The 144,179-nt window shown below is 34.8% G+C and overlaps 1 protein-coding gene across 1 annotated transcript; it reads left to right on the top strand.

Moving 5' to 3' along the window:
- Positions 1-41,316: 41,316 nt before the first annotated feature.
- LOC145303420 (cyclin-Y-like) lies at positions 41,317-126,962 on the top strand. The gene is made up of 8 exons (XM_080144749.1): positions 41,317-43,535; positions 89,833-89,907; positions 91,514-91,557; positions 95,212-95,421; positions 100,488-100,607; positions 109,926-110,092; positions 117,423-117,585; positions 126,164-126,962. Exons 1-8 carry the CDS (start codon positions 43,316-43,318, stop codon positions 126,281-126,283), a joined length of 1,119 nt encoding a protein of 372 aa, XP_080000875.1. The 5' UTR covers positions 41,317-43,315; the 3' UTR covers positions 126,284-126,962.
- The last annotated feature ends 17,217 nt before the right edge of the window (positions 126,963-144,179 follow it).

Here is a 144,179-nt window from a genome sequence, read left to right as displayed (position 1 = left end):
AAAAGTTACATAAAAAAAGAATTGTATGAATATAGATTTGATTCTATTCAGAAAGTTATGAAAAGAAAAAAAATTATATGAATATAGATTTGATTCTATTCAGAAAGTTATGCCAAAAGAAAAATTGTAGGAATATAGATTTGATTCTATTCAGAAAGTTATAAAAAAAAAATTGTAGGAATATAGATTTGATTCTATTCAGAAAGTTATGAAAAAAAAAAAGAATTGTAGGAATATAGATTTGATTCTATTCAGAAAGTGATAAAAAAAAAATTGTAGGAATATAGATTTGATTCTATTCAGAAAGTTAAAAAAAAATTTTTTTAGGAATATAGATTTGATTCTATTCAGAAAGTTATGCAAAAAAACATTTGTAGGAATATAGATTTGATTCTATTCAGAAAGTTATGCTAAAAAATTGTATGAATATTTTATTCTATTCAAAAAGTTATGCAAAAAAAATTGTATGAATATAGATTTGATTCTTTTCAGAAAGTTATGAAAAGAAAAAAAAATTATAGGAATATAGATTTGATTAGAAAGTTATGCAAAAAAAAAAAAATTTGTAGGAATATAGATTTGATTCTATTCAGAAAGTTATAAAAAAAAATTGTAGGAATATAGATTTGATTCTATTCAGAAAGTTATAAAAAAAAGATTGAATGAATATTTGATTCTATTCAAAAAGTTACATAAAAAAAAATTGTATGAATATAGATTTGATTCTATTCAGAAAGTTATGAAAAGAAAAAAAATTATATGAATATAGATTTGACTCTATTCAGAAAGTTATGCCAAAAGAAAAATTGTAGGAATATAGATTTGATTCTATTCAGAAAGTTATAAAAAAAAATTGTAGGAATATAGATTTGATTCTATTCAGAAAGTTATAAAAAAATTGTAGGAATATAGATTTGATTCTATTCAGAAAGTTATGAAAAAAAAAATTGTAGGAATATAGATTTGATTCTATTCAGAAAGTGATAAAAAAAAATTTGTAGGAATATAGATTTGATTCTATTCAGAAAGTTATAAAATAAATTGTAGGAATATAGATTTGATTCTATTCAGAAAGTTAAAAAAATTTTTTTTTAGGAATATAGATTTGATTCTATTCAGAAAGTTATGCAAAAAAACATTTGTAGGAATATAAATTTGATTCTATTCAGAAAGTTATAAAAAAAAAATTGTATGAATATTTGATTCTATTCAAAAAGTTATGCAAAAAAAATTGTATGACTATAGATTTGATTCTATTCAGAAAGTTATGAAAAGAAAAAAGAATTATAGGAATATAGATTTGATTCTATTCAGAAAGTTATAAAAAAAATTGTAGGAATATAGATTTGATTCTATTCAGAAAGTTATGCAAAAAAAAAAAAAATTTGTAGGAATATAGATTTGATTCTATTCAGAAAGTTATAAAAAAAATTTGTAGTAATATAGATTTGATTCTATTCAGAAAGTTATAAAAAAAAATTGTATGAATATTTGATTCTATTCAAAAAGTTACATAAAAAAATTGTAGGAATATAGATTTGATTCTATTCAGAAAGTTATGAAAAGAAAAAAAATTATATGAATATAGATTTGATTCTATTCAGAAAGTTATGCCAAAAGAAAAATTGTAGGAATATAGATTTGATTCTATTCAGAAAGTTATAAAAAAAAATTTGTAGGAATATAGATTTTATTCTATTCAGAAAGTTATGAAAAAAATTGTAGGAATATAGATTTGATTCTATTCAAAAAGTTATGAAAAAAAAAATTTGTAGGAATATAGATTTGATTCTATTCAGAAAGTGATAAAAAAAAATTTGTAGGAATATAGATTTGATTCTATTCAGAAAGTTATAAAAAAAAAAAATTGTAGGAATATAGATTTGATTCTATTTAGAAAGTTATGCTAAAAAAAATTGTATGAATACTTGATACAAAAAAAAAATTTATAGGAATATTGATTTTATTCTATTCAGAAAGTTATAAAAAAAAAATTTGTAGGAATATAGATTTGATTCTATTCAGAAAGTTATGCTAAAAAAAATTGTAGGAATATTTTATTCTAGTCAAAAAGTTATGCAACAAAAAAAAATTGTATGAATATAGATTTGATTCTATTCAGAAAGTTATGAAAAGAAAAAAAATTATAGGAATATAGATTTTATTCTATTCAGAAAGTTATACAAAAAAAATTTGTAGGAATATAGATTTTATTCTATTCAGAAAGTTATAAAAAAAAAGAATTTGTAAGAATATAGATTTGATTCTATTCAGAAAGTTATATAAAAAAAAAATTGTAGGAATATAGATTTGATTCTATTTAGAAAGTTATGCTAAAAGAATTGTATGAATATTTGATTCTATTCAGAAAGTTATGCTTAAAAAAATTGTAGGAATATGAAGTGTTATCATAGAACTACTTTCATACGCGTAACAAGTAAATCATGGCGTATGAATATTGATGTCAACCGCCTAATACATACACATTCGACAACATGGCGTAGACCTCTACACACGTACATTCAATCTCTCTTCTTATGTAAATATGTCAATAAAGTTCTATATTAAATAAAACAACAACTTGGTTATCAAATACTTATAACAACAAACATAAACTAACGACATGTTGGCAGCAAAATGGATACTGAACATTTATGACAGTTAAAAAAAAAAAAAAAAACTCACTCAGTTGGATTGACTAGTCGCAACCGATAACAGAAAACGAAACAAAAAATTCGGCAACAGACCAGAAAGGATAAACATTTCTTTCACAAAATACAAAACTTCGGCAACAGACACGAGAGGAAAAATACGTTTACAAAAGACAAAACAAGGCATGTAAACCAATTTTCATTAATTTACCCACCTGTGCATTTTATAAAATTTTGCTGTCATTCTCGTATATGCTATAAACACGTGTGAATTTTTGCACAATAGCAGACATTTTGAATTTTTGTCAACTGTTGTTATCGTATATGTCCCCGTAAACACGTGTGGATTTTCGCACACCAGCAGACATATTGAATTTTCTGTTTATCGAAAAAATACATAGCCGTTAATAATAATGTATACCAATAATGACATTATTCCATTTATGAACTGGGAAATGCCAAATCCAGCAGAAAGATTTAAACTTTTTAAACAGAGGCTAGAACTATATTTTGCCATAAACAAAATAAAAACCGTCCAACAAGTGAATTACATACTGCTAAAGACCGGTAATGAAGGTCTCAAAAAATTTAACTCTTGGAAATTAACAGATGAGTAAAAACGTTCTCCCGACACCATTTTTAATAAATTCTTGGAGCATTTAGAACCTAAAAGAAAACTTTAGGATTAACAGACTAAAACTAATGTCTTATAAACAAAAACAAAATGAGACATTAGACGATTTCGTCAATAGATGTCATCAACTTACGTTAAAATGCTCACTAACCGACACTGAACAAGAACAGCGAATTATAGAACTAATTATTGCGAGTACCCCAATTGTCGAATTCCAGAAAGAACTACTACGAAAAGATAATACGCTAACACTGGATGAAACCATCCGAATTGGTAAAACGTACGAGGCAACAAATGCACATTAAACAGCTTAGAGAGATGTTAAACACCAATAACGAGGAGGACAATAGCGCTAATACTGACATACAAGCAATTACAAAATATAAACAAAATAGAAAGACAAACAACTGCCTTAATTGCGGAAAAAGTCACGAACGTCGACGTGAAGCATGCCTAGCATTTGGTTCCAAATGCAAAACGTGTGGAAAATATAACCACTGGGCAACAGTATGTTTATATAACAGAAGATCAAGGTCAAGGTCGCAAAACAGAGACTGTAGAAAACAAAAACCATTAAACATGAACCAGACCAAGAAAAAACACTTCATCCAAACTGATATATTATCCAGGAACAACAGCCAGGAACTAAATGAACAATTCGAAAATTTAACTTTTTCCACCATTAACACACCCTCTCAAATGCAGAGAGATGAAGCCTTCACTTATATAAATATAAAATTACCTAATCGAAACGGAACTCACAGACTACGAATTAAAGTCGATACTGGAGTCCAAGGTAATACATTACCAATTTCTACATTCCGTAGAATGTTTCCTGAGAAATTAACCACTGATGGCTTCCCAAAACTAAAAAAAACAAAGTAAGGACAAAAATTAATAGCCTACAATGGAACACCGATAAAGTGCTATGGCAATCTCAGTATACCATGCAGCTACCAAACCTCTGATTGGCACGAAAGCACCTTCTATATAGTAGACGTAAATGGACCAGCAATTCTAGGACTACCATCACTGGAAATACTGAAAATGGTCACTCTTCACTGCATGGTGAAAGAATAAAATATAGTCAAACCAATCAACAAAATCAAAGACTTGGTACAGATCTATCCAAATCAATTTGACAAAATAGGCTCTATGCCTGGACATGTCACGTTAACAACGAGCAAAAACGTACAACCTCACATTGACCCACCAAGAAAAACCCCAATTGCCCTAAAGGACAACATAAAACAGGAACTAGACAAAATGGTCAGCAACAAGATCATTAGAAAAGTCACAGAGCCAACAGACTGGGTTTCCAGCCTAGCTTATTCACACAAGAAAGATGGAAGCTTGAGAATATGTCTAGACCCAAGACGCCTTAACATTGTGCTAAAAAGACCACACCATGCAACCCCTATAGTGGAGGAGCTAACACACCACTTTGCAGGTGGTAAGCTGTTCTCTAAACTTGATGCCAAAGCTGGTTATTGGTCCATACATTTGGATCAGGAATCTCAGCTGCTAACGACATTCCAATCCCCTTTTCGCAGATACTGTTTCCAGAGATTACCATTTGGGTTAAGTGTATCCCAGGACATTTTTCAAATGAAAATGTACCAGATACTCGAACAAGTTGACGGAGTAATTGGAATTACAGACGACATTGTTGTCTTTTGTAAAACGGACAAAGAGCATGATAAGATCTTGTACAGGCTCATGCAAGTAGCTGCAAAAAATGGTCTTGTGTTTAATTCAGCAAAATGCAAAATAAAATCAAAAAATATATCTTTCTTTGGAATGATATATAGTGAAAATGGTGTTAGCCCAGACCTAGAAAAACTTAAAGACTTACAAGACATGCCATATCCAACATGCAAAAAAGAACTACAAGAATTCTTAGGCTTTGTCACATATTTATCACCATTCATCCCAAATTTGGCTGACAAGACACATACATTAAGAGTCTTGTTGAAGAAAGACGTACCTTTTCTCTGGGAAGAGCATCACAAGGTATGCTTTGAAACACTTAAAACAATAATCACCAAAGACTCCACATTAACGTACTTCGACACGAATGAAGTACCAATACTGCAAACTGATGCGAGTTTAAAAGGACTTGGAGCAGCATTAATGCAAAACAAAAAACCTATTGCATATGCATCAAAGCCTCTAACAGACGCCTAGAAACGGTATGCATGCATAGAAAAGAAACTTCTAGCAATTGTATTTGGTGTCCACAGATATCATATCTACCTATATGGACGGAAGTTCAAGGTACATACCGATCATAAAGCCTTGATCATGATACTACAGAAACCACTGACCAGTGCACCTCCTAAGCTACAACGAATAATGACCAAATTACAGGGATACCAGATACAAATAGAATACATACCAGGCAAAGAAATGACTGCAGCTGATACACTAAGTCGCCTCCCCAGTACTCAAAACACTAACATGATCGACTTAGATATTCGAGTTGACTTGGTGAGATTCAGGAGCGAACGCCTGAATGAAATAAAAAAGGAAACAAAGGCTGATCCAATACTCAACCAATTACATGAAACCATAACAACAGGATGGCCAGACTCAATTAAGGAAGTACCACCGACAATTCGGTCATACTGGTCATACAGAGATGAGTTATCTGTCAGTGATGGCATAATCATGAAAGGCTCAAGGATTATTATCCCTGAAAACCAGCAGAAAACTATCCTGGACCAACTACATTACAGCCATCAAGGTATCGAAAAGACACGTCTGCAAGCTAGAGATACTGTATACTGGGAGCGAATTAACACTAATATTGAGAACATGATCAAAAAGTGTTCAATATGCCAGGAAAACCTCCCAGCACAACCAAAGGAAACTTTACAACCACATGACACCCCTAGCAGAGCATGGGAAGTTGTTGGCACTGACTTGTTCCACTGTAACGACCAGGAATACCTCATAATTGCCGATTATTATAATAAATTCCCAATCATACGGAAAATGAATGGCATAGCCACAAGCAACATGGTCATATCAACAATGAAGCAGATATTTTCAGAACATGGTATTCCCACCAGAGTTATTATTATCAGTACTCCAGTGAAGCATTTAAAGAATTTGTTCAACAATGGTAATTCAATCATATCACATCATCTCCAAGGTTTCCTAAATCAAATGGTTTTATTGAACGACAGATTCAAACCATTAAAAGAACAATTCCGTTTATTATGGAATGTTATAAAATGGAAACACTGGCTCCTGTATCTATGATAAAATTGACTTTAGATGCTTCTATTTTAGCAGAAACTTCTAATAACGGCGGCACTACTGGAGCAAACCCAGTCCGCCTTTCTAGTTTTCCGAATCACTAGGGGTGGGAGAGGAAGGGTGCGAGTTAGGCAGAGTCTGTAAGCTACTCTTTTTCTTTAGCCACTTGCACCATGGTTTACATGTACGAGCCTCCTCTGCAAAATATATATGGGCTCTACATATCTCCGGCCGCTGTTTCCTTCTATATGGACATAGGCCGGCTGGAATGGTTTCACTAGACTGTCTGGTGGTAATATGGTCGTTTGTCCAAGCTTCAAGTGGCTAAAGAAAAAGAGTAGTTTACAGACTCTACCTAACTCGCACCCTTCCTCTCCCGCCCCTAGTGATTCGGAAAACTAGAAAGGCGGACTGCGTTTGCTCCAGTAGTGCCGCCGTTATTAGAAGTTTCTGCTAAAATAGAAGCATCTAAAGTCAATTTTATCATAGATACAGGAGCCAGTGTTTCCATTTTATCACATTCCGTAATAAATGGAATTACTCTGGAGCCAACTCCTATTCATATCTCTACTGCTAATGGTGAAAGCGTAAAATGCTATGGTCAGACAAACCTCGAAGTTAAGATACCCCGTTTGAGAAGATCTTTTCAATGGAGTTTTGTGATCGCAGATGACACTAACCCTTTGTTAGGATTTGACTTCTTAAACAAATTTAACATTATAGTGGATTGTAAAAATAGAGCCATCCGTGATAATGTTATATTCCTAAATACTTAGGAAATAAAGACAAACGTGAGTTACACCGAGTGGTATGTGTAATGGGGTTTATTTATAATACAGAAACGTAAGGCTGCTCGCCTAAGGTAAATAGAAGTACATAGTAACAAGTATGGGGAAGAAAGTCTGATAATCAACACGTAAGACTATCCGTCTTACTGCGACTGCTTGTCTGCCGCTGTCTGCCAAACAGTCCAATATATATATACAGTTTGTAACCGGTGTATAGCCAGTTATGTTCCTTCACAACACCTCCCCCTGAAGCTGAAATCTTCCTGATTTTAGCTTAAATACCTCTTCCTTTTAGGGTCAGGGCTTAATCTCCTGGTAACTTTTCTCTTTCTTGCGCTTTTCCTTCTGGTCAGCGTTACCCGGGGTAAAGGTTTCTGTCCAGCCCGTATGGTCGGTTCAGGCGAAATATTCATTGTTTGCGGTACACACGCTGGTTTTGGTATATCAAAAATATCGCACAATGTTTCCATTGGTGTCTCTTCCACATTTGGAGACAGTCTGGGACGTATTTGATTTCTGTGTCTTTTGCAGACAAAACTTAATCCTTGGATGGTATAGACCATGCTCCCAATCCTTTTTTTGATAATACCTTCAACCCACTGATTTCGTCCATTTTGAAAATTTTTGAAATATACATTTTCACCTGGGGAGAAGCACTTGGTATTAAGGTTTTCTTTTTTGAAAACTTTCTTTTTCTCTGGTAGCAGCCTATCGAAGACAGATCTTATCTTTCTTGCAAACATTAGCTCAGCCGGGGAAGAATTGACATTATTATTAGGATTTGGTGTCACCCTGTAAATTGCTAAAAATGTTTGAATACATTGTTCGTCTGTGTCCGTAGTAAGATTTTTCTTAAGTGCCCTTTTAAACGTATCTACAAATTTTTCGGCCAACCCATTCGATCGTGGATGGTACACAGGTGTTGTCATATGTAGAATATTTAGTGAGTCACAGAATTCTTTGAATTCATGAGCAGTAAATGCTGTTCCATTATCGCTCACTAAGGTTTTTGGCACTCCAAAACGGCTAAAAATTTCATTAAGCGCACTCACAGTGTTTTTTGCTGTTGGATGTCTAAACTTAAATATTTCTGGCCATTTTGAAAAAGAATCTACAATAATCAAGTAAAAATAACCATTTATAGGTCCCGCATAATCAATATGCAGACGTGACCAGGGTAGGTCCGTCTTTGGCCATGGCGTCGTTTTTACTGGAGGATCTCGAGCTGCTAATTGACATCCTCTGCATGTCTTGACACATTTTTCAACTTCCTTGTCCATACCAGGCCAGTACACATATCCTCTCATAAGGGATTTCATTCTCGAAATGCCCGGATGACCTGTATGAAATTCCTTCAGAATTTTCCTCTGTAACGTTAGTGGAATTACGATCCTCTCACCATACATGAGCACATCTTCACAGATGGAAAAAGGCGTTGTTTGATCTACCTTTTTATTTTTTTTTATCCATCCCAATTGATTTTTCATTTTCTTAATGAAAATGTCATTTACTGCCTCTTTTTTTATTTTTTCGAAAGTTACCGGAAGTTCACGTATCATATTACACATTGAACTTGTACATTCACTTTCGTCTTTAAGCGCAGCAATTACCGTTTCTTCGAAACTTTCGCTTCTTTTAGGGATCAACCGTGATAATGCATCTGCGTGTCCTAACTTTTTTGAGGATACATGTTCCATCTTAAACTGATAGTTTAAGAGGGTTACAGCCCATCGCTGTAATCGATTCGCAGTATGTGTGGGAATGCCTTTCTTTGATCCAAATATGGTAAGTAGGGGTTTATGGTCGGTTTGCAAAATAAAAGATCGTCCATGGAGAAATCGATTGTACTTTGTAATTCCAAATATTATCGACAGCGCCTCTTTTTCAATTTGGCTGTAATTTTTCTCTGCTGCAACCAACGTTCTTGAAGCATGGGCGATAGCTTTTGTCCTACCATCCTCATACTTGTGAAGTAATACAGCGCCAAACACCGTAATCACTGGCGTCCGTTGCTAGTATTAGTTCCTTTTCTGGATTGAAATGTGCCAATGCTAAGTCTGACAGTAGACATCTTTTGATATTTTGGAAAGCAGATTCACATTCCTTATTCCAGTTCCATTTAACACCCTTTTTCAGTAACTCGTTAAGAGGAGCTCTTAAATTATGTATGTTAGGGATGTAAATTGCATAGTATTGAACTAATCCCAAAAACGATTTTAATTTTGTCACTGAATCTGGAGCAGGCATCTTTTCAATTGCTTCAGTCCTTTGTGGATCCGGTCTTCGACCCTCTTTGTCGATTATTTGACCTAGATATTTAATTTTTTTCATAAAAAAATCGCATTTTTCTGGGCTCAATTTAAAACCAAATTCCTGTATTCTTTTGAATACTTCTTTTACATGCTTCTTATGATCTTGCAAATTTTCACTTTTAATTAGGATATCGTCAAGGTAGGCCATTGAAAATTCCAACCCTGCCAGCATCGTGTCCATAATTTGCTGGAAAATAGCAGGAGCAACCTTTAATCCAAAAGGAAGCCTCTTTAGCTTAAAAATGCCCTTATGAGTATTTATGCCTAAGTATTTGGAGCATTCATCGCTGATCTTAATTTGCAAGTAAGCATCTGAGAGGTCTATCTTAGAAAAAATTTTTCCTCCGTTAAGCTTAGAGAACAGATCTTCTGCGGACGGAAGGGGATAATTATGGTCCAATAGACAGTCATTTAAACCCGTTGAAAAATCTCCACAGACCCTTATTCTGTTATTTTTTTTCTTTACATACACGGTTGGACTTGCCCAATCTGTGTGGTTAACTTTTTCAATGACTTCCAGTTGTTGAAGTCTATCCAACTCTTTTTCGATTGCGTCCATCGCTGAAAAAGGCACATTCCTTTTAGGTTTGAATACTGGAGTGGCATTTTTCTTTAATTCAAATTTTGCCTCTGTCTTAATACAGAGTCCTAGTCCTTCGGCAAAAACATTGGGAAATTCAGTTTTCAAATCCTTCAGGAAGTCTTCCCTTTGGTTTGCTTTTTCTGCAGTTAAAACGTTACAAAACGAATTTATGGGTTTCTCCCATAAATTAAACAGGACAATCCAATCTACCCCAAACAGGCATGTATTCTTTCCTGGTACGACGTACACTTTGGATTTATGAGTCTGGTTAGCGAATGTCACTTTGCATTTTAATTCTCCCTTGAACTCTAATCTTTTGCCGCACACACTTCTCGCCGTCTTTCTGGTTTTCGTTAATTCAGGTCGACCTATCCTTTTCCATATATCTTCATTTATAATACTAATATCTGCACCGCTATCCAGAAGCAATGTAACCAGATGTCCATTTATCCGAACATCAACATATTTCCGTCTTTCGCAGCTTTTTTCTTTATTCATGCGAAGCGTATTTACATTATCGGTCCCTTGTCTTTTCTTCTGGGCACAGTATGTTCCCTTGTGACCTCTGAGACCACATTCATAACATATTTTGTTCCTAAACCAGCAGGTCTTATTGTTGTGTCTTAAACTACCACAACATTTACACTTTAGCTTTGGGTCTTTGTATCCTTTAAGGATCCTGTGTTCTTGGAACCTGGACTTTCTTGCGGTCCCTTGCCTTTTTACTTGCTGCACCTTAAAAATATTTTTCTCTTCAATGCGAGTGTTGTCTTTCTTTATGTTAATCAGACGTTGACACTCTTCAGTGACTTTTTGCAATGTTATGTTAGGATCCGCCTCCATAATTGTTAGGATCCGTGAACGTATATCTTTGTCCCTTGGTGCTGTGAGACCTTGTACAAAGATTAAACATTTAAATTGGTCTGCGGAAATTTCATTCAATTTAAATGATTCGCATAAACAGTTCACAGTGCAAGCATATTCTAGATAGTCTTCAGCTTCTGCCTTCTGAATGTTCAAACATTTGTATCTAGAGTGAAATAGGCTATCCCTTTTATCAAATATTTTCGACAAGGTACTAATTGTTTCCTCGAACGAAACCTCCTCCGTTTTTTTTGGTAGAATTAGATTTGCATACTTGGTGTTTTCATCAGTACCCAGTTTTTGTAGTAGCAGGGTAACTTTTTCCTCATCGGTCCAGTCTAAACATCTTTTCGTAAAAATTGTTTCGTATCTTCTGTAGTATGCAGGGAAAGTAACACCAGTATCCGGGGAGTAACGAAATTCCGTTAGTGAATTTGAAATACCCTCGGCAGAAAAATTAGTCTTCTTCCCGGTCGACGTTAGAATTAGCTTTTCTAAATTCTTTTGCTGTGTCGACATTTGTCGTTGTAGTATGTTTGTTTGTTCTTGTTGTGCCTCTAAAGTTTTTTGTGTTCTTTCTTGTTGTTGTTGCAGCTGTTGCTGTAGCTGTTGTTGTTGAATTTGTTGTTGTTGTTGTTGTTGCGCTAAAAATTGTTGAGTCATTTTTGTCTGTTCCTGGATGCTAAGGGCTAGAGCCTTAGTTAACTCTGCTAATTGTTCCATGTTAGCTTCTAGTACAAAAATGTCTTTTCGAATTCTACACAATAATTCCAAAGAAAAATCGTAAATTTACGTATATCGTAAATTAGTAGCAATATGCAGACACAACACGTTTCAACAAAGTTCATCCATAGTAATTCAACAGGCTTTGCAAAATAATTCTTTTTTTTTTTTTTTTTTTTTTTTTTTTTAACAACGTAAGTTCATACACAAAATATTTCTTACTTCCCACGACAAATAGTTCCAATTATTTATATAAAGGCAATAACAAACAATTAATTTTCCAAAAAAAAAAAAAATATATGGCTGCCGTTCCCACGTGGCATAAAATGGTACAATAGTCGTTGTATTTATATTTTTTCTTTCGAAACTCGTAATCCTTTAGTGTAGTTTCGAATTCAACTTGCGACCATTTTTTTTTTTTTTTTTTTTTTTTTTACTTGTCAAAATAAATATAAATTCCACTTTACCTTGAACATGTTTCTATAATTTCTTGTGAGTTCTTTACGAAGAAAAAATCCGTACTTTTCGCTACTTTAGGTAGGAAAAATTTTTAAATTCATTGACGCACGTGGTCAAAAATCCTTGTGTAGTTTGTTTTTTTCGTAAAACAAAAAATCCTTGCATTGTACCCAGTCCTTGGTACGGTAATTTATCTCTGTTAAGAGAAAGAACATCCTTTCGTCGCCATTGTTATATTCCTAAATACTTAGGAAATAAAGACAAACGTGAGTTACACCGAGTGGTATGTGTAATGGGGTTTATTTATAATACAGAAACGTAAGGCTGCTCGCCTAAGGTAAATAGAAGTACATAGTAACAAGTATGGGGAAGAAAGTCTGATAATCAACACGTAAGACTATCCGTCTTACTGCGACTGCTTGTCTGCCGCTGTCTGCCAAACAGTCCAATATATATATACAGTTTGTAACCGGTGTATAGCCAGTTATGTTCCTTCACAACAGATAACATAACGGAGCGTGAAATTACAGTCAATGCAGTCACGGGAACCGATGCTGTAGTGATTAACAAAATAGACCTAGCAGATTATGTTACAGAAGTAATAGGTAAATATAATAATGTGCTTTCACCACATAGCGACACAAACAAAGACTATAGTGGAGTGTATCACAGGATTGATACAGGCAGCCACATACCAGTCTTTGCTAAAGTCAGACAACTTTCCAGTCCTAAGTTAGATGCAGCACAAGCAGAATTTAAAAAGTTACTAAATACGGGAGTTATCCAGCCTTCCAGTAGCGAGTGGGCAACCCCTTTGCACTTAGTGAAGAAGCCAGATGGGTCATATCGAGCGTGCGGTGATTTCCGTGCATTAAATAGCATTACCAACAGACCGCTACCCAGTACCAAATATAAATTCCTTCTGCACACAGTTAGCTAATAAACAATATTTTTCCAAAATAGATTTATCTGCAGCATATCATCAGATTAAGGTACACCCTGAAGATGTGCCTAAGACAGCAGTAGTGACACCTTTTAGTTTGTTTGAGTTTAATTACATGCCATTTGGTTTAAAGAATGCTGCGGCTACATTTCAGCATTTTATGGATAAAATATTTTTAAAATTAAATTGCATATTATATATTTAGATGACATATTAGTTTTTAGCACAAGGAAGATTTAGATAGAGTATTTAGGATCCTTAGTGATAACAATTTAAAAATTTCCTTAGATAAGTGTGTATTCGGAGTACCAGAGTTAGTTTTCTTAGGTTTTCACGTAAGCAAAGAAGGCTTGTTGCCTACTTTAAAGAAAATCAAAGAGTTTGAAAATTTTCTGATACCTAAGGACTCAAAAAGCTTTCTGGGGATGACAGGTTTTTACCGCAAATTAGTCCCTAATTATGCATCCATAATTTTACCACTATCCAAATGGATGAGGTTGGATCCTGAAGCAAAGACCGAGCTTAATGAGGAAGAAACTAACGCCTTCCAAACAATAATATGCAAATTATCGGAAATTACGGTGTTAGCTCATCCACAGTCTTCAGCTACAGAATACCACTTAGTTACAGATGCTAGTCAATACGCCGCTGGTGCTGAATTACACAAGTTGATAGATAAGAAACCAGTACCTATAGGTTTCTTTTCCAAGAAATTTTCTCAAACCCAAGCCAAGTATTCCATGCTTGACAGAGAGCTACTAGCAGCTTATTTTTCAGTGATACATTTCTGCCACCTCATAGAAGGTCGTCACGTGACATTATTCACTGATCATAAGCCATTATGCGGAGCTTTTTATAGTCAGACACCAGCAAAATCAGATCGACAACAGCGATACTTATCAGTGCTTGCCGAATATATTGCTGACGTGGAGTACATTAAAGGAGCTGAGAATATAGTTGCAGACTGTATGTCTCGGCCTGCATTAGCTGTGCAGATAGATGCATGCGACTTGGCTGAAATAGCCCAGGCACAAAAAGGTGATGACGAAATAAAGTCATACACTAATTTGAAAGAATACTGTGTGTCGAGCAAAGTCGGCTCAGTCCTATGCGATACTTCAACTAAGTACCCCAGACCGTTTATCCCAAAAGAGCTTCGTCAAGCTATTTTCAACAGTTTACATAGCTTGGCGCATCCTGGTATGGGAGCATCTATAAAACTGGTCAAGTCCAGATACTTTTGGCCTAGTTTAGATAAAACGATTAAACAATTCTGTGCAGAATGTGTAAACAATCAAAAGTTCACAGACACACAAAGTCTGCAGTCCAAGAATTTGAGTTACCATTAGCACGTTTCCAGACAGTACATATCGATATCGTTGGATGCCTGCCCTTAACGCGCAATGAGTCTGGTCCTTACCTGAGCCCTTACAAATATTTGCTTACCTGCATCGATCATGCAACTCATTGGATTGAAGTACAGCCTATGACTGAGATAACTGCACAGTCGGTAGCAGTTATCTCGATTTGGAGTCCCACTGCATGTTGTAACTGACAGAGGTAGTCAGTTTGAGAGCGAATTGTTCCAGGAATTAGCCAAGGTAGTAGGTTTTTACTGATTGAGGACAACTTCGTATCACCCTCAAAGTAACGAGATGATCAAAAGAGCACACTGTACTCTTAAAGCGGCAATAATGGCTCGAAAAGAATCATGGATGAAAGCGATACCGGTGATTCTGCTGGGTATATGTAGCACCCCTAATGAATCAGCCTTTTCCCCTTTTACATCTGTTACTGGAGCTCCGATATTGATTCCTCAGTAGTTGATACACAAACAGAGAGTAGGAGAAACTCCAGTTAATAACCAGTACATACATAATTTGTGTGAATGGATATCCCAAATTGATGTACTCAACAACAGAAAAGTATATATATCTATGACAGTCCCAAAACATTTATATCAAAAGGTTTATCTTCCTGTGAAAAAGTATGGCTCAGAGTTGATCGAATCAGGAAACCATTAGAAGCACCATACTCAGGTCTTTATAAAGTTTTGACTCGATCAGATAAGCATTATCAGATCGATATGAACAACGGTACTCATACACACGTATCAATAGATAGATTAAAGCCGTACATAGAACCAACTAGTACTAATAAAATTAGACCGACTGAGAAGGCACAGACAAATGACAGTACTACTAATGATAAACTTATTAAGACAGATGATACCGACAAAGTTGAAGATAAAATTGCTGACACATATAAGTCTAGATCTGGTAGGAAAATAACATGGAAAAAGAAAAATGTGTACTTTTATTTTTAAACAAATTTAGGCAATACACATATTTAATAATTCTGTGGAGGGAACTTAAACTCCGTTATTTGGAAGGGGACTCATGTAGTGAACTACTACTATGATGCTGCTATGGTATGCTTCCCTTATTTCTCTCTTTCTCCCAACTCTTCTACTTTTCCCTTCCTTTCTTCTCTCAACGTCACCAGAGGTTTCAGCCAATCGGAATAAAGGAGGGAGATACAAAGAAGAAATCTGTCTCAGACATGTGGGAACGATAGAAGCGTCAACATGCGACAGACCAGTTTCCCTGGGTAAAGACTTTTATCAAAGAAAATTTACTATCCTCTTTGTGCCCCCTATATCTTGGAAACCTTTATAAAACATCATCAATCCTAAAGTCTCGTCGCACTTAATTATAACCCAATGTTTTCGTTTACACAACCGTTCTTTTTCAGCACTCTTGTTCTCTCTCTAACTTCAGAGGTGCCCCCAAAAGGGGACCGACTGAAATGGCGACCCTTTTCCAAACGTCGTTAAAAGCTATGGTAACCGCCATAAAGAGACATTGAGCCTGGTCATTACTAAAATGGGTGACCATTTGGAAATATCAGGTGCTGTATGTGCTCTCTGATTATGTTGTCATTGTTTCTAATCGTTTTTGACTTCTCTTTGCACTGGATTCAAGCAGTGTTGATTCAGGAGAGGTGTGGTTGGTAATTGTGCAACTCTTGCTTCACAATTACATGCACAATCATCTTTACAGAGAGTATCCTCCATTGTCTATTAAGACTGAACAGAAGCCAATATGTCTCTAGATGTAAATAGATAGGTACCACTGGGAAAGTTCTCACCAGTTTTGGCTATTAAGCATGTCCTCTATTCCTGGCATAATCAATGGACCTGAGGTAATTTTGTGTGCATCTGACAATACAATACTCTGTGCCAAGAACTTAGCAGCAAATTCTACTCTTTGTGATAAAGGCTGTCTACTCCCATATTTTCTCCTGTGATTGCAAACACACTATGTGGCATACAAATATCTGTATGTGATGTTATCAAGCTCATCAAAAACCTTGATTCCAGTAAAGCAACTCATCCCGATGGCATTCCAATCATAGTGCTCAAAAAGCTTCAACCAGAACTTTATCAGTCTGCCCTGTGTTTAAAAGTCCTGGAGATCGGTCATCTCCCTTTCAGTACAGACCAATCAGTCTCTTGTGCATCATGAGTAAGTTGCTGGAATCTGTGATAAACAGAGAAGTAGTCAACCGCCTCAGCAAAACCTGCTCAGTGACATGCAATATGGTTTCCATTCTGCGAGATCTACAGCTGATGTACTAACTGTTATATCATTCAGGATTAGTGACTCTCTCAACAGGGGCTTTATTTCTAGAGCAATAGCTCTTGACATATCAAAGGCTTTTCATAATGGCATAAATGTCTACTTCATAAGATCACCAGCTATGGAATAGCTGAAAATTTCCTCTCAATTATTAAATCCTTCCTCTCTAATAGGCTTATAATATAATATAATAATCACTGATGGGCAGAAACCATAGTATGAATGCTGGTTTCCCTCAAGGTTCCATCCTGGGCTCAACTATCTTCCTGATCTTCATCAATGATCGCCCAAATCACATTCTTAGATCATTCATAGACAATCTATGGCAATACTTCAAAGGCCAGCAGTGACTTCATCATTTCATAAAAATCAGTTTTTATGAAAAATTCCAGAAAGGGGCATTCTGGATTGGAACAAAAATTAAAATCGCCTCAGTCTAGAAGGATTCTCCTTCACTGACCAATGACTGAGAAGACCGAGTGCAGCATCAGAACAGATACTACACTTTGCTCCTAGCCATTTTGTATTTACATATAGAAAAATGCTTACCTGCATAGTCTATTATCTTGAAAGGTCCATGATATTTTGAAAATAGAGGTTATTTGGTAGTGTCATTTCAGACAAATTCACAAGTACCTAGTTCTGCTGGAATTAAAATGTTTCTGGTATTGACATTCTATTCTGTAAGTCTAAACTAAACTGGGTTGATAGATTAGTGTAACTGTTACTACTCCAGTACTGTGCTGGTAATTCCAAACTGACATAGACTAAATCATCAGGTGTATAACCAATGTCTTTAATAATGTTCCATAAGAAAAAAAAGATTAAAGTGATTCAGTTTGGTTTGTTTTGAAACATTGTTTAAAGTGTTTAAAAAAAATTTTTTTAAAAAGAGGAATGTCAGAACTCCTTCACACCAACGTTACAATCTGTACCAACTCCTGTTAACTTAAACTGTAATTCACAACACAAACTCTCAACATCTATTCTCTCTATTGGCTATCAATATTGAATTGAAATACACCCTACTAAAGCCTGATTGTCACAGCTGGTGAATTTAAAAAATGCGATATGGACGTGAGGACATTTTATAAGAATGATATGTAATAAAATTCTGTTTTAAACTTGCGAAAAATGCCACAGAAACTTATGGAATGCTTTAGACTGCTTTTGCACCATTTTGCATCAATCGAGCATCAGTTTTTGAGTGGCATAAAAGATTCAAAGAAGGCACTGAGTCTGTGAGGGATGATGAGAGGTATAGGAGGAGTAAGGAAGTCAGAACACCAGAGTTGATTAACCAAGTAAAGAATTCCATGGATAAGAACCGTCATGTGTCTATAGAGACAATAAGTGCACAGTTTGATGTCAGTTTGGGAACTGCACACACAATTATTTGTAAGGAACTGAAGATGTGGAAGATTTGTTCCAAGTGTGCTCAGAGAAGATCAGACTATTTAACCAAAATGGGCATCAAGACCACCCTCCCTATGATCCAGACCTTGCACCCTGTGACTTTTGATTATTCCCTAAGCTCAAGGAAAACCTTAGAGGCTATTGTTATGAGACAATTGAGGAGATGAAAGAGGTTGTGATGAAGGTCATTGACATGCTCACACAAGAGGATTTCCATGGGGACTCCCAGAAGTTGTTGGAACGGTACTACAAGTGCATTGCAGCTCGAGAAGATTACTTCGAAGGGGATTAGAGTTTCGTGTGTGTACTATCAATAAAACTGCCCATACAAAAAAAATCTGAAAACTTATTGAAGGCACCATAAGTGGCTACTATTTGGGGTTGTGTCTAACAGAGGACTGTAGGTAGTTGAGCAGCAAAATGTCTGTTCACATTAAATTTAACTTCAGCAGGTTAGGGAAGCAGGAAAAGGGGAAGGAATTCCAAAGTCTGTCAGTTTGAGTGAAAAAAACAAACAAACTATTTTTTTTTTTTTACATTTAGGGAGCGCAATAGTAAAAGAGTGAGATTTTGCTGCTTTTCGGGTTAATCGGGGTATGTATGTCAATGCATATACTTTAGTTCTAGATCTTTGCAGATGTTATCATTGAAAAAGATCAAGACAGAATACACAGTTCTTAAGTGTTTTTTTCCCTCTCTCTCTCATGGATTCGATGAGTCTTTTTTAGTTATCCTCCCTTACTCTGAACTCTTCATCACTTTTTTCATTTTTATGTTTTTTGTTTGTTTATTTTGTTTTCTCTCATTTCCTTCTCTCTTTCCTTTTCTTCTCACTGTTTTCCTTAGTTTCTCTTGTTTCTCACTTCTCCATTGTAAAAATTGTGAATGCCTGTCTCTACTTGGTTTGCTTGAAAAGGATCTTATGAATGCTACTTACGATTATTGCTTAACAACTACTGGATTTCTCTGCTTTTACATATGCTCGACTCATATACATAGACTATATTAGATGCACATCCGGCATTGTTGACCTCTGTGTACACCTACTCCCAGCCCTGAACTCCGTTCTTATTATTATTTCTGAATTTAAAAATGGAATTAAACACTGTTTTTGATGTTTATGGATATTAAGCATAAACACAGTTTTCATAATATAATGTAAAAACCCTAGTCAATATATATATATATATATATATATATATATATATATATATATATATATATATATATATATATAAGAGCAAATAGTTAATAAAACATGTTAAAAAACACTTTGAAAAAGAGTCAAAAACATATTTAATTTGAAAAGGAGACACAAAATAAGTGGATAGTCCTTAATCCGTGGAGTTTCAAAGAAATACTTTTCTTCTTATCAGAGGGTAGAAATTTGCAAAAGTATTTGATGAAACTGCAAGTAAGTCAAAGATCTTACTTGATAACAAAAAGTGAAGCAGAGGGAATAGGGTGAAGAAAAAGGTGATTTCATGTGAATAGATAGTCTGGTGGAAGGTAAAGTATCCAATGACGGTAAAATCCAAAAATGTAAATCCAAGAAAGTTAGTTAAATTTCCATTCGCATAAGTTAAATCCAAGGAAATCACGTAATTGGAAGATGGTCCATAATAATCCAAAAGGACAAATCCGTGGAATAATTCACAAACAGGTACAAGGAAAAGAGGAAAGAATTCCAATAATATTAATTTTATTTTATATATATATATATATATATATATATATATATATATATATATATATATATACTCTTTTTAATAACTTTTATTCACCTCATACAAGCTAGACTGCCATTGAGATGTAAGAGGTTACTGTGATTAAGAGATAGATTCATAGTGGGGGTGCAAGATACATCTGCTATTATACGTAGAATCTCTGTTAGGAGAATTTCAGAAGAATGATTTTAGTAGTTTGGGAGTTCATTTCAAATATATAACCACAAAATTTATGTTTCTGAATATTTTAGGTGAGGATTGATAATTTGTATTTATTTGGATTATTCGGACTACTGTTCTCATCTTGAGTATTATTTTTGCAACGTTTTGGTCGATCTAACATCCGACCTTCTTTGGGTCTCTCTCTCTCACTGGATTTATTGGCAGTGTGTTTTTGTTTTTTACAAATTGTTTTTGCACACTGACATGTAAACATGCATTCATCTTTATCTCTGATCTGTTGGAATTTTTCTATAGCGAACTAACTTCCTGTATCTTTTGGACTGTTTTCTCTCATACTTTATTTAACTAACCCTCTAAAGTTTGGACTATTTTTTTTATAATTTTTTTCTTTGCTAATTATATTAGGTATTTTTTAAAATATTTCTCCTCTATCTCGTCCATATGTAATCTCTACTATTCCATCTATGCCCTCTTCCTCCTATCTAATTTTACCTACTCTTTCTATATCCTGCTACTCTATACATGTATTCTTTCTCATTTCTAAGCTGATGCCATTAAGCCAATTTTATTTTTTTACAAGGGAGCCACCACTTATCAAGGCCCGAAGGCCAATCGAGGATAAGGGTTAAAGAGTGTAAGGTGTGAGCGTAGTAATCGTTAACGGTGAAAATTGAGTAGAATTTGATTATTTAAGGGGATGGCTCAACAAGAACTTGTTTACATTAGACTTGAAGACGACCATGTAGTCAGCTGGAAAGCAGGTCAGCAGAACTGAGTTCCAGGAGCAGGAAGCTCAGGGAAAGATGCTTTATTTATGGAATCTGTTCTTAGATTTAGGAACAGATAGAGAGTGGGGGAAATTATTAATAGTGGTTGTAGCTCGTTAAGTGTTTTTGTGAAAGTTTGGAAAGAGGGGGGCATAAATTGAATCTCAGACGAGTACTTGCCATTAAAGAATGATAGAGCAGAGACAGGCTTGCAATGTCTCTTCTGTGGGAAAGAGTTTGCAGGGAAGATAAAACTACTAGGTTTCAAAGCCATTGATGAACTCAACGCAGGATAGGACATGCCAAACAGCTCCTGCCCAGAGATGGCATTTTAGAACATACTTGGCTCTTTCTCTAGAGTTATAATTTTGGCTCTTTCTTCTCTTCTGATGAGAAGCATTTGGCTTCGAAATACCGTGGCTTAAAAAGTTTTTTTTTCTGTCTTCCTTATTGATCTGATGAATTAAAGTTTTTTTTATCCATTTCAAACTCTTCTTATATATATATATATATATATATATATATATATATATATATATATATATATATATATATATACTGCGTGGGCAAAATCAAGACTTCAAGACAAGGTGTTGATGGCAACGAAAAGTGTATTTCATTTTATGTTACAATTGTTTCAATGTCCAGTTCGACAATTTCAAGCATTATATCGTTTGAAAATTTTCAAAAACCAGCATTTCTTCAGACTTTATGAATAAACACACTTTTGGCAATGTAGCATTTTTTGAATAGAAAGAAAAAAGGGGGGGGTCCCTAACGGGAAAAACATGTGAGAAACATTTACCTGGGTTGTGGTTACGGAAAAGCCCATTTAAATATTAATGTATCGCCTAATTTTCGTATCCTTATGTAAGAACAGAGTTATGTGAAATTTCTACGTGGAGCCGTAAGCCATTTAAAAAAGAAAATTTTTTAAAAAATATATCCCATTTGTTGGGTTCCTAAATTCCTTTATTTCCCAATGATTGATTTTTTGTAAAAAGAATTTAAAAAAATTTGGTATCTATATTTATATTATGTTCATAACAACCTTGTAAAGATGTTACGGTTAGTTTTAGTTTCGTATTAGTGGCAAGTAATGTTTATAGATTATCGTTTTATTGGTACATGGACATAAGACCATTTCAGGTTTAGAATTTGATTGAATAAAGTAAAATGGGTGTATTAAATATATATAAACCTTGTAGGACATTTCGGGTGAAGTGTTCTAATCTATTTACTGTCTGAAAATTCATAGTTATTCTACTTGAAAATGTTTTTATGTCGTTGCTTGGGATGATTTGAAGGGAGATAATCCAATTAAGTTGTTAAGTACTGCTAGTTAATTCTGTTTGAAACTGGGTCGATTTTGTTTCTTATAATGGTTAAAGGGAGGTAATTCAGGCCGTTTGTGTTTTCGGTTCATTGATTACTCGAAGGCGACTATGATTTAATAATTAATTTAATCAGATGGGTCTAGAACTTGCTACAATGGCTTGTTTAACAATTAAGTATATAAATTATGTTTTTGATCTAAAGGAATGGGATGTGTTTAGCCTGTGTCTGTTATTAATCACTTGTGCTGCTCCTGTCATATAGTTCATGTGTTGTGTTCTTGGGTTGTCTAAATAAATAAAATATTGTATGTCCTGTAATTACTATTCTTACTGAATTACACAAACTCAGTATATTACATATAAGTCTCATTAGATCACCAAAGATAAGCAATGCTGAGCCTGGCTAGTAGCAGATGGGTGATATACATATTTAAAATTTAACAGTTGAAAAGACCAGACACATGCAAAAATTTATTTTAAAGAATATATTGATTTATTAAAATTAAATTAATTTTTTTTTTTCAAATTTTCAAATAATAAAACATTCTTTGTCAAGGAATTCATGTCAAGCTGGCGGCAATGCCTGACATGTCCTCAAAGGTTAGAAATTAAGGCTGAATAATGTTTAAATGTCCGGTAACAGCATGAAGTGCCAGTCATACGCATGGGTCAAATACTAATAGGAAATCCACTGTCTAAGAAACACTTGATATTTAGAAGTTAAAATTTAATGGTTGAAAAGACCATATATATATATATATATATATATATATATATATATATATATATATATATATATATATATATTTGAGTGGTCAGGTTTTGATCCTGGCTTGAGGCAGTTGCCTGTCTAGTCGAACTGATGAGCTGTGAAACAGTACTGTATGTGGATGACTATAATGATCCCTATCTTGGGTTGAGCATTTCGGGAAGTGATATACAAACTGCCATTAGCGTATAAAGCGATGCTCTTTGTGTAAACAAATCGAGTGGAGGCATTTGGACGATGATGTTAAAAGTAAACATCATTAAATTCATTACCCACACAGCAGCAGCCGTATAGCATAATGGTGAGAAGACTTGGCTGTCATTTGGCTGGTTAGGTTTCGATCCTGGCTTGAGGCAGTTGCCTGTCTAGCCGCACTAATGATCTGTGAAACAGCAAAACTGTACTGTATGTGGATGACTATATGTATATATATATATATATATATATATATATATATATATATAGATATATATATATACTATAGGGGGGGGATTTACCCGGTCATAAAATACGCTTTAATATGATATTTTAATTTGTCCAGATTTCATATATATTATTATAGAGTCGTGATTTCAAAAGTAAAAAAAAATATTTGGGTACCATCCACTAGAATTGAAACTGAAAGCAAAACTGTAGCATTCAAAGCTGGTGATGTTACTACTGTACCAATGTGACACACATATGAACTGATTAAAAATAAACTAAGATAAATGCACACAACGTATAACGATTTTTTCCAGTTTTGACCTCTTTTGATCCCTTAAAAACTATTTTAATTGACTAAAGACACATAAAAGAATGGTCCATAAAAAATCCAATCATTTGAGGCCTTTAGCGCCACTATGCGACTTTTAGTTTTGGAAAAGATAGAATTTGAAAACAGATAGACAGACAGACAGACAAACAGACATAGTGGCTTTTATGTATTAGATATGTACGGCATAATCACGTTGACACACTGGTTCTTATTAGATCACCACAGATAAGCAATGCTGAGCCTGGCTAGTAACAGATGGGTGATTATTTCGGAAATCTAGAAACTGTATGTACTTTCTGTTTATCTTGTCATTGTTTCCAGTCATTGTGAACATCCACTTGCCACTGGTATTTAACTATGTCGACCAAGGAGAGGTGTGGTTGGAGATTGCACAACTCTTGCCATAAAAATTGCACGCACATGCACCCTTACAGTGGGTATACATAGTCTGTCAAGACTGAAAGAAGCTACCATATATATATATATATATATATATATATATATTTACAAATGTATTCACCATTTATCAATGCCTAGAGGCCACTTGAGGATGAGGATTAATGAGTGTATGGAAGTAAATGGGACAATGTTGTAGTATAAGTTAGTAGTGGAAATTTGGTAAATTGGATTAATTAAGGTGATGGCTGATAAAGAACTTGTTTACATTGAACTTGAAGATGACTATATTGTAGTTAGTTGGAAAGCAGGTAAATGAAACAGACTTCCACAGGTGTGCAGTTTTAAGAAAGAAGCTTTGTTCATGGAATCTATGTTTAGGTTTAGGCACAGATACAGAGTGGGGGAAATTATTGATAGTGGTTTCAGCCAGACGAGTGTTTTTCATGAAAATCAGGCAAGGGGGACCATAGCTTGGAGCTCAGACAACACTTGCCATGAAAATAATAATAAAGCAGAGACAGGCTCGCAATGTCTCTTCTGTGGGAAAGAAGTTGTAGGGAAGAGAAAAGGACATTCCTCACTACGACATCTATTTTGAACTTTGTCAAGGCAGAATAAGCTGCTTTTAACAGCTCCTGCCCGCATGTGGCAACAGTATTCTAGCCTTGGACGTATTTGCCTCATATACAGGTAGAGAATTGCATCAGCAGTGAGATACTTACTGGAGCGGTAGAATGATCCCACCATTTTCCCAGCAGCCTTGGCAATGGCTTGATGTTCCATCTCAAATCAGGAGTAAAGGTCAGACCCAAAAGCTTGTAAAAACATGGAGCCTCCCCAAGACAATAGCCATTCATATCAATTGATGCCAGACAGGGATCAGAGCGTTGATGATGTAAAGATAGAAGGTTGGTTTTAGATGCATTAAAATTAACTAGCCACCTTTTTCCCATTGCACCAAATGCTCAAGATCAGAGAAGAGAGAATCAGAGAGAATTTACTTGTTTATGGCTTTTGAAGTGTTGCCATAGACGATAGTATTGCCAGTATAAATGTCTAGGAATGATCTTAGGATGTGATTTGGGAGATCATTGATGTAGATCAGAAAGAGAGTTGGGCCCAGGATGGACCCCTGAGGAACTCCAGCATTAATATTGTGAGATTCTGATTTCTGCCCATCAACCACTACTCTTATGCACCTATCAGAGAGAAATGATTTTATAATTGAAAAGACATTTCCAGCTATACTGTAGCTGAAGATTTTGTGGAGTAGATGTTTATGCTATACCCTTTCAAAGGCCTTTGATATGTCAAGGGCAATTGCCCTAGAAAGGAAGCCTCCATTAAGAGATTTGCTAATCTTATGAGAAATAACCATTAGCATATCTGCTGTAGATCTTACAGAACGGAAACCATATTTAATGTCACTGAGAAGGTCATTGTTGCTGAGGTGGTTGACTACTTTTCTATTTAACACAGATTGAAGCAACTTCTTCCGTACATTCATATCTGATTTACCTCTGCACTCCATGTTTAAAAAGGAAGTGTCCTCTATAGTATCAGATCTGACCGAATGGTTAATTGTAGGCATAGACCAATTCATACCATCTAAAAAATTCCAACAAAAACCTAACAGCCAGCCATGGTTCTCCCCAGAATGTACTGCTGCTATCGCGCACAGAAATCACTTTTTCCATAGCTACCAATGTAATAGATGCACTGAGACTAAAGCTGCTTTCAGGACTGCCAGCAACCACTGTAAAAGAGTAATAAAAAATGCAAGAGAGCTATATGCCCAGTCTGTTAAATCCAAGGTAGCTGATCAGCGGCTTGGTTCCCACTAGTTTTGGCAAATAACAAATAGGATCCAGAACAGAAGTGTGCGTTCTATCCCAACCATTATCAATTGACCAGAGGTCATCTCGTCAGCATCAGACAAGGCCAAACTATTTGCAAAGAACTTTGCAGCTAATTCTACCCTATGCGACGAAGGCCATCAACTCCCCATATTTCCTCCTATAATACAGAACACGCTAGGGGACATACAAATATCCGTGCATGAGGTCGCCAAGCTGATCAAGAACCTTGATTCCAGTAAAGCAACTGGCCCTGACGGCATCCCAATTATAGTGTTAAAAAAGCTTCAACCAGAACTTGCTCCCATACTTACAAAACTGTTTAAGCGCTGCCTTAAGGAGAAGTGCTTTCCAACTCTCTGGAAGACCTCATCAGTTTGCCCTGTATTTAAGAATTCAGGTTATATGTCATCTCCCTCTCAGTACAGACCAATAAGTCTCCTGTGTGTTATGAGTAAGTTGCTGGAATCCATATTAAATAGAGAAGTAGTCAACAACCTTAGCAGAAACAACCTTCTTAGTGACTCACATTATGGTTTCCGCTCTGCAAGATCTACCGCAGATGTGCTGACGGTTATATTTCACAGAATTAGTGAATCTCTTGACAAAGGCTTACTTTCTAGGGCAATTGCTCTTGACATATCAAAGGCCTTCGACAAGGTATGGCATAAGGGTCTACTTCACAAGATTTCCATGTCACTCTGCAACCTTGAGTCTCAAATGAAATGCACTTTGAAAAAATGGAGACAGACTGACAGACAGACAGACATTATAAGCTTTATAAATCAGATATTCATTGAATTAGACACATAGTCATCAGACACAAATGGAGCAAAATTCCTTGAGTGTTAATTTCTTCTCAAGATCCCTTAAGTTTAAGCCGTATTTTTTAAAATCAAAACCATGTAATTAATTTTGCTCAAACTTTTTTCTTTCATTTTATAGAAATTGCTGAGACAAGACATGAGGCCACTTAATCTAAGGAGTTAACAAGAACAAAAGATGATTATTGCAAAGACAGAAGATGACTATTGACCTCACTCTTGAAGAAACTAAGGAGAAAAATAGTCAGCAGGAAGAGAGTTCCACAACCTTGTAGTTCTTAAAAAGAAGCAATTTGAATAAGAAGCTGTATTACAATGAGGTATTAAAACAGTGAATTGATGGAGACTACTAGTCGAATGAGCTGGAACAAAGGAAGCAGGGAATAGGTCAGACAATTCTGAAGAACATATGCCATAATAGTATTTGTGAATAAAAAAACCATCGCGCACAGAAATCACTTTTTCCATAGCTACCAACGTAATAGATGCACTGAAACTAAAGCTGCTTTCAGGAACGCCAGCAACCACTGTAAAAGAGTAATAAAAAATGCTAGAGAGCTTATGGCGGTTACCATAGATTTTAACAACGTTTGAAAAAGGGTCAGCATTTCGGTCGGTCCCCTTTTTGGAGCACCTCTGAAATTAGAGAGAGAACAAGAGTGCTGAAAAAGAACGGTTGGGGAAAAGAAAACATCAGGTTATAATTAAGTGCGATGAGACTTTGGGATTGATGATGTTTTATAAAAGTTTCCAAGATACAGGGGTACAAAGAGGATGGTACATTTCTTTGATAAAAGTCTTTACCCAGGGAAACTGGTCCGTCGCGTGTTGATGCTTCTATCGTTTCCGTATGCCTGAGACAGATTTCTTCTTTGTATCTCCCTCCAAGACAGTCCTCTATTCCGATTAGCTGAAACCTCTGATGACGTTGAGAGAAGAAAGGAAGGGAAAAGTAGAAGAGTAGGGAGAAAGAGAGAAATAAGGGAAGCATACCGTAGCAGCATCATAGTAGTAGTTCACTACAAGCTATATGCTCAGTCTGTTAAATCCAAAGTAACTGATCAGCGGCTTGGTTCCCACTAGTTTTGGCAAATAACAAATAGAATCCTGAACAGAAGCATGCATTCTATCTCAACCATTATCAATGGACCAGAGGTCATCTCGTCAGTATCAAGCAAGGCCAAAATATTTGCCAAGAACTTTGCAGCTAATTCTACCCTATGCGACGAAGGCCATCAACTCCCCGTATTTCCTCCTATAACAGATAACACGCTATGCAACATACAAATATCTGTGCGTGAGGTCGCTAAGCTAATCAAGAACCTTGATTCCAGTAAAGCAACAGGCCCTGACAGCATTCCAATTATAGTGCTGAAAAAGCTTCAACCAGAACTTGCCCCCATACTTACACAACTGTTTAAGCGTTGCCTTAAAGAGAAGTGCTTCCCAACACCTGGAAGACCTCATCAGTATGCTCTGTATTTAAGAATTCAGGTGATAAGTCATCTCCCTCTCAGTACAGACCAATAAGTCTCCTGTGTGTTATGAGTAAGTTGCTGGAATCCATATTAAATAGAGAAGTAGTCAACCACTTCAGCAGAAACAACCTTCTTAGTGACATGCAATATAGTTTCCGCTCTGCAAGATCTACAGCAGATGTGCTAACGGTTATATCTCATAGGGTTAGCGAATCTCTTGACAAAGGCTTCCTTTCTAGGGCAATTGCTCTTGACATATCAAAGGCCTTCGATAAGGTATGGCATAAAGGCCTACTTCACAAGATTTCCAGCTACGGTATAACTGGAAATGTTTTCTCAATCATTAAATCATTTCTCTCCGATAGGCTCATAAGAGTAGTGGTTGATGGGCAGAAATCAGAGGCCCACAGTATTAATGCTAGAGTCCCTCAGGGGTCCATCCTGGGCCCAACTCTCTTTCTGATCTACATCAATGATCTCCCAAAACACATACTTAAATCATTTGTTGACATCTATGCTGATGACATGACCATCTATGTCAACACATCAAAGGCCGTAAATGAGAAAGTTCTCTTTGATTCTCTCTCCTCTGATCTCGAGCGTGTGGTACAGTGGGGGAAGAGGTGGCTGGTTACTTTTAATGCATCTAAAACGAAGCTTCTATCTTTACATCATCAACGCTCTGATCCTCATCCGGCATCAATTGAAATGGATGACTCTCGTCTAGGGGAAACCCCATGTTTTGACAAGCTTCTGGGTTTGACCTTTAGTCCTGATCGGAAATGGAACATGTACATCAAGTCTGTTGCCAAGGTCGCTGGAAAAATGGTGGGATCCTTCTACCGCTCCAGAAGATATCTCACTGCTGATGCAATTCTCTATCTATATAAAAGCCAAGTACGTCCAAGGATGGAATACTGCTGCCACATTTGGGCAAAAGCTGCTAAAAACAGCCTATCCTGCCTTGACAGAGTACAAAATAGACTTCGTGGCTTAGTGGGGGATGCCCTTTTCTCTTTCCCTGCAACCTCTCTCCCACAGAAGAGACGTTGCAAGCCTATCTTTGTTTTATCGTTACTTCCATAGCAGGTGTCGTCTGAGCTCCAATCTCTGATCCCCCTAGCTAATCTTTCACGATAAACACCCGTCTAGTGAAACCACTGTCAATAATTTTCCCCACTCTTTATCTGTGCCTAACTCAAAACATAGATTCCATGAACAAAGCTTCTCTCTCAGAACTGCACGCTTGTGGAACTCTCTACTTCTTGCCTGTTTTCCACCTGACTTCAACATGGATGTCTTCAAGTCTAACATAAACAAATTCCTGATGAACTTAAATAATGACACTTTATCAAATCTCCAATACTAATGAATACTACAACACTATCCCATTGATTATTTTACATAAAGTAACCCTTATCCCCGAGTGGCTTCTGGGCCTTGATAAGTGGTGACCCCCATGTAAAAAAAAAGAAAAAAAAGAAAAAAGACTAGCAACATCACAACATCATGTCTGTGAGAGATAGGTTGCATAGAAGAACAAAGGGTGGAGCCAGTCAAATGATAGATACGTTTCTGCACTTTATCAAGAACCTTCAAATGGGACAGAGATTATCCAGTCCAAATATGATAACAATACTCTATAATGATGGTAGAGATAGAGAATAATGATTCTAGATATAAAGTTTAGTATCATTATATTTTGATTTTAATCTTTGTAAAAGGAAAATAAAATTAATGCAAACTTGTTCAGGGAATTAATTTTACCTGTCCTGGAACTTATTTTTTTTTTGTAGGTCGTTTATAATCTGAAAATTTGTTTAATTGCATGAAAAAAAAAAAAAAAATGAAAAACACAAAAGAACTCTTGACTTGCAATGATTGCTGTGAGGAGATTATGAATTGATAGAAATGATTCTGGAACAGATCAATAGGAATGAGGAAATTGGAGCCTTGACAACAGAAAGGCTGGATCAACAGAAAGGAAATCTCTAGAGGGTCAGATTCAACAAGAACAGGTAAGTTAGGACGTCTACAGGAACTGGGAAGACATGACATTGATGGTGTTGCAGAGGAGAGAAACCGGTGATTAAACCAGTTGACCGTACAACTAAAATATTAAGACACAGAGGCAAAAAGAAAAAGCAGCAAAGCAAAAGGAAGAATAACAAAAAAGCTGGAGGCAGTTCAAAGACGACAAATCGCCTTTCATTTACAAAAAAGGAAATAAACAACAATGGTAAGCTGCTGAGGGCTGCAAGTGGTGCTAGAAGATTAAAGGAAGGTGTGACAGATGCTGGAAGCATGTAGGAAGCTGTGGCAGGCTCTGGAAGGGTGCAGGAGGATGTGGCAAGCACTGGAAAGCTGCAGGAGTGAGCTGGAGGCTGCTAGTTGAAGAAATGCGGTCTCAGGAAGCAGGCAGGCAGTAGTAGTCGCATGAAAGTAGTTTGTGGATTGCATAAGAATAGTTTGAAAATTGGATATTAATGTGGAAAAGGGCTAGCCCTGATAAGAGCTGTTTGAAGTATTGCTACTGCTGGAGACCCTTTGGCTGCTGGGCTCGACTTGACTGGGAATGCCAAAGTTGCATCTCAGGAGACTCCCTGCTCTCTCGCCTACTTAAAGGGCCAGCCGTTAATATGCTGTATTTATGAGAAGGCATTGTTACAATAAGCGCGCTCTCAGTCAAAACCCCAAAAATGAATAGAATTAATTCTCAGACGAATCAAATACAATCAAAAGAGTTCCACGTGTAAATTGATTGTATTTATGTTCGATTCAGCTCGGAATCAAAATCTGTGTTATTTATTTTCATGGAGAAAAAGTCAAAATTTGATTTCTTTCACTTTAGTTTCCACATGATGAAAAAGGTTATTTGCCGTCAGACAGTGTATACGAGATTGTTCACAAATGAAAAAAAATGGCTCGCGTAGCAAAATATGAACCATGATGTAAGCACACAGTGACAATGGTACTGGGAAAAGAGCTGCTGGAACTGAAGAGGCAGGTGTGGGAAGCATCTGGAAGAAACAGAAACTTAAGAAGCAGCCTAAAGTGGGAGTTGAAGCAGGTGCTGCAGGCAAGAGCTGGAACAGGAACTATTGGAAGGAGTTAGTGGAAGAATCTGCTGGAAGTGTTACATTTTGTTATTATTATTCTTGTTATTCTGCTTGTTGTTATTGTTGTTATTGTTCGTTGTTAAGTCTTATTAAGAGAGATGTTGCGTTCTGTGTTCGTGTTATGAAGAGATTCATATATATAAAATGTTCATACTTAGAAGTGTTAGTGAGGAGGTAGTGTTGAGACAGTCTTAGTGTTCACATTGTGTATGTGAAGACATTTAAAAACACATGATATATAAGACATATAATTACAATTTCACTTTACCTTTTTGGTAGAATTACAACACAAAGACGACGTTTATAAAAACACATGATGGGTTTATTTCTTCTTCGACCGGTCGTGGTTTTCTTCGTCAGGAATTCAAAGTTTTACATTTTATGTTTCAAAGGTGACCGTCTCGCTTCCAGACGTTCGACTCCCATCTCTCGACTCCAGACTGTCGTCTCTCATCCTCAGACTCTCTCTCAGACTCCCTCCGCTTAACTCTAAAGTTTCTAACTATATCGAGAACTTCCCATTTTCCATGACGTCATACACATGTTAAAACATGTGTCTTCTTTCACGTGTTCTGGAAATGCGTGTCCAAAACTTTTTCCTTTGTTTACAAAAGGAATTTTAACCTATATTCCCAGTAACCTATATTTCCAATATGTTAAAAACATGTTTATTAAATTATCTTATAGTTGCATTCTTCAATTGAATTTCATAACAGAATTGACAATGCACATTCTTTTCTTAAAACTATTTTATCTCTAAGCTAAACAATGGTTTGTTTTTTTACATTCCATTTGCGAATTCTCTCTCGTAATCTATTTCTAAACCTAAATTACGAGGTTCGAATTTCGTCTATTCTATTTCATTTTCATTTTAACTAAATCTCTCTATTTTTATACTTACATGAAAAGGGGACAGCCCTTATCATGTAACAGAAGGAGTTGCTAGAAGAAGCTGGGGCAGATGCTGCAGGGAGTAAACTGAAAGACAGGCTGGAGCAGGAGTTGATGCAGAAGTTGCACAGAAGTTGGAGCTGGAGAAAGGGTGCCATAATGTCTAACAAAGGTCTGTGCGATGAGGTGCAGTCAACAACGACAAAAGAGACGGGGTTTAGTACGTTTTGGCATAGTCAAGTCAGTGTCGCCATTTTGTGCTTGGCTAATCAGGCGTCAAATTAGCGCTTTATCATTATAGTCAATGTTTTTTTTTAATTATTTTTAAAATTAATTCAGTTAACAAAGATATTTTTTTCTTTGAATAAAATTTAAATAAAAATTAAAAGAAAAGAATTTAATTTGATTAAAAAAAAATTTAAAATAACCATGTTTATTTAAAACACAGGACCAAAACTAAGAACACTAAGTTGTCAACAATGAGATTATATGTTCATATCATTCTTTTAATTAAAAAAAACTGAAAAATATTTTTAAGTTTTTTAAAAAATTAAAATAATTAACCAAAAAGAGTTTTGCAAAAACATGACTTTTCCTTAAAATAGTTAAATTGATATAAACATTAAAACATTCGAACTATGTTTATTTAAATCAAAACACAAAAAACAGACAACGTTGTAGCAGCTGACACCCGCTACATCACAGGCAGAGACTACTTCTCATGACTTTGAGATTTGAAATCCACTTCTTCCTGGCTTGTCAAATCACAAGCAAGCTCTCAATTACGGGACCGAGTATATAAAAGGCGAAATCACAAACCTTTAATCACACATCGCCTGGGGCTGAACGTGAGTACTACGAGCTAGCTATGGCTCTCTTCCAACTACCATTTCTTTCCACCCATACTAACTTTATCATTCTACAGGACTACTCAAACGAACATTCTTTGTCATGCTAAAGAACATACAACGCAGACTCACACACGACAACACATCAACACACTGAATACCTTTTCACTTTCTTTCTCCTTTTAACCTGCTTCCTTTGTACCGATGGCTACTATCTATAAACATATGGAGAGTAGATAATACAGTGGATGTGTTATCGGCAGCTCCAGTAACTCTCGCTTCTCCTATTTTGTCATTCAGTCCTCATTCAATGAGTGATGTTTCTGACAAAGGGTGAAGAAAAAGCTGCTTAAAGGTCGGTACTACTTGGTGACCAGTAGTCTGAGATGTCGGATATTTTTCTGTCTTTGTCTGTCCTTGTTGCCATGTCACTAGTAAGGGTGCTGGAGGTAAACGTTTTGTCTGGGCTGACGTTATCCGCCTGATAGTCAGGGACCCGAACCTTGGATTAACCACTAAGGAGGCTGTCCTATCAGCAGGCGCAAAGTACTGGGACTGCTGTATTGCCATTTGGTGAGTGGATCTGGACCATGCAGTAGTCTCTGGTGGGGCCTCTCGATGCCATACTAGTGGGTAATTGTTACGGCTTTACCTTTTCGTGTGCTACAAATAAAAAAAAAAATCTTCCTGTCTTTTTCTCTCTTACTTTCCCTCTCTGTACTGCTCTAACCAAGTATGCCGACCTATTCCACAAATCCCCAAACCTCAACATGAAATATCTCCAGAATAAAAACTCGATTAAACCTAGAACCCCATCTTCCAGCGTAGACCCCTACTACCAGGTCTCCTTCTCCAATATCAGGGGTCTACGTTCCAACCTTCCAGAGGTTGAAACCCAATTACAGGAGACGAAACCGGACATATTATTTCTATGTGAAACTGGAATAGGGCCGACCACTTCCCTAGATGAGTTCATAATACATGGATACTCCAATTTAACAGCTAAATCTGACTCCCAAGATCGCCATGGGCATGGAATATGTGCCTACATTAAGGATGGCTTCCCATGTGGCAGGAATATCTCTAGAGAAGATCCTAATTTACCCTATATGTGCTTCAGGGTTGCACTTGCTAACACCACTGCATTTATATTTGCCCTCTATAGGCCCCACAACAGCGGAGTTACTATCTTTAAGAGCATATCTGAGAAAATAGACCACATACTGTCTTCACATCCCTCGGCTAACATCCACATCTGTGGTGACTTCAACGTCCATAACGTGGAATGGCTGACCCATTCAAATAAGACAGATGATGAGGGGAGGTTTTGTCATGATTTTGCCATTGCTTATGACAGAGTGTAACTCAGATTGTTCGCGAACCCACCCGTGTGCCCGATACACCCAATCAATATGCAAGCCTCTTAGACCTTTTTCTTTCAACTTCCCCTGAGCTATGTTCATGTACCGTTCATTCTCCTTTAGGATCCTCCGACCACTCCGTCGTATCAGTTAAGATAAAAACAAAATGTAAGAAGCCATCAGACGTATCCCTCCACCGTACTGTATACCGATACTCTATGGCTGACTGGGATAGCTTCCGTACATTCATATCTGATTTACCTCTGCACTCCATGTTTAAAAAGGAAGTGTCCTCTATAGTATCAGATCTGACCGAATGGTTAATTGTAGGCATAGACCAATTCATACCATCTAAAAAATTTCAACAAAAACCTAACAGCCAGCCATGGTTCTCCCCAGAATGTGCTGCTGCTATCGCGCACAGAAATCACTTTTTCCATAGCTACCAACGTAATAGATGCACTGAGACTAAAGCTGCTTTCAGGACTGCCAGCAACCACTGTAAAAGAGTAATAAAAAATGCAAGAGAGCTATATGCCCAGTCTGTTAAATCCAAGGTAGCTGATCAGCGGCTTGGTTCCCACCAGTTTTGGCAAATAACAAATAGGATCCTGAACAGAAGTGTGCGTTCTATCCCAACCATTATCAATGGACCAGAGGTTATCTCGTCAGCGTCAGACAAGGCCAAACTATTTGCAAAGAACTTTGCAGCTAATTCTACCCTATGCGACGAAGGCCATCAACTCCCCATATTTCCTCCTATAACACAGAACAAGCTAGGTAATATACAAATATCCGTGCATGAGGTCGCCAAGCTAATAAAAAACCGAGATTCCAGTAAAGCAACTGGCCCTGATGGCATCCCAATTATAGTGTTAAAAAAGCTTCAACCAGAACTTGCTCCCATACTTACGAAACTATTTAAGCGCTGCCTTAAGGAGAAGTGCTTTCCGACCCCCTGGAAGACCTCATCAGTTTGCCCTGTATTTAAGAATTCAGGTGATAAGTCATCTCCCTCTCAATACAGACCAATAAGTCTTCTCTGTGTTATGAGTAAGTTACTGGAATCAATATTAAATAGAGAAATAGTCAACCACCTCAGCAGAAACAACCTTCTTAGTGACACACAATATGGTTTCCGCTCTGCAAGATCTACCGCAGATGTGCTGACGGTTATATCTCATAGGATTAGTGAATCTCTTGACAAAGGCTTCCTTTCTAGGGCAATTGCTCTTGACATATCAAAGGCCTTTGACAAAGTATGGCATAAGGGTCTACTTCACAAGATTTCCAGCTACGGTATAACTGGAAATGTTTTCTCAATCATTAAATCATTTCTCTCCGATAGGCTCATAAGAGTAGTGGTAGATGGACAAAAATCGGAGGCCTGCAATATAAATGCTGGAGTTCCTCAGGGGTCAATCCTCGGCCCAACTCTCTTCCTGATCTACATCAATGACCTCCCTAAACACATACTTAAATCATTCGTTGACATCTATGCTGATGACACGACCATCTACGGCAACACATCAAAGGCTGTAAATGACGAAGTTCTCTCGGATTCTCTCTCCTCTGATCTCGAGCGCGTGGTTCAGTGGGGGAAGATGTGGCTAGTTACCTTTAATGCATCTAAAACCAAACTCCTATCCTTACATCATCAACGCTCTGATCCCCAGCTGGCATCAATTGTGATGGATGGCTCTCGTCTGGGTGAGGCCCCGTGTTTTGACAAGCTTCTGGGTTTGACCTTTACTCCTGATCTGAAATGGAACACGTACATCAAGTCTGTTGCCAAGGTCGCAGGAAAGATGGTGGGATGCTTCTACCGCTCCAGAAGATATCTCACTACTGATGCAATTCTCTATCTATATAAAAGCCAAGTACGGCCAAGGATGGAATACTGTTGCCATATCTGGGCAGGAGCTGCCAAAAACAGCCTATCATGCCTTGACAGAGTACAAAATAGACTTCGTGGTTTAGTGGGGGATGCCCTTTTCTCTACCCTGCAACCCCTCTCCCACAGAAGAGACGTTGCGAGCCTATCCTTGTTTTATCGTTATTTTCATGGCAGGTGCTCGTCTGAACTCCAATCCCTGGTCCCCCCTCGCCAATCTTTCACGAAAAACACCCGTCTAGCTGAATCCACTGTGAAAAATTTTCCCCACTCTATATCTGTGCCTAAATCAAAACGCGGATTTCATGAGCAAAGCTTCTTTCTTAGAACTGCACGCCTGTGGAACTCTGTTCCGTCTGCCTGCTTCCCTCCGGACTACAACTTGGATGTCTTCAAGTCTAATGTTAACAAATTCCTAATGAACCGCCCCCCTAATTAAACACTTCATAAAATCTCCTCACTAACGTGATGTACTTGCAATAACCCTTATCCCTGAGTGGCTTCCGGGCCTTGATAAGTGGTGATCACTGTGTAAAAAAAAAAAAAAAAAAAAACGGAACTGAACTGTTCTCTTCTTCAACCAGCCGTCATGATATTAATTCTATCTCTACACAAGAACACTTCAACCTATTTCTCTCTCTCTCTTGTACTCTTCTACTAATGCTACTAACGAAAATGACAAATAAAGTTGTTTATTAAATGTTAGAATGAGACTTCCTTTCATTGTCTTCATTATAAACAACAAGGAGATTATATTGTTAACAAGGAGATTATATTTTCATATTTTTTTTGATAAAAAAAAAAATTAAAAATAAGGTATTCATGCACTTATGTTAGCGTGCTGAAACAATGATATTATTTAGAAAGACATTCTTAACATGGAGTGGCGCGAATGTTTTGTATCTATTGTATACTTTTACGTAACAATTTAATAAATAAAAATACCGCAAAACTTCAATTTAACTTGAAAGTATCATTTAAAAAAATCGCACAGTTACTTAAGTGTATAAGCACCATCTTTTTTTTAAATTAAGAAAAATATTAATTAATATAAAAATATGTCACAGTTTCAAAATCACCGTCTCCATTTTTCTTTGTTTTTCACCCTCGCTGTTTCTCTTCATCTTCCCTTTCCTTAAACAAAGGACACAATTCGCTAATGGAAGCTAAACGTATGAACAACATCCGGGTTCAGTAAATATGTTTGCTTTCCCTTTCTTTCCGTCCTTGACTCCTTTATACATGTCAGAATTCAAATGTATCAAGCTTAACGTCAATAATTCAAACAATTGACTTTTTACTTTTAAACAAAATTAATTTAAATGGAATCAACTTTTGATTGCAAAAATTTCGTTCTGGAATTAATTAGAGTCGTTTGTTTGTCTTGTGGGGAGCGACACCTCTAATATTACTCTGCTGAAATGAATACAGCTCGCTTCGGCCCAGTTAGATTAGCTCGGCTTGGGAGTAGGAGGAGGCTCCAGGAGTGGACTGATGCTACGAGTCACGTCGACCAAATCCACCAAATGGATTCCCAGCAGCAGCAGCCGTCTCAGCAGCAGTTCAAACAGCTCTTATTAGGGTTAACCAACCAGCCCTTATCAGGGATAATAAGTTTTTTTACTAATTTGATTCACTACTGCTTGCCTCCTGAGACCCACCAGCAGTGAACTTCACTTCCAGTCTCCAGCGCCTCCTGCAGACTTCCAGCCCTTGGTGCTTCCAGCTCCTTCTGCAACTTTCCGGCAGCCTCGCCTGCACCTTGCTCCTCTGGCCTGCAACCTCACCTGCACCTTGCTCCTCTGACCTATGACCTCGCATGCACCTTGCTCCTTCGGTCTGCAACCTCACCTGCACCTGACTCCCTACCGACCGTCCGTTCCTTAACACTGACCTTATGTTCTCAGTGCCGACCGCTCATCAATTCCTTAACACTGACCCCTACGCTCTCAGTGTCGTCCGTTCCTTAACATTGATCCCGCATTCTCAGTGCCTACCGTCTGTTCCTTAACACTGATCCCATGTTCTCAGTGTCCACCAACCGTTCCGGATCGCCCTGACATCCAGCCAATCATTCCAGACCCAGCGAGCAACCTTAAACCATGCTACGTCTAGAGTACCTGTTCCAGCCCTCCAGACTTTAGCCGGCAGTGACATGCAACCTTCCAGACAACCAGCATCCAGATCATGTGATTTTTCACTTCCTTTGCAAATAAAAGGCGAACCCTCATCTTTAACCGAACAACCTGTGTCTGTCATTCTTTGTTTGTTGTTGGGTCGATTGTCCCCAGCCGGCCGGTCCCACAACAAATATAATCCTAATATTGACGACCGAGTGTTGTCTGTTTTTGTGTTTTAAATAAAAATGGTTATTTTTTGTGCAACACCAAATCGGCAATGCCAAAACGTCCCATTTCTAAAGAGATGGCATCAAAGTCTGGAAGAAAAGGCCCTGAATGAGCTCAGAATAAAGAGACAAATTCCTTTTATAGTGCATTGATGACTGCTGATAGTACAATGCTTTCATGAAATCTGATTGGTTGGATTGATTCACGAAATGCGCAAAGAAAGGAAAATTGTGTTCGTTTCCATCACATGAGTTAAGGCATTCAAGGATTAAACATTCAGTTTTATTAGTAGTGTGGAGTCATAAATAAAGTCAACATAACAAGGGATAAAAGTTCGATTATGAAACCTCTGGTTTTGTTTGGTGTGCCGAGGCATGAAAACATAGGGCAACATGACACATAGATGAAATGCAGTTTGCTTTTATGCCTGGGGATAGTACAACTGGTGCTATATTTATCCTGGATCTAATGCAAGAAAAGTACCTTAGTAAGAAGAAGAACCTATATTTTGCCTTTATGAATCTGAAGAAAGCTTTTGACAGAGTGTAAAGAGAATTTGTCTGGTGGACTCTGTGTAAACTAGTTGTAGATGAGCAGTTAGTGAAAATTTATCATGCAATGTTCAGAAATGCTCAAAGTCATATTAGAATTGATTAGCAATTGCCAAGGCAGCTGTGAGGAAGGTGGGCTCTCTCTATCATGCTAAAAGGCTGCTCACACCTGAAAGTATCCTGTATCTCTACAAGGCGATGATTCGCACATGCATGGAATATTGTTGCCACATTTGGGCGGATGCATCTGCTACTAATCTCTTGCTCTTAGACAAGGTTAAAAAAAAGTCACTAACCTAATAGGTCCTGACCTATCACCTAAACTCCAAACTCTGTCCCATCACCGAAATGTAGCATCCTTGTGCTTGTTTTATGAATATTTCAATGGCAAGTGCGCTGACGAACTCTGAGCACTAGTACCCACTCGACAACAACATTCACAATAAACCCAACAAACAGCAAAATCCCACTTCTACACTGTAGAGATCTCTAGATGCCATAAAGCCTTCTACTTGAATAGCTTTCACCCTCGAACTGCTGCACTTTGAAATTCCCTCCTGGGGCCCCTGCTTCCCTGACTGTACTGGCATGCAGAAATTCAAGTGTAATGCTGCCGAACTCCATAAATAGTATCCCTGAAAATCTAGTACCAAATAGTAGTCCCTCACGACTAAGTGGCCCTGTGCCTTGTGTGAGACGAAATGACAATAAAAATAAAAAATAACATTTAGTTTCAACTTTAATGTTAAAGTAGGAGTACATCAGAGTATTTTGTGGTTTGTGAATGGAAGGAAGAGGATCATTTGTAACTCTTGCCATTCCATGGAGTTCTTTTTTTTTTAATGACCCTTCACCTCCTTTCTCAATTTAAAAATCATGAAATGAAAATGAAAATCGACAAATATGTTTACCATATTTACATCACACCAAAGAGCATCCTATCTTTACAAAGCCATCATTTGCCCATGCATTGAGTATTGTTTCCAAATTTGTGTTAGTGCATCACTTTTAGACACGGTCCAAAAAATGAGTCTCAAACCTAATAGGTCCTGCATTATCGGCCAAACTCTAACCTCTGTTCCATCGCTGCAATGTCGCATCCATGGGCTTGTTTTACAAGTACTTTCATGGAATGTGCTCTGATGAAATCATAACGCTTATGCTTCCTTGACATTCATACTCCCATCTAATCTGACAAGCAGCAAAATCCCACCCCTTCACCTTAGATGCTGGAAAGCCTTCTGCTCTAATAGATTCTGCCCTCGGACTGCTAAACTTTGGAATTCCTTCCTTCTTCCCTGATTGTACTAACCCGCAGAAATGTAAATGTAATGTAAACAAAGACCTCACTGCTCAACTCCCCACAGTCCCCTGTTAGGCACAATCTCAAATAGTAGCCCCTTACATTCCAAATGGCAATATGACTTTTAAGAAAAAATTTCGAAATGGATTTCTCCATCAAAATATTAAACAGGTAAAATTAAAAAAAAAAATTATGATTATTTTAAATTTGAAAATTTTCGACTAATTTTATTCCGAAGAATTAAAAAAATATGAGTAATCAAAATTTTAGAAAGGTGATGGGGAGTCCGTCCTTATGAGAAGTTTAGAAATATGCAAAAAGAGAAAAAAAATCAATTAAAAAAGAACCAAAAAATAGAAGAGAAGTAAAGTGGGATGAAGAAAAAAAAAATAATAGTTGGAATGTTAGAATAGAGATTGAGAGATTGAGAGAGAGAGAGAGAGAGAGAGAGAGAGAGAGAGAGAAAGAGGGAACGCGAAATATTAGAGAGAGTCAGAAGTTCTTTAGCTGGGGAGGAGATTTTCTCGCCAGACGTGACTAATCGCTTGTAAGGTGCTTCCAGTTATGACTAGTCGCTCATTCTGAAAGCGAGGCACCATCAGCAGCAGCTACCAAAAAGAAGAGATAGAGAGGAGATTGCTGTAAGTGTCGTCATGCCGGCCGCTGGACCCTGTGTTAAGAAAAAGAAGATCAAGGAGAGGAAAAAAGCCGACCCTAGGACTTAGATAGAGAGGGACACTGGTCAGGGATTCTAGTGGTTTCGGGCCCGTACATGGACGAACATAACCCATGCGGTCATGTCGCGTTTAACTGGGTTTTAAAAAGAGAGAAGTTAAAAAAAGAAGGAAAAAAAGAAAAGAAATTGACGTCCATATATCAATCTAGAGAAAAAAGATCATTACTATAATCATCATTCATTATCGTTGTTATTGCGATACTTAAAACGTCGGACTAACATTTCATTCATAGTTCATCCCTTTCCCTGGACATTCCACTGTTTATTTAACTTTTAAAAAACCGCACACACACACACACACACACACACACACACAAACCTTTAGGAATTTACAAAATGCCGATGTAAAAAAATATTTTTTATTGATTGTTTTTATTATCTCTCGAATATATTTTGTGTAACTTACAAAAAAAATGTAGATATTTTTCATGAAACCCTTATTTTTGATTTTACAAAAAAAAAAAAAAAAAAGCAGAAAAAACCCAAACACGAAAAACAAAAACAAACATTACAAAAAGGAAAACGAATTCTCCATCTCCAGAGATATTTTTAAAACCCCACATTTCCTCTGATTTTCTCTTCAAACAACAACGAAATAACTAATTTCTAAACCCCGCATCGATATTATTTAGAGGTATTTTCTTTTTTGAATTAAATTCTCTTGGTTTTTATATATCTGTTTTTCCACTTTGCTGTTACAAAGAGTTAAAAAAAATTAGACACTATTGTTTGCCCCTTTAAAACAGCTGAATATGGCCATGTAGAAGAAAACAACAAAAAACAAAGGTGGCGAAATATTTACTAACATATTTGCACACAATTTTACTCCTCAGAAGATCCTATATTTGTAAATAAATGTTCATATAAGAGATGTCTATAGCCTTACGGACATGTCGCTTAAGTATTAAAGAAAGTTGTGATTTTAATAACTTAAAAGTCCAATCCCATGTTATGGGAATTCAAACTTTAATTATTTTGTATAGTCGTAACCACGTAGAAATAGTTGGTGTATATTATTTGTAATGTGTTTTTAACTTACCTTAAAAGGAAAATAGACAGTGATTTTTTTTTTTTTTTTTTTTTTTTTACTGGCCACAGCAAAACTTGGTGTATCCCCTGTCAATCATATTCAATAACCTTTTGCTGTTAACAAACCACACTCCAAAAGTATAGTACCGCCAAGTAATATGTAATCGTTATCAAGAAAATAGTAGTTCGCTTTCCGTAAGTCGTTTACATTAAGTTATTTGGCATGGAATGAATTTCACTACTTATTTTGAAAGACAGTTTTTTTTTTGTCTGTTTATTTATGTAAATCATATTTGGGATTGATGTAAAAGTTTAAAAATTTAATTACTTTTTAGTGTAGTTTCTTTACCCGGAGATATTGAGTTTCCATTTTTCAAGGTAGAGGCGAAACGTATTACTTATGTTCTTATCTTTAAAATATACAAGTGTTGTTGCTTGTATATCTAAATGTCCCTCCCTCCTTCTCTATCTATTAAAAAGCCCGTTTTAAGGCTACAAAATAATTTACTGTAATTTATCCGATCATTATAAAGCTCCCCCCCCCCATCCCGGTGCTTATGCACTTATTGTACCGCGTTATTTTTTTAAATAGTATTTTCACGATATCTTTTTTTTTTTTTATTATTATTAAATGGTTAGGTGGAAGTACAGAATACTTACAAAACACCCTCCCCATGTTAATAATGGCTTTCTAAATAATAACGTTATTTCAGCACGGTACAATTAGTAAGTACCACAAACCGCAAGCAAACCAACAAAAAACTATTCTCACATATTTATATTGCCCCCTCCCCCTTATTTATATACCCAACAAGTCACTATTATTTTGAAACTCTTAAAAGAAGGGCCCTTGTGAAGACATGGGCAATAGCCAGTCATGCTGCGCTTATTCTAGCCCCAAACAAATCCAAAATGCACGGCATAAAAGGAAAGAAGATATTTATCGTCCAGCCTGCACTGAAGACAGTGGAGCATCCGGACCCGGTGGAGCAGGTGTGGTCGGAAATCTGACCAGTGGTGGAGGTGCACAGAGACAGAGTCACAGCAACCTACAACATATCAGTGACCGCGAACCCGAAGGTGAGTGTGCTTTATTATATATACTAACCAGCAGGGTAATCCGACGTTTGCCCGAAACCATGCATAAGAAAATAAGATATGTTTTAGAATCTTTGAGATGAGGATTCTGACTACTGTTATCATCCTAGTCGCTATATTCACAACATTTCAGTCCGTGTACTCTCTGACCTTCTTTAGATGTGTGACTATAAGAACTTGGGAACTTATCGAACTCTGAACCCTGGACGAAATTTCAAACTGAACATGAACTTACGGCCACACGCTTGATTCAAGCGTCGCTTGAATGCGTTTGTTAATAATCAATTCTAAGTGAGTTTCTTGGGGTTGAAGGTTCAATCGTTACTACAAGGATAGGATATGTTAACACTTTTAGCCGGTAATGACTGACGGAATGAGAACAATGTATTATTGTTGATTAAATAAAGGGTTTAATTCAAAATTCCATGTAGGTTCTCCAAGTTCACCTAGGAAATTCTCGGGTTGGAAAAGATGCGCAATCAACACGAGGTCATCAGTTTAAAATAATCCAGAAAATAAAAGTTAAAAACGTGTAACAGCTTTCTCCTAGCCCCATCCCTCTATCGACAACCTTATTTACATTATGGTTTAATACTCTTCTCTCTCTCATTCATGTGTAAATTTTTTTTTGGGGGGGGGGGCAAAAAAAAAAACGAAAGTAAAAGATAAACTTCCTCAACAACCGACTATTTGACCTATTTTCAGTGTTGTTTTTCGAACAAATACTAGTAACAATGAAAGCAAGTAATTTTTTTAAAATTAGAAGTTCACTAAAAATGAATTAATTTGGGTTTTTTATTACAATACACAGAGGTACGAAAAAGTTGTCAAAAAACAAATATATAACAAATGTTATCAAAGGCAAGATAAGTTACTTTTCTACCTAACTTGATAAGTTTTTAGTGTTTTTATTCAATGTAAAACGTTTATTCGGTTTAAAAAACGAGTAATGTTGAACACTGCTGCAGAACAAGAAAAGATGGCCATAATGTCTTGGAAGAGTCGATAATCACTTCAAAATAAGAAATTAAACAAAATGGTGATAGAAACCCACCTAATAAATTTTACCGTGACATTTATTGGATGAGTTTCTATCACCATTTTGTCTTATTTCTTATTTTGAAGTGATTGCCGACTCTTCAAAGACATCATGGACATGGCCATCTTTTCTTGTTCTGCAGCAGTGTTCAACATTACTTGTTTTTCAAACCGAATAAACGTTTTACATTGAATAAAAACACTAAAAACTTATCAAATTAGGTAGAAAAGTAACTTATCTTGCTTTTGATAACATTTGTTATATATTTGTTTTTTGACAACTTTTTTGTACATCTATGTTCAGTGATAGAAACCCATTAATTTGATCCCTGGTAACCCCAAACAATGAATATTGCTTTTTCTTTTTTTTTTTTTTTACTGACAAAACATCTTTAATTTTTGTAAGTATATCTCTGATAGTTTCTGAGTTTTAGCCAAACACGCAGAACTCAAAAAGACGGCTTTCCTTTATATGAGAATAGCAGGGTTACCTGTCATTGCTCAGGAATGTAAAGATAAAATAGAAGTAAAAAAACTTCCACACAGCCCATTCCTCTCTCTTGTTTTAATGTGTTGAAAATAATAATTATGTAAACCATGGCTCCCCCCTCTACCCCCGACAATACATAGCCCAGTTGAATCTTAAAGTATGAATAATTTTTCAAAGTTTCAGATATTATCAAGAATATGCCAACCTTGTGGGTGTTTGTTTTGTAGTTTTTTAGCTGGACATATAAATACAGACAACTGCCCTTTGTACAAGACTATGATATTTTGTTTCTTGACTCTGTTGGTTGAGGAACACAAACAACCAAATTCTTATTAGAATTTGTGCGTGTTCCTCAACCAACGAAGAGTCAAGAGACAAAATATCAAAACTTAAATTTTAATGGGAAATTACTTTCAAATTAAAATTATAAAGAATTAAAAATCGCTTTAGAATCCTCAACGCCTACAGTAAGCATTATTGTTGGACATGTTTGTTTTTATTATTTATTTATATATATGAAATGCTAATGCTGTTGATTTCTTTGTGCCATGGGAAATTATTTGTGAATTTCTCATGTCACAAAAAGAAATTTCTGTGACAGACATTGTTTTTAATCTATAATAAATGTGGTCAGGGACGCCTAGAAACCATGTTTACGTCAGTTCCTTCAATGTTGGAAAGGTGATTTTAACGATTGTTAATAAACCAAAGGCGATTATTGTTTTATTTGTGCTCTCAAACCAAAGAAACCCTATTTCTTGGATGAACCACTGTTCTAGAAAAGACCTGTGATCTTTATTTTTTATTTATTTTTTTAATTACATTTTCACCCCAAACAAGGTACATTGCCACTTTGGTGTAGGGGGCTACTATCAGGGGCAGCAACTACTGGGGCACTATGTTGGGATTTGGGCAACAAGATGTCCGTTCACGTTACACTTGAACTTCTGCATGTCAGTACAGTTAGGGAAGCAGGGACCTGGAATGGAATTCCAGGGTCTAGCGGCTCTGGGGAAGAAACTACTGGCGTAGAAAGATCTTTTACATCTAGGGATCTCTACTGTGTGGGGGTGGGATTTAGCTGCCTGTCGGGTTTGTCGAGGGTGTCTATGTCATGGGGGCACAAGTGTCTGCAGTTCGTCAGAGCATTCACCATTAAAATACTTGTAGAACAGGCAGAGGATGCAATGTTTTGTCGATGGGGCAGGCTGAAGCTTAGATGCCAGTTCAGGGCCTATCAGATTGGTGACTCTCTTTTGAACCTTGTCTAGGAGCAAGAGACTAGTAGCAGATGCACCAGCCCAAATGTGACAACAATACTCCATACATGGGTGAATGGTGGCCTTAAGCAGTAGTTTAAACAATAACAAAAAAATGGTACTTTATTACAAGAGGATTTTTAGTTCAAAAGAAAGCATTTCCAACATTATGTTTAGATTTCTGAATTTTTGAGATAAGGATTGATTATCCGTATTATTTTGATTCTTTGAACTACACATCTTGTCTTTAGTGTCATTTCACGTTTTGGTTGATGTAACCTCTGACCTTCTTCAGGTGTATCTTGTCGAACTGGAGAACCTTTTTGTCAGATTTAAAAAAAAAACTGACAGAATTTCGAACTGAATTTTATATTTAATCCACAGGGGTTGCAGGTTCTCGTTCCATTAGCCAGAACTGGGTAGAAGTTCTAAGTAATTTGCAATTGTATTTTGAGTGTTGCCTGCACTGAGGATTGAACCTTCAAAAGTGTGTAACTTACAATTGAATTTTGCCAAGTACTTTATCTACTATGCCACAGAATAAGATCATGCTACTTCCGTAGATTAAATGAAAGATTCTGTCAGAAATACATAATAAGAATTATATTTATAATGCTAAAGATGTCTGCCTTCTAAGTTTCCCCTGTCTGTGTATTGCAGACTGAAACTCAATACCAATGACCCTCACTCAAGCTTGTTTCTAGCAGAGAAAAGGTTCAGAGTAGCAGTTACCCAGCATTTTGCAGTTCAAATATCGATCAATTGTTGACTTACTGTCTATATATCATTTTTAGAAATGTTTCTTTTTAAATTTAATTAAAATGTTAAGCTTATATTTATGGAGATAATAAAAATAAGGAAATAGTTAGAATTAGAGTTTAGTGAAGAAAGTATAAATTTGAAGAATTATAAGCTCGTAGCTTGTGTAAATGTGTGTTACTTTAGCATTGTCACTGTCGACCAAGGAAATAGGTTATTATGTGTAAAAGAGCCACATATTTCTCAAGAATGTGATTCCTCTCATTTTAGTTCAAAGTTCTTAGAAAACAAGGGACCCCCTTCTTGGGGCTTATACTTGATCTCTTTGAGATGCATAGATATTTGAATATTCCATTAAAGTTCTCGTTTATCTCTGAAACACTGGGTTAATAAAGAAGCTGAGGACATAATTTTCCCCTCCTCAGTTAAACATTTAAATATGTTATATCTTTCTTGTAGTCACTTAATGAATCCCAGAACGAGAATTCATTGTGTCTGGCGGAGAATCCAGTTTTGTTCTATTACTTGAGATAACATCACTCATCACTTGGAGAAGGTGCACTATTCTTCATAAAAGCTTGGAGATCTTATTTAGGCCATGAATACAATGTTATTTTGAATATTTGATCAGGGAAAAATATCCTCATGGCAAATAGTCCTGATAAACCTCTCTACAGAGAGACCTTAGACATTCAAGGATAGTGTCTTGTTGACATTCAAGTTTCTATCATATATGCAGTGTGATGTAAATAAAAGTGACCAGTGAGGGTTGAGGAAATGTGTTGCATGGAGAGATATATGATGGAATGGGTAACATGATTCTTAAAGACATATTTTGATCTGATAACCTTAGAATAAAATTAAATTTGGGCAGTAGAGGCAAACGGGTGCAAAATGGAAACCGTGTTGGTATGGTCTCGTTGAAAGAATGGAGGAGAGTTATTCGATTACTGTAAGTAGAACAATTGAGATAGAAAGGTTAGTTCATAGGTGAAGGTCAAGGAAAACAGGAAGTGATAATGATGGATTTGGGAAAAGAAGGATAAAGACAGACCTAGTCAGAGATAGGTTAGTTTGAAAGTTAATTTCTACAATACATGGCATGTAAAATGAATATTAAACTGAATATATGTGCATTACGTTGGTTATTAATAGTAAAACAAAATTGGTGCTTCTTGACAGCACAATTATTGCTAAGAATGTAAAAGGTACGTTCAAAGGCAACATGAATTCGAACAAATACATTGAGGAAATAGCCAAGGTTGCTGCAGTGAGGGTAGGTGCTCTCCGTACTAGAAGGTTACTCACACCATAGAGCATCCTATATCTACAAAGCCATAATTCGGCCATGTATGGAGTATTGTTGCCACATCTGGGCTGGTGCATCTACCACTAGTCTCTCACTCTTAGGGTCCAAAAAAAGAGTCAAATCAAATGTATGCTTTACTGTCTAAAAAGCTCCAAACTCTGTCCCATCACCACAATGTTGTGTCCCCATGCTTGTTTTATTTTACAAGTACTTTAATGCCATGTGCTCTTATGAACTCGTAGCACTTGTGTCCCCTTGATGTACATACCCCCAACAAAATCCCACCCCTTCACTGTTGGAGATCCCTAAATGCCGGAAATCCTTTGACTTTAATAGTTTTCCTGTGGACTTTTTTTTTTTTTTTTTACAAAGGAGTCCACACTTATCAAAGCCTAGAGGCCACCCGAAGATAAGGGTTAATGAATGTACAGTAGTCAATAGGAAAATGTTATATTAATTGTTCGCAGTGGAAATTTGGTAAATAAGATTACTTAAGGGGACGGCTCATCAAGAACTTGTTCATGTTGGACTTGAAGACGACCATATTGTAGTTAGTTGGAAAGCTGGAAAACGAAACAAAGTTCCACAGGCACGCAGTTCTAAGAAAGAAGCTTTGTTAGAAGACTGGTGTTTTTTATGAAAGTAAAACGGGGACCATAGATTGGAGCTCAGACGAGCACTTGCCATGAAGATAATAGACACTCACCACGTCTCTTCTGTAGGAAAGAGGTTGTTGGGAAGAGAAAATAGCATCCCCTCACTACGAAGTCTATTTTGATCTCTATCAAAGTAGGATAAGCTGCTTGTAGCAGCTGGTGCCCAGATGTGGCAACAGTATTCTATCCTCCGATGTACTTGGCTCTTATACAGGTAGAGAATTGCATCAGTAGTGAGATACCTACTGGATCGGTAGAATGATCCCACTATTTTTCCAACAGCATTGGCAACAGATTTGATGCACATGTTCCATCTCAGATCAGGAATAAAGGTCAGACTCGGAAGCTTGTCAACACGAGTCATTCATTTCAATTGATGCCAGACGGGGATCAGAGCATTGATAATGGAAAGATAAAAGCTTGGTTTTAGATGTATTAACCAGCTATCTCTTTTCCCATTGCACGATGTGATCAAGATCAGAGGAGAGAGAATCAGTGAGAACTTAGTTGTTTACGGCTTCTGAAGTGTTGCCATAGATGGTAGTGTCGTCAGCATAAATGTCTACAAATGATAGGATGTGTTTTGGGAGATCATTAATGTAGGTCAGAAAAAGAGTTGAGCCCAGGATGGACCTCTGAGGGATTCCAGCATTAATACTGTGTGCTTCTGATTTCTACCCATCAACTACTACTCTTATGAACCTATCAGAGAGAAATAATTTAATAATTGAGAAGATATTTCCAACTATACTGTAACTGGAAATTTTGTGGAGTAGACCTTTATGCCATACCCTACCAAAGGTCTTTGATATGTCAAGTGCAATTACTATAGAAAGGAAACCTCCGTTGAGAGATTTGCTAATCCTATGAGATATAACTGTTAGCACATCTGCTGTAGATCTAACAGAACAGAAACCGTATTGCATATTACTGTAGAGATTATTTTTGCTGAGATGGTTGACTACTTCTCTATTTAACATAGATTCCAGCAACTTACTCATGATGCACAGGAGACTGATTGATCTGTATTTTTAAATATGGAGCATACTGATGATGTTGGGAAGCAATTCTTAAGATAATGCTTAAACAGCTTTGTAAGTATGAGAGCTAGTTCTGGTTGAAGCTTTTTGAGCACTATATTAGAAATGCCGTCAGGGTCAGTTGTTTTACTGGAATCCAGGGTTTTGTATTAGCTTGGCAACATCATGCACAGATATTTGTATGTTGCATTGCATGTTTTCAGACACAGGAGAAAATATGGGGGGGTTAGTGGCCCCGATTGCATAGGGTAGAATTAGCTGCAAAGTTTTTGGCTTTGTCCAATGCTGACGAGATTACCTCAGGTCCTCAAATGATGGTTGGGATAGAACGCACACTTCTATTCAGGACCCTGTTTGTTATTTGTCAAAATTGGTGGGAACTAAACTGCTGCTCAGCTACTTTGTACTTGGACAGCATACTACTCTCTCGCATTCTTTATTACTCTTTTACACTGGTTGCTGACAGTCTTGAAGGTGGCTTTAGTCTCAGTACATCTACTATGTTGGAAGCAATGGAAATAGTGATTTCTATGCGCAATGGCAGAAGCACATTCTGGAGAGAACCACGGCTGGCTGTTAGGTTTTTGCTGGAATTTTTTGTAGGGTATGAAGCGGTCTATACCTACAGTTAATCATTCCATCAGGTCTGATGTTATGGAGGACATGTTCTTTTTAAACATGAAATGCAGAGGTAGATCTGAAATAAATGTACGAAAGTTATTCCAATCAGCCATAGAGTATCGATCTACTATATGATGGAGAGGTATATTAGAGGACATTACATTTTGTTTTTATCTTAACGAGTGGTCGAAAGATCCCAGTAGGGACAGAACGGAAGATGCACATAGCTTAGGGCAAGTTGTGAGAAAAAAGTCTAGGAGACTTGCATACTGACCATCAGTGTCGGGCACACGTGAGGATTCATGAACAATCTGAGTTAGGTTATAAACAATGGAGAAATTGTGACAGAACCTCCCCTCATCATCTGTCTTGTTTGATTGGGCTAACCATTCCACATTGTGAACATTGAACTCTCCACAGATGTGAATGTTAGCCGAAGTATGAGCAGATAGAATGTGGTCAATTTTCTTTTAGACTTTGGAATTCCCTTCATTTTCTGCTTCCTTGACTGTACTAACCTGCTAAAGTTTAAATGTAATGTGAGTAGACCTTGCTACTCAACTCCCAAAAGTCCCCTTTTAGACATGATCCCAAATAGTAGTCCTTTATGTTTAATGTGACAAGAAGTTGTTGGGGTGGAGAAAAAGTTTTAAAAAAAAAAAAAGATTGTTTTATCTTCTGCAGATTTGTTGCTAAGAATTATCCGGAGTATGAGTGAAAACAAGGTTCTTAAAAATTTTTTTTAAAGATTTTCAAATGTTAATAATTTTCAAAAACAAAATAACAATGCATCTGACAGAAACCTAAGTTTAGGATCAGAGTTGATATAAATTCAGCTTTTCTTTCGGTTCCTTCCGAAGTTTAAGCTTAAATTCAGTTTTACTTCATATACAAATCATACAACGGCGAAAATGTTTGTATTATAATCATTTGAAAATTATGAAAATGTGGAAATCTTTAAAAATTAAAAAACATTGGTTTCATTCAAATATGAAATGATAATTGTCAACATAAGTCTGTGTGATAATGCATACAGTTGTGTCATCATCAGCTACTAACCAGGGATGATAACGGCTTCATAACTAAGTTAGTACTGCCATCTTCAGTGTCATCATCTTGAGCGCTATTTTTACAATGTTTCGGTTGATGTAATCTCCAACTTTCTTCAGGTGTATCTTGTTGAACTCTTGTTAGTTCACTTAGTACTTCCCATGATGTAGGATAAACATGTATTACTGTTGGCCGGATGCCATATTGAATATCCACTTGAGACAAGGGACATTAATTAAATATATAGAAGGCGGCCACCAAGTTCAATGACTACAACTTTAACATTGCTGGTGTCTTCTGGTGTTAGGTGTAAGTCAAAGTTTAAAAAAAAAAAAATAATAAAAAAGCACAAACAAACTTATTAACACAAGTCTCTTAGAATTTCAGTAGAGGCTCCTGTCTTTGTCAGTTTGCAACCTGTTCCTGCCCCCTGATCCATTGAATTTGGATTTCTGCCTTTACCAACATTTCCTTTACTCTGATCACATTAATTCTCAAACATCTGTCACTTGTAAGATTTGATGATTTTAAGGTCTATACCAAAGACGTGTTGTCTGTTTTTCAAAGTACTTCAGGCAACTTGGGTAGTCTGAAAATTTCTTGCAGCATGGCAGCTAGCAATACTCCTGCATCAGCAGCTTCACTGAGTGCAAGAGTCTCTGATGCCAATGGGCCCTTTGTTACTCAGTCAAGTTTTTTTCATGACCAGCATATAGTAGCCAGTCTGTTCATCTTACCATAAACAAAAATGATACATCCACCCTGTGAGGAAGCATTCTCCAAGCTGCCATAGGTAGCATCAGAATAGCAAACCACACTCAAATCTGATGGATTTCCCAGCTGTGGAAAGGATATGGAACCTGTCTTTGATTTAAGCTTTAATAGTGACTTAGCTTCAAAAAGTAACTTAGGAGATTTTCTGATATTACTCATCCTACGCACATCAAATGATACAACAGATTGAGTCTGGGTAGACACCCACATCATTTGACTTCATTTAGTCTTTTTAAATTTGTCTTCTCTTCACTCAGCTCATCATTTTTCCTTGAGGATCTTCCTTTCTATATACCTATTAGAGAAATAGTGAAGTGTTGAAATTCAAGTTTTTGCTTTAACTGCTGAATATCATTAAATGTTCATGCAAAAAAAATGTTTTTCTTTAGCTTGCAATGTTCTTGGCACATGCAAAAAAAAAAACGATAATCCTTTTTCTCTTCCCGTTTCAACGTTCGTAGAAAATCTGTCTTTCTTCCCACTAATACATGAATTAGCTGTATGTTTAAACAACTCTGAGTCAATAAACAATCTTCTCTCAATGAAAGAAATACTGTTTTCTTTATATGCTCGAATTCAACCACGTCTTAATTTGCATATGTCACCTTTTTGTTTCCTATCGGTTGGGTTTCGAGTTTGAGTGTTGGTGACTTTTTACAATATGCACACGTCACCTTTTGATGCTTGTTTCTATGACTGCTGTCACATAATTGTTTTGGTTTATAATGATCCCATCTTCCATTTGTCTAACACACAATCCCAGAAATTTGAAAGTTCCATTTTCATGCATTCCAACCTTGAATATTTTCTTTAATTCTGAAATCACATTTTTTTAAAATAATCATTTCCACAAAATATAAAGTTCTCTACATGCATTGCCAGAATACCACCCAAGTTCTCTGATAAATCATGCCAAACAAACATTGCATTGTCATATGCACTTACCATTCCTTTTAGTTTAGTGAATTCCTGAGTAACTCTCTTGTACCATGAACAAGGTTCATCATTCAATCCATAAACATGTCTTTTCAGCTTCCACACTTGTGACTCTGGACATGCCTCAGATAGTAGTCTGAGAAATACTTCTCTATCATATCACCTTGTAAAAATGCTGAGATGAAATCAAGGGTCTCCACCTGTCAATTCTTAACGGAGACTGTTAACATTACAAGACGAATAGTTTCATAGCTGCATGTTGGAGAGTCTGTGCTACAAGATGAGCCTTTCTTATCTTTCTGTTATCCTTAACTTTCTCTGTTATCACCTATATGCTGAGCCTGCACGGAAGCACACAAGCGTATGAGTCGGGCCTACCTGTGGTGAAAAGCGAACCCGGGACCTTTCGATTACAAATCAAATATACTAATAAACTACACCCATCTTACCCCAAAGTGATGATTTAGTTTCGCCTGACGGCTATGAAAAACAAGCTAATAAGTGATTCAGTGGTTTTGAAATAACTGCTTTGAGAACGTGTCTCGATTATTGCATTTTCGTATCGTAGCGTGTCTTCAACAAGATTGTGCGGTGCTGCTTGGGACTGTGTGTGTCGATTCAACAGGATTTTTTGTGGCGTGGCATGTCGATTTAACAATGGTGTTCAGACTTGCATGGACGAATTTGTTAAGGACCGTGCCGTCACTTGTGATCACAAATATATATATATATATATATATATATTTTTTTTTATGGTGCTCTCTCTCTCTCCCTCGTGTGGTGACAACCTATCTTGTTGATATGCATTTTTGACTTATGTTAGGGACATATTCATACACTTCATGAGTTTTCATGTTTTTTATTTCTTTCTCCTTTGCATCAATCACATCTTTTTCTTGTTCTTGTTCAGTTGTGAGGAAAACGTTCTTCATCATCTCCTGTTACTTGGGGAAGTTCTCGCCACTGATCAACCTTATTCCAATCGATACACACTGGACATTCATTTTCTACAGCTGGTTCTATATTCTGCCAATCGCCATAATTTTCAGTTGATTTTGGTTATGTACTCATAATCTTTCCTTTTTGTCACTCATTACATCCAATAATTTTAGATTCCACTATTTTCCCTTTACTTGGCCTTGTAATATTGTCTTTTAGTTCCTCCTTGTTTCTATTGGAATTTTCATGTTGCTCTTCATCTTCTCCTTCCAAGACTTTATTCATCTCATTTAAGGGAATCGCATTTTCTTTATTCCTTGGCCTTCCAAGGTCTTTGTTCACCTTCATCAAGTGACATGGATGCATCCTGTAGAATGCTCTTCCATGTCAGATCAATACACATTGACCCTCTTTACTCAAAACTTTATAATTTTGTCCCCTGTCACAAATCGTTCATCTGCATAATGTCTTAAATAGCAGTGCTCTCCGAATTTTTTCACTTTATTCAGCCTCCGTGAACCTTTTTCTTGCAGAATGTAAGGCATTTACATTTATTCTAACCATATCACTGGTTGTTGAAGTGTCTAATGCAGGTAACTGGTCTATCAAAACTGGCAACATATTTATGTTGGATCCAAAAACAAGATTATTTGGGCTATGTCCAGAATGATTCTGAAGATCATTTTTGGCACTAACAACCCAAGCCAAAGCTATTTCTGGTTCACATTTCTGATCTTCCAGTGTTTTCTCCATTGCTTCAACCAATAGTAGATTGTGACATTCCACGGTGTCGTTATAGTACCATGGACTTTCAGCAGCTGTATTGCAGGTTTCAGTATTCAGTTTTTCATTCATTGTTTGTGTTAAACTCAGAAATCTGCTCAAAATTTCAAACAACCTTTTTATTTAATTTACAGGGTAGCATGTTCCATCGACCATGATTGGGTAGAAATCCTAAACAATTGTATTTTGAGTGTCACCTGCACTGAAGATTAAACCTTCAACCTATAGATAAGTATAAAATTTACAACTGAATTTTAGCAAGTACTTTATCCACTACATGAGTCCTTGGGAAGAACTTTGGACTTCTACCCAGTCTTGACTGACTGAACAAAAGCATACTACCCTCGGTGGATTAAATAATGGGTTCCGTTCAAAATTTCATGCTGATCCTTAAGTTTGGCAAGATACCTGAAGAAGTTTGGAGATTACATTAACTGAAATGTTGTGAAAATAACATTCAAGATGAGAACAGTAGTCTGAAGAATTCAAATAATGACTAATCAATCCTCATCTCAAAAATTCAGAAATTTAATGAGAAATGGTATCTTGCTGTGCGCATTTGACCTTTGGCCACTAAATTTCGAATTTCTACTGGACACTGTCACTTAGCGATGTGATCCTGAATATTGTTGTCATCAGGATTCATAATCCATCATTCGATTTATTTCCTCTACAAATGAAATGTGTCGTTTGCACTAGCATATCTCATGCATGTATATAGCTTGCAGTTAATTGACTTTTTTGTTGGAATCACACGTAACTCAATTTACTTTGAATTATTTGGACTACTGTTTTCATCCTGAGCATTATTTTCATGTTTCAGTTGATTTCTTAATTTTTAAGATGATTGATTTTTTTTGTTTTAGATGAGGATTGATTATTCATATTTTGATTCTTCAGATCACTGTTCTCCGCTTGAATGTTATTCAGTGCAGATTCCTGAGTTCAACAAGAAAATCCAGAGTTCAACAAGTTGTGAAATCACACTCCAGATGAGATTAGTGGTCCGAAGAATTCAAATAATACGAGTTACAGTTAATGTAACCGCCAACCTTCTTCAAATGTATCTTGTTGTATTCGGGGAATCTTTCTGTGGAATTCTGACCCATGCAAAGACCTGTGGCATAACGAATAAATTACTAGATAAAATGGACACTCTACTAAAGGTTGTAGGTTCAATTCTCAGTGCGGGTGATATGAAGAATACTTCTACCCAGTCATTGTTGATGGAATGGGAGCATGCTATTCCTGTGCATTAAATAAGCAATTCCATTCGAAATTCTATGCAGATTCTGGAATTCGACAAGATACACCTGAAGGTCATTGGTTAAATTTACCAAAACGTTGTGAAAATAGAACTCAAGATGAGAACAGTCGTCTGAATAATTTAAATAATCCAAACTATCAATCTTCATCTCAAAACTTCAGGAATATAAGTCAATTCAATTCCAGATTATTATCCTTTGTTTTATTTGGATTAATCGGACTAATGTTTTCATCTTGAGTGTTATTTGTACAATGTTTCGGTTAATGTGGCCCCCGATATTCTTTTGGTGTATAAGTCGCCATGTTTGACTCGTACACCTGGAAAAAGATCTGAGGTTTGACTGACCGAAATGTTATGCAAATAACACTCAAAACAAAAACATTAGTCCGAATAATGCAAAAATAATAATCTCTCAAAAATTCAGAACTGTATTATCCATTAGATTAATAACATAAAATTAGAATCGGTACTTATGTATTTTTGGTACCGCGCTGAGATAACGTTATTTCGAAAGCCATTCTTAACATAGGGAGAGTGTTTTGAAACTATTTTGTACTTCCACCTAACAATTCAATAAAAAAAAGATTGTGAAATTTGAATTTAATCTGAAAAAATCTATTTAGAAATAGCACAGTACCAAAAATGCTTAAGCAGCTTAGAATCGTATGTAACGATGGGGAACACGATTGGTTCGAATAATCAGACTGCAGCAATTTATAAATGGGTGGGGAATTCATAAAAAATGTGATCACAAAATGAACAATGTAATCTCGGACTATACTTAGTAAAACGTATGCAGCTGTTATATACATACATGCATACAAACGTGTGTATGTGTGTGTGTGTGTGTGATGGGTTGCTGAAATCCTTTTGTTAATGTGTAAGTATCCAACCAAAATTGAAACAGATCTTTCTCAAAACATTTTCATATCTTTTGGCTTATTAACCTCCTAACTTGATATTTATAGAATGAAAATCGGGAATTTAGAATAGAATCAGTAATTCTATTTGAATCGTCCCATCACTACTTATTGGTATTGAATTGTGCATTTGTGGGATTTGCATAAATTTATTGCTTTATGAGTGGGAGCTTTTAAAATTTCATAAATTGAAGTCAGATTCAAGAATTTGGATTACTGATTCTCTTGATCCATTTTTATAATCTATATAGATGAAACCGGACATATTATTTCTATGTGAAACTGGAATAGGGCCGACCACTTCTCTAGATGAGTTCATAATTAATGGATACTCCAATTTAACAGCTAAATCTAACTCCCAAGATCGCCATGGGCATGGAATATGTGCCTACATTAAGGATGGCTTCCCATGTGGCAGGGATATCTCTAGAGAAGATCCTAATTTACCCTATATGTGCTTCAGGGTTGCACTTGCTAACACCACTGCATTTATATTTGCCCTCTATAGGCCCCACAACAGCGGAGTTACTATCTTTAAGAGCATATCTGAGAAAATAGACCACATACTGTCTTCACATCCCTCGGCTAACATCCACATCTGTGGTGACTTCAACGTCCATAACGTGGAATGGCTGACCCATTCAAATAAGATAGATGATGAGGGGAGGTTTTGTCATGATTTTGCCATTGCTTATGACCTCACTCAGATTGTTCGCGAACCCACCCGTGTGCCCGATACACCCAATCAATATGCAAGCCTCTTAGACCTTTTTCTCTCAACTTCCCCTGAGCTATGTTCATGTACCGTTCATTCTCCTCTAGGATCCTCCGACCACTCCGTCGTATCAGTTAAGATAAAAACGAAATGTAAGAAGCCATCAGACGTATCCCTCCACCGTACTGTATACCGATACTCTATGGCTGACTGGGATAGCTTCCGTACATTTATATCTGATTTACCTCTGCACTCCATGTTTAAAAAGGAAGTGTCCTCTATAGTATCAGATCTGACCGAATGGTTAATTGTAGGCATAGACCAATTCATACCATCTAAAAAATTTCAACAAAAACCTAACAGCCAGCCATGGTTCTCCCCAGAATGTGCTGCTGCTATCGCGCACAGAAATCACTTTTTCCATAGCTACCAACGTAATAGATGCACTGAGACTAAAGCTGCTTTCAGGACTGCCAGCAACCACTGTAAAAGAGTAATAAAAAATGCAAGAGAGCTATATGCCCAGTCTGTTAAATCCAAGGTAGCTGATCAGCGGCTTGGTTCCCACCAGTTTTGGCAAATAACAAATAGGATCCTGAACAGAAGTGTGCGTTCTATCCCAACCATTATCAATGGACCAGAGGTTATCTCGTCAGCGTCAGACAAGGCCAAACTATTTGCAAAGAACTTTGCAGCTAATTCTACCCTATGCGACGAAGGCCATCAACTCCCCATATTTCCTCCTATAACACAGAACAAGCTAGGTAACATACAAATATCCGTGCATGAGGTCGCCAAGCTAATAAAAAACCTAGATTCCAGTAAAGCAACTGGCCCTGATGGCATCCCAATTATAGTGTTAAAAAAGCTTCAACCAGAACTTGCTCCCATACTTACGAAACTATTTAAGCGTTGCCTTAAGGAGAAGTGCTTTCCGACCCCCTGGAAGACCTCATCAGTTTGCCCTGTATTTAAGAATTCAGGTGATAAGTCATCTCCCTCTCAGTACAGACCAATAAGTCTTCTCTGTGTTATGAGTAAGTTGCTGGAATCAATATTAAATAGAGAAATAGTCAACCACCTCAGCAGGAATAACCTTCTTAGTGACTCACAATATGGTTTCCGCTCTGCAAGATCTACCGCAGATGTGCTGACGGTTATATCCCACAGGATTAGTGAATCTCTTGACAAAGGCTTCCTTTCTAGGGCAATTGCTCTTGACATATCAAAGGCCTTTGACAAAGTATGGCATAAGGGTCTACTTCACAAGATTTCCAGCTACGGTATAACTGGAAATGTTCTCTCAATCATTGAATCATTTCTCTCCGATAGGCTCATAAGAGTAGTGGTAGATGGACAAAAATCGGAGGCCTGCAATATAAATGCTGGAGTCCCTCGGGTCAATACTGGGCCCAACTCTCTTCCTGATCTACATCAATGACCTCCCTAAACACATACTTAAATCATTCGTTGACATCTATGCTGATGACACGACCATCTACGGCAACACATCAAAGGCTGTAAATGACGAAGTTCTCTCGGATTCTCTCTCCTCTGATCTCGAGCGCGTGGTTCAGTGGGGGAAGATGTGGCTAGTTACCTTTAATGCATCCAAAACCAAACTCCTATCCTTACATCATCAACGCTCTGATCCCCAGCTGGCATCAATTGTGATGGATGGCTCTCGTCTGGGTGAGGCCCCGTGTTTTGACAAGCTTCTGGGTTTGACCTTTACTCCTGATCTGAAATGGAACACGTACATCAAGTCTGTTGCCAAGGTCGCTGAAAGATGGTGGGATCCTTCTACCGCTCCAGAAGATATCTCACTACTGATGCAATTCTCTATCTATATAAAAGCCAAGTATGGCCAAGGATGGAATACTGTTGCCATATCTGGGCAGGAGCTGCCAAAAACAGCCTATCATGCCTTGACAGAGTACAAAATAGACTTTGTGGTTTAGTGGGGGATGCCCTTTTCTCTACCCTGCAACCCCTCTCCCACAGAAGAGACGTTGCGAGCCTATCCTTGTTTTATCGTTATTTTCATGGCAGGTGCTCGTCTGAACTCCAATCCCTGGTCCCCCCTCGCCAATCTTTCACGAAAAACACCCGTCTAGCTGAATCCACTGTGAAAAATTTTCCCCACTCTATATCTGTGCCTAAATCAAAACGCGGATTTCATGAGCAAAGCTTCTTTCTTAGAACTGCACGCCTGTGGAACTCTGTTCCGTCTGCCTGCTTCCCTCCGGACTACAACTTGGATGTCTTCAAATCTAATGTTAACAAATTCCTAATGAACCGCCCCCCCTAATTAAACACTTCATAAAATCTCCTCACTAACGTAATGTACTTGCAATAACCCTTATCCCTGAGTGGCTTCCGGGCCTTGATAAGTGGTGATCACTGTGTAAAAAAAAAAAAAAAAAAATATAGATATGAAAGAAGTAAATAGACACTCCATACAAATACTTGTTCCATGTTTGAAGTTTCTGTTTACTTTGCCCATAGTTAGCACTCGGTCATACTGATACACACTTAAAAATGAGTGGAGATGCAGCAATGTTACATTTGATCCTCACCATCTTCATTTCCTTAGTTTGTTGGTGCAGACATCAATGTCGACAATATATGCATTCACATGCAGGTTGAGTTTACCATAGTCCGTTCCAGAATGCACTTTTGCTTTGTTCTGCTGAGTGATAGCTATCAATGAAAGCAGCCGTCAAAGATTTTGTTCATCATAAAGAGCAAACCAGCCTTTCTTGATCCATTGCTGTACTTCTTCCTCGGATAGTCTCATAACTGATGCTGGCATCAGATACTATGTGATATGTTTTTTAGCTTGTTGGGCACCTTGCCTTCCACCCATTTCCAATCCATTCAGGCCCTTTAATAAGGGCCAGCGCAGTCACGTAAACAAACAGGCTCATCTAGAAATTGGACCTCCTCTGACTTCAAGATGGGTACTCTGCCTAGAGTTTTTTTTATTGCATGCATCCCCATTAACAGGTCGAACCCTAGTGAGTCCTCCACCATTACCAAGACTTCTATTACAGCTGCACATTCACTTTCCAGTCATATGTTAACTCATCCAACTCCACATGTCTGCGTTTGCCCAATGATAATAATGATAGTAATGATCTCGATGGTCTGTTTTCACCATATGATACATTTTTTACTCGCTATGGTACAGAAGCACCCAGACTTAACTAGTACAGTACACTCTTTCTTGCTCACAGCTATTCTTACAGTTAGCAATGATGTCAAATTCATATTTTGTTTGGGGCAGAAGCCGGCGCATAGCTGTTGTCTCTAAATCTTTTCCTGGACAATCCAGAGAAATGATGCATCGTTCGGAACATAGCTAACAACATGCATCACTTTCTTGCTGTTAAAGGTCTCAAGCTTTCTGTCTGTTGCTCCAAGCGAGACAATCTGTAGCTAAATGGTTAATTCTATTGCATTTGAAACACCTTATTCTAGTGTCCTTCATTTAGTTTTCCTTGGCTTGCATCGATCCCATGGTTGCCGAAATTATTGCAAATTAAAATGTTTAGCTCTCATTTGAGCCAGACGCTGAGAAATGCTTATTCCCTCTATCCAAGAAGCAGTTCATTGGAGGTGTCGAACATGGTTGAGCAACCCATGGACAAAGGCTGCTTTGAAACCATTGAATAGTACAGAAAGCTTTTGCAGATCTGCCAGAAAGAAATGGTTTAATCAGAGTTCCTTTGTTGTGCCATAATGTGCATACATGGTATATGAGTCAAACATGAACATAGGAAATAAAGCTTCCTTTACGTGCCCTAATTCCCCCCTCCTTGGTGTTTTCTTTTCTCAGTTGTTGGTAGACTGAAAAGGTGTCGCCTGTCAAACGTATAAATATTACACATTCCATCTTCTTTACAGAAGACAGCCAACACACAAGCTCAACCTTCTATTTCCGTTTAATGATTGGCTTGGATTTTAACCACTAAACTCTATAAGCTTCAAATTAATCTCCTCTGCCATCATTTTAAGAAAGTAACACACAAAATTAAAAATTCCAAGACAATCTTTAAACAATAAAAAGTAATTTCGTTTCACATAATCACTTTCACTTAGGATGTTGGCAACTTTCACGTAGTCTCTTCTGTAAGTATCCGATGTCTTTCTAGATAGAATTGTAGACTAGAAAAACATTGGGGAAACCAATGCCAACAATAGAATCTTCGGATTCATACAATATGACCTAACGTTGACAGGGAACATGAGCTGGAACAGATACATTGGGAGCATTGCCAAGGCTGCTGTGAAGAAGGTGGGCCCCCCTCTACCGTGCTAGAAAGCTACTTATGCCTGAAAGTATCCTGTATCTCTATAAGGCCACCATTCGCCCATGTATGGGATACTGTTGTCACATTTGGGCTGGTGCATCTGCTATTAGTCTCTCGCTCCTGGACAGGGTTCAGAAGAGAGTCGCCAACCTGATAGGTCCTGAACTGTCATCTAAGCTTCAACCTCTGTCCCATCAACATAATGTTGCAACCCTCTGTTCTACAAGTATTTTAATGGTGAATGCTTGTACCCCCTCAACGTAAATACCCCTAACAAACCCGACAAGCAGCAAAATCCCACCCCTACAAAGATCCCTAGATGTAAGAAAACCTTCTACTCTAATAGTTTCTTCCCCAGAACTGCTAGACTTTAGAACTCCCATCCGAGTTCCTGCTTTCCCCACTGTACTAACATTCAGAAGTTCAAGTGTAATGTGAACAGATATCTCGCTGCTCAACTCCCTACATAGTATCTCTGCAACTTATGTCCTCGATAGTAGCCCCCTACATCAAAGTGGCAGTGTTTTTGGGAGTGAAAATGGAATTAAAAAAAAAAATGATAATGAGGATTAGCTATGTCTATTAGAAGGTGTGAACAGTACATGGTGATGACCTGGGTGTTCCAAGTGTAAATCCAGTTCGTTCCGCAAAAATCACTTTCACTTAAAATGTTGACAACCTTCTCGTGGTCGCTCTTGTAAGTACCTAATGTCTTTCTAGAAAGAATTCTAACAAAAAAATTATTGAGGGAACCAATGTTAACAATAGAATATTTGTATTCATACAATAGGATTGAGTAGAAGAGTGTAGAAAAACTGCAAACCATTGAAGGAGATAATCTGATCACACATGTCCCTGGATTTTCAAATCAGTCAACTAAAAAGTAGTAGGTCTTTGATGCAGCAACAGAAAAGATGAATAAGGAAAAAAATAAAAAGATTGTAACTAACTTACTATCAAGATGGGAATGAGGGGCTAAGGAAAGTAAGCTAGGAAAACGAGAAGGCAGAGAAAAAAGGCTGAGACTGCGTATGTAGCCTAGCCTACGACACACACACACACACTTTTTTTTCTTTTTCTTTTCTTTTTCTTTTTTTTCTTTTCTTTTTTCACATTGCACGATTTTTGAAATCATTCAATGTGAAAAAAATTGTATCATAGGGCATAAATATAGATGCAATGCATTGCAATATTAAAAAAAATCTTAGTGCATTCCTTTTACTGTATTTTAATTGAATGTGCTGTGATGAACTCCTAGCACTTGTACTCCCTTGACATATCTACTACTGACTAACTTGACAAACAGCAAAATCCCACCCTTCATTGTTGATGCTTCTAGATGCCGCAAAGTCTTCTACTCTAGTAGTTTCTTCCCTTGGATTGCTAGACTTTGGAATTCTCTTCCTGTTTCTTGCTTCCCTGACTGTGTTGACTTGCTGAAATTTAAATGTAATGTGAATAGACATTTTGTTGCTCAATTCCTATCAGTCCTCTGTTAGAGACAATCCTAATTAGTAGCCCTTTACATTCCAAGTGGCAATATAGTTTTGCAGTAAAAAAAGCAAATGAAAAAAGTAGAGATCAGGTTAGATTTTTTTTTTTAATAGTAAATCAATTCGAAAACTTGAATTGGACCATGTAAAAACTGGTGGAAACAATTTCCTAATAGGGAAAACATTTGATTCCCTATAGTTTTCAGCTTGGGTTGTTTTTGTGAAAGCCAACTTACAGCTCTTATATATATTGGCAAGTGTTCTGTTGTGATAAAACCATGTGTTCATCCACTCTTGCTCAACAACCACTGACCCTCCCCCCCAACACTGTTTTCATGATCTTTTTTTCTTTCATCTTTTCTTCTAGACATGTCTTTGTCTCTCATATTGACAGCTGATGAGGGGGTGTGCTCGGGTTCATAAGTATATAAAAAAAAATAAAGCAATTCAAAAGAAAGCACATTCTGTGGATATTGGTTGGGCTTTAGGTGTATGTGTGACACTATCGACCATCTGAATCATTCTAAGGCCCACATTTACATTTAGTCTGTCAAGACTGTCATGAAACTCCTTGCTACTTCTACAACTGCCAATAAACTAATTCTATTGAAAAGTAAATATAAGGTTCTGTTTGAAATTCTGTCCAAATTCTTGAGTTCGACAGAAACATTCCAGAAGAAGATCGGAGGTTACATCGACCGAAATGTTGTGAAAATGACATTCAAGATGAGAACAGTAGTATGAAGAATCCAAATAATACAAATTTATGAAAAAATTAAATTGTATTAACATCCAAATTTTATTGAAATAACCCCACAAAATAAATGAGTTATCACAAGTTGAATTTGAAAGAAATTTCACTATATTCACATTTTTGTACATTAACCTCTAGGCTGGTTTGTGATGCTTATTTTTGACGTTAATGCATATCCATTGTATCATTCTCATACCATTTCTATGCAATGCAGTCTGCAACCCTCATTAGCCAGGTTTCACTTCTGTGCATCACTATACTTTGTGCATGTTTCTGATAGACTCTTGGTCAGCAGTGGCAATGCTTGCTGGTTTAGTAAAAGCAGAAACCACTCCTAACTCTTGAAATCACATTAACACCTACTCCTTCCTGTGCTCCAGTAATATCACCAAAGGAAAAAAATGCTTCTGAGCAACCTCAATAACCTTATCATTCAAATATATTTTCCCATCCGTCTTGCACACAAATGAATATCATCTAATGACCTAACAGTAATTCCACTTGTGTACCCAAGGCTTACAAAACCTAACAATGTTCATATCCTCACTTTGCACCAGTTAAAATGAACAGCTCTCATCTTGAAGAAGTATTCTCCTGAACTCCTAGCCCTGATCTTTATCCTTGATCTAAAATGGAAAACCTACATCAGATCCGTTGTCAAAATCACTGAAAAAATGGTTGCATCATTCTACCACTCCAGAAAGTATCTCAATCCCGATGCAATACTCTACTTGTACAAGAGTCAAATATGATATAAGATGGAGGATTGTTGCTACATCTTCGGTCGAGCTTCTGAAAGCACCCTTTCCTGTTTTGATGGTACAAAATCGTCTTTAAAATTTAGTGGGTGATGACCTTTTTGCCTCCTTACTCTTTTCTTTCTCAAAGAAGAGATGTCATGAGTCTGTCTCTGCTCTATCAATACTTGCACGGTAAGTATTTGAGCTCCAATCTATACCCCCTCTCTGTAAATCGTTCACAGGAAATACTCACCTAGCCAAAACAACCACCAATAACTTTCCTCACTCCCTATCTGTGCCCAAAACTAAACAAAAATTATATGAGCAGAGTTTCTTTCCTAGAATTGTCCATCTGCGAAATGCTATACCGTTTATCTACTTTCTGGCTTACTATAACATGGTTTTCTTCAAGTCTAACGTGAATAAATTCCTCTATCTTAACAAGAGTCAAATACGACTTAAAAGGAGTACTGTTGCCACATCTTGAGTGGAGCTTCTAAGTACATCCTTCCCTGCTTTGACAGGGTGCAAAACCATCTTTGAAATTTAATGAGAGATGACTTTTTTTGCTTCCTGACTTCCTCCTTTTCACAGAAGAAATGTTTCGGGTCTGTCTCTGCTCTATTGTTACTTTTGTGGTAGTACTCGACTAAGCTCCAATCTATGGTCCCTCCCCGTAAAACATTTGCAACAAATACACACCTGACTACTACTAACAACTACTGACTACTACTAACAACTTTTTGCACTCTCTGTGTCTAAAACTAAATGAAAATTCCATAAACAGCATTTCTTTGTTAGAGCTGTCCATCTGTGGAATGCAACACTGCAGGTTTGCTTCCCAGCTAATTATAGCATGGTATCTTCAAATAAAATGTTAATAAATTCCTATTGAGGCATCTCCTTAGATAAACTATCCTTACCTAAGTTCCACTGTGGCTGATCTTCTTGTCTCTTCATCTACCTTACACTTAACCATTATCTTAGAGTGACCTCCGGTCTTGGTAAGTAGTGGCTTCCTATGTAAAAAAAAAATAATTCCATGGTACTTGTTTAGACTTAAAAAAATATTGTTGTACCAGATTCTTATTCTTCAGAGCTGAGCATCATCTAAGTTTTGGTAAATTTCACTCTCCGATCCAAACTTTTCACAGCATTCTTTCAAGTATTTAAGTAGATCTTACATTGTATGAAATTATGTGTGCTCCCCTACTTGACAACAAACGTCGACCCCCAAATGCTGTTTCTTCTTCTCTTTGATCTTCTCTTCTGGCCGTGTTGTCATCTCTCCTATTAGTGGCTGTCGAGGGTACTCAAAAGAAAATGTAAAATACATTCTTTGAGTGTCAGTTGGGCTTTGGATGCATGCTTAGCACCATTGCAAGAAACAAACCTTTAAACTCTTAACAGCCACATTTACGTAGATTGTTAAGTCTGTGTTCATCAGTTGATATCAGCTTGTCTCCATCTCCTCCGAGCTACAAACTGCATTTCACTGTGTGAAACTCGAAACTGTTTTCAACTTAAAAAGTGTTCTCAACTGTCATAAACTCAAGATTGTCTGTAAACTTGCTCTGGCGTAAACTTAACTGTCACATCTAAATCTGCCCATTAGCTAACTCTAAATATCTCTTCATTTATATCCGATCTTCTGTCCGTCACACCTTGATCAACAATCCTATTTCAGCTTCCTTTGTGTACCTTAGTGGACAACTTCCTCTCTATTGTTCTCCTGATAAACCTATTTCCCCCCCCCTTTTTTTTTTTACTTTCTAACACTTGGGGTGGGGGGTAGGAACATTGATAGTATTACGATTGTTTCACAGGTAAGTACTAAATCATCAGCATACAGCATCACTTTTGGATAACTCAATATGAAACTCCCTGGAAAACCTTTCTAATCATCATCAGTGGCCCTGCTGTTTTAATAATGTTGACGACCATGGTTCTCCAAACAGTACAGCCACGGCAATCTCAGGAAGACAAGTAAAGAAGGTAGTTTCTCGTTGCTTTCAGTCTTGATTCACGGTGCATTTCACCCAGTGAGTTAAACACGTCCTCAGATACCAACCTGGAAATTGCTACAACTCGCCACAGTACATACAGTACCTAGCCTTCCCAAATGATCACTCCTCTGGTACTAGGCAGGCTCATCATTGCTTAACTTTGGTGATCTGGTGAGAATCAGTATGTCAATGTGATTGTGCCGGATATTACCATTAAAGATGTCACTAAATGTGCTGTTAATTATAACATGACTTTGAGCTTTTCTGTACGTTGTCTGAACAGTGTTCACCAACTATTAGTTTTCCCCTAATTTATACAAACCGCATTCACCAACATTTGATAGTCTGTCAAAATCTTTCTCAAAATTCACAAAAGTTCAATACAAGTTCTTAGCATAATACTTCTGAATTTGTGTCAGGATAAATACAGATACCAGTGATACTTTGCTAAGTCATAAAACCCTACTGCATTTCATTTATGCTTTTTTTGACTTTGTATTTTCTGTTTCTATGGAGCTGCACACTCAAATCCATGTTTATTTTATGTTATACTATACAGTCACTGCTTATCAAGACCTGCGGGCCACTTAAGGATAAGGGTTAATGAGTGTCAGGTGAGATGACACTGGTGATCAGTGATGGTGGAAATGGTATAGAAATTAATTTAAGATGATCGCTCATTAAGAACTTGTTTATGAACATGCTATAGTCAGTTGGGAAGCAGCTCTGTGGTATTGTGTTCCACAGATGAGAAGTTCTGGGGAAAAAAAGCTTTCTACCTCGCTCTCCACTGCACCTCCTGGTGTCATCTGAGTCAGTGTCTGAATAATGTAGCAAACGAGAAAGAACGCGAGACATTGTGTTACCAGTCTATTTTGTAATATAAATATTTTCACGAGATTGTTGCTTTTCTAAAAAAAAAAAATCAAAAATAATCAAAATAATAGATATCTCTGGGAAAATCTGAGACTGAAGTTTTCAGTTGTTTTCATTTATTGCAGTCGTATATGTCGGTCATGGAGGATAAACAATGGCATCTGGAAATTATCTTTTTTGTTCCTTTAAAAGTATTAATTCTTACTAAGACGCACTTATGGGCATTTTTTTTTTTAACTCTTAAAATTCACCTCAAATAAAGCATATTACTACTTCGATGTAAGGGACTACTGCTTGGGACAATGTTTACGGATTACTATATAAGAAGATGAGTGAGATTTGGGATTATATTTAAACTTCTGCATGTCAGTATAGTCAGAATCATGATTCGGGAGGAAATTCCAAAATCTAGCAGTCCGAAGGAAGAAAGTATTAGAATAAAAGACTTTTCAGCATCTAGGGACCTCTACGATAAAGAGGTGGGATTTTGTTGCTAAACAGGTTTGTTGGGGATATGTATGTCCATGGGGATTGATAGTGCAAGATCTATTAGATTGGAGACTTTTTTTTTTTACCTATCTAAGAGGGGGAGGCTAGTGGTGGATGCACTAGTCTAGATGTGACAAAAATACTCCATGGATCAGTGAATGGCGGCTTTGATGAGATACAGAATACTCTTGAGTGTGAGTAATTTTCTAGCATGGTACAGGGAATCCACCTTCTTTGCAGCAGCTTTAGCAATGTCCTCAATGTATAGAAGCCTGAGAAATAGTAAAAATTATAAGCAAATATGGTAAGCATGTTGGTAAAAAAAATCTGACCTCCGCCAAGTTTAAAAAATACCCCCCCCCCCAAAAAAAAACAAAACAAAAAAAACTGACTCTAACATTCTATGGTCCTGGATATGACCTGAAACTATATCCAGTGGTGAGGCCCCAGCCAGCGGGCTTTGGGGGGTGTGGAGCCACCCTTTAATTGCCATTGCTCCCAGGTCCACTCTGACCCGGAGTGGTAGTACCTGTTAGGGTCCCAACTATGGGTTAAATAGAAACCGACTTGAAAAAAAAAATATATATTCTATTAAAAAATTGTTCTTCAAAATCACTGGATTCGGCATTAAATAACCTGAAAAGGGTTGATATGCCGTAAAACAACCAACCAACCAACTAACATTCTACTCCAGATGCTGACTTTCCGCTTCAATCGACTGACTGAAAAACGATGGCTTCCAACCATTGAGTCAGAAAGATAAATATACATTACAGGTTTTAAATATGAATATACATTTGTCAAAAGAAAAAAAAAAATCAAAAAGGAAGTGAGTATATTAGTTGGATTATGGTTGGTTATGGGAGAGTTGTAACAAATTTCATGACGAAAACAAAATACTAAGCTTTAAAGAAGCAAAGGATTAACTTAATAGTTAAGTAAATCACCAATAAAATAAATCTGCTATGCGTGCAAACAACAAATATTTCTTAGTGAATTTAATCTAACCAACAAAACAGATTACTAACTTGTAATGCTTTTATTTATTGTAGCTGTATCACACATATATATATACAGGGTGTAAACTATAAATTGGAAGTGTGAGATCTCAAACTGACAATTTTAAACCTTTCAAAAATTTGTGTATGTTTATTTAACTGTTTTATCAAATACAAACATTTTATTCTATGCATCCACAACCTGCTGAATGCGATCCCTAAAAGCATGGCAGGCCTTGACAGCTGACTCTTTCTTTATAGTGTGGAATGCTTGCCTTATGGAGATCTTCAGGGAGGTCGCATTGTTATGGAGGTGAGCATTAGAGACTTTCTCAACATCACCCCATAATCAATAGTCACAGGAGCTCAAATCTGATGAGCTAGAGGGCCAGATATTTAAAGGCACAAAAAACGGCAACTCTCTCTCTTCAAGAAGGTCTGCACTGTTTTGGACCCATGAGTAGATGCCAACTCCTGGATGAACATCACTTTCTTGGGATAATAGTTCTTCTTAATCCAGGGTGGAAGAACTTCCTCCAGAATCTTCAGATATTCCGCCATATTGATTTCAGGTCCACTTCAATGAAGTGAGGAGACGTAACTCCAAACACCATGAAAAAGGCAGGATGTTTACTCTACATGATTGGAGGAACACCAGAAGAGTCATTAGTGATAACTGTTCAGTTTCTGCAGTTGGAAACTTTATCTACCACAAAGTTTTTCTTGTCCACAAAAATGCGTACGGTACCACCATGGTGTTTCAGTTGATTAAGTAGCAAGAGACTTCTCTCTTTACGAATGGTCTTAGATTTCACTGTAAGAATTTTATGGTGTCGACTGCAGCATAACTTCATCCCAAGATCTTTCTGTACTGCATTAGAAATGGTCATTTTGGTCACATTCCTCTTTTTTGCTAGTTCAGCCATTGACTGTGATGGATTTGCTGCTATGGACCGTTTTAAGCTACCAAGAAATCTTCTGTTAGCTTTCCTTTGGATGTCTTTACTTTCCCTTAAGTTTGCTACAATACGATAAACAGTCCTAGGAACGTAGCAATATTTCTATGGTTAAATTCTACACTGGCATTCTTTTAATTTTTTTCTTTTCTTTTTTTTTTTTTTTTTTAGGTATCTGAAACATCGTACTCTAAAGAGTACAGCAACTAACATTTCAGATTAATAATGCCGCTGTAAAAAGCCTAAATTGTGGATTGAAATTACTGCCAATTTATCATTTACACTCTGTATAGGTTTTGTGAAACTGTGCTTTTGTGAAAATTTTCTATGGTTTGTGTATTCATTTTAAAACTAGAATATCTATTTGTATCATTTGGATTCATCGGACTACTGTTCTCATCTTGAGTGTGATTTTCACAATGGTTTGGTTGATGTAACCTCAGACCTTCTTCAAGTGTATCTTGTTGAACTTGGGAATGTTTCTGTCAAACTAGGGAATTTGGATGGAATTTTGAGCGGAACCCTTTATTTACTTCATGAGGTAGCGTGCTCTTGTTCTGTCAGTCCTAAGTAATTTGCAATTGTATTTTTCAATCGCCCACACTGAGGATTGAACCTTCAACCAATTGACAATATAATGGAGATGTTGACCTGTGTAGAAAGTACATACTTCGTGATAGGATCTGATATATATCAGCAGGAAGAAGGTCTGGCGATGGGATCCTCATTGTCCCCAGTACTGACCAATACACATGGAATTCTTTGAGGAAATGGCATCAGGATTAACACCACTAATGCCAACAATATGGTTGCGATATGTAGATGACACATTCATACTCTGACCCCATCAGGAAGATGTTCAAACGTTACTAGACCATGTGAACTCGATTTGTCCAACCATACAGTGGAAAAAGAACATAGCAATAAATTATCGTTCCTAGATGTGCTGATAATCCCCACTGGTCAAGGGTTTATGTCATCTGTATACCAAAAGCCAACTTTCACTGGACGATACCTTAACTTCAACTCCCACCATCTATATAATGTAAAGAAAGGAATCATTTGTTGCCTACAACACCGAGCAAAAGCAATATGTAGTAATAGCAATGCATATCAAGAGGAGATGGACAGTTTAAGAGAAACCCTGCATCGAAATAAATATTCAGAGAGCATAACATCAGCTCAATGAAATCTGGACCAGACACAAAAAGGCACCACTTATAAACTCAGCACAGTTTGTATACCATATATGAAGGGCTTTCTGAAAAACTTCAACAAATATTCGTAATCCATATGACATAAGGACCGTATTCAGGAGTAATTCAACTCTCTGGAAACAGATTGTGAGAGTCAAGCCCCCTAGTGAAAAAATCATGACTAAGAACTGTGTATATGAAATCCAATGTAAATGTGAAAAACTGTACAAAAGTGAAACATGTTGTCTACTGAAAGTATGGTTAGAAGAACATCAAAAAGCCGCCATACGTGGAGAGATTGAAAAATCGGGTATAGCTGATCATAACTGAAAAGTAAAGGGAAACCATACACCATTATGGGATGAAGTAAAAATTATAGAAAGAGAAGAACGGTGGAGAGTAAGATGACTGAAAGAAGCAGCACATATACTGAGAGATAACCATTTACTAAGTAGACCTAGTATAGAATTTAATATGATATGAGAATTGTTAAATATAATACAAGTAATAAAGTAAAAACAATATATATATATATGGATTTTATTTTATGTAATGTACATTTTGTTGCAATTTAAAAACATTATCTTTCATCTAGCAATTAATGATATAGATATAAAATTTTCAATGATTTTTTTTTTAAAAGTGCAACAGAATGTACATTACATAAAATAAATCCAAGGTAATTTTTTGATTTAATTTAAATTACATTTTTATACCTTTGTAAAATTTACAAAAGTGCACTTTGAAGATAAATAAATTTCAAATTTAATCTTGTACCTTTATTTTTAAAGCCTATAGTAAAAACATTTTGTTTAACAATTTTTATGCCTTGGATGAAATGCTTTTCTAAGTTATATATATATACATACATACATAAACACGTTAATATATAGTAATAAATAGTGATATTTACAGCTAGAAATAAAAATAGGTTTAAGGTTCTTAAAATTCGTACTAGAATTGTGTGCAAGGACCTGTGGCGCAGTGGTTAGAGTACTTGGAAAAATAAATTGTAAAAAGTGATATTCTCCTGAAGGAATCCTCAATATGGACGACTGAAAAACACAATTGTGAATTACTTAAGACCTCTATCCTGTCATGGCTGACGGAACAAGAGCACGCTACCTCTGTGAAGTTGATAAAGGGTTCCGCTTGAAATTCCGTCCAAATTCACGAGTTTAACAGAAACATTCCTGAGTTCGATAAAGTATGCTTGAAGAACGTTTTACATCAAAACGTTGTGAAAATAACACTTAAGATGAGAACAGTAGTCCGATGAATCCAAATAATACAAATAACCAATCCTGATCTCAAAAATTCAGAAACGTCATAGAATATCTATATTTGTTAAGATATAAAAGCAGAGCACAAAAATTTTTCTATATTCAAAAGTTCAAAGTTCTATTTATTTTGCCAATCATTTTATCCAAAATTAAAATAACTTTGGTACATTTTAAAGACTTGTTTCATTCATGTGAAACCGTCAATATTTGTATGCCAGTATTGGATATTTCCTTCTGTGAACTTGTCAGAAAAAAATCCATAACAATATAATATGGAAAATATGTATATAAATTATTATGTATGTGTATATAGTTATATATTTGTGGGTACAGGATTCACTCCTAAACTAATTGATCATTATTAATTTTGGAACACAACTGCTAGGTGTGAAGTGTAATACATTTGGCTGTATCTAGTTTTATCTAAAAGATGGTAGAAACTTGGTTATTTGACATAAATTAATAAATATTTCCCAAATTTCTTTACTGTTTTTAGGAGGTATAATATTAAAACAACATCCCATTTGAAAATTCAAATGATTCAGATTTGCATAGTTATCAAACACCAATTAAATTAAATTTGCATTTCAATTTAAAACCTCTTAAGCTTAACTTAAATATTTTCTATGATCCAAATTAGAGAAAGGATTCTAGGCATAAATGTTTGTAGATGCCGGAAGACATTCTACTCTCATAGCTTCCTCCCTTGAACTGCTAGCCTTTAAAATTTCCTTCCTATTTCCTGCTTTCCTAACATGCAGAAGTTTAAATATCTGGTTGTTTGTGAGGGAGTGCTGACAGGATTATTGGGACATTTTTTAGCAAAATTGATATGTATCAGTCTCTTAGACTATTCATAGACTTTTAACAGTTCTGTTACCCGAATTTAGGGTTTGCTTCTGTAGTGTTTTTAATTCATCACAGCCGCTAGAGTAATGGGAGGTCATTACCACTTCCTTTAACAAGGGGGATAGGTTTATTGCCTGATAACTTATATTTTTCATCCATGAGGAAGTGGCAACAGGACCTACCAGGATATTTTTTGGATGGGATAGGTTTTAATGGTCTCTTAGAATGGATGGGGTTTAATGGTCTCTTAGAATGGATGGGGTTTAATGGTCTCTTAGAATGGACGTGTTTTAATGGTCTCTTAGAATGGACGTGTTTTAATGGTCTCTTAGAATGGACGTGTTTTAATGGTCTCTTAGAATGGACGTGTTTTAATGGTCTCTTAGAATGGACGTGTTTTAATGGTCTCTTAGAATGGACGTGTTTTAATGGTCTCTTAGAATGGACGTGTTTTAATGGTCTCTTAGAATGGACGTGTTTTAATGGTCTCTTAGAATGGACGGGTTTTAATGGTCTCTTAGAATGGACGGGTTTTAATGGTCTCTTCGAATATGAATTTACCCTTGACACTGCTTGTGTTTTTTATTCTATTTCCTCTTGGATTTAGGGTTTGTGACAAGGTTACTGTAGGGCATATAATTTTTTCATTCTCATTAAATATTACCTTTATTCCAATGTTTATGTATGAATAGAAATACTTACCCCCTCCCCTTTAAAAAAACTCACTTCTACCTAAGTACATTGCTGTAATGATGCTCTTTCATCATTATGAAATAAATAATACTACCATGTAAATGTTATTTATAACTGTAATACTTTATAATTATATGTACATTTTAATAAAAATATTTATATGGAGTAAATAGGAGCATCAGTTTTCTGGGTCCTTCAATTTTTCCCAGATATTTTATCCAAAATAAAAGGAAAGGTATTGACTAATGGGATAGAACTTAAAGAACTATGCCTAATTCTTACATAAAATAGCAATACGCATGTAATACTATTGACCCCCCTAAAAAACTGTTAAGAATTGTAAAAAAAAAAAATAGGAAATAAGTTTATCATCAGGACAAAAGTGTAGGAAATTGTTGGCATTCTGGCATATTCCTAATGGCATTTCATTGTTGCATTACTTTCCCTGTTTTCTAGACAGTGGTAACTGATTTGGTGTCCTCGACAAAACATCTTCCAACAGATATTTTAACTGAAGGAATTCATCACATTCTTAGACGAATTATCATTATTATTATTATTAGTAGTAGTATTTGTACTATTATAACTAGTTTGGTGTAAAAATGATACGGTCCTGTAAAAATGTATGTTTATTTACTTATTATTTAATTGGAATTCATTATTGAGATGAGCATTATTTATTAATTTTTATTTATTGCGGATTATTACCCTCATCTTTTTCTTAGTTATTTCACAACGTTTCGGCCAACTATTCCTCTGGCCTTCGTCAGGTGGTAACCGTGATGGGATAGGAAGTCCGAATCTCCTGACTGCCTTCCGTAGTTGTTGTTGTTTCACCACATTTTTGGCCAAGTAAACCTCTGACTGACTTTGGGTAGGATTAAAACCGCTATCTTCAGACAATTCTCACCTGGAACCGTAGTGATTCAACGTCTATTAACTGCGCCACGGGCCCCAAAGGGCGATCAAGGTTGAATTTTTTGATCTTATAAATTCATGTTTTTTATTATTTATTATCTGATCTTCCATAGTCGGGATCCTGGATATGACCTTAAACTATATCCAGTGGTGAGGCCCCAGCTTGCGGGCTTTGGGGAGTGTGGAGCCACCCTTTAATTACTATTGCTCCCAGGTCCACTCTGACCTGGAGTGGTAGTACCTGTTAGGGTTCCAACTATGGGTTAAATAGAAACCGACTTGAAAACAACAAATATATTCTCTGAAAAAATTTTCTTCAAAATCTTTGGATTCAGCATTAAATAACCCGAAAAGGGTTGATATGACGTAAAACAAAACCAACCAATTAATCCATAGTCGGGTCCGTACCGAATGTTATATATTATTTAATTGGAATTCATTATTGAGATGAGTATTATTTATTAATTTTATTTATTGTGGACTATTATTTCACAACGTGAAACAACTAAGAAAAAGATGAGGATAATAGTCCGCAATAAATAAAATTAATAAAAAATACTCATGCCAAAGTCTTCACGAACGCACACAAAAGAAAGTTGAAATAGAATTGTTAATCAAGGTGAGGCAGACAAAAATCCATACATAAAAATTAATGTTTAGGCAGTTTTAGGAGTAGCAATAAGTTTTGTAACAGTTTATGGCAGTTATGGACGGTTTATGGACTAGCTTTTGTTTTGACCGTTAAGTTTGACACAGTTGAAGGCAGGTCCTGGCTTGGATCAGATTGAAAGAGTTTTAAGAGATTGGGATAAGCCGGCATCAGCAGAAGGTAGATGTGGACTTTTAGCATTCAAGAGTCAATAGTGTGTGTCACACACACACACACACACACACACACACACACACACACAGAGTGCAACTGATATTTGTTTCATTTTTCTTCAAAGTTCTCAAATCAAGAGGCTGCCTACTTGGGGCTAACACCTGAACTCTATACGAAATGCATAGATATTCAAATGTTTCAGTTAGTAAAGAAGTTGAGAACATAACTTTCCTCTTCTCAACTGACTATTCTAATGTTATAGTATATCTTCCTTTTTAGTGTTACTGGATTCCAGGACAAGAATTTATCTAGTCTGGTGGAGTATCCAACTTCGTGTTGATACTTGAGATAACATCACTTGGAGAAGGTGCACTCTTTTTTGTAAAAGCTAGTGTGGGTTAGCCATACTGAAGAGATCTTATTTTGGCCACGAATACTATGTGATTTTAAATATTTAGTCAAGGTTTACCTATAGGGAAAAGTATCCTCATGCCAGTCTGTATTGGAAATTTGTCACTGTTGTTGGGTTTTAATAATGCCAAGATTAAGAGTTTTGTCCCTTGCACTATGTGAGAAGTTTTTTCCCTTTGACGGTTCCAAATTTGTTTATTTTTCAGTGATGTAAGCAACATGAAGTTTATCACCTTGTCCATTTTGTTATGGCATGTGTTTTTTGCATTGGGTAACTTGGAGTTATCTGCTCTTTGATTGTATATATAAAAACGTGTGTATGTGATGTGTTCTTCCCTCTTTCTAAACATGTGAATAAACAAGACGTGTCTTTCTACGTCTGTGGCTAAGAAAATGTTAAGTGTTAATTTATTTGTTTTCTTTTGTCAACTTGTCGTCGATATAACTTCCCATATGAAATCATTTAAGGAAGAAAGGTATGTTTTCTTTATTTACTCCATAATTAACTAACAAAGGTTATTAATTAACCTACAGGTTGTACCGACAAATCCCTGTACAGATAGATCTTTGACGCTTGAGTTCTCTCTAGAATGTTAGAGTTTGTATTTTGTTTTATTTTTATACTTGTGAGCCAGTGCCCCCTCCCTCCGACAATCACCAATGTGTGACAAATAATGACATGGCCAGAAGAAAAAAAGATGGAGGAGGAAACCATGGAAATGGTGTTTGGGTCAATGATGTTGTCGAACAGAGCACACATGTTATTTATGCAAAAAAAATTCAAAATGGCTTAAAATATCTTTTTTTTTTAATTATATTTTCACCCCAAACAAGGCGCATTGCTACTTTGGTGTAGGGGGCTACTATCAAGGGCAGCAACTACTGGGGCACTATGTTGGGATTTGGGCAGCAAGATGTCTGTTCACGTTGCACTTGAACTTCTGCATGTCAGTACAGTTAGGGAAGCAGGATCCTGGAATGGAATTCCAGAGTCTAGCGGTTCTGGGGAAGAAACTACTGGAGTAGAAAGATCTTTTACATCTCGGGATCTCTACTGTGTGGGGGTGGGATTAAGCTGCCTGTCGGGTTTGTCGAGGGTGTCTATATCGTGGGGGCACAAGTGTCTGCAGTTCGTCAGAGCATTCACCATTAAAATACTTGTAGAACAGGCAGAGGAATGCAACGTTTCGTCGATGGGACAGAGGCTGAAGCTTAGATGCCAATTTAGGGTCTATCAGATTGGTGACTCTTTTTTGAACCTTGTCTAGGAGCGAGAGACTAGTAGCAGATGCACCAGCCCAAATGTGACAACAATACTCCATACATGGGCGAATGGTGGCCTTATAGAGGTACAGGACACTTTCAGGTGTCAGTAGTTTTCTAGCACGGTAGAGAGAGCCTACCTTTTTCGCAGCGGCCCTGGCAATGTTTTCAATATAATTGTTCCAACTCATGTTTCCTGTGAACGTTAGACCAAGCAGTTTGAAGATGTACTCTCAGGCAGGGAGTCACTGGCCATTGCTATAGGTGGCAGAGAAGGTTTCTTGTAATTATTGAAGGAAACCAGTTTAGTCTTGGCAGCATTGAATGTGACCATCCATTTATGTCCCCATTCCACTACAGATTGGAGGTCATCCTCTAGTGTTTTTGCCATTTCTTTAGATATGTGTTCATTTGTTTTCCTGTCATGCCTGTTATAGAGTGTAGTGTCATAAGCATATATACCCATCTCTAAAGGCAGTTTTGTCGGGGAGGTCATTAATAAATATTAGGAACAATAGAGGTCCAAGAATAGACCCCTGAGGCACTCCCGCATTTATATCACACTGTCTAGATGTACAACCGTCGAGGACAACCTGGATTTTTCTCTTATCTAAGAACGATTTAATTATGTTAAGTATTCTACCAGTGATACCGTATGATTTAATTTTCGTGAGGAGACCCTTGTGCCATACCCTGTCAAAAGCCTTCGATATATCTAGAGCTACCGCTCTGCCCTCCCCTGCTTTGTCCAGTGAATGGTATATACGTTCAGAGATTAGTGAGGATGTCAACTTTGGAACGGGCTTGTCTAAATCCATATTGTTTGTCAGTCAGAAGTTTAGCATCTGTAAGGTGCCGGACTAGAGCATGGTTAATTATGGTCTCAAATATTTTGTCGAAAAGTGGGAGGAGGCTAATGGGGCGATAATTTGATGGGTCAGTTCTTTCTCCAGAATTCTTGAATATTGGTACCACAGAAGCTAGATTTAGGAATTTCCACCATTTCTTGCTTCCCTGACTGTACTAAGCTGGAGAAGTTTAAATGTAATGTGAACAAACATCTCCCTGTTCAACTTTTCAGTCCCCAATAATGGTATACTCTTCAGTCTCAATAATGGTATACTCTTTAAGATCGTGTGTGTTTCATCACATCTTTAACAATGCTTTTTCAGTGAAAATATCTTTGTTAAAACACAAAATTAAGCAATTAAATTTAACCTGTGTACTTAACACCTTACCTGAGAGTCGATCTTCAAACTTCTCAGTCTAACATTAACAGGTTACATAAAAAGGAACAAATACATTGAGGACATTGCCAAGGTTGCTGCAAAGAAAGTGGGCTCCCTCTACCAAGCTAGAAATTACTAACCCCAGAGAGAGCCTCTTCTATCTTTACAAAGCCACAATTCATCGATACATGGAGTATTGTCACATCTGGGCTGGTGCATGTACCACTAGTCTCTCACTCCAAGACACTGTCCAAAAAAGAGTTTCAAATTTAATAGGTTCTGCACTATCGACAACTTCTCTTCCATTGCTGCAATGTTGCATCCCTGTGCCTGTTTTTATAAGTACGTTAATAGAATGTTTTTAATGAATTCATAGCACTTGTACTCCTTCGACATACATACTCCTGACTAACCTGGCAAGCAGCAAAATCCCATTCCTAGATGCCAGAAAACCTACTGTAATAGTTTTTTTCCTCGGATTGCTAGATTTAGGAATTCCCACCATTTCTTGCTTCCGTGACTAAGCTGCAGAAGTTTAAATGTAATGTGAACAAACATCTCCCTGTTCAACTCTTCAGTCCCCTGTTACACATGATCTTAAATAGTAACCTCTTACAAGTGACGATATGCCTTATTTGGGGTGGAAGAGAGTTAAAAAAAACAAAAAACGGATCAACAATATGGCACTGAAACTCTCCATAAATTAATGGTTTCCAAGTAATTTGCAGTAAATGCACATAAATATGTTGCAATACCATAAAAATTCCATGTATTCATTAAAAGAAAAAGAAGTAAGAACCTTTAAAGTTGAATTGTAATGCATTTTATGTACAAGAAACTGAAATCTAATACTAGGACTGTTTAAAAATAATTATATTGCAAGATTTCTTTGGTATTATTGTAGATTAACACCACCTGCTAAATCGTCCCTCTGCTTCCCCAAAATATGCAATTCTCCCTTTTTTAGGTAATTTACGTATGAACCCATTAAAAACTTGGCAGGAAGGAAAAACAAAAATATAAATTAAATTTTAAAAAATTTAATTTAAAATAATCCTTGATTTCAGAGCCATTCTAGTGTTTTAGGGCAGTTGGTCAATTTTTCTTTTTTATTCGAATGGAAAAATTTTCAAGTCACATATGATCATCAAAATAAGCTCCTCCTCCTCTTTCCTCCCAACTTTTTAGATTTATATAAAAAAATCTTTTACAAAACCATTTTTAGCAGAGATAGAGGTCACTTAATATAAATGGGGACCCTACTTAATTTTTAAAATCGATTTGGACAAAAAAATCCCATTTTCCAAATTTCTGGCATGGGAGGACGATTTTGTCTTTAACTTACATAGCAAGCTAAAATAAAAGTTAAAATCAAAATAAGACATTTTTATAATCTGAAAATTGAATCTTTATTATTATATTAAAAATTAAGTTAATTAAAAAAAAAGCGGGGGAAAATATTGCATTTCTGAATTTTTTAGATGAAAATTGACTATTTGTATTATTTGAAATAATGTTCTCATCTTGAGTGTTATTTTCACAACGTTTCAATTGATGTAACCTCCGACCTCCGAATGTATTTTGCTGAACTCTGGCAATCTTTGTCGAATTTGAGAATTTGCATGGAATTTTGAATGGAACCAGTCATTTAATTCACAGTAACAAGCTATTGTTTTGTCAGCCATGACTGCTTAGAAATCCTAAATAATTCGCAATTGTATTTTGAGTGTTACTTGCACTGAAGATTTGACTTTCAAACTCCAGAAGAATATTATTTTACAACTGAATTTTACTAAGTACTTTATCCACTACACCGACAAAATACACCTGAAGAAGGTCGAATGTTACATCAGCTGAAACATTGTGAAAATAACACACAAGATGATAACATTAGTTCCCAAAACCCAAATAACACAAAAGGAAAGTATTATCTGAAAGTTTGATACTTAGAAATCAGCAAATTTAGAGGGTGGGGTAGGGAGTGTTATATAATTTTGTCAAAAATGCATTTACACAAATCTACAAATCTGTCCAAAGCTACAAAGAGAGACTGTTATAAAAATGTCTTAATTTTATACATCAAACATAAATCAGTGAATTCAATTTGAGCAAACTTTAGTGTATAAATAAAGGTCAAGTATTGAAAACAAACTCTTTTTATTGAAAGAATTTAAAAAAATATATTCATAAAGCATTCCCTCTCTCTTTCCCTTGAATGTGACGTAGTTCTTTGAAATTTTAAATATTTTTGTTTAGTAGTTGGTGGAAGGGGAGTAGTAGATTGAAAGGAATTTTAACAAGGAGTGTTTTTATTTGTTTTTTCTTATTAGATAACATTGAAGCATCTCTAAAAGGGTCTGTTGGCCAATCTATCACATTCCAGTTTGAAATTGTATTTTTATCGCTAAATGCGCACATTGAATGAATACATTCTATTTTTTATGCGTCTTCATAAGAAGCTCTGTCCATTGGTCAGTCTGCCATACATTTGCTGTGGTCTGTCATGCTTGAAATGGATTTATCATCATTTTAATGTTTTACATATTGCTGTGATAAGAACATGTAGTCTCCACTCAACAAACATTGATTCTAACATTGTATGCCATGTATTTCTTTGCTTTCATCTTCTCTTCTGGCTATGTTGTTGTCTCTTGCATTGGTGGCTGCTAAAGGTTGCACACACAGGTTCACGAGTATAAAAAATAAAATAAAGAGAAACAAAAGAAAACAAACTTTAACACATTCTGCAAATATCAATTGCATTCTAGGTATATATATATATGTGTGTGTGTGTGTGTGTGAGAAAGAGACACCATTGACCCTTTATGTGTTAAGGTCCACATCTACATTCTGTCGAGGGTATGTTTGTTAGTTGATGTCAGCTCATCTAGATTTCCAAACCAAGACTTATATTCAACTGTGTCCAACTGGCAACTTTCCTGTCACAAATCTCAAACTGTCCATAAACTGTTTCTAACTTGCAAATTGCTGCAAAACTCCTTGACACTTCTTAAACTTTTCGTAAACTAACTCTACACATATTGACCTATTGTTTGGTCCTTTTATCCACACCTTGATTAATAATACTATTTTTGCTTTCTTTTGTGTTCCTTTATGAACAACTCCTTTAGACTTTGTTTGTTGATAAACTTATTTCCTCTTTTTTTTTTTTTAAATTCCTAATACCTGGCGGGGGAGGATGTTGAAAGTATTACACTGGCGTGCATTGGATGGCTATTAGAAATTAACTTCTAAATTAACTTATCTCTGCCCAGGTCTTTATTTTTCTCACTTTCTCATATTTTTCTTGGCTCTGCCCTGTGACTTTACTACCTCAACCATTCTAAATCTGCTATTCCAAGAACTTTCATGTATTCTTTCAATGTGGCCATACCATTTTAAGTTTCCAGTTCTGAGCACAGCTTCCTTATAATCTCCAGATTTAATCATCCTCAGAGGTCATCAGATCTAAGTCTGTTTTAAGACACACATTACACAGCTATTTAATCATTCCATATCATTTTTCTCCATGCAACACATGTCCTCAACCCTCACCAGCTTGACCTCAAGCTACCAGAGTTTAGGCCATGATTTGAGATGGCTTTTTCTCTGTTGACTGAGGTATGGCTTTGGTCCACTTCTAGAAGGTCCACCCTCCTAGGCTTTGTCTTCTCCCTTTGGAAAGAGAATAGCTAAATGCAGATGGGAACTGCACAGGCATTTTTTTTTCTTGCAGTCCAGAGTATTTTTTGTCTTGAGTGCTGGCTTTTCAAATCCCACTTTCTGATCCTTGTGTCACATCATCTTGCTGTGAGAAGGAGATAAATAACTTCACTTCCATACATCATCATATTATGCACAAATTCCTGTTAAACTCTTCGTTTGGTCAATACTGAGTAATACTCTGCTTGTTAATAGTGACAATAGAACTTTGAACTTATTCCATCCACTTCTCAGAATTTTTAAGAGAATTCATTATTCATATTATTTGGTTTCCTCAGATTACTGTTCTAGTCTTGAGTCTTATTTGCACAACATTTCAGTCGATGTAACCTTCACCCTTCTTCGGGTGTATTTTGTCAAACTCGCGCGTGGGGGTTCTGCACAGAATTTCGAAAGATTTCAGAATTTAACAAGATACACCTGAAGAAGATCGGAAGTTACATTGTGAAAATCATGTGAATCCGAAGATTGGCAATTGTTTTCCCAATATTTTTATAGTCAGAATTCTTTCTAGAAAGACATTGGGGATTATGAGACCATGTAAAGTTTGCCAACATTCAAAGTAAAAGTGATTTTTGTAGAATGAACTGGGTTCAAACTTGGAACACCCAAGTTGTTAGTTCATGTCGTTAATCACTAGATTACCATCACTTCCTAACACTCAAGATGAGAACATTAGTCCGAAGAATCCAAATAATACGATTATAACATCCAGTTCTAACTCTTGTGATAGCACTAACATCTGCTCTACCCTGTGTAACATTTAAATGCTTTGAAATCTCTCTTCGTCTGGAATCATTCAAATGATTTCAGTGAGATTGAATTTTACACACGTCTCTTCACCACATCAAAAAAAAATGAGTATGCCACATCTGACGCTAGCATTATATTTTTGATAATTGTATAGTAGCAAAGAAATGTATTTGGAGATTGGTGCACTGCAGTGTAAAGTTCAATTGAGTTTTTAATGTTTTATTTACTAATGACTTATCAAGGCTAAAAGTCACTCAAAAATAAGTGTTAATGAAGCAAATAAATCGTCAGTTAAATGATTAAGAATTTTGTGAGAGGATTGAAAATGTTTTTAACTTTTATTGTTCAATTTTTATGAAGGGTTTAGTTTCCTATGTAAGTTAAACACAAAATACCCTCCCCCTGCACTTAGAATTTGTCAAAAAATGAATAGGAATCAATTTAGATTAAGTGACCCCTACCTCTGCTGAAAATCGTTTTGCGAAAGTATTTTTTTAAATACATAATCTGTAATATTGATTGGAAAAGTTGGGGAGGATCATTTTGATTTTATATTAACATTTTCTCCAATCTAAAAAAAAATAAAAAATAAAAGCATTGGTTAACTGCCCCCAAACACTACAGAAACTGGTGATTATTTTTACATAAATTTTTTTTTATTAAATTTGTTTGCTTTTTTTGCTTTCTGCCAAGCTTAAGGTTTTTCTATGTAATTGCCTAAAAACGGGGAGAATTGCATATTTTGGGGATGCAAGGGGAGATGAACAATATTGATTTTATTAAATTAATTTAGATCATTCCAGAAGAAAAACTGCAAGCCAATGAAATCTGATTTTTAATTTTTCTTTTAGAAAAAAAGAAACGTTTAAAAAAAAAAAAAAATGATAGTTTTTAGGGACACAGTTTTGTTAAAATTAGTTTCTTTAGAAAGGGGGAGGCACGATGCTTTTAAGCACATCTAAATCTCAGTCTTACATGATGTGTTTCTTTAGTGAGAAACTAAAAGTCAACTTCAAATCTTTCCTAGATCACGTGATCCTGCTAACCAATAAGCTATCTATCCACATGCGATCTACAGCTTACCGCAAAGCTCAGAATACATTAATACTGTATTTTTAAACCATAGTTCAAACCACTTTTTCTAATTCAAATTAATACAAAATAGTGATTCTGCTCCCCATTTTGATAGATAATTACATTTTTGTATTTTATTGTAAAGGGGACTTACCCTCTTTTAAACTTAAGAACCTAGAACTTTATTTTAGTAAGATACTCAATATTTGTATTCTATATCTGTTTGCATCGGTGTTATATATGTTTATATCGTTAATATCTTCTTATTAGATATATCCATATTTTATATCTTTATTTGATGTTACACCAATATAGAAAGGTACTTAAATCAGTTTATACTATTACCTAAAACTATATTAGTAGATACTCTTTATATTTCCCTTTTGTGAGCTCAAGGATGAAGAGTCTCTGTGTTAGAACTAAATATAAAATCCTAATATCATTTTGAATCTTTAACATTTTTTCCTATTTCTGTACTACTAGCGGGGGGTACCTGGCGTTGCCCGGATGTTTGGAGGTGTGTGTAGGGGTGGGGTAAAGAATAAGCGAAGTAATAACCCTGTTTAAATGTCTTAAAAAATCGGAAAAACCAAAACAAAAAACAAAAAAATGGCAAACGAACGAAAAACTCCTTCAAAAAAAAAAATCGGATAAACAAAAACAAAACAAAAAAAATGAAAAAAAAAATGAACATGTTTGGAAAAACAAAAGCGAAAAAAAAATGGTATGAATAACCTTGTTTCAATATTAAAAGTTTAAAAATCGAAAAAAAAAAATATCTGATAACTGGGATTGAACCTGCAATCTTAAGATAACGATGCTGTCACTTAATCATTGTGCTATGGACGCGTGGGCGAATGTAGGTCGGTTTTTATAATATCTAAACAAATTCAAGGTACGTTTTTTTGCGCGTGTTGACGCATGCGTAGAAGCCATCTTGTCATGAAGGGCACACAGTGATCTAAAAATCTGGAATAAATGGCGTTTAAAAGTCAGGCAAATTAAATAGGCGCGACCCCCGTTAAGGCGTACATATTATTATCTAGGCAGCATATAAAAAGTTTTAAGGAGCGAGCCTACCGAGAAACTTGTCGAAAAAAGCCTTTTGCGGACATATACAAAAAGCGAACATGCACACACACACACACACACACACACACACACACACACACACACACACACACACATTTTCGCTTTTATATAATACATTAATCTAATCAGAATTTTTAACCATGTCTTAATCCCTCTTTTAAATAATAATTATAAACTTAAATGCTTCCACCACATGCTTAACATCCTGTGTCTTCCAATTATAATGAAAATTCTGTTTCAGTTCTTTTGAGGAGTGTAACTTTTCAGTAAAGATGTATATAATTTGTACTAAATCAATCTTAACTACCCATGCGGGGCTGCAGAAATACCTGGTTTAGAACTCAGGTGCTGTTACCCCTCTTAGAGCTGATGGTCCCATAGATCTTGAGTCCTTCACCTAGGAGAAGGAAAACTGATATTAAACCTGTGCTACTGACCTCATATGTCTTGGCACCAAATAAACAGGGGAAGGAGGCCTCTTTAGTCCTAATTGACAACCTTCCTAGAGCTGGTGACTTGAACAAATTTCCAGTTTGCAAACCTAAACTGCTTAAGGAGTAGGTAGGCTCTGCCTATCGCCTGGCTTTCACACTCCCTCTTTGCCTATTAGCCAGGTGCAGAGGTTCTATCACAGGAACGCGGCAGAGACACCTCGTACTTGGCCTTATTTCCTGACTTGGACAATGAATGCCATTGGCCTAACGTTTACAGGGAACATGAATTGGAACAGATACATTGAGAGCATTGCCAAAGCTGCTGCAAAGAAGGTGGGCTCTCTCTACCGTGCTAGAAAGCTACTTACGCCTGAAAGTATCTTGTACCTCTATAAGGCTACCATTCGCCCATGTATGGAGTAATGTTGTCACATTTGGGCTGGTGCATCTGCTACTTGTCTCTCACTCCTGAACAAGGTTCAAAAGAGAGTCGCCAACCTGGTAGGTCCTGAACTGTCATCTAGGCTTCAGCCTCTGTCCCTTCGACGAAATGTTCCATTCTTTTGCCTGTTCTACAAGTATTTTAATGGTGAATGCTCTGACAAACTACAAGCACTTGTACCCCCTCAGCGTAAATACCCCCAACAAACGAGACAAGCAGCTAAATCCCACCCGTACACAGAGATCCCTAGGTGTAAGAAAGTCTTCTATTTTAATAGTTTCTTCCCCAAAACTGCTAGACTTTGGAACTCCCTTCCGGGATTCTGCTTTCCCAACTGTACTGACATGCAGAAGTTCAAGTATAATGTGAACAGACATCTTGCTCCTCATCTCCCTTCATAATATCCCTGCAACTTATGTTCCCGATAGTAGCCCCAACTTCAAAGTTGCACTGTGCCTTGTTTGGGGTAAAAATTGAAAAAGACCCCCCCCCCCAAAAAAAAAACCCCAAGTCTCTTAAACAGTAGTGCCCAAGTACATGTATTTGGTGACTTTAATGTCCACCACAGTAATTGGCTTGGTTTCTCTAGTTACATAAATGCAACAGGTAGTGTCATACATAACTTTTCCATATCCTATTTCCTATCACAGTCACATTTCATGACCTGTCTCCCAGATCGACAGGATTAGCAAGCCTCACTTTTAGATCTCTTTCTGGCCATAGTTCCTGAGGATTGTGTAACAAATACCCATAGCCCACTCGGGAATGCGTATCATGTTGTGATAATGGTAGAAATCATCCTAAACTCTCGACCCTAAGCTGAAGAGCTATCACTCAAAAGGACAAGGTACTGTAAGAAGGCTGATTGGGAAGCCATAAGAGGTTACATTGGAGATGCTCTATGATGTACTATCTTTTCTCTTCCTGTAGAACAGTGTGAAAATGAGGCTACTGAATGAATCAAAGCAGCAATTGAAGCGCATTCCCACAAGAAAATTCTTTCGTAAACTTCACTTTCCACAATGGTCCATCTCTGGCTGTGATGTTGCCATTGCTTACAGGCAGTCCGCAGGCTTATCAAACATAAATCCAATACAAATAGGCAAAAGTTTGTAGAACTAGAAATAATTGAAAGAGAGAAATAGCTGCGGCCAAAAGAAGGCATTCCAAAGTCATCAGAAAATGCATTGAGTTACAGAACTCGAGATTCCTGGAAAATTTATAACAGTATAGTTAAGAATGGTCAATCAACAATTCCTCCAAATCATAAAATACGATTATATTTTAATTTACAAAAACTAAGACCTGGGCATACGAGTATTATGTTTTTTTTTCCTAAACAGTTTGCTTCTTTTAAGTAAAAAAAGAAAAATTTGAGCCGAGATCAAAACCAAAACCTAAAGACAGTGAGTCAAGTATGATAACCATTAGATCAGCTTGACACAATCTTTAGTAAGTATTTTCAAACCTACTTATTACTCTTAGCAGTCCTTTTTTTTTTTTTTTCCGGATGAAGACCAGTTAAAGTTTACCACATATCTGAATACCCAATATACCAAATTTCAAATCTGTAGATCAAAAATTTGTTGAGTATATAGGTTGAGAAGTGTCTTCACACACACACATATTTTCACTTTTATAAAACTCAAATGATCTTGTAACGGGTGCTCTTAACCCAACATCCGGTTTACAACTTCCGGTTGCGCATGCGTACATAAACATAAATCCATAACAGCATAAACAAATAAACACAAATCGCTGGACCGGTTTCGTTCGAACAAATGGAAGTCCTTAGAAAAGTGTATATCTTAAATTTATTGAATAAAAAACTTCAAGATATTGGAAGCAAACGCAAAACGTGATTACAAATAATATGTATAATCATCAACCTGTTTCGTATATACGATATAATATATATATCATATATATATATCATACTAAAATATCAATGCGACAATAAGACATATTTTACTGTGTATGTTTTCAGCGTCCCAATTTTTTTTGCATTTAAATTATCCAAATAAACAATTTAATACTTTCTGCTTTTTTTTTTTTTTTTTTTTTTTTTTTTTACATCGTTCATTTCTGTATTACGTTTAAGTTATTTTAACGCAATTTTCTTACAAATAAATCTACTTTAACCCATTGACAACCATAAGAGCATTTTACAATGGCTATTTATCCACTGCCTTCCTTTTTTTTTTTTTAAATTTATTCTCCATTTTTTAATACACCTTTCTTAAAAATGTTCATACATTTTCTTCTACACTACCAATGTAAATAAATAACCCCGAAAATACTTTTTTGAAATTGCGTTCAAAATAAATAATCAACTCGACAATAAAACGTCTGTGTACGTTTTCAGCATCCCAATTTTTTTTTTTTTTGTGTTTAAAGTAAAAGATATATCAAAATTTGAATTTAACTTTAAGTATTATGGTATCTGTTCAGTGCACATTTACCTATAAGTATGGCAAACCTCTTATAATTCAATGGCTGTAAGTTTTTTTTTTTTTTCAAAAATAAACAATTATAAACAGAATGACTCATAGAAATCTATCTATATTCTTTTTTTGTTTTAATATACTTTCATAGAAATGTTTCTATTATGTCACAAAAAACTATTTTCTTTACATCACAAGTGTCACTCTCATACATTAATTCCATAGCTAATATAACATACTGACCCAACGATTCACAGGTAGTCTAGTGTGTATATATATATATATATATATATATATATATATATATATATATACACACACGCACACATATGTATAAGTATAAACCATAATCCAGACATCTTCAGATATTTTGCAGTTATTTCTATCCTCTGTTCCTCCAAGATTATGTTGTTTAATTTATAAAATTTGAATATTGGAAATTCATCATCTTCTATTTTCTTTTCACAGATATTGATGGAGATCCTTCAAATAATCCAACAGCACGGACACTGTTCCTTGCGCGTTCCAAAACCAATATCAAAAGTAAGTAATTTTCTTTGTCCATAACGGACACATTATATTTACCTACAATTAACCTATTACGTTTCATCATTACAAAATGTGAATGAAAATAATTAGATGACGGACACACAATACCTTGTATAAATTTGGTCCGTACACATTGATAAATCCCTTTATACGTTCATACGTTTTTCTTGATCTTTTAATTTTATGCATTGAAAAAAAGCAACTTTTGTATTCACAAGCAACATAAAGTCATGCACAATTTAAATCTGCCTTTATGGGAACCAAGTTCACCATGCAAGCGAACATGCGAACGCAAACTGATGACTATAAGGCAATCGCAATTACTGCCCTTTAACTCTGGTAATATCATTCTTTGCCACAAGGGGGCGATACAGCCTACCTTCACTTCTGGTTTTTGTCATACTTTCTCTTTTTGCTGGATCTTGCAACAATGCCATCGTGACGAAAACACTGCCCGGGTTGGCAACAGCCAAACCATTCCAGAACGCCGTTCAAACTCTTGAGGCCTATACGCAAGTAATGTTACTCATACATCTTTCGCTATGGACTTTTACAATCTTTAATTTGTATCTATGATGTAAAGAAATTTACTTGGTGGTAATTATAATATTGGCATATTTTGTGTCTGCATTTCTTGACTTTAATCTCCTATTTAACAATAGTGAATGATTTTGCCAACTACAAAGAAAAGGTGACTTCATCAACTTGAAAATTTACATGTTATTAAGAGCTTCAACTAATATAAAAAATGAAAAGCGTTTTATAGTTTGCTTGAAGCATTATGTAAGCAGTTTGGTTATTGAGAGCCCTGACAATATGATATTAAGTTGAAGATGCTATTTGAATGATATCAATCAGTTCAATAATTATTGATTACTTGGTTACCAATGTATTTTATTGAATAAAAGATAGTTTAGTATTTGATTTGTTTCTTTTTTATTTTGAGGTAAGCCTCCTTCTCAAAACAAGTCTGAAATCTCTATTCAATAAAAAAATGTTTAATGAGTAAACAATGAATTTCGCATATTGCAACATGAATTGAAATAAATACATAGAAGATATTGCGAAGTCTGCTGCAAAAAGGGTGGGCTCACTCTTCCAGGCTAGAAACCTTTTACCCTTGCTAGTATTTTCACAAAGCTAAGATTTGCCCATACATAGAATATTGTTGCTAAATCAATAACTAGCGCCTAAGTTCTGAACACCAGCAAATCATAACAAAGCAAGTTGATGATAAACTTCACAAATAAGTGTTACTTCATGCTTGAATCCTTTTTAAAAAAAAAATTTTTTAATTGACTGGAGACTGGTATTTTTACAGCTGATAAGAATCAATATCTTTTGCAGAAATCAATTTTTTTTTTTTTTAAAATGGAGTCATTTTTTAGTGAACTACATAGACATTTGAATTAGGAATAAATGAATAATCAGTTATATTTTATACTCTTCTAATCTTCAAACATAAATACTATTATAATATTATCAGTTGGTTAAATAAAGGAAAAACTATTCTAATAACAATAACTGTTTAGCCTTGAAGATTTTACCAATATGAAATAGTTGTTAAATTTTATTTTCATGAAATTTTCTTTCTTTACAGATAATAAGATCCGGCGTAGAAGCCAATATGACCTTCATCACCAGGTAGAATAATTTTTTAAGCTTTATTCACTCACAATGTTATTTAAATGCTTTTAAAGTGGGTACATATCTGTATATCTATATAACGGGTAGTTTTATATAGAAAAAGATTTTGATGTTTGTATAGATTGGTGATCTTTTAAAGCAACACATTTCAGATGAAAACCTGTACTTATGTATCATGTCAAAAGTAGTATAAATTCGAAAAAAAAAAAAAAAAAATTACAAAAAAATGATCAAAAAGTAGATATGCTAGATGTATTTTTAACAAAAAATAATTCCCAATTATGTTCTGTTTAAAAATGATAGGCCCGTAATTTAGGTCAAAGATGTCGGTTTGTCATACTGAATTGGTTGCACAACTATTCCACGTTAAAACATACAATAAAACTCAATAAATTCTATTTTTACTTGTAATTATTTTATTTTTTTTTGTAAGTTTTAGAATTTATACTAATTTCAACATGACATGCAAGTATGTAATGTTTTCACCTGAAATGTATTAGTTTAAAAGATAACCAATCTACACAAGCACCATGATTTTCCCCATTATTTTATTGATGAGCTTTCAATCCCAAAGTTGCAAATGCGAATCTGTTCAATATTGATTTATGTATGAAAGCCTGATGTATGGATAATGCATGGTTCACTTTCAATAATTGGTATTTTTTTAGGACCCGAGCCAGTGTAGTATAAACACCTCCAACCTTCCCATGTTAAAAATGGCTATCGGAATAAACAGCCCCAACCTCATATGCCGTTTTTAACACGTGGATGTTAAGGGTTAGGTCGTAAAAAAATACCCAATAATTTTTGTTTTATTCAACTTGACAGTTTTCCTAAGGTAGTCCTTCATACAGGAAATCGGAAGAATTTTCACTTCCATTGAGATCTATTACCAATTTTACTCATGTTAGCTAGAATATCTTCGTAGCATTGTTATTTCAACTTTTCAATCTAGCCACTACATTTTATTCCTAAATATGAAACATTCCTCATACCTACAGTTTCATTTTTTTCTTTCTTTTTTTTGTGCACAGTTTGATTGGATATTCTAAAGACTTATTTTTACATTCTCAATTGATGGAATGCCAGATTAGTAGATTATCATTCAGCAAAATTATTATTGTATAAAGAATCCTGTTTTCTTTCTTGTATTTTCTTTTACTGCAGTCTATATATTTTTAGCGTTATATAATTTTTATACACAGCCAACTCTGATTAATTTAAACTAATTATTTTCTTCCTATAATGCATTGATTTCCTATAGCTTACAAATATTTATGTGAACTGTAGTATTTTAATTTATTAGGTTATAGCATTCCAGTAGATAGGTTTAATAGATTTTTATATAGTGAACAATTTCTGCTTCTGTTCATTGCAATCAGGTTTTATCTTAATGTGTACTGCATTCACAAATATATATCCTGAACTTCAGGATATATATTTGTATCAATGTTCACCTTGCAGGTCATCTAATACAATGTGAAAATATTCCTTATTTGTGGTGAATTATGGGATTTTTGTGTCCTTGAATTATTTTTATTGTGGAGAGTTTTTTATTTTTATTTTTTTCATTTTTGATAATGGCATAAATGAATAATTGTAATGTTGAATGTTTCTTATTAATCATTGTTTAATTACTTGTTATTACTGACAACAAATGAGTGAAGGTTGTTCAAACAATGTACAGAAATGCTCAGTTATGTTAGAATTAGTCTGAGACCACGTGCTACTCTGTTCAACAACACATGCTGACCTCAACATTATTTCCGTAGTCGTCTCCTTCGTCTTCTAGCCATATTGTCTCTCATATGAATGGCTGTCAAGAGGGCACACAAACTTCGACACATTCTGCAAATATCAGTTGCATTATGGGTGTAAGTGCATGTCTAACACCATCGACCCTCTACATGGTAAGACCCACAGCTACATAGTTGTCTGTTAAGACCCTGTTCTTGCTCATCTCAATCTGCTCTGAGCCAGTCTATATTCCACTGTGCCAGACTGGCAGTTGTTCTCAACTGTCACAAACCCAAAATGTCCTTAGACTGTTGTGAACTATCACAAAACCTATTGCTACTTCTAAAACTGCCCATAAACTAACTAAAAAGGTATATCTACCTTTATTGTTTGGTCCTGTTCTGAGTCTGTTGTCTTTTGTGTCTTAGAAATGCTGTGTGCTGCTGATTATTTAGTATTCATTAAGTTAAAAACTTGAAAAAGTGCTATGCAAAATAAGGGTCTGACAGTGAATGCTAGTAAGACCAAAATAATGGTCAGTGGTTGTAGTGTTCCAAAACCTTCGAAAGAGGAAAGTTTCTTTGTTCAATTTGTAGAAAAAGTTTGTAACTTAATTGTTTGTCGTACCAGTAAGCATTGAAAGAGGATAACTAATTTGTGTGTAAGACGATGGAGATGGATGAGAATTCAGATGAGAAATTCTGTTTAGATGGCAAAACCTGATTTTTCAATAGTGGTAACGCTCTGCTGCTTAGTAAGGGCAAAAGTTCTTACTCCATTCATGCCTAACTCTTGCAATCATACTAACGCCTGCTCCTATCACCATGGTAACAAAACTTCTCAACCACCCTAGTAGCTTTGCAATCCAGATATAAATTGTTCATATCTGAGGTCTAATTATCTCCATTGTCTTACACTTTTTGAAGACAACTGGTTATCCTCTCTCAACCTACTAGTCGTAATTATGTTGATCTATCCGTTCCAAACTGTCTTCCAGCTACAATTCCAAGATGGTTACATGGTTCTCAGTGAAGTCACTAGAGTTTCAAGAAAATGTTTAACATTTTGATATAACCAACATTCTCTGACTGTTAGGTGGAGCTTGTCAGCTTTGGAAGGCAGTTTATCTAAGGGAAAGTAAACCCCGATTTCAAGCATCCTCTACCTTGTGGAATACCCATCCATCGGAGAGGTTTCTGGGATAAATCTTGAGGAAAAACTTGAAGTGAAGCCCCTAAATCAGTTTGACATTATCTATAAATTCATTCTGCCAGTTCCTTTGGCTCTATCGATGATGTCGAGAGGGGAGATGTACTATGTGAGCAACAGCTTGTCCCCTATATCACACCACCCAGGCTAGTATCCAAAGAATACACCACCCATCGTGGACTGTGACCGACGGAGGCTTCTTACTGACTAATTATTTTCATGAATTAACATTTCTGTTGTATATTCCAAGGGGCATAATAAGACAAACACAGATGTTGAAAAGAATGATAAGGTTATCTTATAGCAATACAATCTTATCAGTATAACTTGAATGCCTGAGTGAATAACAAAGTATGGTATACCTATCGGAAGAGCCTATTGTATATAGGGATGATGCCACAACAATTTCCAATTACTAAAATTTAAAAAGGATTTATTTTTCTAATAAAATCGTTTTTCTTTAGTTTATTGACTCCTATATTTTTGCTTTTGATTTGCTTTGATTTGTATAATTGCAATTATATCAAATTGTTATATTAAATTTAACCAAATCTAATTTGATTTAAAAAATGTCTGCACATTTACTTCCATTCAATTATATGCAAAATAAGTTGATGATGAATTAATCACAATGATTTTTGTTACAGATAAACTATGAACGAAACTGAAGACATTCATTAAATACTTTTTGTTCTTTCTTTTCAGAATTCCGAATATGGCCAACTGAAGAAATTCAGCTCCTGTTCGACAATCTTTATTGATGACTCTACAGTAAGCCAGCCGAACTTGAAAAACACCATTAAGGCTGTTGCACTCGCTATTTATTTTCACATTAAAAACCGTGATCGCAATGGCCAAACAGACAATAGTGCTCGCTATTTTGACATCTTTGATGAGAAACTCCACCCATTGTCCGTAAGTATGAAAGGAAAAAAAATAATGCTTAATTTTTATAAGTTTTAAATTTCTGTATTAGTCTTCTGTTAATGTCTAAAGAATTTTTAGGCATTTTTTTTGTGACTTGCCAATTTTGTATTCTGGTACATTGTGGCTTTATTGTGCTGTATTATCGAGAGGGAGGAAGTTGTATATATGATATGTTTATTGACGTATATGTATATTTGATGGTCTAGATATTATAAATTAATTAGCAGATATGCATTTGTCATAAAATATACAAAGTTGGATTTTCAAATATCATTTAAGCTGACGATTGAAACTATTGTTGTACTGTGTTATTGGCAATATAATAACATAGCTACAATTTATTTTTAAAATTACTTACGTACAGATGATTGGTAATATGAGACATTTCAAAATAAATACGTAACAATAATAAACAAAGGGGAACAACTCATTTTAAATTGAAAAATGAGTTATCTACCCAAAGTTTAAACAAGTGTAAAAAAATAAAAATTGTAAACTAATTTCATCGTGAGCAATGTTATCCAAATGATTGGATTTGACATAAAATGTTATGTTCGAAAATAAATGGATATATTTTTACACTGACATGAAAAAAGTAAATAGACACCCTTATAAACATTAATTATAAAAACTACTATTAGAGGGTTCTAATATACCTATGCCAGATAAAATTGATTATTTTTCCTTGCTAATGAATTGAATAATCACTCTGTTGAGAGTGTGAAGTGGAATCTCGAGATTTGCTGTAATCTAATTCTGATTAAGTCCACCTTCATATTAACCTATAACATGGCTCCTCTGAAACTCTGAAAAAAAAATTCTAATGTAGTATCTATCCTGATATTACACTTCAACTTTTCTATCCTCAATTGATGAAAAGATCTTTCTGAGACAATTTTTATTCATGTTCTGATCCAGAGTGCCCCTATTTGAGGAGCTGGATTTTCTTCATATTAAGAACTAACCTTGTGCTTAATTCTGTCCTCATGAGGAGACAAGTAAATAGGAACTATAAATAAAGGTAAATTGCAGTAAATAGATGCAATTATAAATAACAAATCTAAATAGGATTGGTTAAAGAAGGTTTCTATTTCTAGTGGTAATGGCGACTCCACCATTCAAACACAGGTAAAGGCGGCCCTGTCGGTCGGGCATTAGAATACGCCGACTGCCCCCCTGCAGAGGGTAAAAGTCCCTCAATGGGGGTCCTGGATATGACCTTAAACTATATCCAGTGGTGAAGCCCCAGCTTGTGGGCTTTGGGGAGTGTGGAGCCACCCTTTAATTAACATTGCTCCCAGGTCCACTCTGACCCGGAGTGATAGTACCTGTTAAGGTCCCAACTATGGGTTAAATAGAAATCGACTTGAAAACAACAAATATATTCTATTAAAAAAATTTTTCTTCAAAATCTTTGGATTCGGCATTAAATAACCCGAAAAGGGTTTATATGCCGTAAAACAAAAACAACCAACCAACCAACAGGTAAAGGCATTCATTGAGAATTAGTGGAGAGACCATGGTCGCCCAAGTTTTGGAAATTTATCTTTGGCTTTTTTTGTTATTGATCACTCACATTTTTCATTTTACTAGTATCCTTGGAAAGATATGAATCAAATTTTTTAATTTCTAACTATATGTCAAATAGCAGGGTAGACTTGGGAAGAACAACTAATCTAGAAGGAAAATTCTAAACGAAAATCTGAGGCTTGTTATTCATTGGTTTTGTGAACTTCATTTGCAGCATTCTGTTTTTATAATCAACATTTTTGAAATGCCCATGCCATGATCTGTGCAAGTTGCCAGACGTTAAACCCATTCATTTGGGTAAACTAACCAGAATGGGACAGTTACACACATTGCCTACTCTCTCAGTTGTATTCGAAGCAAAAATTGACAGTCGTATAATATACTAGCAAGAAGACCTGGTATTGTCTTGGATAGAATATATGCCCTTTTGCATCCAGCTTATACCATCATAGTATCTTTTGTATTTTTACTTTTAAGATTTTATAAAATTCAACTTTTGATGTAAAGCCTAAAGAGATAGTTGCCATTGATTGGATCAATTGGTAAAGTGACATGAATGAAATAAATTTTAGAACATTTATTGTCTTTTAATCTGCTGGAGGCACACAGGTCAATTAATCAAAGACTTTTGTATACTCCTCCTGTTCACAGCTTTGACCTATATATTATTTTTTAAAACTGCTTCGGACAAGGCATGAAGTCACTTAATATAAGGAGCGAACAAGAATGAAAGATAATTATTGCGAAGACAGAAGATGCCTATTGGCCTTAGTCTTGAAAAAAAAAATAGCTATAGGTAGGAAGGAGATAGCAGGGAGTTTCACAAATTTTGGAAAGAAGCTACTAGAATAGAAAACTATTATAATGAGGTATATAAACAATGAATTAATGGAGACCACTAGACTAATAAGTTAAACAAGCTGGGACAAAGGAAGCAGAGAGTAGATATAGCACTAAAATTCTTCTTCTGACTGTATATTCAAATGTAACAACTTTTAAATGTTTTCTGTGACATACAGAATAAACGTTTTGTTTTTTAAAAAGAGGGGTGTTTATCCTGAAATATGAAAATATATACACATTTTTTCCCTGCCCTTTTGGGCTCTATACAACAGAAAGTGAAAGATATATAAAATTGAATTGAAATAAATAAGCTTATTAAAGAAAAATGACACTTTTATTATCTACATTTATTTAGTTCTGTTCATTTCATCTCTTTTGATCGCCACCAAATTATAAGCAGTCTTATATATAAGATACCTATACACACATGCACATATCTATCTATCTATCTATCTATCTATCTATCTATCTAGAGAGAGAGAGAGAGAGAGAGAGAGAAATAAAAAGGAACAAAACGTGTTATGTGTTCAATGTTTTGTCTTTATTTTGAGACTTTCTCTGGATGAATGAAATAAAGACGAAACGTTGATGAACACATAGCGCGGTTTGTTCCTTTTCATTTCTCTATTTTGTCGGAATACTATTTCCATTATTTTCATAATTTATGCAGATTTCATATGTATTATAAGAGTGAATTCTCTATTGATTATTGTATTGTACCCACTGCCCTGTGTTGCCCACTCGTAAAATACGCTTAAATATGTTATTTTAATTTATACAGATTTTGTATTTATTATTAAAGAGCCAACTCTATTGATTATTTTATTGTACCCAATATATAATAGTGATTTCAAAACTTAAAAAACATGATTTGGATGGCATCAGCTAGAATCGAAACCAAAACATTTAGCTCTCTAGCAGTATTCTCTACCATATGACCTAAGGAAACATAAATTTTTATTTGTGCATTAAGTCGACTTGCCAAGTTCCAATTTTTCAATTTTAACCCTCTTAGCAGCTATTTTTACCAGTTAAAAATCAAATCTATTTTTTTTCTAAGGTCCAAAACCCCTATATATCAAGTTTCAAGTCTTTCAACTAAAAAGTAAGAGTAATTTGGTAGAGACTGTTCTGCACACACACACACACACACACACATGGTAACTTATACATATACTAGCAGGCCACCCAGCATGGCCCATTCATAAAATATGCATTAATATTATATTTTAATTCATGCAGATTTTGTACTTATTATTGTAGAGCGAATTTTCATTTTCAAGATTATTATATCTAATATATAGTATAGATTTCAAGTTATAAAAATGAAATATAACTTGGGTTCCACTAGCTAGAATCAAAAGCACTAGTTTTAGTCATTTAGTGCTAAAGCATCATTACTGTTTGAGCTATCGACAGATGAGCTGTTGTCAGATGGATAAGAAATGTTAAAAATTAAGCAACTTGAAGCTATAAAAGTTTTTTGCATATGTGCACGATTAACAGCTTTATTCGACTTACTCCCGCTAAGGTCAACGTTTTTTCTTCTTCAATTTGACCCGAGAGCAACAATTTTTACAGGCTAAAAGCAAAATTGAAATTGAACCACATGTCCAAATTCCCTATATATTAAGTTTCAAGACTTCAGATCAAATATTCAGAGAGGAATTTGATAGATTGTTCTGTATACACACACACACACATATATGTGTATGTAAACATGTGTGTTAGAACATTTTCATTCTCAATTCTATGAAATTATGTATAAATAGAATTAAGCATAATAGTTAAATGAAACCAATCATCTAATGAGAAACCATGAAAAATAATGCTCGGCTTTTAAAGGAATATGCAAATGAGCTAACCTTTATGAAGTTGCTCACATATCCTTGACTGAGTATATTAAGTTTGTTTTAATAATTTTTAAATAGAAAAAGTAGGCTTTTAATATTAATGTGAGAACAAGAACCTCCCCCTCAATTTTATAGGTGTGTATACATAAATATATATACATAAATTTTTATATAAATATTTTGGCTACATATATGTACACATTTCAACTATAATCTTATTCAAGGCCTACCATCATCAGGCCAATGACAGAAGACTCTAGAAATACATGCCTTACATCTTTCTAAAGTGTTCTCTTTCATTTTTATTACATTTGCCAAGGAGGTTTTGTTTTCGGTAGTTTGTTTTTTGGTTTGGCACTGTTTGTTTGTGTACAGCCTAGTGTTTACATCACTTGACTAATTGTGACCAAACTTGCTCAAAATATTGGCCATTTCATTTTGGAATAACTAGGTCAAAATGTTAAAGGTCATAGAAAAGTTGGCAATTTATTTCGTGCTCATTATTGAAACATGCTACTTAAAATGTAATGTCACTGAGTATGTGTGCAGCGGAGGAAGTTTTAAACGAAGGATGTTGCACATATTTTGTTTAATTCAATTTTTTATCCAGGCTCTCAGGTAATGCAGGGGTAACTCTGCTAGTTATTGAATAAATGACATTTAGTTTGACATATAATAGATAACTATTTGTTTACAAAAACTTGTCCCTGGCGATACCTGTGTTGATTATGGAGTATTAATGTTTACAATAATTAGAATATTACTTTTGTAAAAAAACGAACATTTTTTTATAAAATAAATTCTTCATACATTCATTCACAATTGCAGAAAGAAGCTGTCCCTGCCGATTATGATAAAAGGGATCCAGAACACAAATCCATTTACCGGTTTGTCCGAACTTTGTTCACAGCAGCCCAGCTAACAGCGGAATGTGCAATTGTTACTTTGGTAAGTTCATGCTTTTCATTTTGTTTTTTCAACCCCATTCAATCACTTTCATTAGCCACATTCCTCAACCGTGCAAGAGGATTGTCCAGATTGGTTGATATTGAAATCTCTTGATGCCCTCATAAAGATGCACAAAAATGAAAAATAAATTTGGGGATGCACAAAAATGAATCTAGTGGGTCCCAACTCAACAATTGACCTCTGCTGTTCTGTCTAAATAGAGAAACTATCGACCTGACGTACACTCATGAGTCCATATTCTCAAAAAAAAAGGCGATTTAGAAATAGTGCTCTCAAAATCTCCAGAATGTCTAAGCAGGAAAATACCTTTGTCTTAAAGGTATTGATATGCAAGGCTCTTATCTCCTACAGTGTGTCCAGTGCAACCTGCACCTGTTCCTTATCGACCTCTGCAAGACAATGTCATCAAGATATAACAGGTTTGATACATTCAGTTTCCTTCCAGGTCACTATCACTATTGGATAATCCTGAAAAATATGTTCAAGGATGGTGTGGTTGAAGAACGTTGGAAATAGCACACATTATTGTTGAATGTTGGTCTCTGACTGGTCGCCACACACTCCTACCTGAACTTGTGTCAACTTGTAACTGAATCAAGCAAAAAATCTTTATAGAAACATCACCCACCTGCATAATGTGCTAGAGGGAAACAGGTCTGTCATTGGTAATTTGAAGGCAGCCCCTCCCCCCCCAACCTCCACCCCAATCCCCATGTAAAGAACAACTTTCTAATATTTTGCAAAAGTTTGAATTATCCCCCTTGTTCTGACAAATGGCGTTGAGAGGTAGTCTCATAGTTTAGCCATGAAAGTTGATTTTCTTTATATAAAATAAACTACTTGACCAGTTATTTTTGGTGTATGCTATTATTTTCTTTCCATCATGGGTATGAACACTATGATTTTTCTTTATTTTTGGTATTTTTGTTTTTCATGATGGTAATAGCCAGACACTGAATGGCCTTTTAATTCCTCAAATTCATCGCTTTATGTCTCCTTACAAAGATTAAATATATATATATATATATATATATAATGCCCTGAAACCTTATGTCTAGAGTCCTTATTCTAATTTTGAACAAAATCCATTACATTTTGATTCTAGAAAATGTCTAAAATTTAAGAGTCTTAAGAAGAAATTGTAATTTAGGGAATCTTTCTTAATTGGTTTATAATGACTAGGGCTGGGACAACAGAATATTCTTTTGATTGTTTTGACTCTGGAGTGTGTATTCGTTGATATATTATATACTTGTGGCTCCTGGTTGATAAACTGTATATATATATATATGTATATATATATATATATATATATATATATATATACTTGAGTCAAAACAATAAGAATATTCTCTTGTCATAGCCCTTATAATGACTATGGATCAAATTCAATGCAAATCTAAAATATTTAAATTTTCAAATGAGGTTATGCCCATATTCTGCCTCCTAAAATAAATGCTTTAAAGAAATTGAAATTTGAGCAATATTAATTGATGACCTGTTAAAATTTCACAAAACTCAAACATATCTGAGTTTTCATAGAGGGATTCAACCCTCACCTTGTCTACAACTAAATTAAACTAAGTATAGCTCCCATTTGGATTCTTATACCTAGGAGTTGTTCCCAAATTCATAATGATTAGTTTAGGAGTGAATCCTGTACATACAAATATATAAAAAATACTTATTTATACCTGAGAGTATCCTGTATCTCTACAAAGTCACCATTTGCCCATGCATGGAGTATTGTTGCCACATCTGTGCTGGTGCGTCTACTATGTCTCTTGCTTTTAGAAAGGATCCAAAAAGAAGAGTCTCAAATCTAATAGGTTCTGCACTGTCAACAAAGAGCCAACGACTGCCCCATCGCAGCAATGTTGTATCCCTGCGCCTGTTTTACAAGTACTTTAATAGTACTTGTGCCCCCTCAACATGCATACACCCAACTAACCTATCAAGCAGCAAAATCCCACACCTTCACTACACAGGTCTCTATATTTTGGAAAACCTTCTTTAATAGCTTCCTTCTTCAGACTTCATAATTCCCTGTTACCTGCTTCCCTGACTGTACTAATATGCAAAAGTTTAAATGTAATGTGAATCTTGCTGCTCAACTCCTCACATAGTCCCCTGTAGACACGATCCTAAATAGCAACTCCTCAGTCCCTTGTAGACACGATCCTAAATAGCAACTCCTCACATAGTCCCCTGTAGATACGATCCTAAATAGCAACTCCTCACATAGTCCCCTGTAGACACGATCCTAAATAGCAACTCCTCACATAGTCCCCTGTAGACATGATCCTAAATAGCAATTCCTCACATAGTCCCCTGTAGACACGATCCTAAATAGTAACCCCTTATGTCGAAATGGCAGTATGCCTTGTTTAGGATGAATAAGATTAAAAAAATTAGTCATCTGGAGGTTGAAGGTTCAATCCTTACTACAGGCGATAATAACTAAAAATAAAATAAAATTTACACTTCTATTCGGTCATGGCTAACAGAATAAAAACATTATAGCCGTAAATTAAATAAAATTTTCAGTTTGAAATTCTGTATAGATTCTTAAATTCGAAAAGATGCATCTGAAGGTCAGATTATATTGACTGAAACATTGCGAGAATAACAACCACGATTAGTTAATCTGAATAATCCAAATGACGTAAATAAAATATTTTTGGGTTTTAATTCTGAATTTTTATATTGTTTAATTTTTTAGATGAGGATCGATAATTTGCGTTATTTGTTATTATTCTGACTACTTTTTTCATTTTGAGTGTTATTTTCACAATGTTTTAGTCAATGTAACCTCCAACCTTTTTCATGTGTATCGTGTCAAACTTGGGGAATCTTTCTATTGAATTCAGGAATTTGCACAGAATTTCAAACAGAATGAAGATAGCAGATTCTCGTTCTGTCAGCCATGATTGGGTAGAAATCATAAGTAATTTGCAATTGTATTCTGAGTTATCACCTGTACTGAAGCTTGAACTTTCAGTCTCTAGGAGAGTATCACAACTTAATTTTACCAAGTACTTTATCTATGATATAATGGACTGATCCAACACCCCTCAAATGAATGAACTGTTACGTCTATAAAAAGACAAGCAAACTCTCCTCACGTGGGAGACAGAATTTAGTACTAAGCTGTCAATGGACGCTTAGAAATGTGTGTACCTTTTTACCTAAATAAACCCTTTCTGTACAACCCCAGTAACGACTTGTTATTCATATAATCTACGATATAACAACTGGCGACGAAGAATTCGAACGAAACTCACTAAAAAACAAAGCGAAGGAATAAGCACACAAGAGGATTAACGAGCAGAAAACAAAAGAAATCCAAAGAAGGAAGAAGAAAAAAAAAAGGAAAAACTTCGACAGAGCCAACATTTAAAAAGTAAGTGTTTCAGTCGGTTACAGTCCTAAAAAAAAAAAAAAGAAATTTACATTTTGAAGCGAACATTTTTTTGAAAAGAAATTTAAAAAAAAAAAAGTGTCCATTTCAAGTTTTATTCGGCTGGAAGTGTTTTTTTTTCTCTTCTCTTCGGAAGGACATTGTGCTTGTAATTCATTGAATTTATAGGACATATGAGTTAATCTTTTGTTTAATTGTGTGTTTTTGTAAAAAAAAAAAAAAAAAAAAAAAAAAAAAAATTTTTTTTTTTAACATGGAGCAATTAGCGGAATTCACTAGAACTATGCAATCGGCATTGTTTGCACAACAAAAACAAATGGAATTACTTCAGCAACAGCAGTTGAAGCAAAGCGAAATACTACAGAGTATTTTAACGCAGCAGAAAGACTGTCGTTTCACTCCTGAAGGAATAGCAAATTCTTTATCCGAATTTGTATACGAGCCGACAAATGGGTTAACTTTTCCGGCATATTTTCGGAGATACGAAAATATTTTTGCTAAGAGATGTCAGTCTTGGACAGACGAAGAGAAGATTATCCTTCTTCTTCAAAAACTTGGATCTCAGGAAAATACAAAGTATACGAATTTTATCCTGAAAAGATTTCTTTTAGTGAAACAATAAAAATATTGTCAAACATTTTCAGTGAACGAGATAGTCTATTCTATACACGTTATAAATGTTTAAATATCACAAAGCAGAAGGACGAAGATTTTATTACTTATGCAGGGAAAGTGAATGCTCATTGTGAATCCTTTAAATTAAAAGACCTCAAAGAGGATATGTTTAAAAGTCTAATCTTTGTGCAAAGATAAGGATATTCGTTCAAGGATATTATCTATTATGAACCAAGACACAGAAATAACGTTACAAAAAGTTACGGAAGAGTGTCAGAAACTGTTAAATTTAAAGCAGGACAATACAAGCATCGAAGGAAAAAATTTTGAAGAAAAAAATATGGAAAAAAAAATGGAAAGGGTGATGAAATGTGCACACGAAAAATCCTGTAAGACATGTGGGGGAAAAAACCACTTCACTAAAGATTGTTACTTTAAATACAAAATATGTAACAAATGTAATAAAAAAGGCCATAAATCAACGGTATGCAGGAAAGGAAAATACCGAAAAGCAGAAATAAAGACCATTGGTTCTAAAAATGAGTCTAGGTGTGATAAAAGAAAATATATTAAAATTAAAATTAATGGCTGTAATGTGAACTGTCTTCTAGATACGGGAAGCGACATAAGTATAATTGACGAAGTAACTTGGAAGAAAATTGGGTTTCCAAAGTTACAAAATACAAAAAAAGTTGCCAGAAGTGTGTCTGGAAATAAACTAAAATTTAAGGGTGAATTTTTTACCAATGTGTCTCTAAAGGAGAATGCTGTGAAAACCAAGTTATATGTCGTACCGGGGAAAAATTCTAATTTGTTCGGTATAGACTTAATGATTCTTTTTAATTTATGGGGAAAACCCATAAGCTCATTTTGCAATAAAGTAAGTCTGGCAGGTTTAGAAAAGTCAAAACTACCAGGAAAGTTTATTGATGAATTAAAAAAAGATTTTAAAGAGGTATTCTCTGAAGGTTTGGGTTGCTGCACGAAAACGGAGGTGAAATTTGAACTAAAGGACAAGGCTAAACCAGTTTTCAAACCCAAAAGAAAGGTTCCATATTCAGCATTAGAAACTATAGAGAAAGAATTAAAGAGACTTCAAGATATTGGAGTAATAGAAAAAGTGGACTACTCTGAATGGGCTTCACCCACGGTTTACGTTAAGAAGAAAAATAATAAAATCAGGGTATGCGTGGACTTTTCGACAGGTCTAAATGATTGTCTCAAGGAGCATAACTACCCGCTTCCTACCCCAGACGAAATTAATTTTTTCGAAGTTAAGCGGAGGAAAAATTTTTACAAAAATTGATTTGTCTGAAGCGTATTGGCAAGTAAAAGTCCAGGAAGATTGTGCTAAGTACCTGACATTAAATACCCATAAAGGACTATTTTCACTAAAACGTTTGCCTTTTGGTTTAAAAGTAGCCCCAAATTTGTTCCAGCAAATTATGGATACAATGCTAGCAGGTTTGGATTTTGCTATGGCTTATCTAGATGACATCCTTATAAGAAGTAAAAATGTGGAAGAGCATAAAATCCACATTGGCAAAGTATTCGAGAGAATATCAAACTATGGATTGAAAGTGGCTTTCGAAAAATGTAATTTTGGGATGGACAAAATTGAATATTTGGGACAAGTGATTGATCGAAATGGTAGAAAACCTAATCCTAATAGGACTGAAGCAATCAAAAACATGCCTTGACCAGAAAATATAGGGCAGCTACAGTCATTTTTGGGACTAGCAAATTATTATAATTCTTATATCCCAAATATGCATGAACTAAGAGCACCTTTAAACGAATTATTGAAAAAGAATAAAAAATGGCTCTGGACAAAAGAATGTGATGAAGCATTCCTAAAGATTAAAAAATGTCTGTTATCGGATTTAGCACTAGCTCACTACGATCCGAAAAAAGAATTAATTGTAGCAGCAGATGCGAGCGAATACGGTTTAGGTGCTGTGCTACTACACAGACTCAAAGATGAATCGACTAAACCAATTATTCATGCCTCAAGGGTTTTGCTACCCGCAGAAAAAAATTATAGTCAGATAGAAAAAGAAGGTCTGGCAATTGTATACGCCATGAGGAAATTTCATAGGTTCATCCATGGAGATTTTTTATCTTGGAAACGGACCACAAACCTTTATCGATTTTTGGTTCCAAAAAAGGAGTTCCTACTCATACGGCTAATAGGTTACAAAGATGGAGCATGATTCTGTTAAACTACAATTTTAAAATGAAACACCTAGCATCCAGCAAAATTGCACACGCAGATGGGTTGTCCAGGTTGATCCCAAATAAAACTGAATTACTTGAAGAAACTATTATAGCTGCACTAAAAGAAGAAAATGAACTAACAGATATATTAATAAATACTGTTAGGGAACTTCCGGTAACACTTGAGGAAATAAAAAAGCAGCAAGAACAGATGAATACATTAACAAGATAAAAAACAAGTGGGACAAAAAGAAAAGAAGAGGAAAGGATTAACCGTTTTTCCATTTTCAAAGTGCGATGAAACTCTAATGTACGCAGATAGAGTGGTAATACCTCAAGTATTACAGAAGAGAATTTTAAAAGAATTCCACATGGGACATCCTGGAATCTCCAGAATGAAAGCACTAATGAGAGCATATACGTACTGGCCTGGAATGGATCAGGACATAGAAAAAATGATAAAATTATGTAAGGGTTGCCAACTAGCAGCAAAAGCGCCGCCCATTAAGACGCAACCTTGGCCTAAAACAGATATACCATGGACGCGGATCCATATAGATTACGCAGGACCTCTAAAAGGATATTATTACCTGGTAATAGTAGATAGCATGTCGAAATGGCCAGAAATTTTAAAATTCAAACATCCTACAGTGGCAAACACAATAAAGGCATTGGACGAGGTATTTGGGCGTTTTGGCGTACCAAAAACAATTGTTAGTGATAATGGCACCATGTTCAAAGGTCAAGAATTTAAGATCTATTGTGAGTCACTGGCCATAGAGCATGTCACAACACCAACTTATAGCCCTCGATCTAACGGACAAGCTGAAAGATTTGTCGATACGTTTAAACGAGCATTAAAAAAGAACGATAACATCGACACGGAAGAAAAAAGTCTTCAGAAATTTTTAGCAGTGTACAGGATAACGCCTAATCTGAATACAAATGCAAATTTATCCCCAGCGGAAATAATGTTTGCCAGAAAAGTGCGCTCTGTGTTCGACCGGTTAATTCCGAGTAAAAAAGTAAAAAAAAAGTGTAAAAGATAATGGACGATACAAGATATACAAGGACGGGGATAACGTTTTTTTCAACAATTATCGGGCAGGGAAGAGTTTTTGGGAAGAAGGCATAATCTCAAAAAGAATTGGAAGAATGGTCTACATTATAAAAGGTCAGACATTTTCCCACAAAAAACATATAAACCAACTCAGACCCCGATATATTGAAATAGTTAAAAACAATGAAGTACCGATGGAAGTACTGTATGACAGTTTTCACATAGAGCCTCCAAAAAAGGAAGCACCAGTAATTGAAAATACAAGTCACTCTCCAAAATCCAAAAATTCGCAAACGCAAATTTTAAAGAGAAGTGAAAGAAAAAGAAAAAGAACTGAATTTTTTGGACAAAGTCAAAAAAGAAAAAAATGGTGAAGCGAAATTCTAGGGAAGAATTTAGCTTGGGAGGAAGGTGATATAATGGACTGATCCAACACCCCTCAAATGAATGGACTGTTACATCTATAAAAAGACGAGCAAACTCTCCTCACGTGGGAGACAGAATTTAGTACTAAGCTGTCAATGGACGCTTAGAAATGTGTGTACCTTTTTACCTAAATAAACCCTTTCTGTACAACCCCAGTAATGACTTGTTATTCATATAATCTACGATATAACAATCTACTATGCCATGGGTCCTTGCAGATACACCTGAAGAAGGTTGGAGGTTATAGCAATCGAAATGTGAAAATAACACTCAAGATGAGAACAGTAGTTCTACTCCAGTAGTTTTTTTTCCACAGAACTGCTAGACTTTGGAATTCCCTTCCAGTTCCCTGCTTCCCCAACTGTACTGACATTCAGAAGTTCAAGTGTAATGTGAACAGACATCTTGCTGCCCAACTCCCTACATAGTACCCCTGTAGCTTATGTCCCTGATAGTAGCCCCCTACATCAAAGTGGCAACATGCCTTGTTTGGGGTGAAAATGTAATTAAATTAAAAAGTAGTCAGAATAATGTGAACTGTTGATATTGTTTATTCTATTTGTGTGAAATATTTAATTAAATTGATAATAAAGACATTAAATTGCAAATAGTTCATCCTAAATTAACCCATTACTTAACGGATGGGAATTTTTCACTCTACTTTCTAATGTTAATGATTCAACACTTATTTAATAACTGATATTTTTTTCATACAATACTTTGGCAATGCTGTATAGCTCTGCTAGTATTGCATACATCTATTTTTTGGGCTCTTGTGCATTACTGTTATTTTGGACAAATTTTTTTGTTTTCATTTTTTTAGGAACTTCTATCAAAACAGGTGGGGAATAATTCAAGAAGCCACTATCCGAAAATGTCAAAGTTTTGCATAACTTTTAGTTAAAACAGAACAAATACACTAAATTAATACAATAGCACAGAATAAGATCTTAATTATTTGAACATTTATTGAATTTAAATGAAATTTCCACTGTGCGACTATCCCTACCAAGTATTTGTGGATATTGGAAAAAGAATTTGATACACAACTCTCTAATAAACATGTTTTAATCATAAATTTTGTGATTGAATATGAAACACCATTCTCTCTGAACTCATATGAAGCAATGTCATATGTCCATAAATATAAAAACGGCAATTATGGCCAAATGAGCCCTGGAAAAAAAAAAAGATCTTCAGGCCTCTTTTTCTGATTATTTCAATTTGAATCCATTTCTTTTACTTGTTGTGTAATACATTTCATGCAGATACATTGAAGGAAGTTTGAGATTGTAAAAAGTTTTTTTTTCTGGTCCAAAGAAAAAAAAAAAAAAATTGCACTTATTCAATGTATTCATATCTATTTTTGGAGAAATCCTTTGAAAAAAAGTTTAGGGCCTTTGTGATTTGTTTTACCCCTGTTCTGAAAGGAGTTTAAAAAAAAATGAAAAAATGTCCAAAATAATTGTAATGCCCAAGTGCCTTTTTTATTTTCATTCGTTCACTGAAGGTTTTTAAGAATTGCAAACATTCTCCCTTTGTATCTTTTATTTTGAAGGTTTACCTTGAGCGGCTTTTGACCTATGCTGAAATGGATATTTCTCCTTCAAACTGGAAACGGATTGTTCTTGGTGCCATTTTATTAGCATCAAAAGTTTGGGATGATCAGGCTGTGTGGAATGTTGACTACTGTCAGATTTTGAAGGATATTCAAGTGGAAGAAATGTGAGTATTTCATATATAAAAAAATAAAATAAAAATAATGCGTACATAACGACAATGTGTAGGTCTATGCAGGGCTGTCAACTCTTAGCTTTAGAAGTTGATAAAAATTATATCATTATCATCTCTTGTTCCTCCTCCTTATTGATTGTATACTTATTTCCCTTCTTTTTCTGTCAGTCTTGAGGAGTGATGGTAGGTCGTCTCACTTTCTGTTAATCTTTCATCTCAGTTTCTGCATTTTCTTATCCAAGAATTGCTTGTCTTAACATGTCGAAATAAATGTAGCCAACTTATGGTTAGGTGTTCATCCAGCTTTGGTATATTCAGCCTAACCAACAAGGTATCTGAAAATCAAGAAAATAAGTTTTTCATCCTGTATCACTTAAAAAAAAATTGCGGGGAGGGGAGGGGGATTTTGTTCATTAAAACCAACCAAATAAAAAAGGTTGAATTAAGTGAAATTTGAAAATAGGCTGATTTATTTTAGAATAAAAATGCTATATAACATGTCCTTGTGATATTAATATTAAAATGCTATAAACAGTTTATTCCTTATGTTATATGTCCTACAAAAGTTTATTACTTATGTTATATGTCCTACAAAAGGAATAGATTTGTTTGAAGTAGCTGAGTGGACTTGGTTACAGCCTTTGAGTAATGATTGCCATGCTGAATGGATGTTCGTGGTCAGAGCTAGTATTTTTCGGCATACTTTTTGACATCTCTCCTTAGGTGGCTCTACCAGTCAGTATTTATGGCTTAACCAACCAATCATATTTTTGAAAGGACCTGGATGTAATCATATTCATTACATCTATTAGTGAAAAAAGATTTCTTATGTTGAAGTAAGACCACTTTTATAAGTCGGAGTCTGATTATCATGTTGAATAAGCACGATATCAGATTTAATGATGATGAAATTAAAAGACAATCGGTTACTAGTATATGTTACGTCTCACAAAAATTGATAATTCTCAAAACCAAGTTTAAGCATAGTCATTCTTAGAACTGGTTAAAAACTGTTTTTAGCAGACTTGTCTCCCTCTTAGTTTAATAAAAAATCTTTTTTTCTTTTAGTGAATACAACACAGGCATTTTCAACTCCAATGTTAACAACTACTTGTTGAACTGTCCTAAATAATCAAATTCTGCCCATTTGACTCATCATTACTAATTTCCTGTGGTCATTGACTTCACAAGGATTACAAAAAGGAGTTTTATTATTTATTTGTAATATATAATACTTTTATTAATATACAGGTTGTAAAATAGACCTTGCACTTTTTTTTGTTTATTGTGAATCTACTTTCAACAGAGATAGAGGTTATTCTAATAGCAATTATCTGCTGCAATGGGAAATCATAGTGGGGCCAGAGAATTAGCCTATCCTTTCCCCTTTTTAGTCACGAGCAACATGCCCAATCACTCACCCTTTCATGTGAGTGGAAGACAGCCAGATGAAAAAACCCTACCTATCTGTCTCTGTTCCTCTCCTAAAAATAAAAGGAAAGAAAAAATGCTAAGTCACATAGTAACAAGCAAAGTCAAATACTGCTGCGATGAGGATGAAGATTGCTAATTGGTTACTTTAAAAGATGTGGAAATGAAACATTTTTAGTGGGAAAGACAAAGGCCACTAGGTGCCAAAAGTTTCTCCAAAAAATCATTCTATGCATGGTCAGCACATAGAACAAATGCACAAAACTCCACATTCTGTTTAACTTAACTATAGTATGAATCTGCGACATATCAACCCACATGCCATGCACCCAACTCAATTCACGTTGAGAGAACTGAAAAGGGGCGAGTAATATTTCATAGTTTCTTATGAAGGAACCAAAATAGACATTGTGAGACATGTTTTGTTTCAGTTTATAGTTTTTGCTCTTCACGTATTGTGAGTAACATGAGGAAAAACCAACAATAAACAAAGTTGAAGAGTCTGTGCAGGGGGCAACGCCCGCTTCTGGTCTCTCCTGGCTCGTAATTTAAGTCCAAATAGAAATGTGCATGCCTAAAATTATGAAACAAAGTTATGTTTAGACGTAATTTAACTACATATGAATAAATAACAAAGTTCTCTTTTAGATAGCTCGATAGTGCCATACTAGAGCTATAAATATTTTTTTTAAAGATACCATGTTAAAAGGAATAGACACAAGTATTTACTTATTTTCAAAATATTGCTCTTTTATTGGTAATACCTTGTGTACAATTGTTTCAGCCCACAGTGTTAGCATACAAGTATATAACAGGAATAGTTTGTCAAAACGTCGTGAAACAACTAGAAAAGATGAGGATAATAGTCTGCAATAAATTAATAAATAATACTCATCTCAATGTTGAATTCCAATTAAATAATATATAAGTATATAACGGTTCATCAATTATAAATTTGCACAACTAAGCTTCATCTGCGCATAAAAAAAAATTTCAAAAGTTTCACAGACCACGAATATGACCATTCTTATTAACACAGCAGGTATTTATTTTTTTATCTACAACGTATATATATGCTAGATAATATTTTATGATGTCATATCAGCAGGTTGTCATAATCATTAACCACAAGAGTATTCTACAACAGGAAGTTGGAATGATACATACATGTTCGCTAGTTAATTGTTTTTTCTTTACTATTTACTAAATAGGGTTCAATATCAATTTCTTTAAAGGGCTTTACCATAATATTTTAAAATGAATATTAGCAATTTTTATGCCTATAGGCGCGCACACACACACACACGTATATATTAGATCAGGTGATGTTGTTAATCACTCAATTAATAATCTCATTAGCCCTTATCGTCGAATAGTATCTGGGTTGTGCCTAATTAGTAAAACAAAAAACAGAAGGAAGAAAAACAATAGAGAAATGTTCAATGGGGAGCAGAATCTACAAATACTAAAATCGGTTTCAGTTTTGGCAATAACGATCATCATATGAAAATCATTTTATAAAATATTATGAAAATCGATTTTGAACATGCCATTGTGTGTTCACCATACATGCCATAATTGTCCCATTTGTCGTGCTGGTGCAAATCTGGTGTTCGATCCAGTCAGTTTGCAACAAAAGAATTCTCCCTTCAAACAAAAATCACAAGTCCAGTTTATAAACAAATAAGAAATGTTTATTTCTTTGAAGATTACAAGTAGTACTTGTTTTCCTAACTTGAACAGCAGACTTGCAAAATGAATTTTCTATCCTGCCCAACTGAAAACATACCAATTCAGTCTGACGCAATAGACCGTCTGTCTCTGAGGATTACCGAAAGCCAAATGACAACCTCAAAACTTTCAAGTCCCACCCCCTTCTCCTCTGGAAGGCCTCGCCTTTTCGTCTCCTGAAATATTTTCACTCCTTACTGATTCTGTTCTTTGTTAGTGGTTACCATTCGATCACCCAGAAGATGGCTAGAAGTTTAACAGCCAAACAATCTTTATTCCAAGGTACTTATCTGTAGATAATCTAGGACATAACTTTTCTCAAACAAGTTTGTCCCAGTATGATCCCCAATTCAATATTTATTTTACTTCAAAGAAAATATTTTCAGTTCTCTTTGCTTCCACCCATTTTGTCTTTGGACTAACCATCTATCACCTGCAACGTCTGCCATTTGTATACACCAGCAAAACATGATGTGCAGTGCATGTTTACAATATTTTTGTTTTTTGTTTTGTTCATCTGTGAATCGTAACTATTTTTATTTTTTTTATTTATTCAAGGCAATTCAATGCAGAGGTGTAACAGATAGACACAAACTGAAGCAAATTCAGATATAATGGTGGAATAAGCTATGCAGATTCACATTTATTAATGCTATATGTGTTTGTTTGTAAATAAACGATGTGTGTGTGTGTATGTATATATATATATATATATATATATATATATTAATATTTTATATGTATTGTATTCTTAGTTGCATTGTCCCCTCTCAACGTAAATGCCTCTGACAAACTCTACAAGTAGCAAAATCCCACCCTTACACAGATCTCTAGATGTAAGAAGACCTTCTACTCTAATAGTTTCGTTCCTAGAACTGCTAGACTTTAGGACTCCCCTCCAGGTTCCTGCTTTCCCAACTGCACTGACATTCAGAAGTTCAAGTGTAATGTGAACACATTATTATTATTATTATTTTTTTTTTTTTTTTACACAGGAATCACCACTTATCAAGGCCTGGAGGCCACTCAAGGATAAGGGTTAATGGGTATACATTAGTCAATGTGATTATAGGGTAGTAAACATAGGTAGTGGGAATTTTGTAAATTGGATTACTTAGGGGGACGGTTTATCAAGAACTTGTTTATGTTGGACTTGAAGACAATCAGATTGTAGTCAGCTGGAAAGCAAGCAATCGGAACAGGCATGCAGTTCTAAGAAAGAAGCTTGTTCATGGAATCTACATTTACGTCTAGGCACAACAAGGAGTGTGGGAAATTATTAATAGTGGTTTTGGCCAGACGAGTGTTTTTCGTGAAAGTTTGGCAAGGGGGGGATCATCGATTTAAGCTTAGATGAACACTTGCTATGAAAATAACGATAAAGCAGAGACAGGCTTACAACGTCTCTGCTGTGAGAAAGAGGTTGCGGGGAAAAGAAAAGGACATCTCTCACTAAGCTACAAAATTTATTTTCAACCTTGTCAAGGCAAGATAAGCTGCTTCTAGCAGCTCCTGCCCAGATGTGACAACAGTACTTCATCCTTGGTTTTACCTGGCTTTTATGTAGGTAGAGAATTGCATCAGGAGTGAGATATCTACTGGAGCAGTAGAATGGATTTGATATACGTGTTCCATTTCAGGTCTGGAGTAAAGGTCCAGCCCAGAAGTTTGTCAAAACATGAAGCCTCCCCAAGACGAGCCATTCATTTCAATTGATGCTAGATTGGTATCAGAGTGTAGATAATGTAGAAATAGAAGCTTAGATCCCTGATAGTAGCCTCCTACATCAAAGTGGCACTGTGCCTTGTTTGGGGTGAAAATGTAATAATAATAAAAAAATAATAATTAAAATAGTTGCTTAATCACTGTAGATCATTGTTATGTGTGTGTGTGTGTGTGTATATCTATACGCCTATCAATTTGGTGTTCTTTGTGCATTGATATTCATTTTAAAAATCCTTTTTTCTATTTATTTAAAAAGAAAATACAACTTCGTTATATGGGTCGTGGAATTGCATTCATCTACAAAAGATCTAGCTAATTTGCATATTCTTTTAAACATTTATTTTAATTAATTTCCTATTAGTTTTTTTTTAATTTTATTATGGGATGATCATCTTTAGTTAATTATATTCATACAGATATTCTACATGATTTATACTTACGTAATATTTGCGTAAAAAGGTAAACACAAACCTCTTTCTATGCATATATATATTTGTTTAAAAAATTTTGCCTACCAAACTCCTACAGTTCTTGAAACTTAATATATAGGGTATTCGAATCCATGCAAGATTTTATATTTGGGTTTTAGCTGGGAAAAATCAGTGCAAATTAAAGAAATGAAGTTTGCCAGGTGAAGATCAAACGACAGCATTACGAATATGCATACATAACATAATAGCTATTGGTTCATGTTTTAATTTTTAACCTTGCAGCAAACATGTCTTCATAGCTCAGGCCATTAACGTCAAAGGAAAAAGTAAATTTTTTAAAAAAACTTTTTAAAGCATTATATATTGGGTCCAATATAATAATAAATATGAAATCTGTATTAATCAAAATATCATATTTAAGCGTATTTTACGACTGGGCAATGCTGGTGGCCTGCTAATATATATATATTAGCAAAAGTACCCGTCGTTGACTGGGTTCAAAAACAGCCTACAGAAAATGGACTCTGATTTATGAAAGTATGATAGGTTATGAAAAGGAAGGGTTGTAAAGAGATAGTTTCGAATTTGGGGGTATCAAAATCAAAGCAAAATATGATGAAAGTAAAAATAGAATAGGTAAACCCCATAATTTATTATACAGGGTGACCCCCCCCCCCAAAAAAAAACAAATAAATCTATATATATAAAAGCCAAACGTCTGTGTGTATGTATGTATGTTTGTTTGTAACGCTAAAACTTTTGAAAGACGGAACCAAACTTGACAAATTTGGTATCATATCGAAGCCCCATCACCCGGATGACAAATATCGAAATTTCACGTCAAACGGACCACTAGAAGTTGGTCAACTGATCAGTTATCTTCGAGGGGGGCCCCCAAAAAACCTGTCATTATCTATATATATAAAAGACAAATGTTTGTTTGTAACGCTAAAACTTGAGATGAAAGATTCCTCTCCCCTAAGAATAAAACATATGTTCAATATCTGCTTTTGTTTTTTCATTGTTTATACGGTCCCGAGCAACGCCGGGTAGCCCTGCTAGTAAAATAATAAATGACAAAAGCATTCTAAAATAAAATTATTGAAAACAAAAAAAGTGTTTTGATGTGATGTTTTGAATATAATAAACTAGTTATGATCAAATTTTCATTTCATTTGGACAAAACACTAAGAAATGGGGCTTAATTAGAGTTATGGCCCGTTTTTTTTTTTTTTTTTGGGGGGGGGGGTCACCCTGTACCATACCTGTTCACACTGAAACACTTATCACAATATTCCGTGGATCTATATTAAAAAACCTTGTTAAACTTTGTGACATATTTCCATTCTATGGAGATCATGCGCGAACGAACACCCCATAATTTTATTATACCATATTTCTTCAAACTGAAACATAATTATCAAAGTATACTTACGCAGATAGATATAAAAAGTCTTTATTAAGTTTGTGCCTATTTCCATTCTATGGAGGCCAGGCACGAACGCAGACCCCACAATTTTATTATACCATCCCTATTTAAGTTAAAACATGCTTATCAAAGTAGTATTATGTACATCTATATCAAAAACACTTGTAAACGTTTTTTTTTTGTTGAATTTTTAAATTTTTTATTTCCATACTTTGTAGACCAAACGCGTACACAGACCCCACAATTTTAATGAATCATCATTATGCCAGATCAAACATACCCATTCCTGCGTCTCGATACATCTATCATTATATGTGATCAGTTTTCTATAATAGTCAACCATATAGGAGCCTATTCATGACCAGACACATGCACAGACGTTCAGCTTTGTATTATAGATATATATATATATACTGAAGGAGAATCTGTATTGGTTATTCCAACATTGCATCTTAATTTGCTTCAGTTTTTGTCTATTTATTTCACTTCTACATTTTTGAAATTTAAATTTCCTAATATACACACTAAACAATGTTTCAAGCAATTAACCATTAATTATTATTTTTATTTTCAGGAACGAATTGGAACGGTTGTTTCTGGAGATGCTCCAGTTCAACATCAACGTGCCCTCCAGTGTTTATGCAAAATATTATTTTGATTTACGAGCCCTTGCTGATGCACATGATTTATCGTTCCCCTTGGAGACTCTCAGTAAAGACAGAGCGCTCAAATTGGAGGTTAGTATTTGAAACATGCTTATCGTTTCAGGTCTCCCCTGGTCAGGGTTGATCACAAATAGCATACTATTGGCTTTTTCATTGAAGCATTGGCGTTTGTGGCTGTAAAAAGGTTGCATGTGTGTAGTGTCCCTCTTCTGTTAAAACCGTTGTTTTTTTTTTTTTTTAATTCAATTTTCACCCCAAACAAGGTACAGTGCCACTTTGAAGTAGGGGGCTACTATCGAGGACATAAGTTGCAGGGGTATTATGAAAGGAGATGAGTGGCAAGATGTCTGTTCACATTACACTTCTGCATGTCAGTACAGTTGGGAAAGCAGAATTCCAAAGTTTAGCAGTTCTGGGGAAGAAACTATTGGAGTAGAAGGCTTTCTTACACCTAGGGATTTCTACTGTGAAGGGGTGGGATTTAGCTGTTTGTCGGGGGTGTTCGAGTGCTTGCAGTTCATCGGAGCATTCACCATTAAAATACTTGTAGAACAGGCAAAGGGATGCAACATTTCGTCAATGGGACAGATGCTGAAACTTAGATGACAGTTCAGGATCTATCAGGTTGGCGACTGTCTTTTGAACCCTGTCAAGAAGTGAGAAACGAGTAGCAGATGCACCAGCCCAAATGTAACAACAGTACTCCATACATGGGCGAATGGTAGCCTTACAGAGATACAGGGTTTTGCATTCTGTGAGCTTGCCTTTTTGCAGTAACATGTCAACTTCTTCCCTGACTTGAAATGTTTGATGAGGGTTCCTCTTTATTTGGATTGGCTGCCAGACTCTCCCCAAACTTTTTTTTTTAATCATTGTTTATCTATTACAGTAGAACCCTGGGATACGGTAGCCCTAGGATATGTTTTTTTTTTTTTTCAGATTACAATGTGGAATATGATGTTTTTCCGGTTCCTGGTTTCGGTATTTGCCTCACCTTATGGTGTTATTTATAATATTATTTGATTATATACATGTGTATTATACACGGTACTGTATTTTGTTACTAATTGTTAATATATACTGTATAAAATTTTGCTTAGACCCTGCCATACGGCAATCTCACCTTGCGATCCCAACCCCAGAACGGATTAATGCCATATCCCGGAGTTCTACTGTACCAGCAGGGAGACCCAATGTTGCCCGAGATTGAATGAGGATCAACAAATGTTGCATGTTACCATACTTATATTGTCATTGAAATCGTGAAACAACCCATTTTTCAGTCAAATAAATTCATTGCCTGCTCTTGTTGAGGAACTCACCGTGATGTAATGGTAGAAAGCTTCACATATCTCCTTGTAGTGACCTGGTCCACAATACATTGTTCTCTACAATGAAATATAGACTGCATCTATATTTTACCGTAGAAAACATACTGTTGATTTCATAAAATTATTTTTATATCATGGCTTATATTAAAGTTTACTACAAGAGTCAAGAATCATAGTTCAATTGTACTCAAAACAAGCATTCATTTCAAACACTTCTTTGTCTTATCAAAGAACCTACTGGGCCTATCTGCTTGTGCAGTGATAAAACTTCTCAAATGCACTTGTGATGTTAGGCTGTATAAAAGTGTTTGCTTGGGTCAAAATCAGACTTCTTTCTTTAGTCAGATTTTTTTTTGATTATCGATTTTTAATACTTATCAAAGGCATTCTGATATAAAACCTACATAACACTCTCAACACATCAAGTACTTTTGTGTAACATTAAAAAAAAATCTGCCCAGCTGTTTCAGAGTTCATAGGGAACAAATTCACAGACAAAATGACTTTTCTATGATAGTAGATATAAAGAAAAATATTTTTTTCTGTCTGTGTTCAACTAAAACTTTATATTAAAAATACAGTTACAAACTTTACATATGCTGAGTAAATATAATCTCGAGTTGGTTATAAAAATTAGCTTAGTTTCAACGTTATGTCTGCTTTTGGCATAGAAACAGTTTTTTCTTCCTTTTCTTCCATGGTTACTATAGAAAAACCATGTCATCTTTCAATGGTGATTTAAAAAAAAAAAAAATTATTCTCTTTAAATCAGAATCATGTGAAATAACCATTAAAATTGTGTAAATCTGAATTGGACATTTATTGTATTTAAATAAACACTTATCTAAGATCAACTTAATTTGACAATATGACATCTTCATTTAAAATCATTCTTTGACTAAATGAATGCTTAAATATAAGGCTAATACTTGCTGTAAGTATGTGGTTCCTTATGTATGATACTTGAATAACTTGAACATTTCTTTTCTAAATATCGATTTAAAAAGGTTGGTTACTCTGCCTCCAAGACTACTGCCTGTGTCTGTTTTGCATGACAAACATAAATCCTTATAGTCCTTAATCCTATTCTAATTCCTGTATATCCTAATGTATACTAATAAATAAAGGTGTACCAATTAATCGGTAATCAGCCAATTTCCCGATTAATCAGCAGATTAATTACTTTTCTCTTTCTTATTGAAATCATTTCATCATTGCCAAGTAACTAATCAGATAGCTTTGACCCATTAACATAGTAACTGCTAATTTAACATAACATTTAAGTGTCTGGACACTATTCTGGCTTTTTGTCTTTATTAACTAAAATTACAAAATATAAATTACAATTTATAAATGAATATAATTAAACGGTTAGATAAGAAAAAAGAAATTACAAACCAATTACAAAGTACAAATTGTAATTCTTTAAGTGAATAACTATAAGCTAAAGTTCTGCACCTGCTGCTGCTCTACTTCCTCTTCTATTCTGCTGCCTACCTCCTCTGCTCATAATCCTCAGTATTTAAAGTTGAATATTTTTAAGTTGTAATGTAGAAACAGTTTTTCTAGTCTCAGGACACAGCCTGTTTGTCATGGGTTCATACCACCTGTACTAGGTCCTGGATATGACCTTAAACTATATCCGATGTTGAGGCCCCAGCTTGCGGGCTTTGGGAGTGTGGAGCCACCCTTTAATTGCTATTGCTCCCAGGTTCACTCTGACCCAGAGTGGTAGTACCTGTTAGGGTCCCAACTATAAGTTAAATAGAAACCGACTTGTAAAAACAGATATTCTATTATTCGGCATTAAATAACCTGAAAAGGGTTGATATGCCATAAAACAAAAACAAACAACCACCTGTACTAAAGAGCCTCTCACCCTCCAAGGTAAAGGTAGTACTCTTAAATATTTTGAAACCAGTTTACCCAGCAGTAAGGTCTACTGTGTCTTCTTCCACCACTGAAATGGATCATCACCTCTTGCAAGTAGTTGTAAAGCTACGTAAAGGTCAAGTTCTTTTGTGCATTTAACCATAAGGGATTTACTCCTTTTGAGTTTAAATTGTGATTTTGTATTTATGTTGTAGTTGCAGTCTCCAGGTAGTAGATGTAGAATCCAATTCTTAGTGTTTTCCATGTCATTCTTTTGAAATTTAAATGTGAATCTTGGCTCTAGGAAAGTAGACACATAAGTTTTTATCATTTAGATAGGATGAAAATCTTGTTTCCATTGATTCATTGAATTGTTCAACAGTGGTAAGGATTCACTAAAGTCAGAAATATCAGAATTAGATTTGACAGCTTTTGGAAGAAATAATCTCAAAGCTAAAATTGTAGGTGTTATCGATATGATTTGAAGTTAATTTCTTAAATTGACGTGAACACTAGAATACTTCAATTAAGTCAGATGTCAACAGGCAAAACTATAGAAGAATAAAAGGCGAATCAAATCAGGTGTAGGTTGTTTAAACAGTTACATTCAATTTAGTTTAAATTTGCATGTCATAACTGTTTTTAATAATATGGTGTAGATGACGCATATATCTTCGATAAGTTTTCACTGGCAAGCAAACAAGGGAGTTAACTTGTGATTTACAATACAATTAATATTAGTATCATATAACAACAAAATTTGCTGATAAATTAGCTTTAAAAAAACCCTATTAATTGGCTAACTATATAGTTAAACTCCAGTAGATACTAACCTTATACCTACATCTCTTACTCATACATACCCCCAACCTTTCCACTCATAACATGTGAATAACCACATTTTTCAATCTCAATCTTATTTTGAGGAGTGTAACTTGATACTAACCCGATTAATCCTAACTACTCATGTGGGGCATAGAAATACTTAGCCTTGAAACCAGATGTGGCACTAATCCTCTCTGTACTGATGGACCCATAGATCTCATCAGGCCATCTACTTAGGAAAAGGAAAACTATGTTAAACCTGTGCCACTGACCTTGTACACCTTGGCACCAAACGAGGGAGGGAGGCCTTTTCAGTCCTGTTCGGCAGCTGTCTGAGAACTGGTGACTCGATCAAATCACTGGTTTGTAAACCTGAACTGCTTAAGGAGTAGGTAGGCTCTGCCTATCGCCCGGCTTCCATACTCCTTCTTTTTCTATTAGTCAGAAGCAGAGATACGATCACAAAGATTCATTAGAGACACTCCATGTTTGACCGTTTCCTGACTAGGGCAATGAATACAGTCCCCCCCCCCCCACACACACATCTGCCTCATTCCCTTTCCCTAAAGCTGGGCATTTTGGGGGTGCTTGTTTACCATGTATGCTAACATGATTAGACTGGGCCACTCTTGTTTGACAGGTCTGAGTGTACCAGTTTGACAGTTTGTCTAGTGGCTGTATTCTGACTGACAGTACAGGATCTCTAACTCTATGGTAGCACTTAGAGCCGCTGCTCTATCATCAGTTGTATCATATCGGGATGGTTGTAGTACCATGTCGCGCATGAAAAGGGACCCTGCACTCTTCTCCAGTCGGCATATTCTTGTGGACGAGGAGTCGGCTGATGGTTTACTTGTGTTACATAATGGTGGCAATGCACATCCACTTTGCCTAGCATCCCTCACACTAAAACTATATGTCACATTCAATGCTGCCAAGACTAAGCTCCTTTTCTTTAAGAACTACAAGAAACCTTCTCAACCAATAATAGCCATGACTAATGAAAGTACTTTGTTCAAACTTCTCTGCTTAACATTCATGGAGAAGATGAGTTAGAACAGATATATTGAATGCAATGCCAAGGCTGCTGCAAAGAAGGTGGGCTTTCTCTACTGTGCTAGAAAGTTACTTACGCCTGAGAGTATCCTATACTTTTACCAGGCCACCATTCACCTATGTATGGAGTATTATTGCCATGTTTGGGCTGGTGCATCTGCTACTAGTCTCTCACTCTTAGACAGGGTTCAAAAGAGATTTGCCAACTTAATAGTCACTATTATCACTAGACGTCCCATCGAAATGTTGCATCCCTTTGCCTTTTTTACAAGTACTTTAATGGTAGATGCTTAGACTAACTACAAGCCCTTGCACCTCAATTTAAATAGCCCTAACAAACCTGCCAAGCAGCAAAGTCTCACCCCTACACAGTAGAAATCCCTAGATGTAAGAAAGCCTTCTACTTTAATAGTTTCTTCCCTAGGACCACTAGACTTTGGAATTCCCTTCTGGGTTTCTGTTTCCCTGACTGTACCGATATGCAGAAGTTCAAGTGTAAACAGACATCTTGCTGCTCAGCTCTTCATGTAGTACTCCTACAAATTATGTCCCAGATAGTAGCCCTCTACATTAAAGTGGCACTGTACCTTGTTTAAGGTGAAACTGCAATAAAAAATAAATCTGTTTAAACTTTAGTTTCTAGTGAAAAATTGAAATATTTACATTGAGAAGACAATCTCTAACATTATCTCTCTCTTACGCACGCATATATAAACACACCAAATTACAGGTATTCAAGAAGGAAAACTCGTAAATTAAAATGAAGTTATTAAGAGTGATCAATAAAAAGAACAAAATATGATATTTTTATTTATATACACAAATATTACATAGTTGCTACACTGAACATGATAATGTTTCAGACAATTGGTCAGTAAGGACCAAAAGTCCTTGTCAGACGACGTAATAAGCTTGTGTACCACTGAAATCATCTGATCCTCAAATGGGAGAATTGAGAAGATATATTTATTTTAATAAAAATAAAACGTTAAATTTAAAAAGGAGGGGTGGGGGTTAAGTGACATTTTTAGACTCCAGATATAGAAAACAAAATAAAAAAGAGAAATAAAAAGAAAAAAGAAAAAATGTATCTGTAGTGAACCGGTTTTCAAGAATTCTAGCGAAAGAACTGACCCATTAAATTATCGCCCCATTAGCCTCCTCCCACTTTTCGCCAAAATATTTGAGTCCATAATTAACCAAGCTGTAGTCCATTATCTGACCGACCAACAATACGGATTTAGGCAAGCCCGTTCCACAGCAGATATCCTAACTGTAATCACTGAACGTATATACCATTCACTGGACAAAGCAGGGGAGAGTAGAGTGGTAGCTCTAGATATATCTAAGGCTTTTGACAGGGTATGGCATGAAGGTCTTCTCAAGAAAATCAGATCATACGGTATCACTGGATGAATACTTAACATAAATTAATCCTTCGTAGATAAGAGAAAAATCCAGGTTGTCCTCGACAATCATACATCTAAACAATATGATATAAATGTGAGAGTGTTTCAGGGGTCTATTCTTGGACCTTTATTATTCCTAATATTCATAAATGACCTCCTTGACAAAATTGCGTCTAAAATAGGTATATATGCTGATGACACCACGCTCTATAACAGGCACAACAGGAAAACAAATGAACACATATCTAAGGAAATGGCAGAAACACTAGAGGATGACCTCCAATCTGTAGTAGAATGGGGACAAAAATGGATTGTCACATTCAATGCTGCCAAGACTACACTTGTTTCCTTCAATAATTGCAAGAAACCTTCTCTACCACCAGTAGCAATGGCCAAAGAGTCATTATCTAAAAGTACTTCTTTTAAACTCCTAGGCCTAACGTTCACAGGAAACATGAGTTGGAACAATTACATTGAGAGCATTGCCAGGACCGCTGCGAAAAAGGTAGGTTTCTCTCTACCATGCTAGAAAGCTACTAACGCCCGAAAGTATCCTATACCTCTATAAGGCCACCATTCGCCCATGTATAGAGTATTGTCATATTTGGGCCGGTGCATCTGCTATTTGTCTCTCACTCCCAGACAATGTTCAAAAGAGAGTCGCAAACCTAATAGGTCCTGAACTATCATCCAAGCTTCAGCCTCTGTCCCATCAATGTAATGTAGCATCTCTCTGCCTGTTCTACAAGTACTTTAATGGTGAATGTTCCGACGAACTGCAAGCACTTGTATCTCCTTTACGTAAATACCCTCAACAAACCCGACAAGCAGTAAAATCCCACCCCTTCACAATAGAGATCTCTAGATGTAAGAGAGCTGTCTACTCTAGTAGTTTCTTCCCCAGAACTGCTAGACTTTGGAATTTCCTTCCAGGTTCCTGCTTCCACAACTCTACTGACATGCAGAAGTTCAAGTGTAATGTGAACCGACATCTTTCTGCCCAACTCCCCACCTAGTACCCCTGTAGCCTGTGTCCCTAATAGTAGCCCAATACATCAAAGTGGCAATGTGGCTTGTTTGGGGTGAAAATGTAATTTTAAAAAATTTTATTGCTAAACTTTTGGGAAGTTAATCTTAAATAAACGTCTTTTCAGAAACTTAAAATGAGAAATTGAAACCACAAAAAGAAAAAAATCGTAAATTGTCCCGGGTATGACAATAAACTACGACCATTTTTTTTCTTGTTTTACTCACCAAATTAACAAACTAAAAATATATAACAGAATCTTTTGAGTTTTTGTTTAACAAAAAAAAAAAAAAATTTTTTTTCTCTTCCTCCTTTTTCAGAAAACCCTTTCTTTTTAAAAAGCACATTGTATGTATATAGATATGTATGTACATGTATTTAAACAATTGAATGAAGTGTCATGGCTTCCTCTCACAACATACACATTTTGTATCTGTCTGTAAAAAGTACTGTGCATGTATGTATATCTGTATATTAAATTTTTTTTAAACAATTGGATTAAAAATGGCTTCTTTTTACACACATATACCAATATATATATTTTTTAACCAATGAAAATAAAGATAAATCTCAAAAATAAATTTAAGAAGAGGGGGTATGGATAAATATGTATTTTTTTATACTATTAAGCCAAAAGGACTTTTTTCATTATATCTAAAAGGAGGGGGGCTAAAATGTTTTTGCTAAATATATAGGGTATAACTCCCAGAATTTGGATGATCTTATTTATAACTACATGTTAGGACAATCAACCAATGAGAAACCTCTGACCTCATTATAAAACTATCGAATTTTGGATTCCAGTCAGTTCACTATCAGTCTCCTTCTTGATATGACTGCAATGATTCTTTGCCGACTTGATTTACTACCGCCATCTTTGTTCTACAGAATGGTTCAACACTTAACACATATAAATTAGCTTTGTGTGAAATTTGCAGAAGATAGTCTCAGCCGTTACAAAACCTATGAGGAAGGAACACACACACACACACACACACACACACATGCAAAGTGACTTTTATAACAACATTGTTTTGCCTCAGTTTCAAAATTGATATCTTGACAACTTTTATTTTGTTGTTGTTGTTAATGTATATATATATATATATATTTTTCTCTTTTCTCAATAGGCAATGTCTAGCGTCTGTGAAGATAAAATGAAAATGTGGCTGAAGAAAGACTTGAAACGATCAGCTAGTTTGGATGGCCAGACTTCTTTCCAGAACTGCAGTAAAGCCATTTTATCCTGACCCCAAAGACTTGCTGTTTTGTGGACTTTGCTTTACTACTACTCCAGCTCCCAAGCATTATTTATTATCTTCTATAACTGGATGGACATTCTGGTGTTGGAAGTATGCTGGTTACTGGGCCATGATTCCTGCGCTGGCTTTTTTTTTCCCCTCTGAAAAAAAGCCCCATGTGTGGGGCAGGGACAATAATAGCAAAAACTCAGATTCTCAAATTCTGGGACCCTAAAAATATTCATTAGAAGAACAGTAAATATGTACAAAAAAAAATACATTTTTTTAAAATCTTTATAAAATTTTTAAAGAAAATTATCAGAATTTCAAAAGGAAATGCCAAAAATTGTCAGAAAGAAAATCTAATGAAAAATGGATCGACAAAATCTTTTTTTTCCTATGTAGCAAAGCAGAGGTTCAATTTGGTCCAAAATTTACATGAGGAAAATTCCATTATGTGTACACAGGGTTTGGCAATATATCTATCTCCATCTTCAAATGGGTGGTCTGTATTTTTTTATGATAATTTGTTTTAAGTGCATAGATGTGTGTGTGAATTCAAATATAATTGTATTTTACCTGTAAACTATATATGACTCAATGTATAAATGTATGTGTGATTTATTTACATATATATTTCATATCACTAGAAGAAATAAACCAGAGTGACCAATTGTAATGCAAGAGAGAATAAGTTTTTTATTTAAATAGTATAGAATTAAGATTTTCATTGTTTTGTATAGCTAACACCCTGCTAGTCTAAAAACTTAGCAGGACAACAGGTTAGAACATTCATTGGCCAACAAAATAGTACAAGAATCTGGAGACTACATAAAAATGTATAGGGGATTGCCTCATCGCCACTATTTTTGATTTGCAAGGGTTAACTACATGAAATATGTATGCATATATATATATATATATATATATATATATACATACACACACACAAAGATTTTTATAGAAATATCTATGTATGTAAATATATGTATGTATATATATATATATATATATATATATATATATATATATATATATATATACACACACAAAGATTTTTATTGAAATCCTATTGAATCATAAATAATAATCAAAAAATCTTTTTTTATTTGAGATAGGTTTCATCCATTTCATAAGATTTATTGGACAAATCTACATGTTCTATAAAAGGTAAAGATTTGTTGCTCATTCAGTTTTAACCCAATATTAAAAACTGCCTGTAAAAAGAAAATAAACAAAATGGTACAAAAATTTTATTATGGACTTACGTGTTAGGTTTTTTTATTAATAAAAAACACACAGCACACTAAAAATTGTGCAAATTCATCAAGTATTTGTTTAAACAAAGAAAAAACACATTTTAACAGAATATCTTGTCCATTTTCTACTTGTATTAAGGTCAACAGTCAGGGGATGTAATTTGAACTTTAATTTACAGTCATCATAATAATACTGACTAGTAATCATTTCTCATTAGATTTTATTTTATAAAAATAAAACTATTGGATGAATTTGTATACATTTTGGTGTTCAGGTTTTAAAAATTTTTTTAAAACTTAATGGGTAATTACATAACTAAGTTTTGTGCAATTTTACTTTTTGAATATTGGTATACTTCTGGATAAATACCAAAGATTATATATATATATATGTGTGTGTATATATGCACATGTATATATGTGTGTTTATGGGAAAATATACTTATTCAATTATATTTCAACTGTTATTCATACCAATCCTTTAATTTATGAGGCTCGATGTAACTACAGAGCATATACAAATAAATGACAAAAAATCTATATTCCAAATTTCAAGATGTTGTCCATCTTACTGCTTATTTCTCTCAGCATATTATGCCTGTTCTATAACTACTGTAATAACTGTAATAGTGAATCCTCTGACGAACTACAAGCACTTGTACCCTCTCGACGTGAATACCCCCAACAAACACGATAAGCAGCTAAATCTCACCCCTTCACAGTAGAGATCCCTAGGTGTAAGAAAGCTTTCTACTCCAATAGTTTCTTCCCCAAAACCGCTAGACTTCTGCTTCCCAACTGTACTGACATGCAGAAGTTCAAGTATAATGTGAACAAACATCTTGCTACTCATCTCCCTTCGTAATACCCCTGCAACTTATGTCCCCGATAATAGCCCCCTACTTCAAAGTGGCACTGTGCCTTGTTTAGGGTGAAAATTGAATTTAAAAAAAAAAAAAAAAAGATGAACATCTTGAAATTTGGGATATAGACTTTTTGTCATTTATATATATATATATATATATATATATATACACACACACACACCAATAATATAAAAATGTTTTTTCCAATTAGCATGCTTAAGAGCAATAAAAACACTTTAACACTTTCAGAGTATATATATATATCTCAGTAGTTTACATTCCAAATCCAAAGATATATTTATATTTTTTCTTTCATAATATTTTGTCTTACACGTGTTTCATTGAATGGCATACAAACATCAAATACCTTATCAGAGAGTTAATACGTTCCTCAGAAAAAACAAACAAACAATTCCAGTTGCATGGCATCTTAAACATTAATTGCATCCTTGTGGGACTAAAAAATACTTTATCTTTCTCTCCTGAAACATGCCAATTATATCTTGAATAGGTAATCTTTTTTATGAATCATATGACTTCTAACAATTTCTATTTATTTTCACCAGCTTTTATCCTCTTTATCCACAAAAAAATCTCTGGAACTGTGTGTTTTTTTTTGTTTTTTTTCTTCAAGGACCATATTCACTGTCTCTGATGAGTTGTTTGGTGTTTGAATGCCATTGAACAAAACATGTGTAAGACAAAATATTATGAAAGAAAAAAAAAATTATAAATTTATATTTGGCTTTGAAATGTAAACTGCTGATATATATATATATTTTATTTTTATTTCTAGAATATTTACATAATCTCTGACAAATTCCATGTAGATAATCACGTTTTTATTCTTGTTTGAATGAACAAACCAGATGACTAATGTTTTAGAGCATTTTTTTTTTTATTACTACATTAAAATATTTAGCATTTTGCATGTGTATGATTAAATTAGACGAAATAGCATTCATATATTTATATATATGTAGATTCCTGTATATATATTTTTTTCGTTCATGAATTCGGACCCCATCTTTTGATATATTGTCCTGAAGCAGTGTGAAGCAACAAAGAAAATGTAACGATTAGATTATTTTCTTTCCACACACACACACACACACACACACACACACACACACACATATATTGAAAGATAGAGGGAAGGTGATGTAGTTTGCTTTAAACATTGTGTGTAATATAAATACATCATTTATAGAAGGCTAATAACAATGGTAGATACTGGGTTACTACATGACGAGGCAAATATTTTATATATATATATATATATATATATATATATATAATCAATCTTACTTGCTTCCAAATTTCTCTTATGTCACTAGAATTAGTTCAGGAGTATATCCCTTTCTCAAGTGTCTTCATTTCTTTGTCAGATCACTCTCTCTCCACACACACACACACACACACACACACACACACACATATTTATATATAGAGACAAAATAAATATATATTGGTGTATATTCATTTATTTGTCAGTTCAATATTGGGAAACATCAATGAGAATAGGAGTTATGAATGCTCTTTATGACTATATGTTCTTTGTATTATAATATTTTTTATATTTTGTATTTTAATATTTATATATATATATATATATATATATATATATATATATAAATTTTTTTATTTTTTTTTTTTATGTATCCCCTCTTCATAATATGAATCCCATAGATCCCTTCACTTTCTTTTATTATCTTCCTTATATCTCCTGTATTTTAACATTGCCTTCCTAATCTAATCCTAGGCTAGCTGTCACATTCTCCATATATATGATCTAGCTCCATCCTCCTCGTCTGGTGAGAAGCATTAGGCTTTGAAATGCCAAAGCATAAAAAGCATCCATAACCCCTATTCCCATTGATATTTCACATATTGAACTGACAAATAAATCAATATACATCAATACGTTTTATTTTGTTTTGTCTATGATTTTCTTTATTTAGTATGCTCCACCCTATATGTTGAGCTTTTTATATCTTCATGTCTCCATTTAAAGAATTTTCAATATTTCTTTAATCCCCTCATATATATATATATATTAGTTTAGGAGAAATAAACACATAGCACACAATTACATTTGTAAAAGCATAATTTATTTATTATACAGTGATAATTCGATTAATCATTAATGTCAGTGATTTCAAAATGTATACAGTATTATCCATAATAAATATATTTTGATGACAAAGTTATGTAAAATATACAAACTATTAATCGATAAAAGTATATGTGGGACTGTGTAGTTCTCAAATGTATCTCTTCTGCAGTTCACTGACTGAATATTGAAATCAAATTAAAATTGCCAATACTTGAACGTCTAGAAAAGTTTACTCATGTGAATCTATCAGCGTTTTTGTTGCAACTTTTTCAATACTTTCTTTCTATTTGTTTGTCAAGGTTGAGAAAAGAAAACCAGACAAACCAAACAATACAGTTTAACAAATATCCGACATTTTTATTTGTAATAAAACGTTCTGAAAATAGATAACATCATATTCAACAGGAAGTCCATTACTCTTACACATTATCTTTGTCGTCATCGTTGTTGTTGTCATTTATCAACGGTTTCACTTTGTAGGTAAACGTCACATCTCACAGGCTATTTGACAAAATTATGAAAATAAAAATCCTGACAACTGAATTTCTCAGGCGTTTAAAAGTTCGTTTTTATGTTTGGCCGTTAACTTAATCTGCTTCATCATCAGTCAATTATTGAAATTATGGTTAGTTTTTAGGCCACAGGTTAAATACATTGTAAATATAAGTGTGGGCGTGTGTATAAGCTGGACTTTGTTAGATAAAATATATCTACTTTCAGAAAGTTTCATTAAAAATATTATATATTTGTATATACAAAAAATAAAACAAAAAAAGAACTGGCACTCTTTCTTATTGATCTGTACATATTTGATACTATCTTTCCTTTTTGTTAAAAACAAAAAAAAAAAAAAAAAATTCAAACATTGATTTAATAATGTAGATATTTTCTTGAAATTTAAAAATAGTTTGAATAAAAAATTAAAACAAATAATTTTTAAAAAATTGAAGTGCAACAATATTTTTTTTTTTTTTTTATTTATTTAAGGAAAAAATTATGTAAAACTTTGGCCAGCAATGTATTTTCTTTTTCTTTTATTGTTCTTATTGTTTTTTTTTTGTTTTTATTAATTTTGAAAAATGTTCTAATCCACGTCTCAGAAAAGGCATATGATGTAATAAAGTTGGTAATTGTTATCAACTTTAGCCAGAAAAAAATTGTTTTAATTATGAATACTTGTTTGCAGTGTCCTTCATCAGGTCTGTCATTGTTTTTATATCTTAGGAAATCATGACCTACAAAAATCCATCAACTAAGAAAAAAAATTAGATAATATTATTAAAGTCAAGTTTTTAAACAATGCAATAAAAACTAAAAATGATTGTTTCTAAGTTTATTTTTGCCTGTAATAATTAAATAACAGCCTCTTCAAAATCCGAAAAAATTAAACTTAATTTTTTTTTTTCAAAAACTTATGGTTACAACTTTTAAAAATATATTTCAAGTTTGCAACAGAAAACCTTATAATCCTATGACTATGAAAAAAAAGTGGCTAATCATTGTTGAAATGCACCAGTTTTAGATGATCTTTTCTAATAAGTATAAGCTCTTAGAATCTCTGTATTTTGATAATGAACCAAATGAAGTGTTTGGAGGATTTTTTTTTTTTTTGCTTTACTCTTAAACGAATTCCCTTCCAATCTATCCTGGGTGTTGGCCATTTTTCTGGGTTCTCTGTTAAATGACGCTATCACACATAGCAAACTGTTTTAATGCATACAAAATGTTCATGATGAAGCAGCCAAACAAGATGTCTGGCATTCTTAATTTTATATTGTAGTAAGTAAAAAAAATAAAAACTTTACAAAACACAAAAAGCTATTTTTTATCAAAATCACCTGGATTCTAAGAGTGTTCTAACTATTGAAATATCTGCTATACCATTTTATGTTGAAGGCTTCCTCATTGCTTCCATGACTGAAGACATTATTCAAAACCTACAAGAACCACATTTTAATTTCCTTTCCATTTGGTTTGAGTTGCCTGTTGTCAGCTTTAAAAATTCAAAGTAACATTTGATTTTATACTTGAAATAACTTTCCCTTTTTTATGGAAATGTAATCATCAGTTTAAGATCTGTTTTACATGCTAGAAAGAGGGTAGTTATGGTGTTGACCTTTCAATAGAAATTGCATAAAATTTACTTTATTTTTTTCCAACTTGCTACAATAGTTTCATGCTTATTGCAAAATTCACTAAAACTTAGCGTTGTCATTTAGAAGTTTCATTATTTATTTTTTTAAGTGTAATATTTTTCATGTATATTTAATTTCATATTCTTTTCTGTGGAGATTTTCTTTATGAATGAAATACAAAACTGAATTTAAATGTTCTCTTACATTTTATTGCATTTTTGTTTTTACTGAGTAAAAAGAATAAAATAAAATAAAAAGTAGATTAAATTTATACCATAGATCTTATTGTAAGGTAACTTTTTATACTTTGAAATTCTTTTTCGTTAAAGAGTTCTCTTAAATTCAACATAATAAAATTCTTAACAAATTTGATAATTTACTAGCATTTTTAAAAATCTAAGGCAAAGGAAAGGCAAAATTTTAAAGATGACCAGAAAAAAAGATGATACATTTTTTTCATAGCAGTGAGATTGTATATATTGGGAGCAAAAGGGGGTCTCAAAATGGTGGCAAACACAAGTTAACAATTTTTTTTTTCACCTCTTAGGTTATTTGACAGAATTATAAAAACAAAATTGTCTTTTAACAAATTAATGCAATTTGAGATTTGACACTGCATTCTTCAGGTAAGGAATCTAAAAGTGTCTTATATTTTTACATTTGTTGATGTAATCAGTTTCATTATCAATCGAATCCATAGAATTCTGAATAGATGGGCAACATATTCATATATTCACAAATAAATGGCCGACAATATTGTATTAATATTTAAAATTTTCCATTTCTTTTTAAAACGTCACAAAATTAGATATGATTTAAATTTTCCATCATCTTTACTTGATTTTTTTTTAAAATTATTTTTTTTCTATTATCAAAAGTTTTGCTACCAAAGTGACTCTCACTGTTTGTTGATGAAGAGATATTATGTAATCACTATATTATAGACAATTTTTAAGGAATTTGAAAATTGTCTAAACTGTTAAAGATTAAAAAATTATAGCCATTTGAGAAGAATAATTTGCTGAAAAGATGACTACTATTCATAAGGAATGTTTATTTTATTAAAGTTTTATTTGAAAAAGGTGGCTTGTAGATATATAACAGCTGAACAATTTGTTTGTGTCATGTCATGCTTGCATATATATATATATATATATATATATACACACACACACACGGTAGTGGCCATAGTATAAGGAATGGAAACAACAAAGGCATAAATATGTGTATTAATTAGCAATGAAATGTTGACCAAATAGACATAGTGTAATGCATAAATGTTACAAAATTTTACATAATTGTTTTCTTAAAAAGAAAGAGTAAACGCAACAAAGGAAATAAATTATTAGACAAAAGTTAAGGTATGATCTTTTTAACGCTTGATTGTGAACAAAATATCAACAAAATTTAATATTTTGTAAACATTCCCTTATTTTCAATCACTTGTCTGCATCGTCGCCACATGATTTAATAAATTTCTTGCAAAAATCAACAGTAATTCCCTCCCATTCGTCTTTCAATAACTCCCATAAGTAACCCTGGTTTCTTTTCTGAGCTCTTTCACTAATTATCTTCCAAACATTTTCTATTGGATTCAAGTCAGAGTTCTAGGCTGGTCACTGAGGATGATCCTTTTTTTTTTTCTTTTTCAAATGAGCCTTGTGGCAAAGTGATGAAACGAATAAAAAAACCATTATGGTATAATCTTTCTACTACATAATGCTGAACAAGCTTTCTGTAAATCTCAGCAGTGATGTTGCCATTTATGTGGATTATAGGGCCAACTTGTATAGTTGAAATCATCTCCCCCACATAATCACACTGCTGCCATCAAACTTAACGGCTTTCTTAACACATTGAGAACACAGTTTTTGACTTGTTCTATAATGTATGAAAGTTTTAATGTCAGAACCAAATATATTAAACTTGGACTCGTCACTGAACTGTATCCCATGGTGTCAGTTCAAGCAACACGTCTCATATACTACAGGCGTGCCCTTTGGCTTAGCTTTGAAATGAGAGGTTTTGAAGCTGGAATATGAATCCTGCATTTTTAACCTGCAAGCAACCGTTTTCCTTGAGATCTTATTAACTGTCTCTTCATTACATTTATTGGTATGTAGCAGTTCTAAAACAGTTCTTTGTAGTCATTCCAGCAGATCTTCGTTTTTCTCTTTACAATGTTTTTGAAGGTTTGCCAGTTTTTGGTTTTGCACCTAATTATATGGACGATACTTTTAGACTTATGAACAATATCAGACATTTCTGAAATTGACTTTTTCTTGATAGCTAATGATATTGAGTACTTTTTTTTTTTTTTTTTTTTTTTCAAGAAGGAGCATTTTGCGTGTAGAATTTGCCATATTGCTTTAAACTAAAGTCCTAATGAGAAATTAACTTTTACTTATTGTTAAAAAGATCCAAGTTTTTTTAACAATGTAAATTAAAAGTTGTTGCAAAGTATTAATATCTTCTCTAACTTTTGTCTGGTGACTTATTTCCGTTGTTCCATTTAATCTTTATTTAAAAAAAAACTATTGTGTAAAATCTGTTGAGTTTGTATAATATTTATGCATTATCCCTTAATTTTTATCCAGCACAAAGTTCATTGCTAATCGTACAATACTTTTTAAGTAATACACATTTATGTTGTCATTGTTTCCGTTCTGTATATTATGGCTGCTACTGCATATCTGAAGGAAACTCCCACATTTGGTTGTTTGTAGTAAATTTGATAAATACAATGTTTTGAATGTGAAAATAGAGCAGTTATCTAAATGAATAGATATAAAAGTATTTTTCATTTATCACTCTTATATTGTTATCAAACTGGCTCACTGTTATTTAAATTAATAATACAACATAGTCTTTTGAAATGGTGTATGTATGTAATGTATATATATATATACATATATATAAGAACAAATAATTAATAAAACACTTTAAGAAGAGTTAAAAACGTATTTAATTTTCAAAGCGGAAACACAAATTAAGTGAATTGTCCTTAATCTGCAGAGTTTCGAAAAAAAATACTTTCCTTCTCATCATAGGGTAGGAATTAGCAAAATGTGGAATTGGATTTTGCTGGCAAAGTATTTAATGAAACTACAAGTAAGGCATATATGTGTGTGTGTATATATATATATATATATATATATATATATATATATATATTAGTAAAAAGCAAAGATCCAAGCACGGCTATTTACATGCTTAATTTGTGTAGCTATTTTTTAAAACAGTTTATAATAAATTTAATGTTTAGTGTTATTTATTTTTAATTTTTTCGCCCTATTTTCCTATATATTTGCATGTAGAATTTGCCATATTGTTTTAAACTAAAGTCCTAATGATAAATGAACTTTTACTTATTGTTGAAAAGATCCAAGTTTTTTTTAACAAAGTAAATTAAAAGTTGTTGCAAAGTATTAACATCATTCTTATATATATAATATATATATATATATATATATTAAACAACTTAAAACTAGGTTAACAGCTGCTGAATGGTGGATAATTTTGTACTTGTAATATATATTTCTGATATTTACGTCGATAAGGTTTTGATATAATGGTCTCTTCTGAAGAATTAGAATGAAATCATATTAACACTGTTGTTAATAAGGTAATTATGAAGGAAACTCCCAAGTTTTATTGTTTGTAGTAAATTTGATAAATACAATGTCAATGCTATGGAAAACAGCAGTTATCAAAATGAATACATGTGAAAGCATTTTTGATTTATTACCCTTACTAGTAAAACGGTGCACTGTTATTTAAATCAATAATACAACATAGTCTTTTATGGTAAAGTGTAAAGATCCAGACGCTGCTATTAATGTGGCTATTTTTTTTTTTTTTTTAAGCAGTCTGTAATAAATTCAGATGCTTCTATATTGAGTGAATGAAAATCGAAATATTTAATTTCAAGTAAAACAAATGTAATTATCATGTTGCAAATAGTAACATATCCAAAAAAATTATGAAAAACGATGAGGTAGAAAAATAATTATGAATGAAAAGTTTATATGGGGGGGAATAAAATTTGTGCAACATTTTTAATACGTTCATCACGTGATGTAAGCAACAGAACTTAATTATCTCCGCTGTCAACTTATCTCTTTTTAGTAAGTGTAATATAGTGATTTCGCTTCATTTCAAAAATTTCTTTTTATTCATAATTATTTTGCTACTTTATCGTTTTTTGTAATTTTTGGGTGCGTTATTATTTACGCCATGACAGTTATGTACGCACAATTTATTTTACTTGAAATTTAATATTTTAATTTATTCGTTCAATATAGATGCACCTAAATCAATGTTTGATGTTAATTTTATTGTCCTATTTTCAGATATATATATATGCAGTAGCTTTGTCTATATTACTGATAATTAAAATGATTTAATAAAAAAGGTATAAAAAATATTAAAATATTACATTCACTAATTTTAAAAGGAGGTAATTTTAATGAAAACTTTTAGTTTTTAAAATTATCATACATTTATATTAAAGATATATTTTATATTTAAAGAAACAACAACTTAGAACTAGATTAATAGCTGCTGAATCGTGGATATTTTTTGCTTATTGTTATGCATATATTGTTGACATTAACATTGCCAAAGTTTTGACAATGGTTTCTTCGGAAAAATTAAGAGGAAATCATGTTAGCAATATATAACTGCTCTAGTTTTTATAGCATTGAGCACTGTTTCTTTAAAATACCAGCATCCACTTTAAGGACGTTTCATGATTTATTATATAAAAAATGAGGTGTGGGAGATATGAGAACATGATTTAGATAATGACGGAAAATCTTTTAATGTGAAATAGGTTGTATTCAGTTCATATGATCTTTCAGTTATCAGTAAATGCCTTCTTCACGTGTGCAAAAATCAGGAGAAAAAATGTTTTTATATCAGTGAAAGCATTACAAACGAATAAGAAAAATCATTGAAAATTGAAGAGAAGACAGACAGGAAGCGTTTTCATTGTCCTGTCTGTCTTCTATTTAAGTTCGGAGAATCTTATTTATGCATTTGCAATTCTATCTCTTGTATAAAAAGAGATAACCCAAAAAGTGATGTACCGTAAAACAAAAACTACCAAACCAATCTAATTCTTGAGTTACAACTCTATTCAGGCAATGCTCCTACACCATACAATTGGGCAAACAACATGAGATGTCATATAAACTGAGCAATATCTATTATTTTCTGTAGAAAGATTTTCTTATAACCTCTAAGTATGCTTTGCATTTATATTAAATATCCAGCAAAATAGTTAGGTTTTTATATGGAAAAATTCAAGAATGATTTATAGCCATGACATGACCAGCTGCAGGATTAATTTCATCCAAATAAAATTTAATGTAACGAATCGATGAACATTGGATAGATCTAAAAAAAAAAAAAATGTCCAGCTTACTGCTTATCTTGTTCGATATTAAAGCAGATTGCATCATGATTTTCACATCAAAACAATAACTAGTTGACATATCTGACCACGTAGGATGAGAAATTTTTATAACCGTAAATATTACATCCCTTTTTATTTCTTTTTATAGTTTCACTAAGCCAAAATTTATGTGTTCTATTTTTTCTTTTCTTTTCTTTTTTTTTTTATAAATATTTTCTTAAGCTTGCCCCTTTTTTGGGAAGAGATGAATAAAAAAAGAAAAAAACCTTAAATGGTGACACTCACATGAAAAAAGTTTCAGTCTTTGTACAAAATGCAAAAAAATTGTTTGTCCAGAATTTTTAAGTGTGAAATTATTGCTTCAGGGCAACGCCGAGTATCTTTGCTAGTATATAAATAAACCTTATATTTACATGATTTTTCGTTTTGTTTGTTTCATTCAGTTCTGTTGCTCCAATGGTGGAATTTTTTTTTTTTTTTTAATGTATTTTTTTTTTTTAAATTTTTTTTTTTATGTATTTGCTGATCCAAACCATTTCCAGTTTTGAAACTCATTGAAAGTAAATTGTGTTACTTAACTTATATTTCGTCCTTTTAATTGACTCGAAAACCAGCTCCATTTATTCAGTTTTGGAATCTGTGTTTCTTTTGCCTGACTCTTTTAAGAAGAATCATGTAAGAATTTCGCTTTCATTTTGATACAACCATAATTACAATGAGGATTTCCATTATTTTTGTCAAAATTAGAAATATTTTCTAATTTTCATCAGCTATGAGCAAATACCTCCACTGCCTTGTGAATGCTAAGGACGTAAACACTGACAAAAAATTCAGGTTGGAGTCTAGGATGGTGGATGGTGAAGCACTGCAACATGTTTCAGGCAACTCCTACAGCTGCACTGGCTCTGACTATATTGGCTTACCTTTCTGTCGGACTTTGTATGCAATGCTGAGAGGAAGTCCCTGGTAACTGGACAAACCTAGGCCTCCTTATCAACCGTCTAGGCCTGCATCTGAAGAGCTAATTCCAGCTTTGAACCGTATAGGCACAGCAGATGCTGCAGTGCACTAGACTAGATATCTTTGTCTTATTGGACACAAGATTGTGATCACATTCAATTTCTTTTCCATTTATTTAATTTATTATATATATAAAAGAAAACTTACTTTCACTATTAATCATTTCTGTAAATAAAAATATTTTCTTAAAAAAATATGTAAATACACATAAGTTAAAAAAAAAATGAGTTTAGAATATTCTTACTTATTATATCTAAAAAAAATATTTTATTTTCACTATTATTTCTGTACAAATCAGTTTACAGATATTCTTTTGACCTACGTTCTTATATTTTGATCTACATTTTCAGCGGGGTCTTCAAATTAAGTAACACTATTTATGTCCAAGGAATTTCAAAACCGAACATTGTTTACTTTGGTAAATATGCTAAATCACTTATTTTGTCTTCTTTTCAATATTATATTTTGTCATATCATCAGATTGCCGTTGACTATGGACGATCAGTTTACATTTATCACTATACTTCTACATTTACTGACCTGCATTTCCATAAATGTTGCCTCGGCATAGCCCAGCAGTTGACTTAAACTACCGGAACATGCCAAACGCTAATTTAAAAAAAAAAAATGATCAACCAATGAAAAATTGATAACTAACACGCTATGTGTTTAGCCAATTAACTAATACGCTATGTGTTTAGCCAATTAACTAACATGCTATGTGTTTAGCCAATTAAATTCTCAGCAGATGATAGTTAATAGATTAGAGGCCCAGGGCACACTGTGGAAATTGATGAGTCTCTATTTAACAGGAGGAAACATAAGATTGAAAGACTCCTCGAACCACTCTGGGTCTTTGGAGGTTATAACCCCTTGGGTTTACTGGTGACTGTACCAAACTTTAATGTTGAAACCATCCTTCCTATGTAATAAAGAAATGGAGAAGATGGTTATATCCGACTGGTGGAAAACCTACGGTAAAGTTGGAGGAGAAGGATTCCAACACCTAATGGTGGACCAAATCCTTAATTTTGTAGACCCTACAATGAAGGCTAATACAAATCGTGTGAAAGAGAGGCCAAACAAAGTAGCAAAAAATAATGCAGAACCAGCTGGGAGCTACTCCACAGCCATCTAATAGAATTTATGTGCAGAAAAATTTGAAAAAACATTTAAAAAATCGAATAATATGAAAAGAAAAAAAAAAGATTTACTTAAAAAAATATATTTTCTTAAAAAAAAAAGGTTTTCATTTGTTTATTTTCAGAAAAAAATAACTCACAAAATACATCTTATGAAAAAAGATTTTTTTAAAATAAAAAAAAATTCAAAGACCATTCTTACATAAAAAACTTGCAAAAAATGCTTTGATATTAAAAACTAATAAATATCTATTTATATTATAAAACTCAAATTGTCTTGCTTGGGCATTGAAACCATCCATCCGGTTTACAGCTTCCGGTTTGAAAAATTCTGTGCATGCATAAATAAATAAAAATAAAGCCATGAAAGCTTTTTTAATCAACAATTTTTTCGCGTTTAAAATATGAAAATAAAAACAAAACTGTAAATGCCTTCTTTTTTTTTTTTTTTTACATCGGCATTTTACAAATTTCATTTGTATTTTTCATTGCAGGTTGGAATCTGTATTATTTAATTGGAATTCATTATTGAGATGAGTATTATTTTATTAAGCGAAACAACATCTAAGAAAGATGAGGATAATAGTCCGCAATAAATGAATTGATAAAATAATCCTCATCTCAATAATGGATTCCAATTAAATAATATATATATACTATTCGGTACGGACCTGACCATGGAAGATCAGATAATAAATAAACGTGGATTTATAAAAATCCAACCTTGATTGCCCTTAGGGGCCCGTGGTGCAGTGGATAGAGACGTTGAATCTCTACGGTTCCAGGTGAGAATTGTCTGAAGATAATGGTTCCAATCCTACCCAAAGCCAGCCAGACGCTTTATGACGAGATCCATGGCGACACCAGATGATCTTGCTTTTCAAATAGAGGAAGAGAAGATGGGTGAGGAAAAACAGATGTTTATGAGATTCCTGTCCACAGAAAAGAATAAATATTTCAATGAGAGAAGAAATAGTGAATATTTCGATGGGAAATAAATAAATAAATAAATAAATATGATAATGAGATTCTCGAGTTGGCAGAAAAAGCAATACAGGGTCGTTTTCGGGTTAGGTTAGAACAACAATTCAAATTATTAAAGAAACAATGTTTTGTTGAAAGGTACAATGACTTGGGTTCAAAAGGTCTGTTTTGGTGTCTGGGAGGTGTTGTGTTTAACTGCCAGATCACCAGCCAGTGATGGGTTGGTTGGACAGATAAATAAATAAATTGAATCTAAGGAGAGATATGGCCATGAAAGACGAAGAAGAGAGAAAAGTAGAAAATGAAAAGAATAAAATAATGAATTCACGAGAGAAAGAAAAGAATAAGATAATGGAAAAGAGAAGAATAACTCCAAAAAGGCAGAGGGAGGAATTTCTGATTTGATAAAAACGATTAACTTTTTGGAGCCAGAGTCCAGAGTCCTTTTTTACTGACTGGCATCGAGACGTACACATCGCTCTCACCCCGCCAGGGGGAGGGCGAAACCCTCATAAGAGCTAAGTTGAAAAGCTCTTGTTCTTAGCTGGGAAATTGATTAGTGGAACTTAAGTATACAACCTGCATCATGAAGCTTGAATCAAAGAACTCGACTAAACAAGTGTAAACGATTTATGAATAATTACTTTGTTTCGTTATATAAAAATGTCCCAGAGTTTTTCCTTGTTTCTCGCTTGCCGGCCTGAATGAAGATACAGTTTGTTTCAGATATCCCTTGATGCCAGATGATGAAGGAGACAGACTGGATCCAGCACAAAGCCGAGTGACGGCCGAAATCGACAATGTTGCCACACGGACTTAGGGTCATGCACATTTCGCGTACCCTGAGCAGCAGAAGATATTTTCCAGTGACCAGTGAGAGTCTGGTCACCCTTGAGGGGTCCACCACTAGACAAGTAAGAATGTAGCCCTGCTGGGTTGCATCTATGGTCCTGTGAGCTGGGAGCGACGAACACGGCCAGAAGTACATCACAAGTATGCTCCCATGAACCAGGATAGTGACGGATGCGACTCGGTCCTCTGAGAGAGGGGGTTATATTATAGCTTACTTGGCCAAAACGTGGTGAGATGACAACAACTATGGAATGCAGTTAGGAGATTCAGAGTTCCTATCCAGTCACGGTTACCACCTGACGAAGGCCAGAGGAATAGTTGGCGAAAAAATGTCGTGAAACAACAACTAAGAAAGATGAGGATAATAGTCTGCAATAAATTAATTAATAAAAGTTGGAATCGAAACGAAAACAAAAACAAAAACAAATATGTTTACGATTTAAACTATTTTCAAGTCTTTTATATATTCTCTAATTGACAGTTTAAAGACGTTAAAATTATTCAGATCAGCTTGCCCAGTCATTAAAACGTGTAAAGAAAAAAACTACTTAACTATCATCATATAACATCTAACTTTTTTTTTTTTATAAATAGAACATAATAAAAAATCGTACAAATATGTAACTGTTACCAAAGGCAATAAAAGTGACACCTCTTAGTTAACTGGTTGTTTAAGAAAAAATGAAAAAAGTAAAACCATTTAACCGGTAAATCCTATTTCTCACTGTAACTGTAACTAAACGCAATAGAAGTTACTTTTCTTATGTAATTGCTTTAGTTTTTTTTTTTTATAATTTAAACTATTTTTAAGTCTTTTTTATTGAATTACATTCCGTAATTGGCAGTTTAAAGACATTAAAATTTTTGGTTATTATTACTTTGAAGATTATGCAAACAATAAACTTTTCAGCCTGTTAAAAACGGGCAAAAGTTATAGCCGTTGACTTATGATAAATGCTTTATGCCATCCTGGCTTTTGTTAGGAGTCACACTTCTTTATTTACAAAACTATTTGTCAGAAATGACGTCAGACAAATTTTAAAGTATGGATGACCAACACTGTATATAATGTAGCATTTTTTTTTAAAAAAGCAAATATAAAAATAGAAGTTTGGGTAAATTTTTTACTTGGTTTCTACTATAAAATTTTCCTTTAAAATGACACCAGCATACTCGAAAACCTATAAAAATAGGTTTTTAGGTATGCTGAAAGTGAATATCACATTTACATTCTAGAGTTGTAAGTCATGTTTAGTTTCAGAACAGTTTCCGATGGTTAGGTGTTCTACACAAGTTCTGAAGGTGACTAGATCTCAGTAGACAGTTCTCGAGTTGGCATCCACAGAGCAAAAGATTCTTCCCGTGTTGACACGAAGAAAACACATGCAAAGTTGCTACAGAAAAGGTTTAATTTTTATGGAGCAATTCTGATTTCTTATTGGTTGGTAACAGAATGTGAATTAATTTGATTCATCAGTTTCTAGCAGCATCGTTTATAAATAGAATCTCTCGACTGTGCGGGATCATACCCCATTAGAGTTAAAAAATATTGCAACATACATTTTCCACAAAAAAGTAGTCTTCCAGATGCATATGTATTGTTCTTAAAATATAATTATCCACTGACACGTGTTTCGTCGTGTGTGTGTGTATATATATATATGTATATATATATATATATATATATATATATATATATATATATATATAAAGCGAGATAAGACACTGATAGAATTCAGATGAAAATCCTGATAGATATTACTTGAAGTAATACTTTCAAGGTGATCCTAGCCAAAAAAGAAAAGCTCAATATTTAAGAATAGAGCAATATATAGGTTTGGTGGTTAAATTTTAAATTCTGAAAAAACAACATATAGACACATATATTTGAATTAAGAATTTATTGTTTGACAAAAGGAATATATAGAAGGGGTTGTGTTGATTTACTTAATCCGTGGATTTTCAATATTGGCACATATCATCAGAGGAAATCAGAAAAATGTTCAGCTGTGAATGGACTGCCCAGGTTGTATCAACTTCTCTTTTCGTATAAATTTTTCCATATAATTATACACAGCCACTCAAAAAATTATTTTCAATAATTATCCTGAA

The sequence above is a fragment of the Euprymna scolopes genome, chromosome 19, assembly GCF_053919585.1.
Source record: "Euprymna scolopes isolate OS-2025 chromosome 19, ASM5391958v1, whole genome shotgun sequence".
Classification (NCBI taxonomy): domain Eukaryota; kingdom Metazoa; phylum Mollusca; class Cephalopoda; order Sepiida; family Sepiolidae; genus Euprymna; species Euprymna scolopes.
This window is presented reverse-complemented; position numbering and strand designations above follow the sequence as displayed.

Excerpts from the sequence above, each read along its gene's own strand:
- LOC145303420 (XM_080144749.1), top strand. The coding sequence starts at position 43,316 with ATGGGCAATAGCCAGTCATGCTGCGCTTATTCTAGCCCCAAACAAATC. Across the intron at positions 95,422-100,487 it reads AGAAACTCCACCCATTGTCC|AAAGAAGCTGTCCCTGCCGA; the intron begins GTAAGTATGAAA and ends TCACAATTGCAG. Across the intron at positions 110,093-117,422 it reads GATATTCAAGTGGAAGAAAT|GAACGAATTGGAACGGTTGT; the intron begins GTGAGTATTTCA and ends TTTTATTTTCAG.